Source organism: Phyllopteryx taeniolatus, chromosome 1, assembly GCF_024500385.1.
Source record: "Phyllopteryx taeniolatus isolate TA_2022b chromosome 1, UOR_Ptae_1.2, whole genome shotgun sequence".
Lineage (NCBI taxonomy): Eukaryota > Metazoa > Chordata > Actinopteri > Syngnathiformes > Syngnathidae > Phyllopteryx > Phyllopteryx taeniolatus.
In genome coordinates this window covers 48,070,192-48,182,731 of record NC_084502.1, presented here as the reverse complement: position 1 = coordinate 48,182,731, position 112,540 = coordinate 48,070,192, and the positions used below count along the sequence as shown (strand labels likewise).

General features: G+C 43.8%; 2 protein-coding genes and 1 long non-coding RNA gene across 6 annotated transcripts in view; 1 reads left to right on the top strand and 2 right to left on the bottom strand.

The window, feature by feature from the left end:
- The first annotated feature begins 10,487 nt into the window (after window positions 1-10,487).
- On the top strand, window positions 10,488-88,695 carry LOC133489989 (fibroblast growth factor 14-like). Of its 3 annotated transcripts, none has more exons than XM_061799392.1 (5): window positions 10,488-11,642; window positions 45,522-45,632; window positions 55,400-55,503; window positions 79,822-80,020; window positions 80,277-88,695. In XM_061799392.1, exons 1-5 carry the CDS (start codon window positions 10,985-10,987, stop codon window positions 80,423-80,425), a joined length of 1,221 nt encoding a protein of 406 aa, XP_061655376.1. In that variant the 5' UTR covers window positions 10,488-10,984; the 3' UTR covers window positions 80,426-88,695. The 3 variants fall into 3 exon arrangements, with proteins under 3 accessions (XP_061655376.1, XP_061655395.1, XP_061655386.1); XM_061799411.1 differs by lacking the exon at window positions 10,488-11,642 and adding an exon at window positions 22,505-22,594; XM_061799402.1 differs by lacking the exon at window positions 10,488-11,642 and adding an exon at window positions 40,762-41,545.
- Window positions 74,481-76,029, bottom strand: LOC133489998 (uncharacterized). Its single transcript, XR_009792079.1, has 3 exons — window positions 75,499-76,029; window positions 75,265-75,418; window positions 74,481-75,136 (listed from the first exon to the last, which is right to left on the bottom strand). It is a non-coding gene; the product is annotated as an uncharacterized LOC133489998 (long non-coding RNA).
- Window positions 88,696-103,315: 14,620 nt separating the features above from the next.
- tubgcp3 (tubulin gamma complex component 3) overlaps window positions 103,316-112,540 on the bottom strand; it is a 36,730-nt gene continuing 27,505 nt past the window's right edge. For both annotated transcript variants that reach the window (XM_061799375.1, XM_061799381.1), the window contains exons 13-23: window positions 112,450-112,540; window positions 112,257-112,365; window positions 105,332-105,521; window positions 105,020-105,224; window positions 104,811-104,946; window positions 104,636-104,724; window positions 104,345-104,476; window positions 104,120-104,260; window positions 103,923-104,039; window positions 103,748-103,842; window positions 103,316-103,670 (exon numbers count right to left, since the gene is read on the bottom strand). The exon at window positions 112,450-112,540 is cut by the window's right edge and continues 20 nt beyond it. In XM_061799375.1, coding sequence (XP_061655359.1) covers window positions 103,604-103,670; window positions 103,748-103,842; window positions 103,923-104,039; window positions 104,120-104,260; window positions 104,345-104,476; window positions 104,636-104,724; window positions 104,811-104,946; window positions 105,020-105,224; window positions 105,332-105,521; window positions 112,257-112,365; window positions 112,450-112,540 — 1,372 coding nt within the window. In that variant the 3' untranslated portion in view covers window positions 103,316-103,603. The remainder of the gene's footprint in view (window positions 103,671-103,747; window positions 103,843-103,922; window positions 104,040-104,119; window positions 104,261-104,344; window positions 104,477-104,635; window positions 104,725-104,810; window positions 104,947-105,019; window positions 105,225-105,331; window positions 105,522-112,256; window positions 112,366-112,449) is intronic.

The window sequence follows — 112,540 nt, the reverse complement described above, 5'->3', positions numbered from 1 at the left end:
CTCAAATGTGAATGCAAACCAAAATTGACTGTTATTTTCTATTGGTACTGAAAAGAATGCATTACTTATGTCTACTACTGTAAACACAGTAGCGTCTGGTCTTAATGAATTTAACAATGTGCGTGGGTTTGGTACGCATGCTGCTCTCTGTATTACTGCAGCTCATCACATTCTTTTTTATCTTCTATTTTTGTGATAAGCTGCAAGGTTGCAGACAACAGGGCCTTTTCCATGTTTAACTGTGGTTTGTCTGGGATATCGATTGTGTAGCTATTGGTTTTAGCTTATCACCGTATTGTCTGATAACGGAGCGGGAGCAGATGTGTAGATTCTGAAAACGCTTGCTGGTCAGTGAAGAAAAAAGACACCAACCCGTTTAGTGAGAACTCAGCAGAATGGCACACCCACATTGGTTACGACATTTGATAAGTGGATACGTAGTAATTTCGGCTACTATGGTGTTGGTTTTGTTTTTGTGGTACATGGGACGTCCCACCCTAAATGATAAAACCCATTTTTAGATAGAAAATCACCTACCAACTGGACCAATATGACAAACCCAATAATAAAAAAATTTGAATCATTAACTCGTGTCAAAAGGAGTACAGCTGATGATCAAAATTGTGCGCATGGCCTCCAAACGCGGCAAAAAGGTTTAATATTTTGTGCCCCCCAAAATAAAGCTGCTTTAATCATAATTCCATATGCGGCTTTCACCAATGATGCTCAAGAGAATGGGCAGAATTGGGGATTTGGATATGACTGGTATGCAACTATAGGCTTTGGATGGGAACACCTCATTGGTGAAACAAGTTATGATTGGTCCAGTTGGTCAAAAAATAAATAAAAAATAAAAAAACAGCAAAATAACATAGAAAGGAGTTTAACCTAAGCAAAACGGCTTGTGTTATGTTGTGTATTGTATATTGTGTACTGTGTTATAGGAACAGTGTTAAACCAAAAATGCCATTGAAAACTTCAAAGAAAGGTGGACAAATTTTAATTTAATTTTAACAACATAACTACTGATGATTGGTTCCTTGTAAATCATGGGATCCTATATTTCCCGTAAAAGAAGCAGATAAACACAAACCGATGTTTTCTACTTTAGTAGCACCAAATAATTTCACTTGTATAAACATGATTAATAAAGGAAAAAAAAATTAGGACCACTGAACGACACACAGTTAAAGTAATCTTAAAAGTCAAACCAAATTTTGTGCCAGTGGCACGGAGCGACATCTGGTGGTGGTGCGGAGATGATAGACTGTTTGATAGATTACCTAAAGATATATCTAGATTATGCGCTATTATCACTTAGATATTGCATGTGTCAGTATACCCTATGCCTGTTCAAGATTTAATGGAAAGGGCACCAATGTTTTTGTCCAATCTAAAAACATATACAAAAAAGAGATTTGTCCTGGCAGGGGCAAAATAATCCAACATACATAGACGCCATAGGTGTTCCTCGTGGGGGTTCCTAATCAATACAAATTGGGTGACCAGGTTGCAGGAGGATTTGAGTCTTTCATATGCTGGTGGTGTACGATTAATAAAAATGTTGATGGGATAAACTACATCCACTTCAATGTACAGAGATTAGGAAATTGGACTCAGAGTGGGTTGGAAGCTGTGCACGAGCAGCTCAAGGACGTTCCAAAACCGCATAGCTGTCGACATGCTCCTCGCAAGAGAGGGAGGTGTTTGCGGTATGTTTGGAGAACAAACAATACTGCTTCAGATGGCAGCTTGACCAGAGCCATCGATGGTCTGCGGACCCTCCATCAACACTCCTTGTGGGACAGCTCGAATGGACGTTTTTGGTAAATATAAAACCCTAATTACACCAATATTGATATCGATTGCTGTTTTTGCAGCCATTCTGACATTATGTGGATGTTGTTGTATCCCATGCATTCTGGCATTAATCAGTAAATTAATCACCACAGCCATAACCCCGATGGAGAAATCGTATGGAGCTGATGTATACTGTATGATGATAATGATGATTATGATGATAATGATGATTTTGCTTTACCTGATTTGTTACCTGGTACAGATGATTACAATGTTTAAACTACAACATTCATATATGACAAGTTACTCTGAGTGTAAATGTATTTGTTTCATAAAAATGATTCTACAGTTAAAAATCGAAATGAAGTGACTGTAAGATGATATGAGAATTTGTGCAAATACATGATAAACAGGAGGGAAATGTTAGATAAATTGTAGAAGTTATCATTTATTTGCTTAGCTTGCATTAGTATAATGGACAATTTTAGATGTCTCGCCTTCAAAAAGAAGACTCAGCATCATCCGATGGAAGGGCGCCTGGACCAAGGACGTGATCGGATGTGGTCGGGTCGTGACAGGTGTTGGTTCAATATTATGTGTTGTGTCTTATTGTTTAGAATACTATGTCTGGGAAAAACCCTCTTATTATCAAATATTTTGTGTTGTGTCTTATTGCTTAGAACATTATGATTTGTAAATCCCTCCTATTTCAAATAAAAGCAGGAGCGAGGGGGGGGATTGTTTAGAGCGTGTTGAGAGACTGTGATCTGAACAATCTCCCATACGCCCTCCTCATGAGAAAAAGAAACCAGCGTCTTCATTCCTTTTGTGTCTATTTTTTATAATGTTGGGTAAGATAAATCCAACAGTCACCTAGCTCGCACATGCCTTTTCAGCTCTGCCCATACATTTTCAATAGGAATGAAATCAGGGCTTTGTGATGGGATCTCCAAAACACTGACTTTATCCTTGAAGCTCAGAGGACAAAGATGTTATTTTTTTTTCTTGATAACTCCAAAACCCCTTCACAAACCACATCTGCCATTTTGAAGTGATTATATAGCAGATATACAGTACTTTGTAACCAGTTTGGGACTACAGTGCATGCTTTGGGCCATGTCTGTTTGGAAGACTCATTTGTGCCAGAGTTTTAACTTCTTGGATGATGTCTTGAGATGTTGCTTCAGTATTTCCATGTCATGTTCTTTCATCATGATGCCATTAGTTTTGTTAAGTGCACCAATTCCTCTTGTTGGAAAAACAACGCCACAACATGGTGCTGCCACCCCCCATATTTCAAAGTTGGGATGGTGTTCTCTGGCTTGCGAGCTTCCCCCTTTTCCTCCAAATGTAATGATGCTCATTGTGCCCAAACTGTTCAATTTTAGGTTCGTCAGACCACAGGACATGCTTACAAAAACTGTCTTATCCCTCTGTGCATTTGTAAACTGTAATATATATATATATATATTTTTTTTTTTATAAACTGTTTCTTATGGCGTAATGGCTTCTTCCTGGCAGAGTGTTTTTTCAGCCCATGTCTGCACAGTTTCATTGTGGATAATCACACTTTTACCAGCTTCAGCCAGCATCTTCACAAGGTCTTTTGCGTTTGTTCTTGGGTTGATATGCATATTTCGGACCAAAGCACGTCCATCTCTGAGACACAGAACTTTTGGGCTTCGCATTAAGAAACTCACGATTAGATTTGATTTCGATTCTTTAGGTTGCAATTCGATTCAATATTGATTTAAATGCGCTGATATCAATTCAGTTAGAAGTAGAAATGCACAAAAATTTGGACAATTTTGAAATAATTAAGATTCTGTGCAAAAATATGTATGTAAAAGTAAAAAAAATTAACAAATGACAGTTTCATATCAACACTAAAATGGTAAAGTGCATGTAAACTTAAATGTTTTTCTCTTGGTAATTGTAATAAGTTATTATTGCGCACATTTTTTTCATTTTTATTTGGGCATATAGAGCACAAAAGTAAACATGATGACAGCACTGTATTGAAAAAGTAAAGCGCATGTATACTTAAACAATATTTCTTTTCAGGTTTAGGATTATTATTATTATTATTTGCAGGGTTATAAGTAATACCTAATTAAGTAGCATGTTTGCGGCATTGTGACAATTGCTCGTACTTTTTTCGTCGAGCCGCATTCATTTATTGCCTCTGTTACCTTGTTCACTATATTGCTACTTGTGTGGCTTCCAATGAAGGGATCGTCTGCAGATCATTTGACACTAATGCCCACTTGTTACAAATGAAATGAGAAGTGACAGTTATGTGCATAGGGGTCATTAGCACTGAAAGTCCAAGCATCACATGTAGAAGCTACTCTTTCTGCCATCCATTCCATCCATTTTCAACACCGCTTATCCTGGTTAGGGTCGCGGGACGCTGGAGGCTATCCCAGCTGACTTCGGGCGAAAGGCGGACTACACCCTGAACTGGTCGCCAGTCAGTCGCAGGGCACATATAGACACGGACAACCATTCACACTCACATTCACACCGTCACTGAGTGGGAACTGAACCCACGCTGCCTGCACCAAAGTCAGGCGAGTGTACCACTACACCATCAGTGACATCTCTTTCTGCCAAATTTTAACTAACTCCAAAACTACCGTCTTAATTCTGTGTACAGCTTTGGGATGGCAACTTCTGATGTGTTTTTGTGTTGGTAGTGTGTATTGTGGTTCGAGTGTCTTTTGCCCATTTCCTGTGTTCCAGATTTACAGGGGTATCTGGCATGATTTTTACCGCAGTAACTTTTGCAACCTTCTTGAAACTTGGCAAGTGCGACTTCCGCCAATACAACGCCAATCACACGCAAAGTGCCACCCACTGGTCAGGAGGGGACTCGATTTAGAAGATTTGCTAAATCTGTTGACGTTCACTGTCACATGACTACATCTGGGTACTGGTCACTAACGACACCATACTGGATGTGTGAACTCTTCATATTGTAACCACAAATACGACTAAACAGTGACAAATGATAGCTAATAAGTCTTTAGGAAGTTATCAGAGGAGATTAGATTAGATCTTATTTCAGGGAAGTGGTATGATGATATGCCATCATACAATTTTTTATTTTGAAGATTATCGGCATATTGGTCGGGTGAATACAAGTAATCAGCATAAAGGCTAGCGCATACCAAGCGACTTGGTCAAACCCGATTGAAGTCTCGCACAGTGTGCTGGATTTGGCAACTGTTTCCGTGAGTGGCCGATGAGTCTTCCATTGGTTTTTGGGCACACACTGTTGCAATGTTACAGCCAATCTACTGTAAATGCACAGAAGCTTTCACTGACACTGAAAATACATTAGCGGGTTTGCGAGTCCGCCTCAAGTAATCTAAGTAGTCTATAAAGCATCAAACATGGTGTTTACATCAATACTTAACTAGAGTCACAATGTATAATGTGCCTGTGGAAGAAAAAGCAAATTTGTGACCAAAATGTATGCGAACGGTATGTACACGCTGGGTACATTCAAATGAAGGGAGTCAGTGAGATGCCTTGAAAAGATCCACACTTTTGCTTTTATTCTTGCATACATCCTCTCTCTTTAGCAACCTACGGAGCCCCCCTGGTGCCAAGCTATGAGAAAAATAAAATTAATTGATAATCTGTTCCCTCAGTTTAGTAAACCGTACCCTCAGTTTAGTAATCCGTTCCCTCAGTTTAGCAAATATCTGGGGCTCCGTATACCTACGTATATCTGTCAAGTGAAGTAAATTGTATTTGTATGTTATATTCTTACTCGTGTGAATTCTGTGTATAAATTGTCATGTCGTGATATATCCTGCATCCCATTTTTTCAACTGAAAGGCAATATTGCTGTAGTTCGAGGGGATTGATCATTATATAGCAGTACTACCAGGACTGGCTACAATTAGCCTGCGTGTTTCCTAAACACAGTACTAAACTGAGGGTACGGATTACTAAACTGAGGGTACGGATTACTAAATTGAGGGTACGGATTACTAAACTGAGGGTACGGATTACTAAACTGAGGGTGCGGATTACTAAACTGAGGGTACGGATTACTAAACTGAGGGTACGGATTACTAAACTGAGGGTACAGTTTACTAAACTGAGGGAACGGATTACTAAACTGAGGGAACAGATTATCAATGAATTTTATTTTTCTCATACCTTGGCACCAGGGGGGCTCCGTAGCAACCCGCTTCTTATCTATTAATCTTTTTATGGTCTAAGAAATGTGACCAAGTACAATATACTGTATATACAGTATCAAATGCCTAGCCGAACCAGCACAAACAACCCTGGAATTGGGCTGATGAAATAACCCAACTTTTTTTCTTTTTTTTTTTTTTTTACAGTGTGTACACTTATGGAGAAAAAGCTTAACGTTGTTTGTCACAAAAGTGTGGTCAATCATCACCAAAATATGTGTCGACATCTCTACTTATGCCCACTTCATCCTCTGAAAATATCAGAACGATTGTCCCGATTTTCTTTTTTTTTTGGGGGGGGGGGTTATGGACATTTAAGCTTTTTCCTCATGAGGACTCTCTCGATGGCTGTGCTCTGTCGGCTGAGCACAAAGCAAGCACACCGCAACAGAGGTGGATAGAGTAGCCAAATATTGTATTCAAGTAAGAGCATTGTAACTTTAAAATATTGTGACTCAAGTAAAAGTAAAAAGTAGTCCTCCAAATATTTACTTGAGGAAGAAAGTACTCAGTAATATATAATTTATATATATATATATATATATATATATATATATATAATTTATATATATATATATATATATATAAATTTATATATATATATATATATAATTTATATATATATATATATATAATTTATATATATATATATATATATATATATATATATATATATATATATATATAGCCCTATGGGGGGGCACAAGCCAGTGCAAACTGTAGGCCGGTCCCAAGCCCGGATAAATGAAGAGGGTTGCGTCAGGAAGGGCATCCAGCTTAACACTTTTGCAAACAAATATGTGCGTTCATCCAAAGAATTCCATTCTGGATCGGTCGTGGCCCGGGTTAACAAAGTCCGGTGCCGTCAACCTGCAGGGCACCGGTGGAAATTCAGCTACTGTGGGTCGAAGTCGAAGAAGATGATGTGGAAAGTGGGTTCTTTGGCAGAAAGAGAAGAGGAAAGCACAGAGCCTAGAACTGGGAGTTGGTTTACATGATGATTAGGAGAAAGGTTGAGATATTGTGTGTCCAGGTGGAAAGGCAGTAAGGCCAGAAGTTTAGGGGCATGGTTTAAATTATTTTACCATGCTGTTGATGGGAAGAGAAATGGAGTCGGGGTTATTTTAAAAGAAGAGTTGGCTAAGAATGTCTTGGAGGTGAAAAGAATATCACATCGAGTGATGAGGCTGAAACTTGAACTTGAGGGTGTTATGTATAATGTGATTAGTGGCTATGCCCCACAGGTAGGATGTGACCTACAGGTGAAAGAGAAATTCTGGAAGGAGCTAGACGAAGTAGTTCTTAGCATCCCAGACAGAGAGAGAGTCGTGATTGGTGCAGATTGTAATGGACATGTTGGTGAAGGAAATAGGGGTGATGAAGAAGTAATGGGTAAGTACGGCATCCAGGTAAGGAACTTAGAGGGACAGAAGGTGGTAGACTTTTCAAAAAGGATGCAAATGGTTGTAGTGAACACTTTTTTTTAGAAGAGGCAGGAACATAGGGTGACCTACAAGAGCGGTGGTAGAAGGACGCAGGTGGATTACATCCTGTGCAGACGATGTAATCTGAAGGAGGTTACCGACTGTAAGGCAGTGGTAGGGGAAAGTGTGGCTAGACAGTTTAGGATGGTGGTGTGTAAGATGACTCTGGTGGTGGGGAGGAAGATTAGGAAGACAAAGACAGAGCAGAGAACCATGTGGTGGATGCTGAGACAGGACGAGTGTTGTGCAACTTTTCTGGAAGAGGTGAGACAGGCTCTCGGTGGACAGGAGGAGCTTCCAGAAGACTGGATCACTGCAGCCAAGGTGATCAGAGAGGCAGGCAGGAGAGTACTGGCAGGAAAGGAGAGAAGGAGACTTGGTGGCGAACCTCAAAGTACAGGAAAGCTTACAAGGAAAAAGGTTAGTTAAGAAGAAGTGGGACACTGAGAGGACCGAGGAGAGGCGAAAGGAATACATTGAGATGAGACATAGGGCCAAGGTAGAGGTGGCAAAGGCCAAATAAGAGGCATATGATGACACGTATGCCAGGTTGGACACTAAAGAAGGAGAAAAGGATCTATACAGGTTGGCCAGACAGAGGGATAGAGATGGGAAGGATGTGCAGCAGGTTAGGGTGATTAAGGATAGAGACGGAAATATGTTGACTGTTGCCAGTAGTGTGCTGGACAGATGGAAAGAATACTTCGAGGAGTTGATGAATGAGGAAAATGAGAGGGAAGGGAAAGTAGAAGAGGCAAGTGTGGTGTACCAGGAAGTGGCAATGATTAGTAAGGGGGAAGTTAGAAAGGCATTAAAGAGGATGAAAAATGGAAAGGCAGTTGGTCCTGATGACATTCCTGTGGAGGTATGGAAGCATCTCGGGAGATGGCTGTGGAGTTTTTGACCAGCTTGTTCAATAGAATTCTAGCGGGTGAGAGGATGCCTGAGAAATGGAGGAAAAGTGTGCTCGTGCCCATTTTTAAGAACAAGGGTGATGTGCAGAGCTGTGGGAACGATAGAGGAATAAAGTTGATGAGCCACACGATGAAGTTATGGGAAAGAGTAGTGGAGGCTAGACTCAGGACAGAAGTGAGTATTTGCGAGAAACAGTATACTTTCATGCCTAGAAAGAGTACCACAGATGCATTATTTGGCTTGAGGATGTTGATGGGAAAGTACAGAGAAGGTCAGAAGGAGCTACATTGTGTCTTTGAAGATCTAGAGAAAGCCTATGACAGAGTACCCAGAGAGGAACTGTGGTACTGCATGCGGAAGTCTGGAGTGGCAGAAGTATGTTAGAATAATACAGTACATGTACGAGGGCGGCGGCACGGTGGCCGACTGGTTAGAGCTTCAGCCTCACAGTTCTGAGGTGCGGGGTTCAATCCCCGTCCCCGCCTGTGTGGAGTTTGCATGTTCTCCCTGTGCCTGCGTGGGTTTTCTCCGGGCACTCCGGTTTCCTCCCACAACATGCATTAATTGGAGACTCTAAATTGCCCCTAGGCATGACTGTGAGGGCGAATGGTTGTTTGTTTCTATGTGCTCTGCAATTGGCTGGCAACCAGTTCAGGGTGTACCCCGCCTCCTGCCCGATGACAGCTGGGATAGGCTCCAGCACGCCCGCAACCCTAGTGAGGAGAAGCGGCTCAGATAATGGATGGATGTACGAGGGCAGCAGAACAGCGGTGAGGTGTGCTGTAGGTGTGACAGATGAATTTAAGGTGGAGGTGGGACTGCATCAGGGATCAGCCCTGAGCCCCTTCCTGTTTGCAGTGGTGATGGATAGGCTGACAGATGAGGTTTGACTGGAATCCCCGTGGACCATGATGTTTGCAGATGACATTGTGATCTGCAGTGAAAGCAGGGGGCAGGTGGAGGAACAGTTAGAAAGATGGAGGCATGTACTGGAAAGAAGAGGAATGAAGATTAGCCGAAGTAAGACAGAATATATGTGCATGAATGAGAGGGGTGGTGGGGGAAGAGTGAGGCTACAGGGAGAAGAGATAGCAAGGGTGGAGGACTTTAAATACTTGGGGTCAACCGTCCAGAGCAATGGTGAGTGTGGTCAGGAAGTGAAGAAACGGGTCCAAGCAGGTTGGAACGGGTGGAGGAAGGTGTCAGGTGTGTTATGTGACAGAAGAGTCTCTCCTTGGATGAAGGGCAAAGTTTATAAAACAGTGGTGCGGCCAGCCATGATGTATGGATTAGAGACAGTGGCACTGAAGAGACAACAGGAAGCAAAGCTGGAGGTGGCGGAAATGAAGATGTTGAGGTTCGCTCTCGGAGTGACCAGGTTGGATAAAATTAGAAATGAGCTCATCAGAGGGACAGCCAAGGTTCGATGTTTTGGAGACACAGTTAGAGAGAGCAGACTTCGATAGTTTGGACACATCCAGAGGAGAAATCGTGAGTATATTGGTGGAAGGATGATGAGGACGGAGCTGCCAGGCAAGAGAGCTAGAGGAAGACCAAAGAGAACGTTGAAGGATGTCGTGATGGAAGACATGAGGGCAGTTGGTGTTCGAGAGGGGCATGCAGAAGATAGGCTTCCATGGAAAAGGATGACGCGCTGTGGCGACCCCTAAAGCGACAAGCCGAAAGGGAAAGAAGATACTACTGTATATAGGCTTATATCAGTGACTTCCGGGTGAATAAGTTGACACATTGTCCAGATATCTCCTGGTGAGAGCACAAGCAATATTTTGCATTCACCTAAAACAGGAAAAGTTAACATTTATTTCATGTCAGTGATGGTGAGGAAAAAAACGTGTCTCTTTATATAGTGCATGTAAACTTCCGATTTCACTTGTGCTCTGATGGCAACAACACTTTTTTTTAATGAACATTCAGGGTGGTATACTTGCACGCGGGTGCCCTCACACCCGTGTGAACTATTTGGCAGGCAAATCTCTTTTATTGTGAAAGTTGCGAACCGGATATCGTGTAAGTCGATCGCTCTCGCTACTTTGCAGGTAGCTTGAACGCGACTGTGTGCACCTCTCCTTCGGTTGTCTGGAGAGCAGCAGCCGAGGGCGCCCGCGAGCTCCCTTTCCGGCCACTTTATCGCCACAACTCCCGCAACGTGCTGCCGCGAGGAAGAGTATATTTGCGCTTCCGGAGGCCGAAAGACGGAGTGTATAAATATTCTTAAGGACTTTTGCGGGGGAATGGAGCGCGTTGTGGGACCGTGCAGAGATTCCCTGCTGTGATTCCCGTCAGTGAGCAGAGGAGGAGGACTAGCGCGGTTCCCGCTGCTGCTTGGAGGATTGTGCGTCTAGCGCGTGTGGGTGCGCGTGTGCGTGCGTGTGCCTTTGGAAAGCAGCCCCCCTCGCTGCAGTTGTTACCCGCTCCACTGATACAAAGATGCCAGCGACTTGCTGACGGACACCCGCGGTCCGCATCCCGCCCACCGAGACCTTTCGTCCCCTCCCCACCCCCCAGACGGACGGACGCACCGAGCCCTGCCATCCCTCCGTCACTAATATGCAATGTTTTTTTGTGCAGAAGCCGACAGCTGCCGCGTACCGCCGACTTGCCACTAGCCCCGCCGCATGCCTGCTCTCCGCGCCGCGCGGCACACGACGACGCCATTTGAAGAGGAGCGCTCGGGGGCTCTTGACGCCGCGGCGGGAGCGCGGCAACAGCAGCAGCAGCAGCAGCGACCGCTCCGCCTCCTTCCCCACCTCCTCATCCTCACCCTCACCCTCCGCTGCTGAGCACCACCGGCCTCTCCGGCAGCCCGAGGCGGAGGTCGTTCTTTTCCTGCCGCACAGGGACGACGACAAGGCGAAATACGTGGAAGCGGGCGAGAAACCGGGCGACGGCCCGGGCTTGCTTCTTCTCTTCATTTCTATGGTGCAGATTCGGGGAGCCAAGCGCAGTCGAACTGAGCCCAACAGCTGGCCGTTTCCGCTGGCATGCCAACAGGGGGGCGGGCCGGCCCCCGTGCGGTGGCAGAAATTTAGGCTGCCGCATCCGGTGCGCGTCTCGTCTCCCACCTCCTGTTCTCCTTCCTATTCATACTCCTCCCCCTTCTCGGCCAAATCCATGCGGTTTATTTGGAGCAACATTTTCAGAAAAGGATCGCATATGCTGCAGTGTCTTTGTGGCAGGAGCCTCAAGAAAACCAAGAACCCAACTGGTGAGTTTGTGCGCGTGTGTGTGTGTAGGGAATTGAGAGACTTTGCGTTGCTTGCAAGACTATTCCGCTGGTTGCTGCTGTTTTCTCTGCAGTTGTGCAGCAAGTGCAAAGGAGGGAGGACGGCGTGTGTGGGGGTGGGGTAGGGTGGGTGATAACCTAATACAGGGGCAAGTGGGTGCACAAAAAAGTGCGTGTGCCAGTGATGCTGCAGAAATTGAAGTCTAATGCAACATTCGGTCGTTCAGACTCCACTTAACCTGCCATAAAAATCAGCACATAGCTTTATTTCCACTCTCACCGAGAGACACGCACAGCTGCGCAAAGCAAGAAGTGTGTTGGTTTGTCCTTGTGTCTGTAGTGTGAGACCACAAACATCTCTCCGCCCCCGAGAGAGACAAGCCCCAGTGTGATGCTGCGCTCATCAGAGCTTGTCAGGCTGCTGACTTCACAGAATCAAACGGGATTGGTGTCAACTTTTTCATTTGGCCACGCACCATTTCTGCCTCACATTTACTTCAGACTGATGATGCCGCTTGGATTGGGTACAGCGAGGAGTTCTACACAAGCTACATTCAACTCGAAGTTGGTCAGAGCAAATAGTTTGCTGTGATGGCAGGTCACAGATTGGCATTGGCAGCACCCCACGAGATGGACATGCTTGATGTTTTTGCCATGTTGACATTACGCAAGAGTCGGTTGAAGTTTTGAGTTCAGTTTTAAGTTGTTCGCCTCAGCTCAATTCAACTTTATTTATAGGCCCGTAAAAAAACCAGCTGAAATAAAGTGGTATGTATAAATCAAAATGTAAAACAAACACTAAAAAAACCAAAGCATTATACAACCCCAATTGCAATGAAGTTGGGACGTTGTGTTCAACATAAATAAAAACAGAATACAATGATTTTGTAAATCATCTTAAACCTATATTTCATTGAATACACTACAAAGACAAAATATTTAATGTTCAAACTGATAAATCTTTAGCAAATAATCATTAACTTAGAATTTTATGGCTGCAACACGTTCCAAAAAAGCTGGGACAGGGTCATGTTTACCACTGTGTTACATCACCTTTTCTTTTAACAACATTCAATAAACGTTTGGGAACTGAGGACACTAATTGTTGAAGCTTTGTAGGTGGAATTCTTTCCCATTCTTGCTTGATGTACAGCTTCAGCTGTTCAAGAGTGTGGGGTCTCCGTTGTCGTATTTTACGCTTCATAATGCGCCACACATTTTCAATGGGAGACAGGTCTGGACTGCATGCAGGCCAGTCTGGTACCCGTACTCTTTTACTACGAAGTCACGCTGTTGTAACACGTGCACAATGTGGTTTGGCATTGTCTTGCTGAAATAAGCAGGGGCGTCCATGAAAAAGACATTGCTTGGATGGCAGCATATGTTTCTCCAAAACGTGTAAGTACCCTACAGCATTAATGGTGCCTTCACAGATGTGTAAGTTACCCATGCCATTGGCACTAACACAGCCCTATACCATCATAGATGCTGGCTTTTGAACTTTGCGTCCATAACAGTCCTGATGGTTCTTTTCCTCTTTGGCCCAGAGGAAACGACGTCCACAATTCCCAAAAACAATTTGAAATGTGGGCTCGTAGGACCGCAGAACACTTTTCCACTTTGCATCAGTCCATATGAGATGAGTTTGGGCCCACAGAAGCCGGCGGTGTTTCAGGGTGTTGTTGATGAATGACTTTTGCTTTGCATAGTAGAGTTTCAAGTTGCACTTACGGATGTAGTGCTGAACTGTATTTACTGACATTGGTTTTCTGAAGTGTTCCTGAGCCCATGTGGTGATATCCTTTACACATTGATGTCGGTTTTTGATGTAGTGCCGCCTGAGGGATCGAAGGTCACAGGCATTCAATGTTGGTTTTCGGCCTTTCCGCTTACATACAGTGATTTCTCCAAATTCTCTGAGCCTTTTGATGATGATATGGACCGTAGATGATGAAATCCCTAAATTCCTTGCAATTGTACGTTGAGGAACATTGTCCTTAAACTGTTCGACTATTTTCTCACGCACTTGTTCACAAAGAGGTGAACCTCGCCCCATCTTTGCTTGTGAATGACTGAGCAATTCAGGGAAGCTCCTTTTATACCCAATCATGGCACCCACCTGTTCCTAATTAGCCTGTTCACCTGTGGGATGTTCCAAACAGGTGTTTGATGAGCATTCCTCAACTTTCTCAGTCTTTCTTGCCACCTGTCTCAGCTATTTTGGAACGTGTTGCAGCCATAAAATTCTAAGTTAATGATTATTTGCTAAAAACAATAAATTTGATCAGTTTGAACGTTAAATATCTTTGTAGTGTTATTCAATTAACTATAGGTTGAACATGATTTGTAAATCATTGTATTCTTTTTTTATTTATGTTTAACACAACATCCTAACTTCATTGGAATTGGGGTTGTAAATGGGGCACAGTGGACCCGTGGTGAACACATCTACCTCACGGTTCTGAGGTTGGGGGTTTGAATCTGAGCTGCAGCCTTCCTGTGTGGAGTTTGCATGTTCTCCCCACGCTTGTGTGGGTTTTCTCCGGGTGCTCAGGTTTTCTCCCATGTTCCAAAATGTAAGTTCATTGAAGACTCATAATTCTGTGCGAATGCGCGTGTCAATGCTTGTTTGTTTGTTTGTGAATGCTTGTTTGTCTTTATGTACGCTGCGTTGGCTGGCGACCAGTCCAGGGTGTACCCTGCCTCCTGCCCAAAGTCAGGTGGGATAGGCTCCAACACACCTGCAATCTGAAGGATAAGCATTAAAGAACATGGATGGATAATAATGTGGCAATGAATGAATAAATAAATACACTATTACATGTTCATTAAACATATTGTCACTGTTGCGTGAAAATAACGTCAAATAAATAATAAATCTGACCTATTGGTCAGTCCCCACAAGAGTCTGTTATTGTCAGGAATTATTGACCGATCATAAGTGTTGAAAATGGCTTGCTCTCTTTGATCTAATGTTAATGGCTCAACAAATGTGGTGTTTTTATGGGGGCCGGGGGGTCCTGAAATGTTATGGTTTCGGAAATGTGAGGATTCTGCCTGACGCCAGCAATATATAGTGGGTATGGAAAGTATTCAGACCCCCTTAAAATTTTCAATCTTTTTTTATATTGCAGCTATTTGCTAAAATCATTTAAGTTAATTTTTCCCACATTAATATACACACAGTACCCCATATTGACAGAAAAAAGGAATTGATGAAATCTTTGCAGATTTATTAAAAAAGAAAAACTGAAATCTCACACAGCCATAAGTATTCAGACCCTTTGCTCAGTTTGTAGTATAAACACCCTTTTGAGCTAATACAGCCATGAATCTTTTTGGGAAGGATGCAACAAGTTCCAACAACCCGGATTTGGGGATCATCTGCCATTCCTCCTTGCAGATCCTCTCCAATTCTGTCAGGTTGGATGGTGAACGTTGGTAGGCAGCCATTTTCAAGTCTCTCCAGAGATCCTCAATAGGGTTTAAGTCAAGGCTCTGTCTGGGCCATTCAAGAACAGTCACGGAGTTATTCTGAAGCCACTCTTTCGGTATTTTAGCTGTGTGCTTGGGGTCATTGTCTTTTTTTTTAAGGTGAACCTTCGGCCCAGTCTGAGGTTCTGAGCACTCTGGAGAAAGTTTTTGTCCAGGATATCCCTGTACTTGGCCGCATTCATCTTTTCTTCGATTGCAACCAGTCTTCTTGTCCCTGCAGCTGAAAAACACCCCCACAGCAAGATGCTGCCACCACCATGCTTCACTGTTGGGACTGTATTGGACAGGTGATGAGCAGTGCCTGGTTTTCTCCACACATACCGCTTAGAATTCAGACCAAAATGTTCTATCTTTGTCTCATCAGACCAGAGAATCTTATTTCTCACCATCTTGGAGTCCTTCAGGTGTTTTTTAGCAAACTCCATGCAAGCTTTCGTCTGCCTTACACTGAGGAGAGGCTTCCGTTGGGCCACTCTGCCATAAAGCCTCGACTGGTGGAGGGCTGCAGTGATGGTTGACTTTCTAGAACTTTCTCCCATCTCCCGACTGCATCTCTAGAGCTCAGCCACAGTGATCTTTGGGTTCTTCTTTACCTCTCTCACCAAGGCTTTTCTCCCCCAATTGCTCAGTTTGGCGGGACGGCCAGTTCTAGGAACGGTTCTGATCGTCCAGAACGTCTTGCATTCCAGGATTATGGAGGCCACTGTGCTCTTAGGAACCTTAAGTGCAGCAGAAATATTTTTGTAACCTTGCCCAGATCTGTGCCTTGCCAGAATTCTGTCTCTGAGCTCTTCAGGCAGTTCCTTTGACCTCATGATTCTCATTTGCTCTGACATGGACTGTGAGCTGTAAGGTCTTACATAGACAGGCGTGTGGCTTTCCTAATCAAGTCCAATCAGTATAATCAAACACAGCTGGACTCTAGTGATGGTGTAGAACCATTTTAAGGATGATCAGAATAAATGGACAGCACCCGAGTTAAATATGAGTGTCACAGCAAAGGGTCTGAATACTTATGGCTGTGTGATGTTTCAGTTTTTCTTTAATAAATCAGCAAAAATTTCAACAATTAAGTTTTTTTTCTGTCAATATGGGGTGCTGTGTGTACATTAATGCGGGGAAAAATGAACTTAAATGATTTTAGCAAATAGCTGCAATATAACAGAGTGAAAAATTTAAGGGGGTCTGAAAACTTTCCATACCCACTGTACCTCTTTGAAAACATAAAACCGGTCTGAGTTGCCAACAGTCCAAATTATGTTCTCATAAAAGCCAAAGTTGGGCCTGAACAACATTATGATGAGCTTGCATTTATGAAATGCTGGCGCAACATTCTTTCAGTGATTTGTTGTTGTTTCCCCACTATTTTGGAGAGAGAAAGCCATGTGACATTTTATGACATCCACACTATTTTCTGGAGACATTCGTGCTGTGACCTCCTTTTGGCTGCCTCCGAATGCTAAATAAAAAAAAAAAAAAAAAGAACAATTATTTCTCCAAAGCACTGTTTCATTGCCAAACACTCAACATCACAGATGGCTACCTGAACTGCCAAAGACAGAACATGTGTGTTGTCATGATAATATCACTTCCCCAGCATTTGTTGACTTGCATTATTGTGTGAAGGTGTACGGTGACAGTACAACTCCAGTGTTGTGTTTGTGCATCAGTATAAACTGCACAGTATGGAAGCTGTTGTGCAAAAGTCTTGGGCGACCGTTACATTTGTTGTTCTTCCAATGCTATAAAGAGCAAATAGAATATCACTCAGTAGAGTGACCTAGCAGGCCTCCTTTGAGCAAATAATGAATAGCCACTATTGAGACAGTGATTTATTGTGTATAGTCCAGGGGTGTCCAAACCTTTCCTCAGATGGCCACAAACATCAATGGATGCAAGGGCCACTTTGAAGTTCTTCACATATAATTTATTAAACAGGGTCAAACCACTCTACCAAGGAATTATATATTGTTTACAATACATAGTGGTTATTTTGACAAAACTACTGGATCACAGCTTTCCGTTAAAGGTGATAAGGCAGATTTTCGGGTGGCCCACGGCCCTGTAACCCACTAGAATAGTACATTTGTATTCTGCAGGTATCGCCTGATTGAATCATATGCGTGGTAGAGCCAAGTTAGTTGAGAGTATCACAGATATTTTTGGTGTCTAGTTGTTCATATACCTGACATTCGTGTAGCTGGAACTGGATAGCTTCCTTGTCAATTTCCCAAGTACAATCAGCTTATGGCTGACACCCAGTCCAGGGGGTAGGCGGCTTTCTGCCCTCAAGTCAGCGGCGATAGGCTCCATCCCCTGCCATGACCCTTACAAGATGCTGTAAGTGCTTCAGAAAATGGGATATGGGAATGTTTTTTATGTGCCAGTCCAATTTCAAGTAGTCAAACAAAAGTATTGTAAAGACCCTGACACAGTGTCAGTGATTCAGACTGAACATTCAGGTAAAAAAAAGCAGGTGTTTGAAGAGGCAGTGTTACACACTTTGCAGACTTTGCCCTCCCAGTGTCATCCTGGCCAACCAGCAATGGCACCGTTCATTGTAAATAGGGGGCTATTTCAGTGTCATGCTTCCCACGTGGCGTGACCTACATTGGGGACTCTCGGCCTTTTATAGCCCACGGTCGTGTAGGTGCACATGCTCACTTGGCTTCTCTGGAGAGTTGCCATCAAGGCAACGTGCTTCATATTTTATTCAAACACTCACCCGTTTAGCGAAGGGATTCGTGCCAGCGCTGACTCTTGTAGCCAAAAAGCCCCTTGCACACTAAGTACACTCCCTCCATGTTAGCTTTGCACGCTGACAAATAATATTAGATCACAAAGTTTTCCTGCAGCTTTGCAAACTTTGCTTGTGCTTCTGCTGTTGCGGTGATGAGCTGAGAGCATACTGACATCCATGGTGACGTCTGTCCTCGATGGTAAACTCAAAGCGAGGCTCCAATTAAGCGGTCTCACATTGCAGTTGGCGGGTCAAAATTAGCATTTTGCGCCTCAAAAAAAATTTAAAAGCAAAATTCCAAATCAGTTTTGCCACGGAGACGGAAGCACATAGGGGTGTATGTGATATGCGGTTACGTCGCCGATGCGTGGACGTGGAAGTGAAGCTATTTGGTTGAGGAGCGAGAACACAAGAGTTGCAAAATGCAATGTCGAATTGACAAGTGAGGAAAAAAAAAGACAAATGTGTGGGAGCATTTCATAGAAGGTGGAAGGCGAGCCCCCGTTCGTTGTAACACAGACCTTTCTCTCCTCCGAGTATGTACACAATAGTGGTACATACAGTGTGCTTTTTGCTCCGTGTAGTCACTGTGGAACATATGGCCAATCTGATTATCTGTAAGTGGGAAAGGTTTGAGTCAAGTAGGTGATAAAAGTGGCAAATGTGGCCAGAGAGGAATGAGAGCAAAATGGATTATCATCACATACCCAAACAAGGGTGTTGGAGGGAGATGAAGGAAATATTTGTTTTCTCCTGTGGTTTCTTCATTTTAGTTTGAACAAATTGAACACTTCCAAAACTTGCAACAGTACGAAGAATATTTATCTTGTGGTCAAATATCTAGACTGTCTAACTATTGTTCTGCTGTAGTTCACACCCTTATTCCCCTTGTCCGTTCTGTGCCTCTGCCTATCTCCTAAAACCCTTTTCTTTCCAGCTGCATTTTCAATAAACATCAGAATAATTAAAAAATGTAAAAATAAGCAGCGGGAGTATTTCAAACTCAAGGCATACAGATCCACTATTGGCCATGCAGCTGAACAGGACAGGTTAAAAAAAAATAAAAAATTAAAAAAATGAAAATAAAAACAATGTTTGTCTCATTCCTAGTCTCTTGGTCAAAGCTCATAAATGCACAGCCATGAACCTAATCTACACTATTAGTATGTCACAAAATGCTAAAATGCTAGCTGCTTAAGTGAAGATGCACAAAGACTATTAATGCTTTTAAAAAATAAATAAATAATTCCTTATCTTTTATGCACAATGTAAATTTAAGAAATACAAACAGTTGATTATATAAAAAGGAAACCAATTATTTGTATGTTCTTAAGTAAAAGGTCTTATTTTCTCTTTTACGGAACATCCGTATTTTAGTACGGAAATCAACACGTTACAGCCGTAACACTGATTGCTGATATTGGGGGCAAAAAAATCCAGCGTCTGACATTGCCAGCACGTCCACATTGAACAGCTGCTTGGTGCACGCGCTTTTATTACCCGGTCTGGCTGGAACCGCGTTTTTGTGGAGAGTTAACCAACTTTAACCAACACCAAAATAACAGGCCAATACGTGTTTAGAGTAGGTTTTACACAATCAGAATTTTTTGGGCCGATCACCAATCAGCAAGTTTAAAAAAAAAAAAAAAAAAGACGATACCCGATCACCGATGCGATTACAAAATGGAGCAATGTGTCTATTTACATGACTTGTTTATTTATTATATATACTTGTGTACTGTATACTGTATCCATCCATCCATCCATCCATTTTCTGTACAGCTTATCCTCACAAGGGTTGCGGGCGGGCTGGAGCCGTCCCAGCTCAAATTATTCTCTTAGCATTTTAGACAAAAGTTAAAACACCAATGACCTCTAGGGGGCATTCAAGGATTGGCCACTGACATAAGTTTAGGTCAAATCAACGTCACAACATGACAGAAATAATGGGTGCTAACTTACTGTAATTAAATTACTTTACTTTAATAAATACTTTTAATGACATGCTTACTCTAACTTTCTCACTGTCCCAGCTATATGGATGGGTGTTGTCCAGAGTTTGAGTCCGTTTGACACTTTTCTTTGTCCCCCCCATGCTGAGTTGCTTGAACGCAGCATGCTCCTCGTGTACATTCTTCAGGTTCTCGATCAAATTTGTGTTGAAGCACTTAGATGACGTTCCCCACGATGTACTTCAGTTGTGCACAGACTGCAAATAACTTACGTGTTGTTTGTCTGAGACACCGCAAAATAGTCCCACACCGACGACGCGTTTTTTCACCGACAAGATTGAAAAAACTTTATTGGCCGTCAAATAGTTACAGTACTGCGCAACAAGACACGTGACAAGGCTAAAAATAAACTAGCTTTTGGATTCATATGCGACGTGGAGTTAAATGTCTTGTGCGCAGCTGATCGATGAGCGATTTACGGCATGAAAGCCGGTCAGCATAAAATGCTAATTATCGGCCGATACCGATAACGCCGATCAGATTGGTGTAAAGACTAGTTTAGAGATATAAATATAAAATAATGCACGTCAACATAGGACGCCGCAGTTAAACCAGAAATTAATTAGGACGTCACTGCACACGTCACTTCAGAACGTGGGCATGTTAAAAGTATATGATTATTCTTAATACAGTTTTGTAATATAAGATAAGATAACCTTTATTAGTTCCACAATAGGGAAATTTGCATAATTTCACCAGCAACTGTCGAATTAGGAAATATAAATATGTAACATAAATTGCATGCAAGAGAAGTAGACATCACAAAATAGAAACAAAAACTATTGTCCCTACATAAACCATCCAATTCAATCTATAAGCAATGTTATTTGTTTGTTTGCAAAATAGAGTGCTGTTTTAATTTTGATGTTTGAGATTTGATTAAACTGATTTATTTTATTTTTTTTGAAAACAGAACTGGCAAAGGTGAATTAATACATAGACAGATATTTTTGATGATGGCACGTAATATGTCATATACTCGTACTTTGATTCAGGCTGCACCTGCATCTGCCATTACAAGGTTGGTATAATTGAAACATCCATCCATCCATTCAAAAACACCACTTAACATATAGGTTATTTATAGGTTAGCAGCGCTGCAATTGCTCTTTCACCAAGCAAAAATATAGTTTAACCAAATCATTGATTGTTTGGCAGAATTTTCAGTGGGATACTCGAGTAGTAAAATGTTCGTTAGCTGCAGCCCTACATTAAACTCCCGCATTATATTGTCGGATTTTTATTGTTTCATAAAATCCTTGCTTCGGTCCCTGTTCGATTAAGCAGCAAAACAATTTATCCTCAAAATTTGAAAGTTGCTCCTCAAATGAAAAAAAAAAAATGATGAGCAAAACTGCTCCTCAAATAAAAAAAATGTTTCAAGCTTTGCAAAGAGTTCACATACGCGCGTCATGTGTCTGTGTGTGTCCGTGTCAGCGAGCTCATTTGTTTGTGGTGTCTTTGTCCAAACAGTCTGACTCTGCAGAAAAAAAAAAGCATGACTTTGCTGTGCTGTACTCTCTCTGAACATCATGCACACATACAAAATCCAGGTCAACTAACACTAAAACCACAATTTTGAAGTTTATAATGAACAGCAGAAATTGTTTTTGTTTTCTTGACACTAATTCTTCCTTGTTAGAGAAGTTCAAGCTTTTTAAGGATATAATTCACTTCAAGGGTTTTTCCAAGTGAGTTTCCTCCGTAGGGTGTACGGGCTCTCCCTTCGAGCTAGGGTGAGAAGCGGAGTCAGCCGGGAGGGGCTCAGAGTCCAGCCGCTGCTCCTCCACATTGAGAGGTGCCAGATGGGGTGGCTCGGGCATCTGATTAGGATGCCTCCCGGACACCTCCCCGGTGAGGTGTTCTGGGCACGTCCCACCGGGAGGAGACCCCGGAGACGACCCAGGACACGCTGGAGAGACTACGTCTCTCGGGTGGCCCGGGAACGCCTCGGGATCCCTCCGGAAGAGCTGGAGGTAGTGGCTGGGGAGTGGGAAGTTTGGGCTTCCCTGCTAAAGCTACTGCCCCCGTGACCCGACCCTGGATAAGTGGGAGAAAATGGATGGATGTATGGATGGATATATACAGTATATGAGAACAAGAAGATGCTATGATTTTCAAGGTAGTGTGCGTACGTGTGTGTGACAAGATTCGAGTAGGAGAGAGTGCTGAGTGTTATTTTTCTGAGGGCACTTAAAGAGCGGCGAGCCATCAAAGGCGCGACAAGGAGGTGTTTTCACTGACGTGGTGATAAGCTCGGACACATGCCCGTACTCTCAGATCCTCCTCCTCCTCAGTTCAGATCAGTCTGCTCACCAACACGGGGAGCTTTTTGCCCCTAAATAAAAAATACTGTATTATTATATATTGTCAAACACTCTGCAAATCTCTCTGCGACCTGCTGAGAGAAAAGTGTTTAATTGACAATGCTTGAGATGCCGTCAAGGTGTGGGGAGGCTTGCTTGGTTTTTCCAAGGTGTCACTCACTCGCACTTGAATTTGGGCTTGTTCACCTTTTGCCTGATGACAGCCCTGCGTGACATCACTGCATGCCTGTGGGAACCCTTGATCGGGACCTTTTTAAAAGCATGGTTCAGTAAGTCTGTGTGTGACAGCTATGGACTTTGAGTTCATCCTAAAAGTTGCCGAGAGGCACATACGAGCTGCTTTAAACCAAACGGAGCCAGGTAAGGGCTTGTTTTTCCTTTTGGGGAAAAAGGTGCTTATTTCTATCTGAAGACAGGATAACTAAAACCCCAAATTCTCCTACTTGACCATTGATTACAGGCGTGAAAGCTTAAGCCTGAGACACAAAACGTTGAGTGGACAAAAAGTATTTGTTTGTGTCTATTAGTTGTGTGAATGAGTGTGCACTTTCTTCACACTTTTTTGTGAACCACCATTGCACCATGGGCCTGACGAATTGCATATCATTAAGACTCAATAGGCTAGGAGTGTTTTTGGAAAAGAGTCTAATATTGCCTGTAATGCAGAAATGTTACATAGGCCTTTTTAAAATTTTTTATTTAAAAAAAAAATAATTTTTACTTAGTTTGCACAGCAAAAATTTGTACACAACCACAGGTGGATTGTGTTGTTTCACTGCATGTACACTGAAAAAAATTGGGTCACTGCATGTACACTCATTGGATGAACACAAATACATTTTGACCATGTTTTCCATCCGTTTTGTTTGTGTGACTCCAACTCAAACTTAGTAGTTCTGTGTAATGTGATATAATTGAGTCAGCCAAACCCATTTTCATCAAATACAGCCAAAGTAAAATAAGAACATTTAGTGGCCTAAATTGATTCACATCAGAAAATCTGGTAAATGTGTTTTTATTGAAAACTCACAAAATAAAACTACATTCCTTGGAAATGCATTTAGAACTTTACATGCTTCCACTTTTAAGCTTCTTTCTAGTTGTATAAAACACCTTTGAGTCTAGTCACTCATATAGTAACGCAGTTTAGTGCATCTTGAATTAACACGTTTCAAGTACAAGAAATGCATCTTCGTTGACAGTCTTGGACTGTGAGCACACACCCTGACTGTCCCTTATGAAAAAAGTTCGATTTTCAGCTGCTGTAGCTTTGCATTAAGTTTGGGTCCATCCAAGTACATAATGATCGTCTGGAAAAACTCAGAGGCGTACTTCAGGTTTTCTGGAAAGACTAGACGAAGAGCCCTGATGAGCCCAAACGGCATGATCAACACCACGGTGACACTTCCAACGTTTTTACGGACTTCAATGCCCTCGATCACAATTCCCACATCCCCTGGCTCCTCATGTCCATCTTTTCGGATTGTGTAAATCTTTATGACTGTGGTGGTGATGTTCCTTTCTGCATCCTTAGCTACCGCGGACTGAACAACAACACAAACACAGAAAACAAATGAATTTAAATGCAACACACGGGGGACAACAAACAGAAATCCATACACAAAATTACGTACAGCAGTTTAAAGCAACCGGTTTATCAGTTGTTATGGTCAAAAGAGTGGGATAGAATAAAATGTGTGCACGAGCCGTTTGTAAACTCTTAACGCAACAGTGGCGCAGCAGCTAAAAATAGCACTGATTCAGTATTGGCAAATAAAATACTGCATTAACAGACCAGCGCGGTTAATGTAAACAATAAGTACTGTACTCACTTTAATGTACGCACACTTGGTCACAAACTCTTAAATGCTTTCGTCCAACTTGATTCGCTTGCAGAAGAAAAAAGGGAGTGAGGAGGGAAGGAGGTCACGCGCCAGGTGCTACTCGTCTCTCAATGGGCAATTTATTATTTGGTGTTTTAACAATATACTGTATTATGAATGCCCCATAAATGACCCGCTTTGCATTCATACGGCGATTTTTGATAAGTGAATAAAGCACAAACATCACTGAACTTTCAATTCATACATACATTCAACAGAATCCGCGAGTGGTGGGGGTGGGGCGCTATGTGGAGGGGGCGTCTGCCAAAACAAATTATTAGTTAATAATTCATGTTCGTAGCTTCCGCACGTACATGTACACTTTATCCAGAATACGTTCTGCGGTTAAAACACTAGTTGGAGTCACCGCAGACACGAGTAGTCCTACTCAAACTCCATTCTAGTGTAGGCCATGTTAGCAGTTAAACCTAGCGTAGCTAGCTAGCCCATAATGCCTGCCCAACTACGTTGACGGTCTTCGCGGTCTTTTGGGAAAGGTTATTTTAAAAGACACACAAAAAAAAGCAGTACTCACCAGGGAGGGAAATTACAGGTGTCTTTCTCCGCAGCAGTGCTGCCACAAATTGTCGAATGTCAATAAAGAAAGCAAGCTGAGAGCGCAAGGAACACGTTTCTGAGCGTTTCAATGGGCTGTCCCAATTCAAATTTCAAATGAAACACATTTGTTTTGAGTTCATGAATGCCAAAGTGTCAAACTATTACTTCAGCGTGACAAAAAGTACATGTATAAGTTGTTAATTAGATTTGTTTTAGAAAATTAGACAAAAAATAAATATGTTGCATGAAAGAAGGGCTTGAATCATTCTTATGAGTGTAGTAACTGTTTTGTGAACTGTTCCACTATGTACACTTATTAGTATTAATATCCATCACCTCCTTTGTGCATCTGCCCCAAGGTTTTCATACAATTGCTGAAGCTGAACATTTTATTACTACCTGGGGGCGCTGGCCAGATAAACAGAACAAAGTTCTCTCATGCAGAGTCCTTTTGAACGACTAAGTGAAGAATTGTCATAATTCTGCAAAAATCCAAATGACTCGCTCAAAGGCATGTCTTACTCGTTTAATTTCATACCTGATGAAGGGGCACTCCAGAGACTCAACAACTTATATACAAACAATCAATTAGCAGAGTTTCCATGTCTCCTTTAACACGTATCTGAGGAGTAGACTTCAGATCATCCATTCTTCCATCTTCTTCTGCTTATCTGGGGTCGAGTCGTGGGGGCAGCGAACTAAGCAGCCCAGGCTTCCATCTCGCTGACCACTTCATACATGTCCTGACCATCTCGTCAGGGAGGTGTCCAGGAGACATCCTAATCAGATGCCCACATTACCTCATCTGGCTCCTCTCGATGCGGAGAAGCAGAAGCTCTCTGAGATTCTCACCCCGTCTCGAAGGGAAAGTCTTTAAAATCTGTGGCGAAAATGTGCACTAACCACCTTACAGCCACAACTCGGTTGCTTCAACGATGGAGGCACAAAACATACCACACTTGGACTTAATGTCCCCCCTGCCTCCTCCAAGTTCTGCTGGTGGTAGAAGTTGGCGAATCGGCACAAATAACAGTCAGGAGCAGTCCCTCCACCCAAGGGCCGAAGGAGGCAACCCTCTTGTCCACTGGGGTGAATCCCAACATACAAGCACAGAGCTTGGCGTGTGTCGAGGCAAGTGCAACTACTGTATGTCCAGCCAGAACCTCTTGAACTCCTCCTTCCCCGCCTGAGAGGTCACATTCCCCATCCCCAGAGCCAGCTCCTGCAGCCGGGGATTCCCGCCCTGCCGAGGTTCCCGCACTCTTCCACCGACCAGCCAGCCATCCTTCCATCCATCCATAGCAAATCAAATGAAACTTAATTTATGAAGCACTTTTCATGCAATGATATGCATCTCAAAGTGCTTTACATATTTAAAACCAATCCCCTCCCACCACTTATCAACACAGCACACATACACACAGTTAAAAAAGTAAGAAAATAATAATTTAATGACCTATGGCTGGGCACAGAGAAACCAAGTCTTCTGCACCGAGCGCAGACAGCAGATCGCGGCCACAGGGTACCGGCATGAAGCCCTAGTGTAGTGACGAAGGGAGCGCCCCAAATGGCGACTGATTACCCCATCAGGCATGACCATGCCAGTGAACTTGGTGGGGTACACCTTGGACTGGTCGCTAGCCAATCGCAGCGCACATATAGACAAAGACAAAAACATTCACACTCACATTCTCACCTATTGGCAATTTAGAGCCCATTGGCCACCAACCCATTCTAGTTTGGATGAGCACCAAATTGTACACCTACTGTACATATACACTTAAGTCTGGAATTTTGTCACGTTAATTTGTGCATGATTCATAAAGAATTTAAGGATAATATCAGAGGAAGGGGAAAAACAATGTTGCAAGGAACAAATAACAAAACAAAACAGTTGATTTTTCTTTTACCCATGCCTTACCTGTCCACAGTATTTGTGGTACATGTTTATGTAGTTTTTAAAAATATATATAAGAAAAACAAATAATTAATTTACGTTTATGACAACAACATTTTGAATCTTGAAAACATTTTACAAATAACAGCATTTCCAGTTTAACACCTGTCATGTTCAGTCAAGTCAAGGCAAGTTTATTTGTATAGACCTTAATCATAAAGAGCCTCAAAGGGCTTCAGAGGCCCACAGTTGACAAAGATTGACGACATCCGCTGATCTAAATCAAGCATTCATGAACTCAAAACAAGGAAAAACTCCAAACCCCATCTGGGGACGAATGAAGAAACCTCGAGAAGGGACCACAGATGGAGGCATCCCCTTTTAAGTATGACCAGGCTGCAATGGATATTGAGTGTGCAACTTTTATCACATAGTATGGTGCTGTACAATGTTAGCTCTCCGCTGTCAACATGACAAACACGTATGCTCTCACAAGTGGGTCTTCGACACGGAGGCAACCAATCAGAGGAACGGGGGCGGTCTTAGCCAAATATGGACAAAGCGGATATAAAACGGGGTCAAACAGAAGTAGCTGTCAGTGGGGCCTTTTCTGCACACGAGTATGACATGAAATTGACCCTTTTATATTAAATCCATGTTAGAGAGTCACTCTATGGAGGTCTAAATAGCCAAAATTAAAAAAGATTACTGTTGAAAAGGACCTCATACTTGTGTCCTTGGGTGCTTTTGGATCAGGCTCACAAAGAATGTGAGAGTACCTCAAAGTCTGTCATCAGTGTTGACAGAGTTTCCCCTGACATACAGTAGCATGAAGAGACGTGTTTGCTCTGTACATATAGTTCTGCTGCATACAGTTATCTAATTCACTCACTCCCTCTCCCTTGCTGCTTAAGTTCCCAATTTTCTGGGAATGATCTGGGGCACTTATATAATCACTGTAATGTTGAAGTATGTTTTGGTATGTTTTTCATTCGAACTCATAATCTGCAGAATTGAACTTCCAGAACTTCACAAAAATCAGTTTGTCTGTCATCTGCCAAAAGTATTGTATTGTAAAATTCAGACTATATACCATGAATTTCTCCCCAGCTTTAACCCCGGCGGGGATTTTCCTGAGCCCAGGAACATCATGTTCTTTTCTGTTGCTGGATTTTTTGATGAGCTCCATATTGAAGTGTTACCTGTCCACATTTTAAAATCAAACCTGCATCGCACCTTCAACATACCAAAAATATGACAGATTATTTGTATTATGTAGATTCTGTTCAGCACTTGCACTGTTTTCACGTCTGTTCTACTTTGTGCATGTTTCCACTTTTTTACTTGCCTCCTAAGGTAAGGATGACAGTTTTTGTGTTTTCTCATATCTGTATGTATTCTACTTTCCCTGATTGTTCACTTTTTAGTTTGACAGATAGCTAACAGTTCTCCAAATGAGAGGCCTTTTCAAGGTTTTCATAAATATGATGGAAAACGCTATAAATTAGCTGACAGAAAATTAGCATGGCACTACCACATGCAAATTAAACACCAAACAGTAGTCCCAGTCATAATCTGTGGAAACAATGACAACTGCTCAAGTTTAACTTCAGTTTGCTGACTGTCTCCTTCTTGAATTCATCAATCAACTCCACTTGTGGAGTTACTGAATTACTTTCAGCGGTAAAAACTACAAGTGGGATGTATTATGGAGAAATACAGAAGGCAAAATCTGTTTGAAGACAACAGATGGCCAGGCTTTGTTCGTCAATTCTGCCCAGTAAATCTTTGTAAATTCAGTACACTAGTTAGCCAACGTTAACTTGATATGATACAAAGTTCAGGCCTGCTGACATTCAGACTCAAGCCACATGAAAATATGGTTTGAAAAGGTGAGTTAACAATGGAGTAAACAAAGTACTAATGGTTTTAAAATGGTGTACATGTAAGTTATTTTAAATAATTGAAGTTAGTAAATTTGAAGTATGTAACTTTAAAAACAGGGCGTAGTATGAATTTGGTGTTGAAAAATGAATTTATGAAATTAATTAACAAAACTATATTCCATAATTCATACAAAAGTGACGTTTTCTCAGTTGCAATAAGAGCCTGTGCAGTGCCAGCGTCAAGTCCAGTTGAGAGGTGGAATGGTGAGGCCGCATCGTGCCCAACTCAGACCCTTTTAAATCTTAGATTTGGCAAATAGTGTAGAATAATTTGCTAAAAGGAAATGACTTACCGAGTTGGTCTTCAAACAGACTGATGTTCTAGTCTTGCTGTCAGACTACGACAAGCTGAAGTTGTTTGGAGTGTAAGGAAGTTTTGATTGACACTCAGTTATTAAATATTGTGGAATTGGAGTGCAATATCTTGAGAGGTGTTATACTGTACATACAGGTTAGACAAATTAGCTACTAATGTCACTATTTGACCTTATTCTTCTTCTGTCTTTATGAAGACCAAATAGCGAATACTGCTTTAATACTGTGAATTGAATTGTGACTAGATTTAACTTATCACAGGACTTGACTTGAGATAACCTGTGACTTGACTTGATTTACCCAAGCTAGAATTACTTGAAATTTGTTTGAGATTTTAGATGTGAGACTCGCACTTGTGTGGTTTGAGCCCATCTCTGCTTGGTAGTAAAGTTTTCATCTGGGATTCGTGAGAAACGCATGCATAAATAGAGCGAAAAGAATAAGGGGAGAAGACTGCGAAGAGCAGACAGAGATTGAAGAAGGAAATGATAGGCTGAATAATTTAGTCTGTCTGTTCTCTTTCTACTCCTCCCCACTGGGCTGGTGATTTTGTGAGGTGAGAGGAGGCAAGGGAGCAGGATAGGAAGCAAGGAAAGGAGATGATGCCAGGACAGATGGAAAGGAAACGTGGGACGTTAAACATCACAGAGAGGAGTTGCGCAGGAAAAAAAAACAACCATTTTATTTAAATGGCGTGACGTATTATTCTTTGTGTGTGCGTGCATATTCAAAGAATTCAGACTCAGGGACCCGCTTGCGTCACTTATGACTGGTTACCTCGGTAACAGTGGACTTCCCCGTGCCTGTGTGAGGCTGCTCATGTGGGCGGGTGTCTCGAGTGTGAATTATGACTCATCCTGCTCACTTCACAGTGGCTATCCTCATACTCCTCCCGTGTGGGGAACACCCATGCACAGCTGTCTTCTTCCTGTCTGCCTCCCCCCTCCCCGCCTGATTTCAAGCATCATGCCCTCTCTGAGATGCTTGGCTCAGATTTTCTGCAGTTCAATTGGCATGCATACTACCAGCATTTCCAGCCTGTGACTGGTGATGAGTACGCCACCTTGATTAAAAAATCCTAACAGTCAACAGACACAGTGTGAGAAAGTCTTCTTTGCTATAAACAAGAGCTGTAGATTTGAAATGGTACTTTGAAATACTGAAAAACTGTAGTACATACACAACCAGAGGAGGAAAAATTATACTTTGTAATGAAGTGGAAGTACTACAGATACATAACAGTGTATGTGGGGGGAAAAAAAGAGAAAAGTAGAAGTACTGATTCATCTCCTGTTGTGCAAGTAAAAAAGTACAACCTCTAGTAAAAAATATAGTAAAACGAATGCTTACTCTCAGTTACATACAATATCCATTTTGATAACTTGGCACAAAAAAAAAAACATCACAGCAAATACTTTCCCTCTTTTACCTACATCGTGTTACCTGTCGCACTAGCTATCGTTGGCTTGACTTTTATGCGAACAAAACGTGTAACCATAGCTATGCTAATGTTGTGAGCTGAGTAACAAAACATAACAACTGAAAAAGTACACTTCACTTGTATGTGTTTTCCAGATGTATCAGTTTTGATCAACAGAAGCTGGTGGTTTTTAGGCCGACACAATACACGGCACATTCGCCACAAATCATTCTTGGAGCCGACAACATCAAACAAATCACAAATAAGACGTGGCTGGGGAATATCTTGCTTGTTTACGTCCTTTAATGTCCTATTTTATAGATTCATAATTTAATGTTCTATTTTATAGAAGTCATGTTGAAGCACTAAATATCTACACAACTAATACAATATTGGATGCACAACGTTTTTCTAGAGGTAGGCCATAGGCCAAGGAAGAAGTCATTATATTTTGGTGAGGATCTGGAAGGCAACACAAATGCACTTTCATTGTTTGAGAACTCAATGGAGGCGGGCATAATGAGTGAGTGGTTAGCACATCTGCCTCAAAGTTATGAGTTTTAGGGTTTGAATCTCAGTTCCAGCCCTCCTGTGTGGAGTTTGCATGTTCTCTCTGTGCTTTTGTGGGTTTTCTCCGGGTCCTCCACTCCACTCCCCCATTGACAAATGTACTTCAATGGGGAAAATGTTGCATCAGCACATCTCTAAACCTTCTTTTTGGTCTTCCTCTAGCTCTCTTGCCTGGCAGCTCCATCCTCATCACCCTTCTACCAATATACTCACTAGCTCTCCGCTGGGTGTGTCCAAACCATCAAAGTCTGCTCTCTCTAACTTTGTCTCCAAATCATCTAACCTTGGCGGTCCCTCTGATGAGCTCATTTCCAATCCTATCCAACTTGGTCACTCCTAGAGAGAACCTCAACAACTTCATTTCCGCCAGCTCTGCTTCCTGTTGTCTCTTCAGTGCCACTATCTCTAATCTGTACATCATGGCTGGCCTCGCCACTGTCTTATAAACTTTGCCCTTCATCCTAGCAGACTCTTCTGTCACATTACACACCGGACACCTTCCTCCACCCATTCTAACCTCCTTGGACCAGTTTCTTCACTTCCTTACCACACTCACTATTGCTTTGGACTGTTGAGCCTAAGTATTTAATGTCCTCCACCCTCACCATCTCTTCTCCCTGTAGCCTCACTCTACCCCCTCCACCCCTGTCATTCATGCACATAATTTTTAATCTTACTTTGGCCAATCTTCATTAACTAACTATTCCTCCACCTGCTCCCTGCTTTCACTGCAGATCACAATGTCATCTGCGAACATCATGGTACATGAAGATTCCAGTCTGTCAGCCTATCCATCACCACTGTAAACAGGAAGGGGCCCAGGGGTGATCCGTGATGCAGTCCCACCTCCACCTTAAACTCCTCTGTCACACCTACAGTCGCTTTTCACCCGCTAGAATTCTATTGAAATCTGATTGGACAAAAAAAAAAGAAAATGAACCCACAAATGATAGGAACCTATACAGCCAAGACACATCGTATGAAATAAAGGCAAAAGACTGTTGAGAATAAATTAATAGAATTTCATTTAAGTTGTAAATGTAGGTCAGTGCCTTTGAAGGAAGACCTCCTCAATTCCACCGACATGCCTTCCCATGAGGAAGCAGAGTCTGGGGTCTCTTAGGCGGGCTCTCCTATCTCTGGGGTTGAGGTCACCGAGGTGGTTAAAAAGCTCCTTGGTGGAAAGGCCCTGGGGGTGGATTATATTCGCCCGGAGTTCCTAAAGGCTCTGGATGTTGTGGGGCTGTCCTGGTTGACACGCCTCTGCAACATCGCGTGGACATCGGGGACAGTGCCTCTGGATTGGCAGACTGTGGTGGTGGTCCCCCTTTTTAAGAAGGGGGACCGGTGGTGTGTTCCAACTACTGGGGGATCACACTCCTCAGCCTCCCTGTTAAGGTTTATTCAGCGGTGCTGGAGAGAAGGATCCGTTGGGAAGTCGAACCTGCAGTGTGGTTTTCGTCCTGGCCGTGGAACAGTGGACCAGCTCTACAGCCTCGGCAGGGTCCTCGAGTGTGCATTGGAGTTCGCCCAACCAGTCTACTTGTGTTTTGTGGACTTGGAGTAGGCGTTCGACCGTGTCCCTAAGGGGAGTCCTGTGGGGGATGCTTCGGGAGTATGGGGTACCGAACACCCTAATAGAGTTTGGTCCGCATTGCCGGCAATAAGTCGGACTCGTTTTCCGGTCAGGGTTGGACTCCGTCAAGGCTGCCCTTTGTCACCGATTCTGTTCATAACTTTTATGGACAGAATTTCAAGACGCAGCCGAGGCCTAAAGGGGGTCCGGTTTGGTGGTCTCAGTATTGCATCTCTGCTTTTTCCAGATGCTGCGGTTCTGTTTGCTTCATCAAGCTGTGATCTCCAACTCTGACTGGAACAGTTCGCAGCCGAGTGTGAAGCGGCTGGGATGAGAATCAGCACCTCCAAATCTGAGACCATGGTCCTCAGTCGGAAAAGGGTGGAGTGCCCTCTCCAGGTCGAGGATGAGATCCTGCCTCGAGTGGTGGAGTTCAAGTATCTTGGGGTCTTGTTCACGAGTGAGGGAAGAATGGAACAGGAGATTGACAGGCGGATCGGTGCAGTGATGCGGACTTTGTATCGATCCGTTGTGGTAAAGAAGTTCTCGATTTACCCGTCGATCTACGTTCCTACCCTAACCTGTGGTCACGAGCTGTGTGTCGTGACCGAAAGAACAAGGTCCCGGATACAAGCGGCCAAAATGAGTTTCCGCCGCAGGGTGTCCGGGCTCTCCCTTAGAGATAGGGTGAGAAGCTCGGTCATCCGGGAGGATCTCAGAGTAGAGCCGCTGCTCCTCCACATCGAGAGGACCCAGAAGAGGTGGCTGGGGCTTCTGTTTCGGATGCCTCTCGGACGCCTCCCTGGTGAGGTGTTCTGGGCACGTCCCACCAGGAGGAGACCCCTGGGATGACCCAGGACACGCTGGAGAGACTACGTCTTTTGGGTGGCCTGGGAACGCCTTGGGATCCCTCCGGAAGAGCTGGATGAAGTGGCTGGGGAGCGGGAAGTCTGGGCTTCCCTGCTAAAGCTACTGCCCCCGCGACCCGACCTCAGATAAGCGGTAGAAAATGGATGGATGGAGAAGGCCCTGAGTGAATGCCACTGCAAATAATTACATAGTACAAGGCTCCAGCTTGCCTTTGACCCTAACGAGGACAAGCACTATTGAAAATGGATGGATGGAGTATTCAATAGAACCCCTCTCCCGACCCTCACCTGCTCACTATGCTCGAATATTAAACAGTTGGACTAATGGACACAAATAAAACACTACAGTAATTTTTTAATTCAGCCTTGGCGGAGGTCTGTGTTCTAGCGAGTACATGATAGTTATAAACATAGCACACACACAAAAATAAATAATAGAAAAATAAGGCAATTTGTATTTGGTAGATTATTTGTTGGTTGTAACAATGCTCCTTGGCAACGTTTTTGTTGGAAAGCCTGTTTGTTTCCCTTTTAAATATTGCCATATCTGGAATGAACCTGCAATTGTGAGATGAGCAGCAGAGCTGTGAGTGTGATATGTGATATGTGTGGTGTTGCTGTGATATGTGAGTTGCACCTATGAAACCTTTGCTGAATTGCTATTGCAATTGACTTGTTTTGCGGTTCTGGTACCCTCAGGTTGAAATATACTGAACAAAAATATAAACGCAACTTGTTTTTGCTTCCCTTTTTCGTGAGTTGGACTCCAAGATCAAAAACTTTTTCTGCATACACAAAAGGCCATTTCCCTCAAATATTGTGCACAAATCTGTCTAAATCTGTGTTAGTGAGCATTTCTCCTTTGTTGAGATAATCCATCCCACCTCATAGGTGTGGCAAATCAAGATGCTGATTAGACAGCATGATTATTGCACAAGTGTGCTTTAGGCTGGCCACAATAAAAGGCCACTCTGAAATGTACAGTTTTGCTTTATTGTGGGGGTCTGGGGTCAGAAAACCAGTCAGTATCTGGTGTGACCACCATTTGCCTCACGGGAAACAGCTCTGGTGGACGTTCCTGATGTCAGCATGCCAATTGCAAGCTCCCTCAGAACTTGTGACATCTGTGGCTTTGTGCTGTGTGATAAAACTGCACATTTCAGAGTGGCCTTTTATTTTGGCCAGCCTATGGCACACCTGCCCAATAATCATGCTGTCTATTCAGCATCTTGATATGCCCACCTGTGAGGTGGGATGGATTATCTTGACAAAGGAGAAAAATTTAGGACATGGTCCTTAACCAATTATTGGTTATAAAAAGTAAAAAAAAAAACATATATATATATATATATATATATATACAACCAGTTCAGGGTGGATCCCGCCTCCTGCCCGATGACAGCTGGGATAGGCTCCAGCACGCCCGCGACCCTAGTGAGGAGAAGCGGCTCAGAAAATGGATGGATGGATGGATATATATATATATATATATGAATATATATATATATATATATATATATATATGAATATATATATATATATATATATATATATATATATATATATATATATATATATATATGTATGTATGTATGTATATATATATATATATATATATACAGGTCCTACCTGGAGGAGAGGAGTTATTTTGTAACCATTGGAAGTGTTCAATCTCATCGAATGGCAATGACCCATGGCGTCCTTCAAGGGTTAGTTCTTGGACCACTCTTGTTCAGCCTGTATATGCTACCCATGGGTCAAATTCTTCAGAACTTTAATTTTGACTATCATAGCTATGCAGATCACACACAGTTATATCTAGCAGTATCTCCAGATGATTACAGTTCAATTGAGGTGTTGTGTCACTGTCTAAAACAGATAAATAACTGGATGATTCAAAATGTTCTTCAATTAAACCACAACAAAACTGAGATAGAAAAGAGGATTGCTGTTAGTAAATACCTGGAGTCACTCACTTTAAAAACGAAAGACCAAGTCAGAAACCTTGGTGTACTGATAGATTATGACCTGACTTTCAACAGTCATATCAAATCAATTACTAAAACTGCCTTCTACCATCTGGACATATCTAGAGTGAAGGCTTGCATATGCCCAGCAGACCAGGAGAAGCTCATCCATGCTTTTATCTCAAGTAGACTTGACTATTGTAATGGTCTTCTAACTGAACTCCCTAAAAAGAGCATTAAACAGCTGCAACTCATTCAGAATGCTGCAGCTTGGGTGCTGACCAGAAAAAAGAGGCCAGAGCATATTACTACAATTCTAAAGTCTTTACACTGGCTCCCTGTCAGCTTTAGAATAGATTTTAAAGTTCTGCTACTGGTCTATAAAGCACTAAATGGTTTAGGTCCTGAATACATGAAAGAAATATTGATGGAATGTAAACCCAGTAGGGCTCTGAGATCGACAGACTCAGGTCAAATAGTGGAGCACAGAGTCCAAAGCAAACATGGTGAAGCTGCATTTAGCTATTATGCTGCACACAAATGGAATAAGTTGCCAACAGAAGTGACGTCAGCCCTAAGTGTGAATTTTTTTCAGTCCAGGTTGAAAATGCTTCTTTTTCTCTTGCTTTGTAGAGCATTTCCACTTTTAAATGATATTTCTTGCGCTGTATGCTGTTTTAATTGTATTTTAATTTTTCTCAGTTTTAATTGTTGATAAGCTGTTTTTTTGTCTTTGTTTTTAAATGTTTTTAATCATGTAAAGCACATTGTGTGCACCTTGTTTCTGAATTGCGCTAAATAATAAAAAATTGTAAAATAATAATAATTTTGCAAAATACATACATTTGCTTTGTTTATAGGAATACAACCCCTGCTATGTTTTTTGATGAACACTTAGACCTAAAACATGTCTTTATTTTAATTTTGGTCATAATGGTGGGACTTGAAGAGCCTAGTATTTTGCTAGATGGCTCTTGATGTCAAATGTTTGGAACCACTGACCCTACGAGGGTGTTAAGGAACGTTATGACTATGCAATTCACACACAGACGTGGATCTAACTTGGTATTTGACCAAACATTTGTGTGAAATGACCGATAAGTCGTATTTTTAATTGCTCAACATGCTCACCTGTGCATGGATTTCAAGATGACGTGACTGTAAATGCTCCTTTAAATTGGTCATGTTCCTGAACACACATTCCCAGGCATTACCAGCCCCTTCATTCAATCTCAAACTGGCTACATAATTTCTTTACACATCGTGGTGATTGGTTCTCTTGTCAACTCCTCACACCTCTTCCAACAAAATTAGTTCTGACTGGATCTAATCTCTGGTAGGCATTTCTGTGTCATTTTTATTTGTTGACGAAAATGTCAATACATTTGGCCATCGGCTTAGTCCTCAGAAATGCATTTTTATGTAGTCATCGTCTCATTTTCGTCATTAAAAAAAGGTAGTTGACTATAATTATGATGAAAATGTTTTGGAAAACAAAATTATTGGTGGCGGCTCCAAGAATGGGCATGCCGCCTTTGACTTATCTGGATAAGACCTGTGCCATACAGCATCTTCAAGGAGGTGTCCCGCAAAACCTTCTTGTGGCATTGTTTGGCATCAGCCCTTGTGCCATCTCTAAACTGAAGGCCACCTTCCATATAACTGCGGATGTCAGAGGCAGGCCACGAAGTGGGCATCCCGAGGAGACGACATCCCAAGATGACCTCCCCCTGTCAGCACTCGGGTACTGTCGGCTGTCTTCTACAGACTTGCAGTGAAGTTTGCAGGACCATCATGTCCTCCTTCACCGCCTTCACTCCACCATTGGTCTCTCTGACACTGCCTTGACCTTGTTCACTTATCTGACTGACAGAACAGAGTTTCTCTCTCTGGTAGGAGCAAAGTCGGCCACCCTCAGTGTCAAATCTCAAAATGTACAGCAAAGTGACTGCTGAAGCAAAATAACACTTTGTGTCATGTAAAAGTAAAACTCAAGCTATTAAGCAAGTTTAAAACCATCTGATCTTTATAGACGTATCGTATGTAAGACAAAAGTGTACCATTCTTAATAATGGACGATAGGGGACGCCATTCTATTTGTGCAGCCTCAGAGGATGATGAAAAGACAAGACGTGCTTTTCGGAGTCAGAATGGAAAATCCAATTGGAGCATTGACGTTTATTATAAATGAATGCTCAGTGTTACGTTGGTGCTAATGTTTGTAGGTTTACTTTAGTGTTCTATGTGTGCGAATATTTTGTGCACGAGACATGTCTGCAGATGAAAGGGGACTCATTGAGCAGAATTTAGTCGTTTGAAGTTGAACTGCGTTGCTATAAGAAGCAGCAGAAGGCATGAATTTTAATGTACGTAAGCTTTGGTTTATTCATTACTATTTCACTCCGTGTGTGATGTGGATGAAGTAAACACATTCACCCTACTACTTGTATATTATAAGCAAAGGTTGATATGTTGCTGTTAGTAAAAGGTAGCTTATGATCAAACATGAAGTAAAATATGATGGGGTTACCTTCTGAAAGTGGAAAAAACAAAATGACGATTGCAGTGAACCTTTGATTGAATGACATGAGGCAAAGCAGCACATATCAGTGAGACATTTCTAGACAAAATGGAAAAGCTGTTTGCTGTACAGCTGCCAAAGCCTGATGCCAGGCCACCGCGCTGAGATGTACTCTGGCGCTCTCAAGTGGCCTGAAAAGTAATTGTGTTTGTGTTGCTTGCTGTCCATGGTGCTGAAGCGTTTTAACTTCCACACACACACACACACACACACACACACACACACACATATATATATATATATATACAGGGTGAAAAGTAACTCCATATTTTTAAGTACTTGTAATTTATTTCTCAACTATAATTCTTACAAGAAATGGAAAAAAGTGTATTGCATGGAAAAAAATCACTTTAACATCTCCCCAAATCCCTATCCCGCAGGATAATCTCCCTGGATAATCTTTCACAGAAATCCAATAATTAGGCCTTTGCTTATTTTGATGCGATGTGGGGAATCAAGCTCAATTTCGGCCTGATTATTGGTAGTCAATATGTAAGTCGTTGTTGATCTATTGTATACAGTGCCCTGAAAACATATTTGCCCCCTTCTCAAATTCTTTTTTTCTTTTTGTTTTGTTTTGTAGATTCCCCACCTTATTGTTTAAAATCATCAAGCAAATGTAAATATCCGACAAAGATAACCCAAGTAAACATAAGATTCTGTTTTTAAATGGTGATTATATTTATTAAGGAAAAAAAACCCATATATAACTACCTGGCCCTCTGTGAAAAGGTAATTGCCACCTAAACCTGTTAAGTGGTTGGGCCATCCTCAGCAGCAACAACTGAAATCAAGCGTTTTCCATCACTGGCAATGAGTCTTTCTCATCTCTATGGAGATATTTTGACCCACTCTTCCTTGCAGAATTGTTTTAGTTCATCAACATCAGAGGGTTTTCGATCATGAATGGCCTATTTAAGGTCATGCCGGAGCATTTCAATCGTCCGGACTATGACTAGGCCACTCCAAAATCTTTTTTTTTTTTTTTTTTTTTAAGTCATTCGCAAGATGACTTGTTGGTGTTTTTTGGATTGTTGTCCTGATGCAGAACACAAGTGCACTTCAGCTTGAGGTCGCAAATTGATGGCTGGACATTCTCCTTCAGGACTATTTGGTAAAGAGCAGAATTTATGGGTCAACCAATTATAGCAAATTGTGCAGGTCCTGAGGGAGAAAAGCAGCCCGAGACCATCACACCACCGCCACCATGTTTGACTGTTGGTATGATGTTCTTTTTCTGAAATGTTGTTACATTTATGTCCGATGTAACAAGATACACATGTTCCAAAACGTTTAACTTAGGTCTTGTCACAACATTCTCCCAAATGTTGTGGGAATCTTTTTTTTGTTTGTTTTTTGTTTTTTTGCAAAGTTAAGAAGAGCCTTTATGTTCTTTTTGGTCAGCAGGGGTTTTTGCCTTGGAGCTCTCCCATGGATGTCATTTTTGCCCAGTTTATTCCTTATTGTTGAGTCATGAAGACAGACCTTAACTGAGCCAAGGGAGGCCTGCAGTTCTTTAGATGTTGTCCTGGGTTCTTTTGTGACCTCCTGGATGTAATTTTCTACTCCTGGTAAGGTTCACCAGTGTCCCATGTTTTCTCCATGTTTTCTTGTGTTTAATGGCTCTCACCGTGGTTTCCCGGAGTCCTAAAGCTTTAGCAATGTCTTTGTAACGCTCTCCAGACTGATAGTTGTCGCTTACTTTATTCCTCATCTGTTCTTGAATTTATTTGTACTGTGGTATTTTGTTGGAGCTATTTGCGATCTTTTTGCCGACTTCATTTTTATCAGACAAGTTCTCTTGGAGTGATTTCTTGATTGAACAGGACTGGAGGTAATCAGGCTTGAGTGTGGTCAGTGAAAATTAACTCAGCATTCCCAAAAAAGTGATGCACAATAGCCAGGTAGCTTTGAATTTCACCCGATGAGTAAAATTACCATTTAAAAAATGCATTTTATGTTTACTCGGGTTGTCTCTGTCTGATATTTACATTTGTTTGATGATCTTAAACATTAAAGTGGGGAAACTATAAATAATAATAATAATAAGAAGAAGAAGAATTTGAAAAGGGGGCAGATACCTTTTCGCAATACTGTAAGACAATAAAATCACAGCTTTTTTTTGGCATTGCAGTAGAACTAGGAATATGGAGAAAGCGCTCCCAAAACTAACTGTGTTATGAAGGCATTTTTATTCAACTTGTTTTTAAAAAAATTGGTTGTTTTCTGGTGACTTGGCCCACAATGACGAGCTGTTTTCATGCTGGCTGGGCGCGTGGCTTCAGCAACACTGAGACGTCCAAGCAGCCACAGGACAATCGTATGGCATCCGTTTCCTTGCTTTCAAAATAAAACTTTTGACAGCGTCAACGAAGCATGATGTACATCCATCCATTTTCTGAGCCGCTTCTCCTCACAAGGGTCGCGGGAGTGCCGGAGCCTATCCCAGCTATCATCGGGCAGGAGGCGGGGTACACCCTCAACTGGGTGCCAGCCAATCGCAGGGCAGGAAGCATGATGTGTTCATAGTCAATCCGTGTTGCTGTTGCGTGAAATTCATCCAACCATTTTCTATCCTATTTATCCTAACTAGGGTTGGGAGTGGGCTGGAACCCATCAGATTTGGGGTGAGAGATGGGGATGCTCGCCAGCCAATCACAGAGTACAAAAAGAAAACCATTCACAACTGAAGACAATTTAGAGTCTTTGATTGACCCAAGAAGGATGTTTTTGGAATCTGGGAGGAAGCAGAAAACCAGAACGGTGATAACATGCCAACTCCACACAGGAAGGTCAGAGCCTGGATTCAAACCTCCAACCTCAAAACTGTGAGGCGGATGTGCTAACCAGTCGTCCACCGTGCCGCCGGCCACTCGCCCGCGTTGTGTAAACTATAACACTAATTGAAACAAACAGTAATGAATGATTTGAGTTTATAGTGAAAGGTGCCGAAGGCTGGTCGAGGAAAAGGGAACATTTGTAATGGAAGAACCCCGTGTGCGTTTCAGTGGTGGCGTTGGATCAGCCACTTGCTGAGCGGATATGTGTTTAACTTTGAAAGTCCCAGCGCCCCATTTCCGGCGAGGCTGTGTGTGCCTCCCGTTTGTTTGACACACCTGGAGCGGCTCGCGGCTGCACGCGCGCCTCGCGCCCCTCGCAGCGCAACACGAACGGACGTTTTGCATCGAAGGTGGTCTCCCGATTGTGTCCTTCAGAGGGTCGCGTTGGCCTCGGACGTCGGCCATGGCGAGGAGCACCGGCAAAGCGCCTCGATGAAGCGCAGGTGCCATTCATAGAGCGCTGCTGACAGGCGGGGCGGCGGGACGTGACGGACAGGTAAACCACCGCTGTGCGTTTGAAGCCAATGGCCCGTGGCCGTGACGCGCAGCGGCGTGAATAGCTTGGACTCTGGAGTGATGGAGCCGTCGGAGCTGTGAGTGTGGGGTGCGGTATCGTCTGCGATCCAAGGCGAGTGACGAGACCGGAGACGCGGGCGGAGACGGGTCTGCTTTTGTGTCGGCTGTCTCGGCGGGGACATGGCAGCGGCCATCGCCAGCGGTTTGATCCGCCAGAAGCGGCAGGCGAGGGAGCAACACGCCCACCGACCGACCACTCACCGGCGACGGAAGAGCCCCGGCAAGAAGCAGGGGCTGTGCAACGGGAACCTGGTCGACATCTTCTCCAAAGTCCGGATATTTGGCTTGAAGAAGAGGAGGCTACGGAGACAAGGTGTGCGTGGACACACATATATGCACACAAACACGTACCGATCGGCAGACAGACGCGCGCAAATGTACGTTTACGCGCTTCGACTGCCATAAATGTTGACATTTGGACACAAAAGGGCGCACACCCTAGTTTTTGCATGAAGCCAGACTGACAGATTCGGCCCTTGCCTCCCTGTGATGTGTACACAAACGCGCGCACACGCACTGTCATGTCATGTAGCGCCCTATGGTTCACTCGTTTCCGAATACATCCATTATTGAAGCCACAGATTGCTCTGTCTAGGCGCTCTCTTTCAGTGTCTGACTCATTTCGTGCATGTGCAGATCCAAACTGACCTGTTTTATTTGGAAATGAACCTATTTGTATTCTTTGTTTTTTTAATTTTTTTTAAATCATTTATTTAGTTATTTTTGTCTGGGTTGTGTTTGGTTTTGTTTGTTTACGCAGAGGTCAAAGACTGTAGACAGAGCCGTATGCTCATGTTCATTCGCACAGGTGTTCAGTGTGTGGTCGTACTATAGTCAGTTGATTGTGCGGGAAGTCAGCCTGGCTCATGGGCAGGCGAGCAGGGTAGATTTCGAGAGGGTGGGGAAGTGAGGTGTCATGTTAATGGGACCGCTTTGGACTCAATTAATGGCATCTTATATGGCACCGGTTTTCTCTCAGCTCTTCAAGTCCTCCGTCACAGCTTCAGATTTGTTCGTGCAATTAACATTGGAAATCACTCAATGATTTCACATGGATTTAATTCAACCCTCATCCTAAGATCTTTACATCACTATACCTCCCGCATCCATCACTGTATCCACCACCATTTTGTATAATGCTTTGCCTCAGATCTCTTCATATAGCTCCCTCCAGCCAAACCCCCCAACACACACATACAGGCAAAGCTCGGCAATGTTTGTGTGCATCTTGCCAATGTCCCCCGCTATCTTCGAGGGGTTTTCTGAAGGATACATTCAAACAGATATGAACTCACAATTGGCTTCTTATTAGAAGTGGGAGTCTACCGCTGTCAAATTTGTCTTTCATTTTAATTTTAATTTGGTCTTCAAATTAGATCACTTCACTAACAGTAATAGCCAGGAGTTCTTAGACGTAGTCCCCTTTGTTTACTTGGAGCATGCAAAATAAAGGAAAAAAAAATTGAACATTGATATTGCTATATTATTTAGCGTAGGCCAGCTCGTTCATATCTACTTGTTTAAATGTCATCCCTGTGATGGACAGGCTCTCTGCGCACTATTCCCGTGACTTGAAATCAATACATAATAACAGGCAGTTATGGAAAATCGATGGCAGACAGAAGTGGTCACCACCGCGTTGTGTTATTGTAAAGTGTGCGAGACTTGGAGTCAAACATGGTGTCTACGGTTCTCATTTGACAGCCACAGAGTGCGTCACTGTTGTCATACTGGAGGTGATGTTTCCTACTCCTCTTTGTTTAAGCAAGGCATCTATGGTTGGAATGACGCTGAAGTGGTTTTATTATCATGTGTCACACCCAAAATGTAGTATGTGTGTGTGTGATAGTGTGTGTGTGTGTTTCTGAGAGAGAGAGAGAGAGAGAGAGAGAGAGAGAGAGCGAGAGAGATTGTGTGTGTGTGGCTGTCCGTCTGTAAAACCCTAGATCGCTCAAATGCACAATGACAGTGTGACGTGTCAAAGTATCACGAGAGCTCAACGGATTGGCGCACCACATTGTGTGGGTGCGCGCGCGTGTGTGTGTGTGTGTGTGTGTGTGTGTGTGGATGGGGGAATACCCTCTACTGGAACACTGTAGAATCACGAGACTGTTGTCATGGAAACGTGAAGATGGGAATTTCCCTAGTAACAGACAAGGTTTGGGGATTCTGGGAAGAGCAGGGAATATCACCTTGGAGACTGTGGAAAGAACATCAGCGTGAAGGCTTGTTTAAAGGGATAAGTGGACGTTGGACAGTTAAAGAGACAAATGATTATTAGGTGCCGTTCCCCTGTGGATCTATTGTACAGCAATTATCACCAATCCATCAGCAAACTATAATTGTGATAAACTGAGTTTATTAATAGCCCGATTACCTCTAACCTCTTCGTCTTAAATGATTACCCAAGTCTGGACGGTGACCTGAAGCCTCACTATCTCAGATGTGACCATGTTCAATGAAACAAAGCGTGACCTTGACAGTGTGCAAGGCTACATGTTGTCCTCCAATTTGAAATCAATTTAAATTAGATCATCTTAACTTTCCCATTTTTTCCCCCTTTCTTCTTTTTTGTTGTGTGCTGTGCCGTAGTCTTTTGTTTTTATTACAGGATTACAGAAAAATCTACTCACTCACACTTTAAAAGAAAAAAAAAAAAAAAAAGATACTGGATCATTTTGTGTCCCCTATATGGTTTGAATGTCCACTTTAATTTGTGACTCCATGGCGTGCTGATATTGTGTCACAACACAAGAGCATTTTGTTGAAAAGCTTCACACCTCGTCTTCCCTCCTCCATGCCACAAAATGGAGCTGTCATAAAGATGGAACCCCTCCTGCCACCTCTCCCTAACTAACTGGGTCAAGCTCGGTTTTGTCTCTGTGCATCACCTTGACTCTACCTTTACGCTCTGCTTCTCTGGTACACTCTCAAAGGGGATTCCCAGCATGCTTTGGAACAGTGGGTGTGGTCATATGCGTTTATCAATATCCATTTTTAGTCTGTGATTTATAACATTGCCTCCCTCTGACCCCACAACCTTATCAAAGTTTTCCAAGTGGAACAATGGCCAGTAAGGTATGGATTAGTATGAGAATCCTATGATGGATTTGATGTGCTTGACTGGTCCTCCCTGCAGGAAGTCCCCCGGGGTGGGGTGCTGAGCGCTGTGACTATGCTCAGGCTAAATCGCAACTGTTCCTTTAAGACATAGTTGAAACTGTACAAAAAGGTGTCATGTTTACAACAATTCTTTCATTGCTGAACATAATAATAGCACAGTGCAGCTCCACAGTCTCATGAGCTCTAATAATGTATCAAAATGTCCACCTAATGCTAAGAGGTGAAATATTTGCTTCTCTCATTTAGATACACTATATTGCCAAAAGTATTTACTCAGCTGCCTCGACTCACATGTCAATTTAAGTGACATCTCTTTCTTAATCCTTAGGGTTTATGATGACATAGGTCCATCCTATGCAGCAACACTGGAAAAATTACCTTCTCAAAACAAAATTACCTTCTCCAAACAAGTAAAAAAAAAATCTAAAATAAGTGAAAAAAAATCTGCCAATGGTACTTGTATGAATTACTTTGATAAGATTCTTAAAGATTCTTTTTGTCTTGCTGACAATTTAGAAAAAAAGTCAAAACTGTCTTAAAATAAGTACTGTAAAAGGTTGACTAGAAATAAGATATATTAAATAGGTAAGAGTTTGTGTTTTTGCCATGTATAACAGCTTTAAGTCCTCTGGGAAGGTTTTCCACAAGGTTTAGAGGGGTGTAGAAATATTTGATCATTCCTCCAGAAGTGCATTTGAGAGTCGAACACCGATGTTGGATGAGAAGGTCTGGTTCTTAGCTTTCACTCTATTGGGTTGAGGTCAGGACGCTGTGCAGGCCAGTCAAGATTATCCACACCAAACTCTCTCATCCATGTCTTAATGGACCTTGCTTTGTTTGTGCACTGCTGTAAAGTCATGTTGGAAAAGGAAGGGACCATCCCCAAATTGTTCCCACAAAGTGGGGAGCAAGAAATTGTCCAAAATATTGACCCCTTAGTTCCAATGAAAGGTACTCTGATTGCTTGACTATACCAAGAGATTTTGGTCGCTGTACAATAACACACTGTAATAAACACAACATAACAAAAAGCTTTGGATAAAGCTCTTCTATTGGAGCTCACTCACTAAATAGACTTGCATGAGCAGGTGTATTTATCTCCAGTATTTACACTCTCCTCTCCACATACTTTTTTCCCCAACCGGCCTTCTCCTTGTTTCCTCTAGAACCGCAGCTGAAGGGCATAGTGACCAGATTGTTCTGCAGGCATGGCTTCTATCTCCAGATGGGGCAGGATGGAAGTCTGGATGGGACCAAAGATGACAGCACCAACTCCTGTAAGTTAAAAAACAAAAAAAACACACATGCACATCCACTGTCGTGACCAGTGGCTGTTAAATGAGATATGGGGTTCTTTATGGTCTATACTTCACTAACAAGTTCATTTTATGAATGTTTGCTCAAGAAAATGAAACCAGCAGTCATTTTCAATAATATCAATCCATTTTGGACCAATTGGTAAATAATGAATTGCTTTTGGAATGCCCATTTTTCATTGCCAAAATCAACACGCCCCAATGTCTTGGTGTGCCCGTCAGTGGCAAAAGTGGAGACTACAGTATATTCATTGCATAGCTGGTGTGGAAGAAGCAATGTACTATACAATAACGTGGTAGTATTTAGTCATATTTTATATATTGTCGCTGTCAGGTGGAATCCCACCACCTCCAAAATAAGTTTTTAGGGGAAAGAAATGACTGGAAACACTTCGAGGAAATTCTGGTCCACCATCCAGCGCCTCGGGGGGGGGAAGCAGTGCACCATCAACACTGTGTATAGTGGGGATGGGGCGCTGCTGACCACGACTCTGGACGTTGTGAGTTGGTGGGGAGAATACTACGAAGACCTCCTCAATTCCACCGACACGCCTTCCCATGAGGAAGCAGATTCTGGGGTATCTGAGGCGGGCTCTCCTATCTCTGGGGTTGAGGTCACCGAGGTGGTTAAAAAGCTCCTCAGGTGGCAAGGCCCCAGGAGTGGATGAGATTCGCCCGGAGTTCCTAAAGGCTCTGGATGTTATGGGGATGTCCTCGTTGACACGCCTGCAACATCGCATGGACATCAGGGACAGCGCCGCTGGATTGGCAGTCTGGGGCGGTGGTCCCCCTTTTTAAGAAAGGGGACCGGAGGGTGTGTTCCAACTAAAGGGGGATCACACTCCTCAGCCTCCCTGGTAAGGTCTATTCAGGGGTGCTAGAGAGGAGAGTGCGTCGGGAAGTCGAATCTCAGATACAGGAGGTGCAGTGTGGTTTTCGTCCTGGCTGTGGAACAGTCAACCAGCTCTACACCCTCGGCAGGGTCCTCGAGGGTGCATGGGAGGTCACCCAACCTGTCTACATGTGTTTAGTGGACTTGGGGAGTCCTGTGAGAGGTGCTTCGGGAGTATGGGGTACCGAACACCTGATACGGGCTGTTCGGTCCCTGCACGACCGGAGTCAGAGTTTGGTCCGCATATCCGGCAGTAAGTCGGACTCCTTTCCGGTGAGGGTTGGACTCCGCCAAGGCTGCCCTTTGTCACCGATTCTGTTCATAACTTTTATGGACAGAATTTCTTGGCGTAGCCGAGGCGTTGAGGGGTCCGGTTTGGTGGCCTCAGTATTGCATCTCTGCTTTTTGCAGATGATGTGGTTCTGTTGGCTTCATCAAGCTGTGATCTCCAACTCTCACTGGAGCGGTTCGCAGCCGAGTGTGAACCGGCTGGGATGAGAATCACCACCTCCAAATCTGAGACCATGGTCTTCAGTCGGAAAAGGGTGGCGTGCCCTCTCCAGGTCGGGAATGAGATCCTGCCCTAAGTGGAGGAGTTCAAGTACCTTGGGTCTTGTTCACAAGTGAGGGAAGAATGGTACGAGAGATCGACTTTGTATCGGTCTGTTGTGGTGAAGAAGGAGCTAAGCCGAAAGGCGAAGCTCTCAATTTACCGGTCCATCTACGTTCCTACCCTCACCGATGGTCACGAGCTGCTGTAGAAAATTAATGGATGGATGGACGGCCACAGGGACAGTCTATACCGCTTAATGTAAGCATACAAAAGTTTAACGTTGCTTAATATCCCAAAGCTGTCACCAATCATCACCAAAATGTATGTGGACATCTCTACTTATGGCACCTTTAACCTCTGACAATATTACAATGATATTTTTGATTTTATGGACGTTACGCATTTTCCTCTCCATATGTGCTCACGATAGAGAAAAAGCATGACGTCGCTTAATGTCAGAAAGCTATCATCAATCATCAGCAAGTATTTATCTGGACATCTCTACTTATGACCCGTTCCACCTCTGAAAATATCAGAATGATAGCCCAAATATGGATTTTATGGATGTTAAGCATGTTCCTCATCAGGCTTTTTCTCTAGTGAGCGTGTAATGGAGAGGAAAAGGCTTATCGTCCATGAAATAAGAAATATGGGGCTGATCGTTCTATTTTCATAGGCTGAAGGTGCCATGAATAGAGATGTCCACGTGACATGTGAAAACCAGCGCACATTTTTCTCGGTTATAATTGGTTATGATGAAATTGTTATAATTTACTGCAACATCGGTGCTAATCTTATTAGCATGTCTAGTTTTTCTTATCACCGTATGCCAGCACTTAGGTTAGCGGACATGCGTTGTTTCATTATTTGTTTTACGTGGCAGTTTTACAGTAAACTACAGCAGGGAGTGACAAACAAACAACTTGAAGCGACAACATTTTGCCTCTTATTTGGAGAATAGGAGTATAAGGAGTAATAAGGTTTACAAGGTTTACTAATTAATTAAATATTAATTGTGTTAAGCGTGCTAATTGTTTTATGCGAGATGTTGCCTTGGTGAGAGCGCAAGCAAAATTTTGGTATCCCACTGTGCAAAGTCGCCGCGACTGATCAGTCTTGGCAGTTGCGGCGACTTGGCAATTGGAAATTTATAGTAGTTTCAATATAACACCACTAAAAATAAAAAATTAAAGTAACATTAGCTATAATATGAAGAGCTCTGCTCAATAGGTGGAAGGAGGGAAAACATTATATTGATAGAATCTGCACTGTTTAAATATACAAATAAACTATATAAGAAGTAATAAATCAAATGTATCTAATAGCATACAGGGTCACTGCCAGCCAAACAGCTGGTAGTTATGCGCTTCTGTGAGTATTTTTCTATGTAAACATAAAAATAATGTAAACAATAAAATAGCATGAAACAACATTTCTAATGCAAACTTTTTATTTTTGTGAATAAAAAAACAAAGCACTACACACACATTTTAATATGTAAAGGCAGAATAATATAATTTAAAACATTCAGGGCTCTCAGTCACGTGGTGTAGTCCCAGTGATTCTCAACAACTGGTGGGTTGGAACCCAAAAGTAAAAGAAAGTACATGTATTCTTATTTAGATTTTTCTGCTACAGGTGAGGAGCGAACCAAGTTCCCACATGGAACATATTAGGTACAGGAAGCTTAACTACCTCATGCTAGAAGTTAGGAAAAATAAAGAAAATGTTTTGTTTAAAAATAGCCATTGACAACATGTGTAGACCAAAGCAAAGCAAATTTATTTGTATAGCGAATTTCATAAAGTAACTCAGCGTGCTTTACATGATTAAAATAATAAAAAAATAAAGAGGAAAATATATGTTTGAATTAGTTTGATGTAGCCTACTGCCAAAAGTTTCCCAACAAAAATCGGTCAAGCGTTGTCACGGAGACGATGCAGTGAAGTAGCGGATAGGTCTTTGGGATACCTCCTCAGTCTTGTTGGTCTCCAAAGGGTCTGGGGGATGTCCCAGAGACCTTGCAGAGACATCTCCCCTGTCATGGACTGAATTAATTTCCGCAATGTCTCCAAGACCTTTTGGCGACTTGAAAAAGTCGCTAAAAGGTCCCAATGAAATTGAACATGTTGGATTTCAGCACAACTCCTTGGTGACACGGCTAGTCTCCAGGAGACGTCACGGAGACGTCTCTGCAACCAGGTCGCCATTAGGCCGCCAACTAGTCTCGAGGCCAGTGATATGGGATCTTATAGGGGTCTTATAAGCGCAAAGTTCAAACGCCAGCATCTGTGATGGTATGGGTGTGTGTGAGATCCTATGGCATGGGTAACTTACACGTGTGGAGCCACCATTAATGCTGAAAGGTACTTATGGGTTTTGGAGCAACATATGCTGCCATCCAAGCAATGTCTTTTTCAGGGACGTCCCTGCTTGTTTCAGCAAGACAATCCCAAGCAACATTCATACAACAGACTTGCTTCGCAGTAAAAGAGTACTAGACTGGGCTGCCAGCAGTCCAAACCTGTCTCCCATTGAAAATGTGTGGCATATTATGAAGGACAAAATACGCCAAGAGATTTCTACATCAAGCAAGAACGGGAAAAATTCTACCTAGAAAGCTTGAACAATTAGTGACCTCAGTTCCCAAAGGCTTATTGAGTGTTATTAAAAGGAAAGGTGATGTAACACAGTGATAAACATGCCCCTGTCCCAGCTCTTTGGGAATGTCTTGGAGGCATCAAATGCAAAACGAGCCAATATTTGCAGAAAAGAAACACCAATATAGTTTATCGGTTTGCACATTAAATACACTGTATCTTGTCTTTGTAGTGTATTCAATTGAATACAGGCTGAAAAGGATTTTCAAATCATTGTATTCTGTTTATTTCCATTTTACACAATATCCCAACTTCATTTGAATTGGGGTTTGCAGTATGAACATGCCACCATGATGGCCGGTGTCTGCCATGACAGTCAGCAGTGGACATCAAACTCTGCTTGTCACACAGTGCCACTTTGCGCACTACTGTCGTCCAAAGGAATTCTTTTTTTAAACATCTTAGAGGCATTTGTGATGACATCAATGCAACATTGATCTGAAGAAACCCGTTTATACTGTATATGCATACATTAATCTGCAAGCACTTGTTGCTCTGTCGGCAGGCAGAGAAAGCTATGATGCTTCCTATACCATTTATAGGAATGCCATTGTGTCAAGCACTAGACGGTGCGAAGGCCTGCTAAAAATTGCTGTTTCTCATTATTCGTCTGACAATGATTCTGCTGTTTTGGGACCCTCGACATGCTCAGAAAACATATATTTTTGAAAGCATGTGTACCGTAGTGATTATGTATATATATTTTAGGTTTCCCTAAACCCAACACGACAACCTAAAACTATCTCAGTTACGACCCCTGGAAAGTTGAAAAGTTTCACAAATTGACATGAAATAGGGCTGTACGATACTTTGTTTGTGCATTGTCATCGCGATGTACGTGTGTGCAGTAGTCACATCGCAAGAAGGTCTGCTGCGATGTTGGTGTACTGTAATATACAGTGAATCAACTGTAATATTAAGTGACCAGCAGAGGGACCTATTTGGACATGCTAATAAAATTAGCACCCATGTTACAGTAAATTATAATGCTTCAAACAACCCACATAGCAGCCCAGAGTGTTGTATACTTATCTCCTTACAAGATAACTATGAAAGAGGACATGGAAAACAATGTACACCTGCTGCATTTCCTATTTCAGTCTTCAGAATGAAACAACTGTCTGCAGGGATGCAGCAGCTGTGTGAGTGTGTGAGGTGTGTTCAGGGACACTACATAAATGGGTGTTAATGTTCTTTTGTAATATAGTAGATAATTGTAAAAATGGATTACTAGGAAAATTATTATTTGTATCAGAATGCTTTAGTTAAAACACTATGATAACACTGTGATAATATGGCATTTGATTTTGTAATGTATGAGTAGATTCAATATTTTGTTAATATAGTCAGCCATAGCTGTGAGGAATGCAGTTATTAATGTCCTTCCATCATCGTTGCTGTCACACTGTGTTACGTGTTTTTGTTTGCACATTAAGGACAAAAAATCAGTTTTTGTTTTAATTCCTCATTTTAACAAAAACACCATTCAGGCAAAACATTTTTCCTCATGTTTTTTGTGATTGTAGGCTGCAGCAGGCTACTTGTGAGGACTGAATGGGTGGCAACAATGGGGAAATTAAATGCCAGTATTTTGGGGGTAATAGCCCATTGACAACATTTAAAAAAAAAAAAAAAAGAACTATGAACTATTTCGTTTTTGGACCAGTGAACTCAGTTCAAAATTTTGAATTATGAACTATGAACTGAACCAGATCATTTTTAGAACGATGAACTGAACTTTGAATTAGTTCGCATAGAAAGTGAACTTTCCCAACACTGATCCTATATTATTTCACATCGCAATATATATCGCAGGTTAAAAAAAAAAATCGCAATGTCATTTTTTTTTCAAATATCGTGCAACCCTAACATGAAATTAGGTGCACACATATAACAGGAGATAACAGGACACACGTAAAAATATTGAGAACCCATGCACAAAATTAAACTGGAAGTTTGCCATTTTGATTTGAAGCTGCCATTTGGGCGATTTCCAGGGCTCGTACCTTGACTAACTCATAGGGAATTTGTCCAAATGAGCTCCAATCAGAAGCAGATATCCTAGACAGATGGGTGACACTAAATTGTCAAGCTTTTTTTTTTTTTTTTTTGCCTACGCCATCTAATGTGGGTGTAGTGTGGCGTCAAAGTTTGATGGTCATTTTGAGGATTCGCCATGAAAAGGGGGTGCGAGGTCACGTTCATCACTTCTTGCAGCTTCAAATTTTCTCTTCTAATCAGCTGGAAGCATTTCTGCTACGGATAATCATCTTTGCACATTTCATACTTTTCCTCTGCTCAATGCTTAATGATGTGTGTGTTGGTTTGAGAGAGATTCAAAAAGCACTTGGAAACAGTCTTGATTAATGAGGGCTCCGCTTTCCCTTGTGTAATCAAACCTTGATTGGAGGGAAGACGCACTGCAAAAAAAAAAAAAAAAGTAATATCTGCTATCAAGCCTCTCATCATAGGTTGTTATTGTGATGCACACATATCCTTTGCAGCATAACAGAGAGCCGCTTCCATGAAGATAAGCATTAAGACTCATAGCAAGTGAACATGGAAGAAAATGGAGTTCCCTTGTAGCTCCAGCAGCTTCCACTCTTCTGGGAAGACCTTTGGCAAGATTTTAGAGGGTACTCATCGAGAAACATATTTGCAAAGTCACCGATGCTGGCCGTTTTACTTTTAAGGCTGTTTGATGAGGTTGAGATCAGGGCTTTCAACTTCTTCAACACCAAACTCATCAAGTAAGCCTTTATCCCTCCATCCATTTTCTACTGCTTATCCGAGATTGGGTCGCGGGGGAAGTAGCTTTAGCAGGGACGCCCAGATTTCGCTCTCCCCAGGCACTTCATCCATCTCTTATGGGGGGATCCCAAGGCGTTCCCAGGCCAGCCGAAGGATGTAGTCTCTCCAGCGTGTCCTGGGTCGTCCCCGGGGTCTCCTCCCGGTGGGACATGCCCGGAACACCTCACCAGGGAGGCGCCCGGGTGGCATCCGAATCAGATGCCCCAGCCACCTCATCTGGCTCCTCTCGATGTGGAGGAGCAGCGGCTCTACTCTGAGATCCGCCCGGATGACCGAGCTTCTCACCCTATCTCTAAGGGAGAGCTCGGACACCCTGCGGAGGAAACTCATTTCGGCCGCTTGTATCCGGGATCTTGTTCTTTCGGTCATGACCCACAGCTTGTGACCATAGGTGAGGGTAGGAACGTAGATCGACCGGTAAAACGAGAGCTTCGCCTTTCGGCTTAGCTCCTTCTTTACCACAACGGATCGATACAAAGTCCGCATCACTGCAGATGCTGCACCGATCCGCCTGTCTATTCTTCCCTCACTCATGAAAAAGACCCCAAGATACTTGAACTCCTCCACTTGGGGCAGGATCTCATCCCTGACTTGGAGAGGGCACGCCACCCTTTTCCGACTGAGGACCATGGTCTCAGATTTGGAGGTGCTGATTCTCATCCCAGCCACTTCACACTCGGCTGCGAACTGCTCCAGTGAGAGTTGGAGGTCACGGCTTGATGAAGCCAACAGAACCATATCATCTGCAAAAAGCAGAGATGCAATGCTGAGGCCACCAAACCGGACCCCCTCTACTCCTCGGCTGCGCCTAGAAATTCTGTCCATAAAAGTTATGAACAGAATCGGTGACAAAGGGCAGCCTTGGCGGAGTCCAACCCTCACCGGAAACGAGTCCGACTTACTATCGGATATGCGGACCAAACTATGACTCCAGTCGTACAGGGACCGAACAGCCCGTATCAGGGGTTCGGTACCCCATACTCACGAAGCACCGCCCACAGGACACCCCGAGGGACACGGTCGAACGCCTTCTCCAAGTTCACTAAACACATGTAGACAGGTTGGGCGAACTCCCATGCACCCTCGAGGACCCTGCCAAGGGTGTAGAGCTGGTCCACTGTTCCACGGCCAGGACAAAAACCACACTGCTCCTCCTGAATCTGAGATTCAACTTCCCGGCGGACCCTCCTCTCCAACACCCCTGAATAGACCTTGCCAGGGAGGCTGAGGAGTGTGATCCCCCTGTAGTTGGAACACACCCTCCGGGAGAATCTCATCCACCCCCAGGGCCTTGGCACCGAGGAACTTTTTAACCACCTCGGTGACCTCAACCCCAGAGATAGGAGAGCCCGCCTCAGAGAACGCAGACTCTGCTCCCTCATGGGAAGGCGTGTCGGTGGAATTGAAGAGGTCTTCGAAGTATTCTCCCCACTGACTCACAACGTCCCGAGTCGAGGTCAGCAGCGCCCCATCCCCACTATAAACAGTGCACACTGCTTCCCCCTCCTGAGACGCCAGATGGTGGACCAGAATTTCCTCGAAGCCGTCCGGAAGTATTTCTGCATGGCCTGACCAAACTCCTCCCATGCCCGAGTTTTTGATTCAGCGACCACCAAAGCTGCATTCCGCTTGGCCAGCCGGTACCCATCAGCTGCCTCAGAAGTCCCACGAGCCAAAAAGGCCCGATAAGACTCCTTCTTCAGCTTGTCGGCATCCCTCACCGTTGCTGTCCACCAACGTGTTCAGGGATTGCCGCCACGACCGGCACCAACCACCTTACGGCCACAGCTCCAGTCGGCCGCCTCAGCAATGGAGGCACGGAACATGGTCCACTCGGACTCGATGTCCCGCGCCTCCCCCGGAAGATGATGGGAGTTGAAACTCCTTCTGACAGGGGATTCCGCCAGACGTTCGCAGCAGACCCTCACAATATGTTTGGGCCTGCCACGTCAGCATCTTCCCCCACCATCGGAGCCAACTCACCACCAGGTGGTGATCAGTTGACAGCTGCGCCCCTCTCTTTACCCGAGTGTCCAAGACATGCGGCCGCAAGTCCGATGACACGACCACAAAGTCGATCATCGTGCCAAGTGCATGTGTGGACACCCTTATGCTTGAACATGGTGTTCGTTATGGACAATCCGTGATGAGCACAGAAGTCCAATAACAAAACACCACTCGGGGTCTCGATTTACCGGTCGATCTACGTTCCTACCCTCACCTACGGTCACGAGCTGTGGGTCGCGACCAAAAAAACAAGATCCCGGATACAAGCGGCCGAAATGAGTGTCCTCCGCAGGGTGTCCGGGCTCTCCCTTAGAGATAGGGTGAAAAGTTTGTTCATCCGGGAGGATCTCAGAGTAGAGCCGCTGCTCCTCCACATCGAGAGGAGCCAGATGAGGTGGCTGGGGCATCTGATTTGGATGCCACCCGGACGCCTCCCTGGTGAGGTGTTCCGGGCATGTCCCACCTGGAGGAGACTCCGGGGACGACCCAGGACATGCTGGAGAGACTACACCCTTCGGCTGGCCTGGGAACGCCTTGGGATCCCCCCGGAAGAGCTGGATGAAGTGGCTGGGGAGAGGGAAGTCTGGACGTCCCTGCTAAAGCTACTGCCCCCGCGACCCGACCTCGGATAAGCGGTAGAAAATGGATGGATGGATGGATGGATGGATGGATGGAGAAGCCCACACAAGATTAATGAACTCATTACAAGACCTATCCATTGACTGTTGTCTTGTGTTATTTGTGTAAACTAACTGTTCAAAACTCCAATGGCACATAAAACCACCATGTCTTACCTTTTTCACAGCTCTGTTCAACTTAATTCCAGTGGGACTTAGAGTGGTGGCCATCCAATCAGTAAAGAGTGGTCTCTACATTGCCATGAACGGAGAGGGTCACCTCTACTCCTCGGTAAGCATGCCTAAATGCACATGCATGCATGCATACATACAGTACATACATAGTAGGGGTGTCACAATCCAATCTTTGAGATTGGAAATCGGTCCTATGTCGGCAAAAAAAAAAAAAAAAAAAAGAGTATTGGATTGGACTGGGCAGCACGGTGGGCGACTGGTTAGAGCGTCAGCCTCACAGTTCTGACATCAGCCTCACAGTTCTGAGGACCGGGGTTCAATCCCCAGCCCCGCCTGTGTGGAGTTTGCATGTTCTCCCCATGCCTGCTTGGGTTTTCTGCGTGCTGGAGCCTATCCCAGCTATCATTGGGCAGGTGGCAGGGTACACCCTGAACTGGTTGCCAGCCAATCGCAGGGCACATACAAACAAACAACCATTCACACCTACGGGCAATTTAGAGTCGTCAATTAACCTACCATGCATGTTTCTGGGATGTGGGAGGAAACCGGAGTGCCCACCCAGGCACGGGGAGAACATGCAAACTCCACACAGGCGGGGTCGGGGATTGAACCCCGGTCCTCAGAACTGTGAGGCAGACGCTCTAACCAGTTTCCCCCACCGTGCCGCTCCTTTTCTAACATTCCATACTACAAAATGAGTTAAGTATGTCATGGTCTGTGTTTTTGGTTTGGGTTGTGGTTAGTTTTGTTTCATGTTTTCCTGTGTTCCATCTTTTTCATGCCTTGTGTGTTCATTTAGTTATTGTGTCCACCTGTTCTCGTCAACCTTCTACCTTGTGTCGACCAATCAGCTCTCTCCAGCCGCTCGTGTCTTGTCCAGGTGTTCCTCGTTGTCTCGTCAATCTGTTTGTATTTAGTTCCCTGGTTTCTTTCAGTTCTTGTCGGTTCATTGTCATTGTCAGGTGTCATAGTCTCTGTCTGTTCCACGTCTTACCAGTCATAGTTTGTTTCCAGTTTTAGGTTTATTCAAGTGTTTCTTTGTAACATTGTTTATCTGTTGTGGAACTTTGTTTAGTTTGATTTATCCATGTTCTTTGTGTGCCCTTTTTTGGAGATTAAATATTATTTTTTGAGGCTCCTGCACCCCTGCCTTGCCTCCCTGCATTCCTGCACTTTGGTCCTCCACGTTTTTGCCTTGCCTTCCTAGCCTTCAAAAACCCTAATCGTGCCAAAGTATGTATGATTATTGCTGATATCGGATCGGACCAATATCGCTATTAGCCAAAACCCAAGGCTGTAATATCATTATCGGATTGAAAGTGAAAAAGTTGAATCGGGACATCCCTAATGCACACATATACACTTGCATAACTCCCTCCCTCCCTACCCATCTATCTACCTACCTACAGTGGTGTCTTGAGGTACGATTGACCAGACTTACGAGTTTTTCCAAGATATGGGCCATCATTTGGACAATTTTTCACTTTGACACGTGAGCGCACACTTGAGATACGAGCCTTGTATGGTGTCAGTGAACTCAAATCAACGCACTTGACAATAAGCAGCAGTTTGGAAAATTGTGAGCAATTCATCAAAACGAGGCTTCAAGCGCTTTAATGCCAAAACCAGTTGAAGTTAACGGTCAAACTAAACATAAAACAAAGATAATTTTGCTGAATGCTGATACAGTTTATAACCTCATACACAACAAAATTTCAAAACACCATGCATCCATTCATTTTCTGTACTGCTTATATTCACTAGGGTCGCGTGCTGGAGCCTATCCCAGCTTTCTTCAGGCGAGAGGTGGGGTACACCCTGAGCTGGTCGCCAGCCAATTGCAGGGCAGGAAAACACCATTGACGTGCTAATGTTAGCATTGATAGTTATGGTTTTAGAAACCTTCAAGCAATGGATATTTGAACACAACAGGTGGAGCAACAGACAGATCATATAGCAGGCATTTGTCCTCTATGAAAAAATGGCTAATATTACAGCATTTTACTGAGTCACTTACAGTTTTAGTACTGGAGAAGAAGAAGCACTGTTGTTCTTTGTGTCTGCATGACTGTTTGGTATTATACTCCCTGCTGGTAGCCAAGGCAGACACATGAGAGGGAGCAGCACAAGGAATTGGATTGCAGCATTAAATCATGATGTACAAACGGTTTAGTTCTTTACATTCTATTTAATTTTTAATCTTCCTATTCATGTCCCTCCACGCCTGTCTCTTGTGCATGGGGCTTCAGCGATTTGGAGCTACTTTGTCTGATCACCTATAATGTTCTCCAGGTTTTCTATCCAGTCCATGTTGCCTCTCTTTCGTCTCCGTCGTCTTTCCTCTAATTGTGTTATTACTCTTCCATCCATCCATCCATTTTCTGAGCCGCTTCTCCTCACTAGGGTCGCGGGCGTGCTGGAGCCTATCCCAGCTGTCATCGGGCAGGAGGCGGGGTACACCCTGAACTGGTTGCCAACCAATCGCAGGGCACAAACAAACAACCATTCGCACTCACAGTCATGCCTACGGGTAATTTAGAGTCTCCAATTAATGCATGTTTTTGGGATGTGGGAGAAAACCCACGCAGGCACGGGGAGAACATGCAAACTCCACACAGGTGGGGCCGGGGATTGAACCCGGGTCCTCAGAACTGTGAGGCTGACGCTCTAACCAGTCGGCCACCGTGCCGCCTTATTACTCTTTGTTTTTATAAAGTACAGTAGTATAGACTAGTGCTACTTATTCGAAAACACAGAAAATGTATTTTTTGGGGGGAGGCTGGAACGGATTAATGCATTTCCATTCATTTCAATCGGCACAGATGATTTGAAACACGCTTTTTTTAGTTAAGATCGTGGTCAGAGAACAAATTAAACTCGTATCTCAAGCCATCACTGAACATATATCTAAAAACTGTAGCACAAATGACAAGTTGACATCTTCGAGAAGAAATGCTTGCGCTGAATATGAATTATTCTGCACCCTCACAGCATCTCTCACTCTCTCTCTCACTCTCTCTCATGGAGGCTTCCTTTAAATATATAACTAAAGTGGAGTCCACCTATGCTTACACACATTTTTGAACCCCGCCCAAGTTCTGTGCAGGCAGTCACACACTGAAATCCGGCCTCTGATTCATGATGTCAGCACTGCTTGACATTTAATTGGTTGCTGCAATTTGGCAGCTTGTCATGTACAGTTGAAGAGATGCTCCTTAAACATCACAAGGACTTGATCTGCCAAGCAGTACAGTTTGATTCAGTTAGTCGTGGTCCACAAATTTCCCCCCAAAATTGAAGGGGATCAATATAACTGATACCCTAACATGCAACCTTTTAGCAGCTTCCTTTAGATTGACGAGCTGTGCCGTCACATAGGCAGCTAAACCTAAATGTACTACTTGATGGAAATGTTCCTTATGTTCCTTCCTTAAATATTATGCTTTTTATTCCACAATTTGGGACACGTCCCAGGTATCTTTATAAAATGGTTCTGAAATTCTCCTGTGAAAATACACAAAGAATAAAGAATTACAGCACCCTTATCATCCACTTTCCACACTCTGCTTGAAATCTTTAGCCATATCCCTGCCCAACCCACAACCATGATGCGACTGCCCTTACAGATTTGATTACTTTGTAGTCGTGGAGGCAGAACACCATCGTCAAGCTGTTAAATTACACATTGTCTGTTCATGTATCGATGTTGTACGTGACATGCCAAAAACAGCTCCCCCGCTCACATGTCAACAATTTAGCTGAACCTTTGGGTATGTGCTGGTTATCAGGAGCTAAAGCTGGTAACTACGCTAATGTGTTTGGACACTGCAGCTCTGCTTACCGTTTGGCTTAGACATGAAACTGCTTCTGTGTAGTTTAGTAGCTAGACTCTCTGAAGTCATGGCTGGAGAAATACACTGTGTGGGCTGGTATTATGTAAACTGTTATTCTTTTATAATAATATGATGATGATGTTAATAATAATCCAAAATTCTCACTGACAGATACATTTTGAGAACCAGACATAAAACAATTACTTTCCTTTTAATTTCACACTAGATGGGTGGGAAGGCAATAAAACTGTCTATTTTCCATAATATGTTGCCTTTAACCATTAAATAATGTCATTTTTTGTGTTCTCTTGACTCAGGCTAAGTATAATTTATAGCTAGAATAAATTTACAATCCGTATTGCACGAGAGTCACTCTTTAAGTCATTCTTCATTTGTTGCTGCTCCATGAGATTCTTGAACATCTTATTGCAATTTGTTAATGATGTGCTGCAAATTTGGATATACAGTACATGGCCGCACTATCCTATGAATCCCGGAGTGCGTGTGTGTGTGTGTGTCTGCGCGTGGGTGTGACCAACAGATTGCTCAGTGTGAAATTAGCTGTTGCCTGATAATTATGAACCATGCCGCAAAGTGTGGATGTGTTTTGGTGCCTGAGCGAGACAAGGATGAAAGATTTTGAAAAATTGCCCGTGTATGGGTGTCAAATATCCAGAACAGGATAAGCGGTGTTGAGAATGGATGGATGGGTGTCAAATACGTGCTGGTGATTCACATGCACGTCATGTTTTTGTTTTCAGTCAGACTGTGTCCAAGATGAGACGAGCATGTCATGTCAGCCTCAGTGAGTCAGAGGCCAGACACCATCATTTTAGGCCTTACTTTCATCTGTCTTTTCCACCGTTGCGCTGATCCTGCCGCTCTGTATCTCACTTGTAGTCAAGGTATCTTATTTGTACTCCTGAGGCAAAGATATACAGTGGCTCAAATAGGTATTTAACATGTCACCATTTTTCTCAAGAAATATACTTCCAAAGCTGCTATTGACCTGAAATTTCCAAGTATTGAACACATGAAGAAACGGAGCTGCAAAAAGACATGGAAAGCCAAGACAACACCTAAAATCTATCAAGTAATCAAACAGCAATCCAGCCCCTTGTCAGTGCAAATGAATATCAGCTGGTTCAGTCAGAATTGATGGCCTACAAAAAGGTCTCATTGCAAGGTGTGAGTCAAGGGTCAAGGTTAGAGCAGAGAGCTCTCTCAAGACCATCGCAAAGTAATTGCTGCAAAACATAACAATGGCATTGGTTAAACGCACATATCTAAGCTTCTGAACGTTCCAGTGAGCATGGTTGGGGCTATAATACGTAAGTGGAAAGCCAATCATACCACCATAAATTTGCCTCGATCAGGTGCCCCTCGCAAGATTTCTGACAGAGGACTGCAAAGAATAATCAGAAGAGTTCTCCAAGAGCCAGGGACCACCTGTGGAGCCCTTCAAAAAGATCTGAAATTAGCAGGTACTATTGTCAAAAAGAAAACAGTGAGTAATGCAGTCCGCCGCGGTGACCTGTATACACGCTCACCACGCAAGACCCCATTGCTGAAAGAAAAAAAAAAAAAAAAAAAAAAAAGCATGTCAAAGCTCGTCTAAAGTTTGCTGAAAAATATTTGGACAAGCCAGTTAAATACCGGGAGAATATAGTCCGGTCGGATGAGAGCAAAATTGAACTGTTTGGATGCCATAATGAGGCAGGAACATAGGGTGACCTACAAGAGCAGAGGTAGAAGCACGCAGGTGGATTACATCTTGTGCAGACGATGTAATCTGAAGGAGGTTACTGACTGTAAGGTAGTGGTAGGGGAGAGTGTGGTTAGACAGCAGGAAAGGAGAGAAGTAGACTTGGTGATGGAACCTCAAAGTACAGGAAAGCATACAAGGAAAAAGGTTAGTTATGAAAAAGTGGGACACCGAGAGAACCGAGGAGAGGCGAAAGGAATACATTGAGATGCGACATAGGGCAAAGGTGGAGGTGGCAAAGGCCAAACAAGAGGCATATGATGACATGTATGGCAGGTTGGACACTAAAGAAGGAGAAACGGATATAAACAGGTTGGCCAGACAGAGGGATAGAAATGGGAAGGATGTGCAGCAGGTTAGGGTGATTAAGGATAGAGATGGAAATATGTTGACTGATGCCAGCAGTGTGCTAGATAGATGGAGATAATACTTTGAGGAGTTGATGGAAGAGGAAAATGAGAGAGAAGGGAAAGTAGAAGAGTAGAAGTATTAAGGGAGAATTTAGAAAGGGATTCAAGAGGATGAAAAATGGAAAGGCAGTTGGTCCTGATGACATTCCTGTGGAGGTATGGAAGCATCTAGGAAAGGTGGCTGTGGAGTTTTTGACCTGCTTGTTCAATAGAATTCTAGCGGGTGAGAAGATGCCTGAGGAATGGAGGAAAAGTGTGCTGGTGCCCATTTTTAAGAACAAGGGTGATGTGCAGAGCTGTGGGAACTTTAGAGGAATAAAGTTGATGAGCGACACGATGAAGTTATGGGAAAGAGTAGTGGAGGCTAGACTCAGGACAGAAGTGAGTATTTGCGAGCAACAGTATGGTTTCATGCCGAGAAAGAGTACCACAGATGCATTATTTGCCTTGAGGATGTTGATGGAAAAGTACAGAGAAGGTCAGAAGGAGCTACATTGTGTCTTTGTAGATCTATCCATCCATCCATCCATTCTCTACCGCTTATCCGGGTCGGGTCGCGGGGGCAGTAGCTTCAGCAGGGACGCCCAGACTTCCCTCTCCCCAGCCACTTCATCCAGCTCTTCCGGGGGGATCCCGAGGCGTTCCCAGGCCAGCCGAAGGATGTAGTCTCTCCAGCGTGTCCTGGGTCGTCCCCGGGGTCTCCTCCCGGTGGAACACCTCACCAGGGAGGCGTCCGGGAGGCATCCGAATCAGATGCCCCAGCCACCTCATCTGGCTCCTCTCAATGCGGAGGAGCAGCGGCTCTACTCTGAGATCCTCCCGGATGACCGAGCTTCTCACCCTATCTCTAAGGGAGAGCCCGGACACCCTGTGGAGGAAACTCATTTCGGCCGCTTGTATCCGGGATCTAGTTCTTTCGGTCACGACCCACAGCTCATGACCATAGGTGAGGGTAGGAACAAAGATCGACCGGTAAATTGAGAGCTTCGCCTTTCGGCTTAGCTCTTTTTTTACCACAACGGACCGATACAAAGTCCGCATCACTGCAGACGCTGCACCGATCCGCCTGTCGATCTCCCGTTCCATTCTTCCCTCACTCGTGAACAAGACCCCAAGATACTTGAATTCCTCCACTTGGGGCAGGATCTCATCCCCGACCTGGAGATGGCATGCCACCGTTTCCCGACTGAGGACCATGGTCTCAGATTTGGAGGTGCTGATTCTCATCCCAGCCGCTTCACACTCGGCTGCGAACTGCTCCAATGAGAGTTGGAGGTCACGGCTTGATGAAGCCAACAGAACCACATCATCTGCAAAAAGCAGAGATGCAATACTGAGGCCACCAAACCGGACCCCCTCTACGCCTCGGCTGCACCTAGAAATTCTGTCCATAAAAGTTATGAACAGAATCGGCCACAAAGGGCAGCCTTGGCGGAGTCCAACCCTCACCGGGAACGAGTCCGACTTACTGCCGGATATGCGGACCAAACTCTGACACAGGGACCGAACAGCCCGTATCAGGGGGTTCGGTTCCCCACACTCCCGTAGCACTCTCCAGAGGACTTCCCGAGGGACACGGTCGAACGCCTTCTCCAAGTCCACAAAACACATGTAGACTGGTTGGGCGAACTCCCATGCACCCTCGAGGACCCTGCCGAGGGTGTAGAGCTGGTCCACTGTTCCACGGCCAGGACGAAAACCACACTGCTCCTCCTGAATCTGAGATTCGACTTCCCGACGGACCCTCCTCTCCAGCACCCCTGAATAGACCTTACCAGGGAGGCTGAGCAGTGTGATCCCCCTGTAGTTGGAACACACCCTCCGGTCCCCCTTCTTAAAAAGGGGGACCACCACCCCAGTCTGCCAATCCAGAGGCACTGTCCCCGATGTCCACGCGATGTTGCAGAGGCGTGTCAACCAGGACAGCCCCACAACATCCAGAGCCTTTAGGAACTCCGGGCGAATCTCATCCACCCCCGGGGCCCTGCCACCGAGGAGCTTTTTAACTACCTCGGTGACCTCAAACCCAGAGATAGGAGAGCCCGCCTCAGAGAACCCACACTCTGCTTCCCCATGGGATGGCGTGTCGGTGGAATTGAGGAGGTCTTCGAAGTATTCTCCCCACCGACTCACAACGTCCCGAGTCGAGGTCAGCAGCGCCCCATCCCCACTATACACAGTGTTGGTGGTGCACTGCTTTCCTCTCCTGAGACGTCGGATGGTGGACCAGAATTTCCTCGAAGCCGTCCGGAAGTCTTTCTCCATGGCCTCACCGAACTCCTCCCATGCCCGGGTTTTTGCTTCAGCGACCACCAGAGCTGCATTCCGCTTGGCCAGCCGGTACCCATCAGCTGCCTCAGGAGTCCCACAGGCCAAAAAGGCCCGATAGGACTCCTTCTTCAGCTTGACGGCATCCCTCACCGTTGGTGTCCACCAACGGGTTCGGGGATTGCCGCCACGACAGGCACCGACCACCTTACGGCCACAGCTCCGGTCGGCCGCCTCAGCAATGGAGGCGCGGAACATGGTCCACTCGGACTCGATGTCCCCCGCCTCCCCCGGAACATGAGCAAAGTTCTGTCGGAGGTGGGAGTTGAAACTCCTTCTGACAGGGGATTCTGCCAGACATTCCCAGCAGACCCTCACAATACGTTTGGGCCTGCCACGTCGGACCGGCATCTTCCCCCACCATCGGAGCCAACTCACCACCAGGTGGTGATCAGTTGACAGCTCCGCCCCTCTCTTCACCCGAGTGTCCAAGACATGCGGCCGCAAGGCCGATGACACGACCACAAAGTCGATCATCGAACTGCGACCTAGGGTGTCCTGGTGCCAAGTGCACGTGTGGACACCCTTATGCTTGAACATGGTGTTCGTTATGGACAATCCGTGACGAGCACAGAAGTCCAATAACAGAACACCGCTCGGGTTCTGATTGGGGGGGCCGTTCCTCCCAATCGCGCCCTTCCAGGTCTCACTGTCATTGCCCACGTGAGCATTGAAGTCCCCCAACAGAACAATGGAGTCCCCAGCGGGAAAGCTCTCCAGCACCCCCTCCAAGGACTCCAGAAAGGGTGGGTACTCTGAACTGCTGTTTGGTGCATAGGCACAAACAACAGTCAGGACCCGTCCCCCCACCCGAAGGCGGAGGGAGGCTACCCTCTCGTCCACCGGGGTGAACCCCAACGTACAGGCGCCGAGCCGGGGGGCAATAAGTATACCCACACCTGCTCGGCGCCTCTCACCATGGGCAACTCCAGAGTGAAAGAGAGTCCAACCCCTCTCGAGAGGACTGGTACCAGAGCCCAAGGTGTGTGTGGAGGCGAGTCCGACTATATCGAGTCGGAACTTCTCGACCTCACACACCAGCTCGGGCTCCTTCCCTGCCAGAGAGGTGACATTCCACGTCCCTAGAGCCAGCTTCTGTAGCCGGGGATCGGATCGCCAAGGTCCCCGCCTTCGGCCACCGCCCAGCTCACACTGCACCCGACCCCTATGGCCCCTCCCACAGGTGGTGAGCCCATGGGAACGGGGACCCACGTTACCCTTTCGGGCTGTGCCCGGCCGGGCCCCATGGGTGCAGGCCCGGCCACCAGGCGCTCGGCTTCGAGCCCCACCACCAGGCCTGGCTCCAGTGGGGGGCCCCGGTGGCCCGCGTCCGGGCAAGGTAAAACGAAGTCCATTGTTTGTCGTCATCATTAGGGGTCTTTGTGGATCTAGAGAAAGCATATGACAGAGTACCTAGAGAGGAACTGTGGTACTGCATGTGGAAGTCTGGATTGGCAGAGAAGTATGTTAGAGTAATACAGAACATGTACGAGGGGAGCAGAGCAGTGGTGAGGTGTGCTGTAGGTTTGACAGTGGATTTGAATTTAAGGTGGAGGTCGGACTGCATCAGGGATCAGCCCTGAGCCCCTTCCTGTTTGCAGTGGTGATGGATAGGCTGACAGATGAGGTTAGACTGGAATCCCCGTGGACCATGATGTTTGCAGATGACATTGTGATCTACAGTGAAAGCAGGGAGCATGTGGAGGAAAGCAGAAGAATGAAGATTAGCCGAAGTAAAACAGAATATATGTGCCTGAATGAGAGGGGTGGTGGGGGAAGAGTGAGGCTATAGGGAGAAGAAATAGCAAGGGTGGAGGACTTTAAATACTTGGGGTCAACCGTCCAGAGCAATGGTGAGTGTGGTCAGTTAGCGAAGAAACGGGTCCAAGCAGGATGGAACAGGTGGAGGAAGGTGTCAGTTGTGTTATGTGACAGAAGAGTCTCTGCTCGGATGAAGGGCAAAGTTTATAAAACACTGGTGAGGCCAGCCATGATGTACGGATTTAGAGACAGTGGCACTGAAGAGACAACAGGAAGCAGAACTGGAGGTGGCGGAAATGAAGATGTTGAGGTTCGCTCTCGGAGTGACCAGGTTGGATAAGATTAGAAATGAGCTCATCAAAGGGACAGCCAAGGTTCGATGTTTTGGAGACAAAGTTAGAGAGAGCAGACTTCGATGGTTTGGACACGTCCAGAGGAGAGAGAGTGAGTATATTGGTAGAAGGATGATGAGGATGGAGCTGCCAGGCAAGAGAGCTTGAGGAAGAGAAGGTTGATGGATGTCGTGAGGGAAGACATGAGGGCAGTTGGTGTTCGAGAGGAGGATGCAGGCGATAGATAGGCTTACGTGGAAAAGAATGATGTGCTGTGGCGACCCTCAAAGGGACAAACCGAAAGGAAAAGAAGAAGGATGCCATAATGCACACCACGTTTGGAGGAGAAATGGCACTGCACATCACCCTGAAAACATCATTTCAACCGTGACGTTCGGAGGTGGGAACATGATGGTGTGGGGCTGATTTTCAGTAAATCTTACTGGTAAAGGGTGAATAGGCAAATGTACCAAGACATTCTTGACAGAAATCTGTAGCTACCTTGCTGCAAGGGTGGAGGTTTCAGCAGGATAATGATCCAAATATACTGCCAAGGAAATTCTCAATTGGTTTCAAAGAAGAAGAAAAAAGCTGCTAGAATGGCCCAGCCAATCACCTGACTTGAATCTAATCGAAAATCTATGGAAAGAACTGAAAGTCTTGGTCCATAAAAAAAAACCCACGTAACCTGCAAGATTTGTAGACTGTTTGTGTGGAGGAATGGGCCAAAATCACACCAGAGACATATAGGTGACTAGTTTCTCCATACAGGAGGCGTCTTGAAGCTGTCATTGCAAACAAATACTTTTGTACAAAGTATTAAATAAATACCAGTTTGCGTGTACTTTTTCCCTTTGTTATTTCAGATTATTCCACACAACTTAATTTCTGATCTTATTTGTTCTACTTTCTTTGTATGTATGGATTACTTGGGTTGCTCCCAAAATCTGGTGAAATTTTCATGTCAATAGCACCTTTGGATATATTTTTAATGAGAAAAATGGTGACGTTAAATACTTTGCAGCAGCTATGTGTGTGTTGTGTATATATATATATATATATATATATATCAACCCAAAATAGGGCTAGCTTCGCCATTAATAGATCATAATAATAATATTATTATACTTATTAATTGTTACGATTATTATTATTCTACTAAATATATTTAAAAAATCTAGTTTATTGTCAGAAAAGCACAGACATTTAGTAACAGTATGAATGCAGTATTTTATCTCAGAGGAAAGGAATATTTCAAACATTTTGTAAATGTAGTATATGCAGTCGAACAACTACACTAAAACAAAGACAAACTCATGCATCCATCCATCCATTTTTCTGAGCCGCTTATCCTCACAAGGGTCACGGGAGTGCTGGAGCCTATCTCAGCTATCTTCGAGCAGGAGGCGGGGTACACCTTGAACTGGTTGCCAGCCAATTGCAGGGCAATTTACAATCTTCAATTAACCTACCCTGCATGTTTTTGGGATGTGGGAGGAAACCGGAGTGCCCGGAGAAAACCCACGCAGGTACAGGAAGAACATGCAAACTCCACACAGGTGGGGCCGGGATTTGAACCCGGGTCCTCAGAACTGTGAGGCAGACACTCTAACCAGTCAACCACCGTGGCACCCAAATGAATTTTAAATGAATTTGGGCCAATGACCAAACAGTTCAATTTTGCTTATCTGACCAGACTATATTGTGCAGCCAACTTTAAATGAGCTTTGACATTGCTTTTTCAGCAATGGGTCTTGCGTTGTGAGCGTCCATACAAGCCATGGCGACGGAATACATTACTCGCTGTTTTCTTTGTGTCAACAGTACCTGTTAATTCCAGGTCTTTTTGACGCTCTCCACAGTTGGTCCTTGGCTCTTGGACAAATCTTCTGATTAGTCTTTGCACTCCTCAGTCACAAATCTTGCGAGGAGCACCTGATCGAGGCAAATTTATGGTGGTATGATTGGCTTTCCACTTACGTATTATGGCCCCAACCGTGCTCACTGGAACATTCTAAAGCTTAGCTGTGCCCCTGTAACCAATGCTATCGTTATGTTTTGCAACAATTTCTTTGAGATGGTCTTGAGACAGCTCTCTGCTCTTGCCCATCATGAAATATGTCTTGACTCACACCTTGGCAATGAGACCTTTCTGTAGGCCATCAGTGAAGACTGAACCAGCTGATATTCATTTGCACTGACAAGGAGCTGGATAGCTGTTTGATTATTGATTTTACTTGTTGTCTTGACTTTCCATGCCTTTTTGCACCTCCTTTTCTTCATGAGTTCAATACTTTTTCCCTGTGTCATTTCACATTTTCCCATCCATCCATCCATTTTCTGAGCCGCTTCTCCTCACTAGGGTCGCAGGCGTGCTGGAGCCTATCCCAGCTATCATTGGGCAGGAGCGGCACACCTTGAACTGGTTGCCAGCCAATTGCACGGCACATACAAACAAACAACCATTCGCACTCTCATTCACACCTATGGGCAATTTAGAGTTGTCAATTAACCTACCATGCATGTGTTTGGGATGTGGGAGGAAACCGGAGTGCCCGGAGAAAACCCACTCAGGCATGGGTAGAACATACAAACTCCACACAGGATTGAACCCCGGTCCTCAGAACTGTGACGCTCTAACCAGTCACCCACCGTGCCGCCTCACATTTTTCCATACAACTTATTTTCTAATCTTATTTGTTTTACTTTCTTTGTATGTATGGATTCGTTGGGTTGTTCCCAAGATCTGGTGAAATCTTCAGGTCAATAGCACCTTTGGAAGTATATTTATTGAGAAAATTAAATACTTATTTCAGCCGCTGTATATATGGTATTGCGGTCCTTCGCAAATTCTTATATTTTTGCATAGTTTCCTCACTTTGTTTAAGATCATCAAATAAATGTAAATATCAGACAAATATAACCCAAGTGAACTTAAAATGTTCTATTCAAATGGTCGTTTCATTTATTTAGGAAAAAACATTGAAATTTACCTGGCCTTCACAATTTTTGGTTCATTTTCACTCCAGACCTGTTCAGTAAAGAAATCACTCAAACAGAGTCTGTCCCGACAAAATCAATTCAGACAAAAGTTCTAAAAAATGCTGCAACAAAATGACACGATCCAAAGAATTCCAGAACTGTTGCGAAATAAAGTAATTGACATCTATCAGTCTGGAAAGGGTTTCAAAAGCAATTTCTCCAGCTTTAGGATTCCAGCGAACATCCAGGCCATAACGGAACTCAGGACAACTTTTAAAGAACTGCAGGCCTCCCTTGCCTCAGTTAAGGTCAGTGTTCATGACACAACAATAAAGAAGAGACTGGCCAAAAATGGCATCCATGGCAGAGTTCCGAGGCCAAAACAACTGCTCACCAAAAAGAACATTAAGGCTCATCTTACTTATGTAAAAAAAGAAAACCATCTGATTGACACCAGGACCTTTGGGAGAATATTTCTGTACGTGGACTGACTGACTGAGCCTTTTGGAAGGTGTGTGTGTCTCGTTACATTTGGCGTAAATGTAGCACAGCATTTGAGAAAAAGAACATCATACCAACAGTCATGTCAAACATGGTGGTGGTAGTTTGAAGGTCTTGGGCTGCTTTGCTATATATATATATATATATATATATCCATCCATCCATTTTCTGAGCCGCTTCTCCTCACTAGGGTCGCGGGCGTGCTGGAGCCTATCCCAGCTGTCATCGGGCAGAAGGCGGGGTACACCCTGAACTGGTTGCCAGCCAATCGCAGGGCACATACAAACAGACAACCATTCGCACTCACAGTCACACCTACGGGCAATTTAGAGTCTCCAATCTATGCATGTTTTTGGGATGTGGGAGGAAACCGGAGTACCCGGAGAAAACCCACGCAGGCACGGGGAGAACATGCAAACTCCACACAGGCGGGGCCGGGGATTGAACCCAGGTCCTCAGAACTGTGAGGCTGACGCTCTAACCAGTCGGCGCTCTAACCAGTCGGCCACCGTGCCACCGTGCCGCCTTTTTTTTTTTTTTTTATATATATATATATATATATATCCATCCATCCATTTTCTGAGCCGCTTCTCCTCACTAGGGTCGCGGGCGTGCTGGAGCCTATCCCAGCTGTCATCGGGCAGAAGGCGGGGTACACCCTGAACTGGTTGCCAGCCAATCGCAGGGCACATACAAACAGACAACCATTCGCACTCACAGTCACACCTACGGGCAATTTAGAGTCTCCAATCTATGCATGTTTTTGGGATGTGGGAGGAAACCGGAGTACCCGGAGAAAACCCACGCAGGCACGGGGAGAACATGCAAACTCCACACAGGCGGGGCCGGGGATTGAACCCAGGTCCTCAGAACTGTGAGGCTGACGCTCTAACCAGTCGGCGCTCTAACCAGTCGGCCGCCGTGCCACCGTGCCGCCTTTTTTTATATATATATATATATATATATATATATATATATATATATATATATATATATATATATATATATATATATATATATATATATATATATATATATATATATATATATATATATATATATATATATATATATATATATATATATATATATATATATATATATATATATATATATATATATATATATATAGGCGGGACATCCAGTTCTTGGTAATGTCACCATTGGAAGATGTGACAATGTCAGGAAAAGCCTACTAGAACTACTGAATGTTATTTGGGGTTAATGAGAGCCACTCTAAATGGTGGCTGATGTGTGCTGTCTTCCATTTAAAATGAGTTGGAATGTAATGTGGTTCTAAGAAATTCCATTGAACCTACGCTTTGTCATGTCATGGAAAACACCTGAGGATGAGTGGCCCTTGGCAGTTTACCATATTTGCAACAGGAATAGTTCACATGGTTGGATAATATGATGAAATTTATGTGGTGTGTGTATATTGTTTGTATACATGGTTATTCGAGTGTCCTTACATCGTATCAATTCATGGATTGTACCACAATTGAATCGGAACACTCCTGCATTAAAAGAAAAACAAAATGAGTGTATGAAATACTGCACTTAAACTAACAAAACCAAGGTACAGTGGGTACGGAAAGCAGACCCCCTTACATTTTTCACTCTTTGTTACATTGCAGCCCTTGGCTCAAATCATGCCGGCACGGTGGGCGACTGGTGAGCACATCTGCCTCACAGTTCTGGGGACTGGGGTTCAAATCCCGGCGCCCCCTGTGTGAAGTTTGCATGTTCTCCCCGTGCCTGGGTGGGCACTCCGGTTTCCTCCCACATCCCAGAAACATGCGTGGTAGGTTGATTGGAGACTAAATTGCCCATAGGTGTGAATGTGAGTGCGAATGGTTGTTTGTTTATATGTGCCCTGCGATTGGTTGGCGACCGGTTCAGGGTGTACCCTGCCTCCGGCCCGAAGATAGCTGGGATAGGCTCCAGCAGCCCGCGACCCTAGTGAGGATAAGCAGTAAAGAAAATGGATGGATGGATGCTCAAATCATTTAAGTTTATTTTTTTTCCTCATGAATGTACGTACACACAGCACCCCATATTGACAGAAAAAAACGGAATTGTTGACATTTTTGCAGATTTATTAAAAAAGAAAAACTGAAATATCACACAGCCATCAGTATTCAGACCCTTTGCTCAGCATTTAGTAGAAGCACCCTTTTGAGCTAATACAGCCATGAGTCTTTTTGGGAATGATGCAGTTTTTCACACCTGGATTTGGGGATCCTCTGCCATTCCTCCTTGCAGATCCTCTCCAGTTCTTTCAGGTTGGATGGTGAACGTTGGTGGACAGCCATTTTCAGGTCTTTCCAGAGATTCTCAATTGGGTTTAAGTCAGAGCTCTGGCTGGGCCATTCAAGACAGAGTTGTTCTGAAGCCACGCTTTCATTGTTTTAGCTGTGTGCTTAGGGTCATTGTCTTTTTTGTAGGTGAACCTTTGGCCCAGTCTGAGGTTCTGAGCACCCTGGAGAGGTTTTTCGTCCAGTATATCCCTTTACTCGGCCGCATTCATCTTTCCTTCGATTGCAACCAGTCTCCCTGTCCCTGCAGCTGAAAAACACCCCCACAGCATGATGCTGCCACCACCATGCTTCACTGTTGGGACTGTATTGGACAGGTAATGAGCAGTGCCTGGTTTTCTCCACGCATACCGCTTAGAAATAAGGCCAAAAAGTACAATCTTGGTCTCATCAGACCAGATCATCTTCTTTCTCACAATCTTCAGGTGTTTTTTCGCAAGCTCCATGCGGGCTTTCATGTGTCTTGCACTGAGGAGAGGCTTCCGTCGGGCCACTCTGCCATAAAGCCCTGACTGGTGGAGGGCTGCGGTGATAGTTGACTTTCTAGAAATTTCTCCCATCTCCCGACTGCATCTCTGGAGCTCAGCCACTGATCTTTGGGTTCTTCTTTACCTCTCTCACGAAGGCTCTTCTACCCCGATTGCTCAGTGTGACCAGACGGCCAGCTGTAGGAAGGGTTCTGGTCGTCCCAAATGTCTTCCATTTAAGGAATATGGAGGCCACTGTGCTCTTAGGAACCTTAAGTGCAGCAGAATGTTTTTTGTAACCTTGGCCAGATCTGTGCCTTGCCAGAATTCTGTCTCTGAGCTCTTCAGGCAGTTCCTTTGACCTCATGACTCTCATTTGCTCTGACATGCACTGTGAGCTGTAAGGTGTTATATAGACAGGTGTGTGGCTTTCCTAATCAAGTCCAATCAGTGTAATCAAACACAGCTGGACTCCAATGAAGGTGTAGAACCATCTCAAGGATGATCAGAAGAAATGGACAGCACCTGAGTTAAATATGAGTGTCACAGCAAAGGGTCTGAATACTTATGGATGTGTGATATTGCAGCTTTTCTTTTTTAACAAATCTGCAAAAATTTCCAACAATTCAGTTTTTTCTGTCAATATGGGGTGCTGTGTGTCCATTGAGGAAAAAAAATGAACTTAAATGATTTTAGCCAATGGCTGCTATATAACAAAGAGTGAAAGATTTAGGGGTCTGAATCCTTTACGTACCCACTGTATTTAAACCTCACCACCCCAACCTGGTATTTATTGTTAAGGTGCTGTTGATCTGTTTGTTGCCTCATTTCATGTGTCACAATCACCAGACCTGCTGTTTCAGCTGTTTTTTTTCATTTTTTTTTTTTACTGCACTTCCCGACTGAGTCAAAGTATATTTCCTTCAGATTTGTGTATACGTGTTTCTGGCCCAATTCAGAGCACTATCATTGCAGCACTCAGATGGGTGAGCGCTGTGATGTCTGTACCCAGCGAGATGAGAGAGGGGAGGGCACTTATCGTGTCGCTTATAGTGACTAGAACGTAGAATTTTTCTGTGTTTTCAAATGTGACAAACTTATGATGTCATCTTACACAATACCCACACTGACACACACTAGAACCAGCCTGTAGTCTCACTTTTATCTAGACTGCACAATTCACATAATTGGATGCATTCAATTACCTCCAAGTTTTTTCTGTTTTTACCTCAACTGAGGAGGCTAATGCTTGCAGCCAGTTTGTCAGCAGAATTACACAAAACCTGTCTCAAACAGAGCTCTTCACTTCTTTTTTCTTGCCTCCTCCACACTCCTCATCATCGTACTCATTGGCTCCTTTTTCTGTGGAACAATTTGTTTACCCACAATCCCCTGGGGTAATTAGTGCTTTGATAATAACTGGAAACAAACACACCCACAAACTGAGCAGCGTACCCACATGCACAGACGCACGCGTGTTTGCTTACACACTGGGGTGAAAAACAACTCCCACGACCTGAAAGAGTATAGCCGCATTTTTAAACAAGAGGATCTGAATGATCATATATTCATAATATGATGAACCAATTGTAATTCAATATATTTAAATTTAACTACTTTATTATTATTGCAGAGTTTTACTGCCTTATTAAGACATTCTTTATGTCAAAGGTCACCACTGTTTTTTCCACTCCGGACCGGTTTCACATAGACATATTTTGACAGCCTGGCAAAGAAACAAATAAAAACAGATGATTAAATATACAACTCACAATGATGCTGAATATAGTTTTAGCCTGCACTTTCTTCTCTTTAACAAGCCGGTCCCATCTTGGGGTAATCTTTTTTTCTTTCAAAATACTCCAAAGGCTTGTCTTTGATTGTTCAGTTTGGATAGCTTAATTAGCATAATTTGCAAGCCACCGGGGCATTTCCCAGATTCACGTGATGAAGGAGGCAGCCGCCCCACGAGTTTCTCGAGCCCAGTCTCCAACTCCACTCAAAAAATACATTCTTTTTTTTCCAGCCCTGTGGTTGGGGACCTCTGCTATACGTCACTGGCATGAATGTGGCCACAGACAGTCAATCAGCCAGACTGTCTTTTGGCCTATTTGCCCTCACAGTCACGTCTCTCGGGAATGCTCGGGTTGACGGTGCCACGCATTTCAGCTCGCTGCTTTTTGACAGTTTGTTTTTGGATGCGCTCATCCTTGCCGCAAACTGCTCAAAGTGTTACAACACTAGTTTAGGCTTGTTTTCATCACTCCTTGTCTGTTTTATTTATTGGTGTTCACATGAAAAATACAAAACCAATTTACACAAAACCTGTGTAAGGGTGGGGCATGGGCCAGGACTGTTGATTGATGCATCTCTCTCTATGCAGCAGGTGGGTATTTATAGTATGAGGGTGAGCTCATCCAAACTGGGATTGTTTTGCCTTGGTAGAGGTATACACTATTCAGTGCCATTCTAGCGTGCTCTGTTTTTAGTGGCTAGTAGGTCCGCCTAAAATGTTGGTGCCCTCCCATTAAAGAAAGAAAAACCTACACGGTATGTGCAAATGCTGAAAAAACATAAAACTGCCAACAGTAATAATTGATAATCATTTGCAGAAAATGAACCAATGAAAATCAGCCATTGCTTTATTTTTGTGGTTCAACGGAATTATTTAAAAAACAAATTCATTAATCAAGCCTGGACTAAAATGTGATATTCTTCAAAAAGATATACACTTTGACAAGTCACATCAGCTTTATGTTTACAGAAGCAGAAATGAAGCCTATAAAGCAAAGAACAAGCTTAGTCCTAACCACAAGTCATGGGTCCTCCAATATGGATGTATATCTGTGCCATCAGATTTGGAATCTGAATTATCCATCCATCCATTTTCTGAGCCGCTTCTCCTCACTAGGGTCGCGGGCGTGCTGGAGCCTATCCCAGCTGTCATCGGGCAGGAGGCGGGGTACTACTAATACTGAATTTTTTTTACCCTCAAAATATTCATAGTACTTTTCATCTGCAAAAATTGTTCAGCTGCAAATGCAACATTCAATGTGTTTAGTTGCAAATTCAACATTCAGTGTCAAATATTCAATGTATCCAGTTGCAAATTCAACATTCGATATACGTTGTCTGGTTCAACTTACGTTACGACAACTTACATGGTCCTTAAAGCAGGTACTGGTAGCTTTGGCACTGTGTGCAGGTGCCAAGTCCTGTCGGAAAATGAAATCTGCATCTCCATAAAGTTCGTCAGCAGCAGGAAGCGCGAAGTGCTCTTAAACTTCCTGGTAGAAGGCTTCGTTCACCTTGGATCTAAGGAAACACAGTGGACCAATACCACCACATGTCATGGCACCCAAACCATCACTGACAGTGGAAAATTTACACTGGACCTCAAGCATTGTGGATTCTGTGCCTCTCCTCTCTTCCTCCAGACTCTGGGACCTTGATTTCCAAAGGACATGCAAAATTGACTTTCATCAGAACATTGGAGCACTCAGTAGCAGTCCAGTCCTTTATGTCTTTAGCCCAGGCGAGATGCTTCTGTCTCTTGTTCAAGAGTGGCTTGACATAAGGAATGTGACAGCTGAAACCCATGTCTTGCATACGTCTGTGCGTGGTGGTTCTTGAAGCACTGACTCCAGCTGCAGTCCGCCCTTTGTGAATCTCCCCCACATTTTTGAATGGGTTTTGTTTTACAATCCTCTCCAGGGTGCGGTTATCCCTATTGCTTGTACACTTTTTTTCTACCACATCTTTTCCTTCCCTTCGCCTCTCTATTAATGTGCTTGGACACAGAGCTCTGTGAACAGTCACCTCTTTAGCAATTACTGTTTGTGTCTCACCCTCCTTGTGCTAGGTGTCAATGGTTGTCTTGTGGACAACTGTCAGGTCAGCAGTCTTCCCCATGATTGTGTAGCCTACAGAACTAGACCATTTAAAGGCCTTTGCAGGTGTTTTGAGTTAAGTAGCTGATTAGAGTGTGGGAACAGGTGTGTTCAATATTGCACCTCTCCACAATATTCTGTACTCAATTTGGGGTTTTCGTTTGTTGTCAGTTTTAATCATCAATATAAAAAGCAATAAACACTTGAAACATGTCAGTCTGTGTGAGATTAATGTATACATTATCCAAGTTTCACTTTTTAAATGTAATTTTTTTTCATGATATTCTAATTATGCGGCACGGTGTATGACTGGTTAGAGCATCTGCCTCACAGTTCTGAGGTCCGGGGTTCAATCCCCGGCTCTGCCTGTGTGGAGTTTCACTCCGATTTCCTCGCACATCCCAAAAATAGGTTAATTGAAGACTCTAAATTGCCCGTCGGTGTGAAAGTGAGTGCGAATGGTTGTTTGTTTATATGTGTGCCCTGCGATTGGCTGGCAACCAGTTCAGGGTGTATCCCACCTCCTGCCCATGATAGCTGGGATAGGCTCCAGCACTATATGGATATTCTAATTATATGACCAGCACCTGTGTGTGTGTGTGTGTGTGTGTGTATATACATATATATTTACATACACGCACACATATATACATATACATATCTATGTGTGCGTGTGTATATATATATATGTATATATATATATATATATATATCCATCCATTTTCTGAGCCGCTTCTCCTCACTAGGGTCGCGGGCGTGCTGGAGCCTATCCCAGCTCGGGCAGGAGGCGGGGTACACCCTGAACTGGTTGCCAGCCAATTGCAGGGCACATACAAACAAACAACCATTCACACTCACATTCACACCTCGGGGCAATTTTAGAGACGTCACTTAACCTACCATCCATGTTTTTGGGATGTGGGAGGAAACCGGCGTGACCGGAGAAAACCCACGCAGGCACGGGGAGCACATCTGCCTCACTGTTCTAAGGGCCTAGGTTCAAATCCCAGCCCGCCTGTGTGGGGCGGGCTGGCATCTGTTCTCCCCGTGCTGGGGGGGTTTTCTCCGGACACTCCGGTTTCCTCCCAAATCCCAAAAACATGCGTGGTAGGTTGTTTGAAGACTCTAAATTGCCCATAGGTGTGAATGTGAGTGCAAATGGTTTGTTTATATGTAGCCTGTGATTGGCTGTTGACCAGTTCAATGTGTACCCTGCCTCTCGCCCGAAGATAGCTGGGATAGGCTCCAGCACACCTGCGACCCTAGTGAGGATAAGCGATACAGAAAATAGATGGATGGATACATGAAGGTATAGGACTACTGCTACTTCCATGCTAATTTTTGTTACCCAGTCAATGGTGTTTTCAATTGTGTGTGAGCATTAAGCTGACTGTTTTTTGAATGAAGCTCTTTGTTTGTGTTGCATTTAAATGTACAATGTGTGTAATTATTTTTGTTTAATTTTACAGTAACAGTAAAGTACACAGTAAAGTACAGTAGCAGTTTAACAGTATCTCCTCACCTGTTGTATCTTGTTGGGCTTGAGTTTGAAATAAATATATTTGCATAAGTTAAGCATATTTGTCCACTCATATGTTGATGAGTATTAAAAACTTTAAAATACCAAATACAAAATGTGTAAGTAATCCTGATTAAGAATTGTAATCGATTGACAGCTCTATTTTTTATTTGTTAATTATTTTGTCAGTTTCAAGTAGTTTTTCATTGTAGGATACCAGGTACCAACAATTTTGTCCAGGTATGTAGATATTGCAAGGCTGCTCTCTGCGACCTGGTGCAGCAAGGGAGCATGATATTCCACATGTTTGTGGCACTTTTTCTGTTTGATCATATGTGCCTCGCATGCACAGTACACATCCAAGTCAAAAGATACCACAGAGCACACCCATGTGCACTGTGACGCAAAAAGAAGACTGATGGATAAAATGCAAGATAGCAAATACAATTTAAGAAGAGAGCGGGAGAGAATCTCCTGCTGTTTTTCCCACCAGGAGGCTGTTGTTGTCATCCTCCTGGCTTTGTGATTTATTTTCCCTCTTTTTCTTCATGTCCCAGTTTCACTCCGCCCTGTGCTCTTTCATTCATTCTTTTGCCCTTCTGATATTTAGATATGATGACAGGACCGAGCACCGCTGAAATGACTCACCTGGCTTCAGCTTCAGCGTGAAACAGCTTTTATTCTAAAAGCAGCTTTAAATGATGCATGGCCTCTCTGACCAGCGCAAACATGAGCCGGGCACCGTGTGCATCACAAAAGATGATCTTCTTCAACAAATGAATAATGAATCTTGTCCCAAGGTCGAGACTAAATATGTACGACCTATTCAGTGCCCCAAAGATCCTCTGACTGTTTCAAATCAGAGCAGTCACCCACGCATAATTGGTGGCGGCATGCTAGTGTCATTGATACAGCATTGAATCTTCATCAGCTGCCTCGTTTTGTCACCAACCAATTATTTAGTCACATTTCATAGCCGAACAAATGCTCCTGAACCTCCCTCCATTCATCCCCTAGAGCCACAAGTGTGTGTGTGTGTGTGTGTGTGCACGTGTGCGTACATATAATGTACTCGCAGCTGCTTACTGGCGCCCCAGAGACGACTTCCCACAGTCGTGTTCTGGAAGAACAAGCTTGTCAGGAAGAACTATTATAGTATGTTAAATTACTGAGTGGTCGTCGTGTACATTTCTTTATGTCTCACGTTTATAGCCCACCAACCACTCCTTGCACACACACACACTCACGCTCACACTGACCCCTCCCCCTCAGCGCTGGTTGGTTGCCACGGCTACATTGTCTTCCTCATGTTGCTATGAGACTCGGACCGGCAAACCTGAGCTGAATGACAATGTGTCTGTGGCTCAGGCAAGAGGCCCACAACAGCCAATAAGAGGAGGCCCAGACAAACATACCCAACAAGGGGTTTATTTGGGCCTTATGAGGGGTTCTTCATCAATATGTTTGTCAATCTTGCCACACGGTTTATTCATGGGAAAAGATGACTGGGATATTATCCCTCCACACTCATTCTCATTGCCATTTCTTTGTTGTCTGTGAGCAGGATTTAGTACTTAAATGACTTGCTGGAAACTTTGTGGAGATGGGGGTGGGCCATAATGGAATCTGTTACAGTTGGAATTTGATTAAATGAATTTGATTAACCAGTTCCCAGGTGTCTTAATAAAAGCTCGCTGACATTCCTGCATCCAAATTAAAGCATAAGGAATTTCAGCAAATTTAACATCCACTTGTCGCACTCAAATCAAATCAAATTTTCTATCTCAGCCAAATGTCGAGTACAGCTTTCGTGACCATGATGTGAGTAGCGCTAGGCATACAATCAAGTGAGCGGCTGCTCAGTGTTGCCCACTGAGGTATAGAGAAGGACACAAAGCGGAAAGTAAAGCTTAACCTCGATAGTTTAAACATTGGTCAACCAATTTTAAATAATTTAGGCTCCAGCACGCCTGCGATCCTAGTGAGGATAAGCGGTAAAGAAAATGGATGGATGGATGTTCTCTACACGGCAGCCTGATTACTTCTTTTTGTTCAGGACAAAAGAATGAATGTGAACATATCACCTTGGACACTTTTTTGACTGGCTAATCAAATAGCTCATCAAAACAATCAACAGATGGGTGTGTTTATGAGAGGCGTTGGTGACTCTTGTATGTCAAGCACCTTTTTATTCCTCTCAGGAACTGTGCAACATTTCTTCTTTCTCCTCATTTTGTGTAAGGGTCTCTGATATTGTGGAAAAGGGAACAACTACAGTGCTGAACGTCTTTTCATGCCTGTCTCCTCAGGAAACGTTCACCCCAGAGTGCAAATTTAAGGAGTCTGTGTTTGAGAACTACTATGTGATCTACAGCTCCATGCTGTACAGGCAGAAGGAGTCTGGCCGGGCCTGGTTCCTGGGCCTCAACAAGGAAGGGCAGGCCATGAAAGGCAACAGAGTTAAGAAGACCAAACCAGCTGCACATTTCCTACCTAAACCTATAGAAGGTAACTTCCACTCGCCTTAATGTTTTAGTACAAAATGTAAAAATGTATCTACTGTATGCGTGTGTTTATCCACGTTACTGGATGTAAACAGATGGTTTGAGAAGTTTTTCATCACAGATTTTTGCAATCACTAATTACTATAAAACACAAATTTCCATTTTCTCTTTCCTTCATTATTCCCCCTTATTTCATTAACGCCATTCATCCTTTGTCTCCTCATCTCCCCCTTGGCCACCTCCCTACCGAACCTCTCTAGTTGCAATGTACAGAGAGCCTTCACTGCATGACATAGGGGAGGCGGCGCCTAAGATCGCCGGGGGCCCGCCTTCCAAAAGCACAACCAGCGAGCCAGTGGTCATGAATGGCGGAAAGCCTGTCAGCAAACCTGCCAAGGAGGAGACATAGCCCGCTCCTCCCCACCCCTACATCCCCTTTCCACCCACAAGCAACCAGAGGCCAGGAAAAGTAAGCGATTCTGCAACAAATGCAACAAAAAAAACTCAGTCAAGTTGAGACCGGTCAACAGCAAGTGCGCACCCAGCACCCCACTGCTCACATTGTAAGACAGAACTGCTGTTGTCGGCGGCTGAGGGGCAAAGAGGAAGAAGATGAAGTGGCAGCAGTGTGATCTCGCCTTGCCCGAAAGGGTATTCTTAAAATGAAACAAACAAACAAAGATACAAATGTGTCATCTCCACCGATGTTTACCTGTGACAGTCTGTTACTTAGAGGCCTGCTTGTCCTCCTCTGATAGTGTTCAGTTGCCAGGTATGCTTGCCTCAAACACACACACACACACACACACACACACAAACACACACACACACACAAGCTCCACAGAATGGATTTGAAAGCATCCAGATAAACATAATGGAGTGCTAAAGATGCATCTGATCTGAAAACACAATGTTCTGTATCTGACCTCACCAGTTTGGTTCTTATTTGACAGATACGGTCGAGCATGCTTCTTTATTCCTTTGTATGCAGTTGGTTTAAGGACACAAAACGCTGGTGAAGACCGAGCTTGCACAGTTGTACAGATACAGAATAGACTTCAGTTGCTACCTCCCTGCCAAGCACCTAAAGAATGCTACCACCTCGTACATATGTAGCCATTCAAGAATTCTGGCAAGGACCTCTTCAAATTGGCATGTAGCTATAACCGAAGAGATTTAACATGTTTGGAGCCCCCAAGCAAATGAAAGCAGAGCTTTGAGCAGCATTACTGTTTACATGAAATAGCAAAGGACACTTAGAATGTAGCTGAAGGGAAAAGCGCAAAGCTACACTCTCAGAGACAAAGTACATAGCTGTACTTACAGTACAGTGATGGTGTACAACGGCTTGGACCCATGACTTTTATTGTTTGGATGCTGAAAAAGGTACAAACAGCATGGCATCGAACAAATAGTCTTGTGTACCACACACGGGGACTGTACCTTGTGGGACAAAAGTGAGCTCTCATTTATGACAGTGTATCATAACCTGCTGCCTTCACATTAACTTGTATTTAAAGGTAGGAGGGCAAAAGTGAACAGGGTAAATCATGTTAAAGCTGCAATGTGTCGATTATGTGAAGCGTGACATGTGACATGCAGGTATTGTAGTGATAACGGTTTTTAACATGGTGATTTTAGCCAGAGATGGTTGGACCGTAACTATAGCGCAGAGACTTTAGCCACAATCAGAATATCACATGATGAACTTGTGTGGCTAACCCTCAGCACAACGAAAGCAAACCAAATAGATTCCTCACTGTGACCATCAACATGGCTCTAATCTGTTCAGGACTTTAAGCCTTGTTCAAGAACCAGACTTTCTGTTTAGACGCCAGTGAACTGAACTGGTAGTTGTTTAGAAACTGTCCCTTAGAAGGTAAGGATACTGTGATACCTCTTGTCTTGTCTGTGCCAGTGAAAGAGATGCTGCGGTTCAGGATGGCAATGGAGCAGGGGTGGGCACACCAATTTCACCAACTTGAATTAGGATGGACATATCTATCATAAAAGGACGCACAAAAATGTCTCAATGTCTCCATGTCAGTCATTTTGGTCCAAACCAGCCATTTATGGTACCAATGGAGGACCTGTGATACTGTATGAGGAAATGGGAAAAAATGGGTGTAGCAGAGAAGTATGTTAGACTAGACCAGGCCATGTACAGTATGTGAACAATAAGACAGTGGTGAGGTGTGCTGTTGGAGTGACAGAAGACTTCAAGGTGGAGGTGGGACTACATCAAGGATCCTCTCTGAGCCCCTTATTATTTGCTATGGTGATGGACAGATGATCTCTGTGGACTATGATGTTTGCAGATGACATTGTAATCTGAGGTGAGTAGGGAACAGGTGGAAGAGAACCCAGAGGTGCACTGGGCAGATGAACAATGAAGGTCAGTTGCAGCAAGACAGTGCATGAATGAAAGGGAGGCCAGTGGATTAGAAAAGGAGAACATGCAGAAGTTCTGATTCTATTATTAAAATACATTATTTTACATATTTTACATACACATTTGACTTTTGTAAGGCTGTGTGACCAATCAGACGAGCTGTATCGCCTCAGCAACAGGTTGTCAGCACCATGGGCCAAAGCACTGACACACAAAGGCTTCACAGTTGCAGAAACACCTGACTGGAGGGGGCAGTGTGCCGTACCCTCATTTCTCGTACAGCGACGTCTTGTTCAATTGTTTGCGCTGCAATGACTTGTCTGCTACGCACCTACGACAACAAATTATTGCGAGCTCAGTATTCCTATCACGAAACTGTCATTATAACTGTATTTCTGCTGTCGTCTCAATGGGAAGTTGTTGTAGATTGTCTGATCTGATGCCATTTGGTTTATATACAGTGGAACCTCTGTAAAGTCGAACACCACAGCGCTTGTACTATTTGCAAAGGCACACCATCTTTTCAAAAAAGAAAATTATGCCTGTAGATTGCAGATCGTGAGATCGCAATTAAGCGAGGATCAAAGGAATAGCTGCTTTTTGATTTTTTTTTTTTTTTACACAAACACTACTTACAAAAGCAACAGCCTAAACGTGAGGTGTGAAGAGGAGAACAGAAAAAGAGAAGAAGAGTTTCAAACAAATTATAAGGCCGATTTTGAGCCTTCTTAACCCCTTCTGATCAGTCGGCAAAGGCCTAATTATAATAATAAAAAAAAAACGAAAAAAAGTTAATCCGAGGTTTAGGATGTGCTATGTGTGATTTTTTCATTTGTATTTTTTTATTTCCCCCCCCCCCCTCTCCGATTTGCTTGGAAAACGATCAGGGCCGACAATCGGAAAAGTTAAACGTTAAATATTTACAATCATAAATCCTAATATGTGTGGTCAACACAGAGTTCTGCTGAGCTTTTGTAATACTTTCTCCTACTCTTCCTACTTTTTGGTTTTCATCAGTCTAGATGCCCTGTGGCACCATGCTACCTCTCACAGGTATTAATTGGTACTATGCCAGACATCTGGCAATATGGTTGCGTGTGTGTGGTGTGCTGTGGTGGTCACTTGAATACAACACACGCTGTGTAAGAGCAATAAGTACGCATACACATTTTTTCCCCTCATCATATATGCATTCCTCGCATTTTAAAAACAAAGACGGAGAACTTAAATTGGTTAAGATGTTTAAAATCCTATACATACCGTTCCATTCTTCCCTCACTTGTGAAGACCCCAAACTATTTGAACTCCTCCACTTGAGGCAGGATCTCATCCCCGACCCGAAGAGGGCACTCCACCCTTTTCCGACTGAGGACCATGGTCTTAGATTTGGAGGTGCTGATTCTCATCCCAGGTGCTTCACACTCGGTAGCGAACCGCTCCAGTGAGAGCTGGAGATCACAGCTTGATGAAGCCAACAGAACCACATCATCTGCAAAAAGCAGAGATGGAATACTGAGGCCACAAAACCGGACCCCGTCTACAGCTCGGCTGCACCTAGACATTCTGCCCATAAAAGTTATGAACAAAATCGGTGACAAAGGGCAGCCTTGGCGGAGTCCAACCCTCACCGGAAACGAGTCCGACTTACTGCCGGCAATGTGGACCAAATTCTGACACCGGTCGTACGGGGACTGAACAGCCTCTATCAGGGGGTTCGGTACCCCATAGTCCCGAAGCACCCCCCACAGGAACCCCCGAGGGACACAGTCGAACGCCTTCTCCAAGTCCACAAAACACATGTAGATTGGTTGGGGGAACTCCCATGCACCCTCGAGGACCCTACTGAGGGTGTAGAGCTGGTCCCCTGTTCCACGGCCAGGACGAAAACCCCACTGCTCCTCCTGAATTTGAGATTTGACTTCCCGATGGACCCTCCTCTCCAGCACCCATGAATAGACGTTACCAGGGAGGCTGAGGAGTGTGATCCCCCTGTCATTAGAACATACCCTCCAGTCCCCCTTTTTAATAATGGGGACCACAACCCCTGTCTGCCAATCCAGAGACACTGTCCCCGATTTCCTCTCATTCTCTCCTCCCAGACTCTGCTTCCTCATGGGAAGTCTTCGTAGTATTCTCCCCACCGAGACACAACGTTCCGAGTCGAGGTCAGCAGTACCCCATCCTCACTATACACAGTGTTGATGGTGCACTGCTTCCCCCTCCTGAGACGCCGAATGGTGGACCAGAATTTCCTCGAAGCCGTTCGGAAATCGTTCTCCATGGCCTCACCGAACTCCTCCCACACCCAAGTTTTTGCTTCAGCGACCACCAAAGCTGTATTCCGCTTGGCCAGCAAGTACCCATCAGCTGCCTCAGTAGTCCCAGAGGCCAAAAAGGCCCGATAGGACTCCTTCTTCAGCATCTCTCACCGCTGATGTCCTCCAATGGGTTCAGAGATTGCCGACACGGCACAGGCACCGACTACCTTACGGCCACAGCTCCGGTCGGCCGCCTCAGCAATGGAGGCGCGGAACATGGTCCACTTGGACTCAATGTCCCCAGCCTCCCCCGAGACGTGGGTGAAGTTCTGCCGGAGGTGGGAGTTGAAACTCCTTCTGACAGGGGATTCTGACAGAGGTTCCCAGCAGACCCTCACAATACGTTTGGGCCTGCCAGGTCGGACCGGCATCTTCCCCCACCATCGGAGCCAGCTCACCACCAGGTGGTGATCAGTTGACAGCTCCGCCACTCTCTTCACCCAAGTGTCCAAGACATGCGGCCACAAGTCCGATGACACGACCACAAAGTCGATCATCGAACTGCGACCTACGGTGTCCTGGTGCCAAGTGCACGTGTGGACACCCTTATGCTTGAACATGGTGTTCGTTATGGAGAATCCGTGGGGACCACAGAAGTCCAATAACAGAACACCACTCGGGTTCTGATCGGGGGGGTGTTCCTCCCAATCACGCCCTTCCAGGTCTCACTGTCATTGCCCACGTGAGCATTGAAGTCCCCCGGCAGAACGATGGACTCCACAGTAGGAGCGCTCTCCAGCACCCCCTCCAAGGACTACAAAAGGGTGGGTACTCTGAACTGCTGTTTGGTGCATAGGCACAAACAACAGTCAGGACCCGTCCCCCCACCCGAAGGCGGAGGGAGGCTACCCTTTCGTCCACCGGGGTGAACCCAAATGTACAGGCACTTAGCTGGGAGCCAATAAGTAAACCCACACCTACTCGGCGCCTCTCACCGTGGGCAACTCCAGAATGGAAGATAGTCCAACCCCTCTCAAGAGGACTGGTACCAGAGCCCAAGCTGTGTGTGGAGGCGAGCTCGACTACATCTTGTCGGAACTTCTCGACCTAACACACCAGCTCATGCTACTTCTCTCCGAGAGAGGTGACGTTCCACGTCACGAGAGCCAGCTTCTGTAGCCGGAGATCGGATCGCCAAGCTCCCCGCCTTCGGCCACCGCCCAGTTCACACTGCACCCAACCCCTATGGCCCCTCCCACACGTGGTGAGCCCATGGGAAGGGGACCCACATTACCCTTTCGGGCTGTGCCCGGGCGGGCCCCATGTGTGCAGGCCCGGCCACCAGGCGCTCGCCTTCGAGCAGCCCCAGACAACTTAGCTCCTAGGATCATTGGGACACACAAACCCCTCCACCACGATAAGGTGACGGCTCAAGGAGGGGTGATACAATGTTATCAAGGATTTAACAAACATCCCGTTTAATTTTGGTTTCCTGAAAAGTAATGGCCGGCATGGTGAACGACTGGTTAGCACATCTGCCTCACAGTTCTGAGGACTGGGTTTCAAATCCCGGCCCCGCTTGTGTGGAGTTTGCATGTTCTCCCCATGCCTGGGTGGGTTTTCTCTGGGTACTACAGTTTACTCCCACATCCCGAAAAAAAACATGCGTAGTAGGTTGATTGGAGACTCTGAATTACCCGTAGGTGTGAATGTGAGTGTGAATGGTTGTTTGTTTCTATCTGCCCTGCGATTGGCTGGCAACCAGTTCAGGGTGTACCCCGCCACTCGCCCAAAGATAGCTGGGATAGGCTCCAGCAGCCCACGACCCTAGTGAGGATAAGCGGTGAAGAAAATGGATGTGTGGATGAAAAGCGATGGTTTTGGAGATGCGAGGTGACATCCATTGTTATTCAACAACAAAGTTCATGAAACACATTCGCTGCATCTGTGACAAGACTAACCTTCACATTGATTTCTAAATTTGAACAAATCGGAGGCCCTTAGAGGTTCCACTGTAGACCAAATGTTCACATGCTCTCGGCTCCAGTGTGCCTCACACAATGTTCCACTGTGAGGGCCATCTCTTGATGAGTCTTTTGGCCAGTGTTGTAATTGTCTTTTGTAGACAAAATGTGGCTCTTTTCTGTGTATTGTAGCACTCGTGTCACGCTATTATGGTTGCTAGGAAACGATCAGAAAACAAGCCCTGACAATCATGCCTGTCATCATTTTATCCCACCAGTAGAGTCCCGGGGATAAACTGGATAAAGTTGTCTGTCCAACAACACAGAGATCACATTCCAATTGTGTGTGTTGTTCTTCACAGTATACATGAGCTCTCATCGTAGGCCCAAAAAATGTTTTTTTTTCTCAGTTGTGACATTTTTTTAAAAATGGTTTGATTTGAGCTGATGTTATCATTGGAACCCTTCTGACCCATGGTACATAACCAGCATCATGTAAAATTGGAGTTGGACACATTATGGTCATCATGCAGTACATGTTGTTTTTTTACTGGGAAGGAATGTTCTTCATTGTGCATTATCAATCTTCAGCTTGTTGGGTTAGCACCTGGGAGAATGCAGCTTTTGAAGATCTCTCACACGTGTTCAAGAATAATTTCCGGGGCCATGGACCAAAGATGCAGATACGTATAACAGGGTCTTCCAGGTTCCTAATCACACCTCCCAATTAAGGTGAGCATCTCCATAGTTAGCCTGGCTGGTGCCAAAGCTACAATTATGAGCTCTAACTGCACTCTGTGTGCAAAGAAAGAGCATATGCTTTAATTAGAAGGGAGCAATCATGACAAACCTGGAAATCTTTTTAATTTCCACTCATGTACCATTGCAAGGGGCGTGTGTTTGAGCGTGGACCTGCAGCCGTAGCTTGTCAGCAGCGCGGGCACGTTTTAGTGACACAAGCCAAGGACACGTGACGGTTAGAACTGTGCTCATGATGTAGCCTGTTTCCTTCAGGTTCACTCTGTTCCTCGAATAGAAGAACGCCTTACTACATGCATACACTTGTCAATGATCCTTTGGTCCACTCTGTTGTCTTGGCTGTAAAGAGGTTAGCCAGAGCACTTATCCCCACCTCCTTTCACTGCTTGGACTTTTCCACTTGTTGCACGTGTTCTAAAAAGGTCCAGAAACATGGGGTGGTAGGGGCTAATGCATGTGGTCATGTCGGAAATATGTAATGAATACAAATCAGCATGTAGCCAAGGGGTGGGTAAAATCTGTTCTTTAATCCGGCCCGTTGAGCATTTCCATTATCAAGAGTCTTGTTATATTTGTTGCATTAATTTAAATGGATTCCCCCTAATTAAAGTAGCATTTATTCATTTTCATGTATTTATTTGTTTAATTGATTTGTTTTAAATATCACGTGGGTTTACTCTGGTTTCCACTTGCATTCCAAATAACATGCTTGTTAATTAAAAATGAATAGTTATTTGTCTAAAGCTGGTATACGTAAACTCCAGCTCACAGGTGAGCCTCATGAGGATAAGCGGTATATATGAAACATGATCATTATTTATATTTATTTATTAAAATTAGGTATTTTAAAGACACTTTAACTTTTCTTTAAATCTCAGCTACAAATTACCTGGCTCATCTGTCCTTCTTAAAAGTTGAATGTGGCCCCTAAGCACAAAGATTTGCCCACCACTTATATAGTCCAACTCTGCTACTACTGTAATTTGCACTGGACGAAATGCTTTACAGTCTGATGGATGGTGTCTTTTTTTATTTATATATTGTCTTTCATGTATTTTTGTTTTTCGGCTCGTGTAAAGATTAATGGCACCAGTAATTAAAGCAAGCTGATGCCCAGCATTTCACCAGTGTTAATCCTGTATTGTTACAGTAAGTTGGTAGCAAAATGTTGCGAGTGCTTACTGTCTTTCAGTATATGTTCAGTTCCACTAACATCCATAATATGCAAATATTGTACAGTTTGTGTCCAACTTATTGTATACACACAGATCAGAACAATATTAAATAAAAGATTTATAGAAAGAAAGCATGACTTGTTGAGTTACTTATGTATTGCCTGCAATACACTGTGTTGATTTAATAAATCACAACATTAAAAAAAAAAAAAACACATCACACATTTGCACACACTTCCAGATGAGCCAATGAGCAGCCAATCATGATGCACTTGGACTTTAAACACACAAGGACTAAAGAATTGTGTTCACTTGTAAATGATGTAATTTACTTATTTGTCTTTGCAGTGCAGAACAAAAAGATACAGTGAAGGCCTTATCTTACTCCATATTAAAAGCACAGCTGCAAAGCAAAATGTCACAGTTCGGCATCATCGGTCACCTGTGTGCTCTTCCGGTGTTTTTCCATTCACCCTTCCATTCTGCCAGTCAGCCACGCCCACCTCATCGCCGCTGCTTGCCGGGGCACACAGGTGCCTGATCAGCAACCAGCCACTAAGCCTCTCTTGCTCACTCACTCAAGGCCAGATTGTCGTCTACACTCCCATGCAAGATCCTCCGGCCCTTTTTGGTGGGATGAGCTTCTGTTGCCAACCCAGCCTGCTCCTGAACTTCCCAACTTGTAGTTCTTCCCTAATCACCTCACCCTTTCGTACTTGGCCATGGGTTCTGCCTTCGCATTTGCTGTTTGCATGTCCCCATGGCAGTGCAATGTTTTGCTACAACCACATCGCAGTGTGAGTTTGCCCGTCCTGCTGTCTGTGGATTACGGAGCATTACATGTTCTGACCCAGCTAATCTCTCCCAAATCTAGAGAGACTCTTTATCTGGACTTTGAAGTGAACTGCGTCGTTCCTTACACGCTTGACACCGGATTTGTCACAGTAGATATTAAGTCATTTACAACTATTCCAGTGGTCTAATGTACAGCATTTTGGTCCTAGACACACGCATGTCAATATTTTATCACATCGTGCAAAATATTTCCATTGTCTGCCATTGTCCAACAGGACCAAGTTGTTCTCTCCTCTGCCACACACACTTTCTGAGTTCCAGGTGGTGTTGAGGAGCGTCTGTCTGCTTCATTATCATCAAAGAAAACGGAAACACTTCCCTCCATGTGCGTCTACAGACACACAAACACACACACACACACACACACACATACAAGTCTATCACGTCCGTCACGTCCCTTTCTATCACATGGAGCCATGTAGATATCCAACTGCATCTTCCAATGGTCACTTTGACCGGGGAGGGGGTGGGAGGGAATGTTGCTTGCCCAGTGGGAGTGCCTGATCTGTACACTGAAACACAAATTTGAAAAATAAGGCTTCCACACGACAATAGGATTATTTAAAGCCTGCCACACACAGAGACATGGCGGGAGTAAGCGATTCAACAGGACAGTTGACAGCGACTTCCCGCCTCACATCAGACGATTGACCCTCGCACATATAAACCAATAAACCACCTCACTGTGACCCCCGTGTTCTTATTGGGAAACACTCTTTTGAGGCTCCACATATATAGCAGCTGAAATAAGTATTTAACACAGAACCATTTTTCTCACTAAATATACGTTCAAAGGTGCTATTGACCTGAAGATTTCACCAGATGTTGGGAACAATCCAAGTAATCCATAGATACAAAGAAAGTAGAACAAATAAACTCGGAAATGAAGTTGTGTGTAAAAATGTGAACTGTCACAGTGAAGAAGTATTGAACACACAAGAAAGGTAGGTGGAAAACGGCATGGAAAGCCATGACAACACCTCAAATCAATCAATAATCAAAAAGCAATCCAGCCCCTTGTCAGTGCAAATGAATATCAGCTGGTTCAGTCCTAATTGACAAAAAGGTCTCATTACCAAGGTGTGAGTCAAGACACATCTCATGATGGGTAAGAGCAAAGAGCTGTCTCAAGACCATCACAAACTAATTGTTGCGAAACATAACGATAGCATTGGTTACAGGCGCAGATCTAAGCTTCAGAATGTTCCAGTGAGCACAGTTGAGGCCATAACATGTAAGTAGAAAGCCAATCATACCAGCATAAATTTGCCTTGATCAGGTGCTCCTCGCAAGATTTCTGACAGAGGAGTGCAAAGAATAATCGGAAGAGTTGGCCGAGAGCCAAGGACCACCTGTGGAGAGCTTCAAAAAGACCTGGAATTTGCAGGTACTGTTGTCAAAAGGAAAACAGTGAGTAATGCTCTCCGCCGCCATGGCCTGTATGCACGCTCACCACGCAGACCCCATTGCTGAAAAAAAAGAATGTCAAAGCTTGTTTAACGTTTGCTGAACAACATTTGGACAAGCCAGTTAAATACTGGGAGAATATAGTCTGGTCGGAAAGCAAAATTTAACTGTTAGGATGCTATAATGCACCCCACTTTTGGAGGAGAAATGGCACTGCACATCACCCTAAATACGCCATACCAACAGTGAAGTTCGGAGGTAGGAACATGATGGGTAGGGCTGCTTTTCAGCAAATGATACTGTTAAGCTTCACATTATTGAAGGAAAAATGAATGGGCAAATGTACCAAGACATTGACAGAAATCTGCTGCTATCTACGAGGATGATGAAAATGAAACAAGGGTGGACATTTCAGCAGGATAATGATCCAAACATACTGCCAAGGAAACTCTCAATTGGTTTCAACGAAAACAAATAAAGCTGCTAGAATGGCCCAGCCGATCACCTGACTTGAATCCAACCGAAAAGTTATTGAAAGAACAGAAACTCAAGGTCCATAAAAGAAGTCCATGGAACCTTGAAGATTTGAAGACTGCTTGTGTGGAAGAATGGGGCAAAATCACACCAGAGTAATGCATAGGACTAGTTTCTCCATACAACAGACGTCTTGAAGCTGTCATTGCAAGGCTTTTGTACAAAGTATTAAATAAATACCAGTTGGCGGGTTCAATACTTTTTCCCTGTGTCATTTCACATGATTACACACAACTTAATTTCTGACCTTATTTGTTCTACTTTCTTTGTATGTATGGATTACTTGGGTTGTTCCCAACATCTGGTAAAATTTTCATGTCAATACCACCTTTGTAAATATATTTAATGAGAAAAATGGTGACGCGTTAAATACATATTTCAGCCGCTGTACTTCCTGTATTTAGTTATTGAACCACAAACATGCCGCGATTGTTAAGGAAAAGGTGGTTGGCCAAGAAATTAAAGGAGTGTGGCTATTTTAGACACTGTTGGTTCCAGTTTGTGACTGTACTCGTGCATTTCTGTGACAGACTATCTGCGTGTTAATTTTCATCCACAGGTACAGGGCTGTGAAAAGTATTGGCCTCAAAATCTCAAATTTTTAGATTTTTGCAGTTCAGTTCAAAAAATGGAGGGATTTCAAGCATGAACGGCCTTTTTAAGGTCATGCCAATGCATTTCAATCGGATTCAAGTCTGGTGTTTGACTCGGCCACTACAAAACCTTCATTTTGTTTTTTTAGCCATTCAGAAGTTGACTTGCTGGTGTGTTTTGGATCGTTATCCTGCTGCAGAACTCAAGTGCGCTTCAGCTTGAGGTCGCAAACGGATGGCTAAACATTCTCCTTCAAAATTTTCTGTTCAAAAGCAGAATTTATGGTTCCATCAATCACAGCAACTTGTCCAGGTCCTGGAGGAGCAAATCAGCCCAAGACCATCACACTACCACCATCATGCTTTACTGTTGGTATGATGTTCTTTTTCTGAAATGCTGTGGTACGTTTACTCCAGATATAACAAGACACACACCTTCCAAAAAGCTCAACTTTCATCTCGTCAGTCCATTATAATATTCTCCCAAAAGTCAGGGGAATCATTCAGATGTTTTTTTTTTCTTGCAAAAGTAAGACAAGCCTTTACAGTATGTTCTTTTTGGTCAGCAGTGGTTTTCGCCTTGGAAATCTGCCATGGATGCCATTTTTGTCCAGTCCCTTCCTTATCGTTGTGTCATGAAAATTGACCTTAACTGAGGCAAGGGAGGCCTGCAGTTCTTAAGAAGTTATCCTGAGTTCCTTTGTGGCCTCCTGGATGAGTCATTGCTTTTCTCTTGTGGTAATCTTTGTACGCCAGCCACTTCTGGGAAAGTTCACCACTGTTCCATGTTTTCTCCACGTGAGGATAATGGCTCTCCCAATGGTTTGCTGGAATCCTAAAGCTTTAGAAATGGATTTATTAACCCTTTCCAGACTTATAGATGTCAATTACTTTATTTCTCAATTTTTGTAGAATTTCTTTGGTTCGTGTCATTTTGTTGCAGCCTTTTTAGATATTTTGTCCGACTTGATTTTGTCGGGCCAGATTCTGTTTAAGTGATTTCTTGATTGGTCTGGAGGTAATCAGGCTTGGGTGTAACCAAAAATTGTGAAGGCCAGGTAAATTTCAATGGTTTTTCCTAAATAAATGAAACGACCATTTGAATAGAGCATTTTAAGTTCACTTGGGTTATATTTGTCTGATATTTACATTTGTTTGAATTTGTAAAAGCCCACTTGGTATGACACGGCATGTTTGACTGGCCGTTACATCTGTGAAACTGCGATCCTGTTCACCGGCAATTCAAATTTGGAATTGCAGCAAAACTAGTGGCTGACAGTCAGCCATTCATTAAAAAAAATTATTCTCTAATTACATTCATCAGTCCTGTTATTGTACCCCTTTCTCTCAACATATATATTACTATACACACAAGGTTGTACGAATGTCCATTGCTAGCAAATGGACCAATCACAAACTGTCAAAGGGTAGAACTGCCAACACTCCTCTTTCATCTTGAAGATGCTTTTTCCATCACAGCCTATGTTCGTTCGCTTTTGCCTGTCCATTGCCTCTTTCAATCTTCCTCCACCACCTCCTCCTACAGTTCCCGCCTCCCACTTCCCCTTCAGAGCAAGAAGGCCGATGAAGAAAGAGAAATGTGCAGATGGGTGGTGAGAAAGCAATCATTTATGTCTCAGGTGATAAGTGACATTTGGTGCATGTGCCTGCGCGCGCACACACACACACACACACACACATGCACACACAATGTTTCAGCAGTGTTCAGCCCAGCAGCAAACACACAGTCTGAATACTGATTAACCAATCAGGGCCTACTTCTGCCCAGCATAGAGATGCTTGTTCGGTACCATGGCAACCGTAAAAGCGTCAGCCAAGTCACTTAGTGAGGATGGGTGTCCGCATGTCTCTCCATCTTGGACTGAGGGAAATAACTTTGATCTGGAATGATCAGCCAACAACAAGGATAAATTTGTCATCTCTGGAATTGTATTGGTAAAAAAAATAAACAAAAAATACAAAATAAAAAAATCACTGACAATTGAAATACAGCATTGCACATGAGCTTACACAAGACTGTGCACAAATCTGATGAGAAAAGGTTTAAAATTGGAACTCATATAGGTGCATTTTAATAAATATGAATGTTGGGAAAAACATTAGCTACTAGGAATGTATTTCTGAAGTTAAATTCAAAATGTGAAACTTGGGAGTGGGCTATTTCATGATCTGGGCTATTTCATGATTTGGGCTATTTCATGATTTTATTCTTTTAATCTTTTTATACTTTATGTAATTTTGATCACTACAGTTTACAGCTAACTAAAACCCCAAATTCACCATCACAAGAAATTAGAATACTGCATAGGAAATGATCAAAATCATTTTTAATAATAGAAACTGGGTAAGAATTGCCATTTTCCTTTGTGTTGAATGAATCCATACCCTGCATATGAGTTTCATTTGTTGAATTTCTGAAATAAACTCCTCTCTGATACTCAAACTTATTGCAATGCACATCCCTGCCCTTTATGATGTAACATATTCCAGGCTATTGTTGTTTTGAAAGCATATGAGGACATTTTAAATATTAATAAATTGTAAGAAAGTGAAGGTGATTGACACCGATTTCCTTGGGACAATACATTAGGTACAGTGGCGCTGTGTGCTCACATTGTCTATATGTGCACTGCAACTGACTGGCGACAGGTTTGGGACGGAGTACGCCTTTCGCCTGAAGTTAGCTGCATTAGGCTCCAGCACCCCACGACCCTGAACAGGGTAAGTGGTGAAGAAATGGGTTATTTTTTGCTATTTAAAAATTGCAATTTTTTTGTATATATTTCTCAAAATCCTAAATATAATTAAAATGCAGATGCCAATGCACTTAAAGCACCTCATTGCAAGGGACATTGTTTAGGGAAACTCCAAACCTGCAAAACAAGGTAATTTAAATTTCAAGTAATTTAAAAAATAAATAAAAAAGCGCCAGCTTGCTTGAGCTTCCAAATCTGTTAAAATTTGTATTATACCTTACTGTATATTGCTATCATATATTGTTGCACTCCGGTGAATGACTGGCACATCTGCCTCACAATTCTGAGGACCGGGGTTCAAATACTGGCCCTGCCTGTGTGGAGTTCACTCCAAAATTATGTTATATCGCTAATTTTATATGCTGAAAAATGACCACTTTATTAAGGTGTCATTGATTGGTGTATGCCTGCGGACATGTGCAAGTGAACTGGCACCGTTTTGCATGCACAATGACTGACAGAAGTGCCCCGTAATTGCTGTGCCTGCACCGCGGAGGCTAAGGAACCCAGTCAATCAATCAAGAGGCGGGATCAGGCCCAGGGGTCCACCCGAGAGCAGCCCGGCGGGCGGGACGCGTCCTAGACCGTGCGACCAGGGCGGTGTGCCAGCCCCACCGAGGCGCCCTGACAACCGGTCACCCGGTGGAGGCCGCAGGGACCCAATGCCAACCCCAGACTCTGGGACCTTGATTTCCAAATGAAATACAAAATTTACTTTAATCTGAAAAGAGCACTTGGGCCCACTGGGCAACAGAAAAGTACTTTTTCTCCTTAGCCTAGCACAGACGCTTTTGATGTTTTTGGTTCAGGAGTGACTTGACACATGAAATTCTACAGCTGTAGCCCATGTCATGCAGACATCTGAATGTGGCGGTTCTTGATGCACTGACACCAGCCTCAGTCCACTCCTTATGAAGCTCCCCCAGGATTCTGAATCGCCGTTGCTTGACAATACTCTCAAGGCAGCGGTCATCGCTGTCGCTTGTGCACCTTTTTCGGCCACATTTTCACCTTCCCCTTAACACTGTTAGTGTACTTCGATACAGCGCTCTGTGAGCCTCCAGCTTCTTTTTCAGAACTTTTCTCCTTATGGAGGGTGTCAATGATTGTTTTCTGCACAACCGTCAAGTCAGCAGTCTTCCCCATGATTCGGAAGCCTACTAAGCCAAGAAACAGCCTGAGGAGAACCTTTGCAGGTGTTTCGCATTAATTTGCTGACAAGATTGGACATAGGGAGCCTACAATGTTGAACTTAGATATTCTTATTTTTTCATACTGTTGCTCGCAAATACTCACTTCTGTCCTGAGTCTAGCCTCCACTACTCTTTCCCATAACTTCATTGTGTGGCTCATCAACTTTATGCCTCTATAGTTGCCACAGCTCTGCACATCACCCTTGTTCTTAAAAATGGGCACCAGCACACTTTTCCTCCATTCCTCAGGCATCTTCTCACCCGCTAGAATTCTATTGAACATGCTTGTCAAAACCTTCACAGCCACCTCTACTAGATGCTTCCATACCTCCACAGGAATGTCATCACGACCAACTGCCTTTCCATTTTTCATCTGCTTTAATGCCTTTCTAACTTCCCCCTTACTAATCATTGCCACTTCCTGGTCCACCACACTTGCCTCTTCTACTATCCCTTCTCTCTCATTTTCCTCATTCACCAACTCCTCGAAGTACTCTTTCAATCTATCTAGCACATACTGGCACAAGTCAACATATTTCCATCTCTATCCTTAATCACCCTAACCTGCTGCACATCCTTCCCATCTCTATCCCTCTGTCTGGCCAACCTGTATAGATCTTTTTCTCCTTCTTTAGTGTCCAACCTGGCATACATGTCATCATATGCCTCTTGTTTGGCCTTTGCCACCTCTACCTTTGCTCTATGTCGCATCTCAATGTATTCCTTTCACCTCTCCTCGGTCCTCTCAGTGTCCCACTTCTTCTTAACTAACCTTTTTCCTTGTATGCTTTCCTGTACTGTGAGGTTCCACCACCAAGTCTCCTTCTCTCATTTCCTGCCAAAAGATACACCAAGTACTCTCCTGTAATCATTTTACACACCACCATCCTATGCTGTCTAGCCACACTCTCCCCTACCACTACCTTACAGTCGGTGACCTCCTTCAGATTACATTGTCTTCACAAGATGTAATCCACCTGCGTGCTTCGACCTCCGCTCTTGTAGGTCACCCTATGTTCCCGCCTCTTCTGGAAAAAAGTGTTCACTACAGCCATTTGCATCCTTTTTGCAAAGTCTATCACCATCTGTTCTTCCAAGTTCCTTTCCTGGATGCCGTACTTACCCATAACTTCTTCATCACCCCTATTTCCTTCACCAACATGTCCATTACAATCTGCACAAATCACGACTCTCTCTCTGTCTGGGATGCTCAGAACTACTTCGTCTAGCTCCTTCTAGAATCCTACCTGTGGGGCGAAGCCACTAATCACATTATACATAACACCCTCAATTTCAAGTTTCAGCCTCATCACTCGATCTGATACTCTTTTCACCTCCAAGACATTCTTAGCCAACTCTTCTTTTAAAATGACCCCGACTCCATTTCTCTTCCCATCTACACCATGATAAAATAATTTAAACCCTGCTCCTAAACTTCTAGCCTTACTGCCTTTCCACCTGGTCGCCTGGAAACACAATATATCAACCTTTCTCCTAATCATCATGTCAACCAACTCCTGAGATTTTCCTGTCATAGTCTGTTAAATATATTATAGAAGTTATCATTTATTTGTTTAGCTTGCATTAGTATGATGGACAATTTTAGATGTTTCGCCTTCAAAAAGAAGACTCAGCATCATCCATGGAAGGGCGCTTGGACCAAGGACGTGATCGGATGTGGTCGGGTCGTGACAGGTGTTGGTCCAATATTATGTGTTGTGTCTTATTGCTTAGAATACTATGTCTGGGAAAAAACCCTCTTATTATCAAATATTATGTGTTGTGTCTTATTGCTTAGAATACTATGTCTGGGAAAAAACCCTCTTATTATCAAATATTTTGTGTTGTGTCTTATTACTTAGAATATTATCAAATATTATGTGTTGTGTCTTATTGCTTAGAATACTATGTCTGGGAAAAAAACCCTCTTATTATCAAATATTTTGTGTTGTGTCTTATTGCTTAGAACATTATGATTTGTAAATCCCTCCTATTTCAAATAAATGCAGGAGCGAGGGGGGGGGATTGTTTAGAGCGTGTTGAGAGACTGTGATCTGAACAATCTCCCATACGCCCTCCTCATGAGAAAAAGAAACCAGCGTCTTCATTCCTTTTGTGTCTATTATAATGTTGGGTAAGATAAATCTAACATAGTCCCAACATTCAAAGCCCCCACATTCAGTTTTAGGCTCTCTGCTTTCCTCTTCTGTTTCTGCCGAAGAACCTACTTTCCACATCTTCCTCTTCGACTTTGAACCACAGTAGCTGAATTTCCACCGGCACCGTGCAGGTTGACGGTGCCGGTGGCGGACGTTGTTAACCCGGGCCACGACCGATCCGGTAATGTAATGAACGCTCATATTTGGCAAAGTTTTAAGCCGGATGCCCTTCCTGAGGCAACCCTCTGCATTTATCCGGGCTTGGGCCCACCCTACAGTTTGCACTGGCTTGTGCCTCCCCATAGGGCTGCATTTTTATGTTCAAAGGATTCAATTTAATTCTGTCATTAAGGGGGGGTGCAAACCTGTGCAACCACATTATCACAATAGTTTATTTCTACTTTCCCTTTGGATTTATTTATTGTTTTTCCAATTTTCCAGTTTGTAGGTCACACATAGGGTAAAATTTTTTTACCCTAACTCATATCACAAAAATGTGGCATTTGAACAGGGGTGTGTAGACTTTTTATATCAACTGTATGAAACTGTTGCTTGATTCTGCTTTGCGTCTTTGAGTCAGCTCATCCAAAAAGAGCAATACGCAATACGTTTGATAAGATTCTCAGACACAGGTCTGCTACAGGAAATGCCATTAAAAGTCAGCTACTGACTTGACAGTATTTATATTCAGTCGCCCTAAAAATTTTGGTCAAAGCTCACATAGAGAATATCTGGGGCCTGCTTTGAATACCAATTTTCACACACATCCATGGAAATATGTATATCAGTAAATATGTTGCTAGAATTCTTTTAAAAATACACTTCACAAGTTATTGCCACATAAGGTATGTCCTAACATGTCGACATCAGGATGCCAGGAGGAGGCCCACAGGTCACAGCTGGACCACCTTTATTTCGGTACTACTGCAGCAGGCATGGAGCAGGACGGATTTTGTGTGTGCGTGTGTGGTGCGAGATGGCAGGAGACGTTTAGGAGAAACAACAGCTCCCTCTGGTGGCGTTATGAGTGCAGCATTGATGAGCAGATTAGAGCTGTTGCTCAATGAACGATACATTAATGAATAGGCACGTGATATATTCTTCCAAAAGTATCATGATTAAGGAGTTAGCACACTTAGATGTTGAACTTTGTACAGAGTAATGTGGAAGCAAATATGAATAAAGTCAAACAAATTCTTAAAAAAATTACTTTATTGAACGCATATTGCGTTCCTTTAGTTCTATTAAGCTGACACATTATGGAATTTATGCAACGTGTAGAACAGAGACAAAGCACAACCCGTTTCAGCGTCACGTCACTTATTTATACACACAGCACCAATCAGTGTTAATGACATACCAGAAAGAAAACGATTTCTCTCATTAAAATAAAAAAACAATTAACCCAGCAGCAATTTACAACTGATAATTATACATTTTTGATCTGAGGTCAAGTTAATAATTTGCCAACTTTTACTTAATACCAACACTCAAACTACCCTTTTCAGTTATTGTGCAATAAACATAATTTTAAAAAAAAATAATTCACAAGGGCACACATGAGCTGTCAATATATATTTCCCTAACTTTATATATACACAATGTGACGACTTCAATCTGAGCACAATTGTAGTTACTAATTGTGTTAGCGTCTGTCATGTCACTTGGTCTTAGTAAGTGGAACTCCTGTACTGTATCTCTAGCATGATTGTAACAGTCTGTCCTGATTACACTGGCTAACAGAATTTTTGTTGTTGTAAGTTGTCTATTTTTTTCAACTGATTTCGGACAATATTGCGTCGCTGAATCCAAAAATGACATCCGTTTCGCTTGTTGAGGTCAGGTTTTTAATGCCAAGTTTTTCAGTTTATTAATCAAACATCACAAACTTTGCTTACTGTAAATTGAAGAGTAGATATTGATAAAAGTAAGTACCTGTAAATTCAATGTTACTTCAAAATTCAGGGCATGAACCTCTGTTTATTTGACCCTCTAAAGTACGTGTCAAACTCAAGGCCCGGGGGCCAGATCCGGCCCGCCACATCATTTTATGTGGCCTGCGAAAGCAAATCATTTGCTTGAAATGCCATGATTCTTGCTAAAATATGTACACATTTTTTTTAATTGTCATATGTAATAAATAATAAAGTTGGGATACTGCACCCATGTTTTTGTTAACAACACATAATAGTTGAACATTGACTTTTTATTTCAGAACTAGTCATTCATCGATTTGTTGTCTGTGTAATAATATAAGGAGGTGATTCAACATTTATATTTCACGGCCCTCTGAGAGAAACCGTAACTACGATGTGGCCCGCGGCAAAAATGAGTTTGACACCCCTGCTCTAAAGCGAAAATACCTGTACATGTAAACAAAATGTGGCCAGAGCTTAGCATTAACTAGTGGTTTCTCAGAGTTACTAACCACTCAGCATTTTCAATATCCACAATTCTTATGCTGGATAGTTATGTTTAATGTAATTATACCTAGTTTAAAGAACTTGATCGACAACCATTTAAAATGTATTTCACCCCTGTGCACAACCAAAGCAAGACTACATAAATGTTTAATGCGACAAGAACTACCATACGTATCGACTTCTGAGTCTGAACCACCACACACACTTCAGTCAATCTCAATTCACTCAAATTCACTCACTGCCATTGACGCCATTAGAAGTCCAATATCCATGCGAACTGGGACGGCTGGCAGTGAATGAATTAAAATAGAAAATTAAATGATAGAAAAATAAATTAATTTTAGCATTACACTTCAGCTGGGCCATGTCTGTACAATCTGTTGATTTGCCCACAGCAATAGACATACATTCTGCTTTCCCCAGGTTTCCAGAAACTTTCCTGCAACATTCTTTGCAAGTAGTCCCACTCTGCGAAGAAAGGCACTTTTTTAATAGCTGTGAATTTATATGTTGCTTAGTTTTGTCGTCAACTCAAGTCAATGAAGCGTGCAGTTGTTTACGGTTTTCAACTCGGTAACAGGTCTCATATCCATAGCATCAGGGTACCGGTTTGATACTTGTTGCAATCGGCAGACAAAATAAATACCGTATTTTCACGACCATAGGGCGGACCGTATTAAAAGGCGCAGTCTCAGTTACAGGGTCTATTTCTGTATTTAACACATACATAAGGCGCACCGTATTATTGGGCGCAGGCATGGTAAAACATGATAGCTTAAAACATACGGTAGCATGCATGCACGCTAAAATAATGTTTTTAAAAAGGCAGTGGGACCAAAACTGAGTTCGGTTGTACTTTATTGAACTATTTAAAAATGTACTCACGTTATTTTGTGATCAATCCTCATCCACAAATCCATCAAAGTCCTCATGTTCTGTATCCGAAATGAACAGCTAGGCAAGTTCTCAATCAAACACGCCAGGTTCGAGTCAGTCTCGTTGCCGTGCGAAAGCTCGAACAACAGTGCAAGCAGACACGTTAGTCCAAGCATCCACAATCCATTCACAAATTGTGGCGTAACTCGCCTGGCGCTGCCTCCTAGTCTTAGTAAAACTGTGTTCGCCATCTGTCATCCATCGCTTCCACGCCGCTCGCAACTTCACTTTAACGCCCTGTTTACACCGATGTCCAGCGGTTCATCAAGCTTCCCGGAATGATGGCAAGCCCCGAGTTATTCTTTGCTCATTAATCCATTGCTCGAGTTGGTCTTCCAACTCGGACCACCTCGCCTTGTTTCGGCGTTTTGTTTTTCTTTTTTTTCCCGCGAAAACTCAGCTTTGTCTTCTTGACTTGGCGAAGCTCGTTTTTCTGCTTCCTCCACTTGCAAAGCATGGATTCGTTGATCTTGAATTCTCTCGCGGCTGCTCGGGGGTCCTTAGCCAAACCGATGTTGTTTTGCACAATGCACACCCCGGAAATGCTCCCAGTCAGTAAAGCGGTAAAAAAAAAAAAAAAAAAAACAGCCCGGCGCTATATCCCTACTTCCCCTGTCCTCAGCCACCTCCGTTTTTCCTCTGTGTAAGCAGTGTGTCGGCAGGAAATTCTTAAAAAAAAAATAAAAATCGCGCGGAGCGCTAATCACACATCATCATTTATAGATGCTGGAACTCGGTGCACACATAAGGCGCGCCGCATTATAAGGCGCCCGTCCATTTTGGAAAAAATTGCAAACTTTTAACTGCGCCTTATGGTCATGAAGTGGAAAAATACGGTACTTCTTAATCCATTTTCAGCATCCACTTTGCATTATTCAGCTTTAAGGAAGACATTTTGAAGCCTGTCTTGTTTCTCAAGGTTTGTAGCGAATAGCTATGTAGTCTCATCTTGTTTGGTGTTTTTTTTGAGGTTTTGATTTTGGTGCGAGCCATTAGATCCTTTGTGCACGTGCGAGCAGCTAATAACGGCAAGTCCACTTGGACAAACTTTGTCATCATATGGATTTTTGTCTCACCATGATATTATTCATCATTGCAAAAATGGCAGGGCATATCAGATAAATTTCAAACAGTCCACTAGTTAAATAGGCCTGGTTTATTATCGAATGCGGTTTGAGAAAAGTACAATTAAATATTGTATTGTATTGTAGTCTCGAGGAAGTTGACTGTGGAATTTCCAGCATGCCATGTGGCTTGGGTAAATAGTTGACTTATTGATTGACTTTATTTTTATTAGATGTTAATTATTCCCGAGTAGTAGAAAAAGCACAAGTGTTCATCCACGCTGTTTATTTTATTATTACTCACTAACTGTCGGTTTATGTAATCAAGCACAGTGAGTTTCATATTGTGAATAATGAACTGCCTCGTTGTCGCTTACTTGTGCAGTCTCGTGGGCAATGCATGTTATTGCCTTTTGAAGTAAAGAATATCATCATCAAAGCGACAGTGCCTCTATGCCACCTGCGTGATCCATGCCATAGTTCACATAAAACCCAAGCTGCCAAAGTGGCTAGTGGGAGAGGCAATGTTACCGGCCATTGTTGACATCCACCGGCATGTGGCTAGTTGGCCGATGTTAATGTAAAGCCCCGCATGTGGCCATAGTTCAAAAAGTTGACCTGATTGAGCAGAATCAATGTGATATTTGGATTCAGCAATCTCGCAAAAATTGTCCTAAGCAATCTTGGAAAATGAATTGTTGTTGACCAGTGTTATTGAAGCCTGTTGACAAAATACGCTCTCCCCCACAAGTACGCGTCACCACACCGACAAGCCGGTTTGTAAAACTGCCTAACTGTAATGAAATTGAGTCAATTCAATTGTTTTAATAACTGCTCCTAAAATATGAAAAATATAAGGCATAAATGTAACGTACATGCATATATACAGTACATGTGTGTTGGGGCATAAGCAATTTTCTCATCAGTTTGACAGTTTCCTGGAGCTGGCTTCCACTGATTTGTCCTCAATTGGCTCCCAATATTGTCAGATTGTTCATTACAGCGCACAAGAGCTCCACCAAGGCACGACATTATCTTGAAATGACGTGCTGGTTGTCTGGTCTGTGATGTCATACTAAATGTTCCAATAACTAAAGGTCAGATATTGGACATCCGTCGCCCCCGTGTGGCTCCTATTGATGCTCGCAGCCTTGGTTCTCTGGCCCTGAGCACAAAACAGTTAGGAGCGTGTTGAGACCTCAGCAAGAGAAGTGCTGTGTCCAGTACTGGGCTCAGCCATACCTGTAGTGTTCATTGAAGTCAAGTCTGAAGCTGAGGAAACGAAGACTCTCATCTGAGCTGGTGGTCAGCAGCACCAGGAACTGCTGGACAATACTCTTGAGAAGAGCAGAACAAGGAGAACATGACAAAGGGAGAGGACAAGCAGGTGGTGGCTTTATGCAGGAAAGCCTGCTACCTGGTAAAAGTGTGTGAGGATGCGCAGCTGGGAACACATCTTCGGTATGGTTTCCTGAAACTCCCGAATCCTCCTCTTCTCCTCTGCTTCCTGTTCAGCTGTCACCCCCCACTGACCCTGAACGACAAACACACACATGGTTCCAGTACCGTGCACAGTGTAGCTTTTTGGTGGTTTCTCTCTCTTGGCTGTCCCACCTCCTCCTCATTCTGCTGTTTCTTCTCCTCGAACTGCAACTGGAGGGCCAGCTCCTCCAGCGCAGAGCGGTAGAGAGAGTCCTGAGCATTCTGGAACCCGATGATTTGGTCAAAGATGGCCCTCAGTTGGTTCAAAAGAGACTTCAAAAGGAGGGTGGAAATCATGTATGGATTACAATAAGCTATTTTATGTGATATTTTCCACATCCAGTACTATTATGTTACCCTGCTGTTATTGTCCAGCAAGCATCTAGAGATGATGGTGTCGAGGAACACTTCATGGGCAGCAATGATGTGATCTAGGTCCTGTGCTTGCTGTACTTTATTCCATAACTCATCCCAGGAACACTCTAGCACCTATGAAGACATGAGAGAAGATATATATGGGAAGCCTCTGCCCTATTAATAACGGTCACACCTCGGTACAGTCCGCAGGGGTCCATAGTCGATGGATTAGTCTTGACTTAAAATGCCCTTTAAATGAGATGACTGCAATAGCCTCGCTAATGGCCTGACCTCGAAAGTGATGTAGTACTGCATTTGGTGGATGAAGTGGACCATCTCAGACGCCAGGATGTGGCACTGATGCAGCACGCCAGAGAGCTCTGTAAGGGAAGTGAACACCAAAGATCAACCTTGTAAGGGATGTTGCTAAGTTACTTTTTGAAAACGCTTTTGTGTGTTTACAAACCAGGCATAGTTTTGAGTAGCTTGGCATTACACATCTGTCCTTTCCAGATGTCAGTTAGTGTGTACTCCATCCTCTTGGCCCGCCACAGGAAATTAAAAACACGCAGGTAGTGGCCCATACATTCCCGAGTAAAAACCTGTTATACACAGCTTTATGAACACAAATGCAAGACAAACAAATGTGTCAACAATTATGTGTACGTGTGTTACCGTAGTAAGTGGCCCATCAACGTGGTAGTCCAGACTGAATACATCCCATCCAGTATCGCCAGGAGACACCTCGAGCAGTCGCACATCCAGCCGCTTGAGGATCACCACGTTGTCATACTGGGCGTTTGTTGCTCTGATGGCCGTTTCTAAGATACCTGTCAGGTTGTGTTGGTACAAAGTGGTGGCGGGTCTTGCCAGCTCTGGTCTTAAAAAAAAACATTTGTGCAGCTGTCCAATTTAATTCCACCACTAAATGTCTCCATTATTGTTCTTGAAGGGCAACAAGACAAATACAAATTATTTGCTGCTTACTTGAGCAAGTCCATGAGGTGTCTGATGAAATCTCCCTGGCCCAACAGCAGGTATCTCCTCATGGCCTGCAGGTGCTCCAGCAGCAGGTAGTTCCGGTTGAGGACGTCCAGCAGGTATTTACTGGTGTCAAAGTAGGCGGCGTCAATCTTCTCCTGAAATGCCCCCTCCAGGTCCGACAGCAGTTCTGCTGCTACAAGAGAGAAGGCAGGGTTGGTTTAAATGCTTATGTTGAACGTTAATTCCCACAAATGAAAAATCAAATGATGTGTTGTGATTGCGCCAACTGAGATACTTATAGTTTAAAACATTTTGTGTAACCATGACAATGTAATTCCAATAAATGAAACTGAAAGATTCCCATTGGAAATTAATGGAGAGCCCTTGAAAAAGAGATCACGACTCCCTTTTTCCAAGGCACACAATACCTACTTTGTTCAAACGCTTCTGCTCTTTATGTCGAAATGTAACTTTCCCTCTTGTTTTATGTTAACATATCAACTGATAATGTCAGCGATTCTAATTTGAAATGGTACCCAAGAACATGGCAAAACTTTGCTCTATCTTTGCGCTTTTTGTACTTAGGTTGGTATCTTGCTATTTGTTAGTATACCCAATGATAGCATTATACCTACACATCTCAGTAGGCTTCAGATCTACTGTATATACAGTGCCGTGAAAATGTATTGGCCCCCTTCTCAAATACTTGCATACTTTCCCCACTTTAATGTTTAAGATCATCAAACAAAAGTAAATACACAGTTATAACCCAAAAAAAATAAAATACTGGTGACCAAAAAGAACATAAAGCCTTGTCTTACTCTTGCAAGAAAAAAAAAAAAAAAAGTAATAATAATTTTAAAAAAAAATAAAAAAATAAATAAAAAAAAGAAAAAACATCTGAATGACGAAGACTTTTGGGAGAATATTATATGGACTGACGAGATGAAAGTTTAACTTTTTGGAAGGTGTGTGTCTCGTTACATCTGGCGTAAATTTCAGAAAAAGAACATCCTACTAGCAGTCAAACATGGTGGGAGTGTGATGGTCTTGGGCTGTTTTGCTCCTTCAGGACCTGGACAACTTGCCGTGATTGATGGAATCAGGAATTCTGCTCTTTAACGTTAAATCCTGAAGGAGAATGTTCAGTTTGTGACCTCAAGCTGAAGCGCACTTGGGTTCTGCAGCAGGATAACGATCCAAAACACACCAGCAAGTCATGTTCTGAATGGGTTAAAAAAACAAAGTGAAGGTTTTGGAGTAGCCTAATCAAAGTCCAAACTTGAATCCGATTGAAATGCAGTGGCATGACCTTAAACAGGCCATTCATGCTCGAAAATCGTCCAATTTTGCTGAATTCAAACAATTCTCCAAGGATTAGTGGGCCAAAATATGTCCACAGAGATATGAAAGTTATATAAAACACTTTTAGTTGTTGCTGGTGGCTTTTTTCAACATAATTTTAAGTTAACTTGGGTCGTATTTGTCTGATATTTACATTTGTTTGATGATCTTAAACAAAGTGGGGAAAATATGCAAAAATATAAGAATTTGAGGAGGGGGTCAATACTTTTTCACGGCACTGTATCATGTCAATTGAAGCACGAGATAGAGGAAAAACCCAAATCTGTAACTGAGCATAGACATTCAGCACTCCATCCATCCATTTTCTGAGCCGCTTCTCCTCACTAGGGTCGCGGGCGTGCTGGAGCCTATCCCAGCTGTCATCGGGCAGGAGGCGGGGCACACCCTGAACTGGTTGCCAGCCAATCGCAGGGCACATACAAACAACCAACCATTCGCACACACAGTCACACCTACGGTCAATTTAGAGTCTTCAATTAATGCATGTTTTTGGGATGTGGGAGGAAACCGGAGTGCCCGGGGAAAACCCACGCAGGCACGGGGAGAACATGCAAACGCCACACAGGCGGGGCCGGGGATTGAACCCGGGTCCTCAGAACTGTGAGGCTGACGCTCTAACCAGTCGCTCTAACCGTGCCGCACATTCAGCCCTATTTACTGAATAAACAATCAATGTAAGAAGACATCAGAATCACCTTTATTTGCCAAGTATGTCCAAAAAAACACACAAGGAATTTGTCTCTGGTAGTTGGAGCTGCTCTAGTACGACAACAGACAGTCAATTGACAGAGAACACTTTTGATACATAAAGACATTGACAAAAAACAGTCACTGAGCAATAAAGGGTTGCTAGTTATCTGGTAATGCCGGTACATTTTTTATTTTATTTTTTTTGACAATTTGACAGTATTGGTCAACAATAGCTGCAAATAGTGCAGCGTGGCGAGACTACTACAGTGAGTGCACGAGTAATACATAATTGGCCCCACAGAAATGTGACAACGAACTCAAGTCAAAGAATTGCCAGCATGTTGTAATGGAATTGTAGGTTAGGTGTCTAAGAATTTGATTACAAGAGGGGAGAAGCTGTTGGAATGTCTGCTAGTTCTAGTTTGCATTGATCAGTAGCGCCTACCTGAGGGAAGGAGCTGGAAATGCTGGTGACCGGGACGTGGAGGGTCCGAGAGGATTTTGCATGCTCTTGTCTTAGTTATGGCAGCGTGCAAGTCCTCAAGGGTGGGTAGGGGGGGTACCGACAATCCTTTCAGCAGTTTTGATTATCCGTTGCAGTCGGAGTTTTTCCTTTTTTGTAGCATCACCAAACCAGACTGTGATGGAAGAACACAGGACTGATTCGATGACCGCTGTGTAGAACTGCCTCAGCAGCTCCGGTGGCAGGCCGTGCTTTCTCAGAAGCTGCAGGAAGTACATCCTTTTTGAGGACGGAGTTGATGTTGGTCGCCCATTTCAGGTCCTGAGAGACTGTAATTCCCAGGAACTTGAAGGTCTCGACGGTTGACACAAGGCAGCTGGACAACGTGAGGGGCAGCTGTGGCGAAGGATGCCTCCTGAAGTCCACGATCATCTCTACAGTCTTGAGCGTGTTCAGCTCCAGGTTGTGTCGGCCGCACCACAGCTCCAGCCGCTCCACTTCCTGTCGATATGCAGACTCGTCACCGTCCTTGATGAGGCCGATGAGAGTGGTGTCATATGCAAACTTTAGGAGTTTGACAGCCGGGTGCGCTGAGGTGCAGTCGTTCGTGTAGAGAGAGAAGAGCAGCGGAGAGAGGACACAACCTTGGGATGCCCCAGTGCTGATGCTGCGTATGGATGAGGTGGCCTCCCCCAGCCTCACCTGCGGTGTCCTGCTCGTCAGGAAGCTGTAAATCCACTGGCAGATGGCAGGTGAGACACTGAGCTGGAGAAGCTTTGATGAAAGGAGTTCAAGGATGATGGTGTTGAACGCTGAGCTGAAGTCCACGAACAGGATCCTCGCGTAGGTCCCTGCACTGTCGAGGTGTTCTAGGATGAAGTGCAGTCCCATGTTGACTGCATCTTCCGCAGACCTGTTCGCTCGGTAGGCAAACTGCCGGGGGTCCAGCAGGGGACCTGTGACGCTCTTGAGGTGGTCCAGCACGAGACGTTCAAAGGACCTCATGACCACAGATGTCAAGGCGACAGGCCTGTAGTCATTTAGACCCGAGATTGTAGGTTTCTTGGGGACTGGAATGATGGTGGAGCGTTTGAAACAGGATGGTACTTCGCACAGTTCCAGAGATCTATTGAATATCTGTGAGAAGACTGGAGCGAGCTGGTCCGTGCAGACTTTGAGGCAGGATGGGGACACATGGTCTGGGCCTGCCGCTTTGTTAATCTTTTGTTGTTTGAAGACGCGTCTCAAATCCTGTTCGTGGATGGTTAACGCAGAAGTCGGTGGTGTGATTGTGGTCGGTGGTGCGGCTGGGTGGGTATGGGGTGTGAAAGTGTCCTTTTCAAATCTGTAGTAGAAGGTATTCAAGTCGTTGGCTAGTGTGCTATTGTTCTCAGCTTGGGGGGATCGTCGCTTGTAATTGGTCAGTGATTGGAATGCATGCCAGACTGATTTAGAGTCGTTAGCGCAAAACTGTTTTTCCAACTTTGCTGCATAGTTCCTCTTTCCAATGTTAATTTCTTTAGTCAGCTGGTTTCTAGTGGGATTATACAGGGCACTGTCCCCGCTCTGATATGCGTCCTCCTTAGCTTGGCGAAGCTGCTTAAGTTTGGGTAACAAAACCCCCCCGCTCAGTCATTATTTCCAACAGAATAATTCTACAAGGGGCAATGAAAACGTAATGAGCCCAATTTAATTTAAGATAGTTATTGATTCTCCCTAAAATTTTCAGTTTGTAATTTAAATACTTGTTTGAAGGTTTATTTTATATTTTGTTTAAGTCTGTCCTCTTCCTGTCAGCAATTTTGGAAATGACGTCATTGTTGAATGCCCGTCAGAAGCAGATAGCTGTGATTGATTTTCTTGCTTCGGAAGGGGAACTACCACTAAACATTTTCAAAAGGTTGCAAAATGTGTATGGGGTTAGGATTATGTCACCAATGATGAACCATGAAGGTGATGTCACCAGTGGTGACTTTGACATTCTCTCATCAGTGCCTCGACCCAGCACTATTCCCAGGAATAACCACTCAAGATGGTCTGGCGCTCCTTTGCCTGTCACAGAGGTCGTTCAAAGCAGGCTCTTGTTCTTCACCTTTGAGCCTGGACTCCCACTTTTTGACTGTGCTGTAGCCTATTGCAGCTTCCTTATACACATTTTGCAACCTTTTGATCATGTTTAGTGGTGGTTCCCCTTCCAAAGCAACCACAGCTCTCTGCTTCTGATGGGCATCCAACAATCAGAGTCCTTACACTTTTTTAGCAATAGTTTTCCATGACTTTTCCAAAACCTTGCACATGATTTCCAAGACCGAAAAAGTTTTGTTCGCAAATACAGTGGACCCCCACATACTCGCAGTTCGGCAACCACAGATTCACCTATCCGCTGATTCATTTTAAATTTTTTCCAATGTTTTTATTTATTTTTCTTTTTTTGGGGGGAGGGGCATATATATATATATATATATATGAGGCGTAGTAATTACCTTGTTATTTTGTTGTTCAAACATGGTTACTGCTATACGCGGTTCCAGCCAGACCAATGTGTACCAAATCACCCAATCACTTATTATGGTGTTTTGCTAATTCATAACAGGATAGCTTAGCAATTAGCATCATGCTTTTCCGTCTTTTCCTACCCAGTCCTCACCCTCCCTTTGTCCATCCATCCATTTTCTACCGCTTATCCAAGGTCGGGTCACGGCTGGCGTGGGAACGCCTCGGAATCCCCCCGGAAGAGCTGGATGAAGTGGCTGGGGAGAGGGAAGTCTGGGCGTCCCTGCTAAAGCTACTGCCCCTGCGACCCGACCCACCCTTTGTGATAATGTAAATGATACGTGTAAGAAGCATGGTCGTAATAAAATAGTGTGCACCCAAGCAGCTTTTTTAAAACAATATAGTGTTTATTTCATCAAATTCATTTATGAAATTTGCGTCACGGTGGCCAAACACAGTGCCGTATTTGCTGGTAATGTCAGATGCTGGATTCCCCCCCAGCCCCCCAACGATCGGTTATACTGCCGTAACGAGTCACCATTCAGTGATTTCCATAACAAAATACGGACGTTCCGTAGCATTTGTCAGCTCTCTAAACACAAACAAACAGGCAATATAACAATACTTTCAGACATATAATCTTCAAACTGAAAAAAAAAGTTTTATTAACAATATTCGATCGTGACTTCTACTTTCTTTGTTACTCCGTGAGTATCTCATCTCATTGCGTGCACCACACTGCCCCTCAGAGGTCAAGACGTGCACAGCAGTTACTTTATGTAACCCATTGGTTAATAATAAATGGGTCAGTTTTTCCTCATAGCTACTGTTGCTGATTATTGTTCTGTTTGAGTAAAATCACTTGATGAATACTTCTTTAACATTCCATGCTACAAAGTAAGTAAAGTATGTATGATTATTTCTGAAATTGGATTGGACCGATATCAGTATCAGCCAAAACTCAAGGCTGCAATATCGGTATTGTAATGGAAGTGTTAAATTGGATAGGGACATCCAATCCGCCGACATAGCTTAGTTAATAGCATTGCTCCACTTCGCTTTGGAGCACAACCGGTGTTGGGTACTCGCGGAGCGGTCGGCCGCCTCCTTTGTCAGTCCGGAGCAGGGAGGAAGAGTGGCCGCCGCACACATGGGATGCTCCGTGTGATGACGGCTGAGTTGGACCATGAGTTTCAATTTTTCTGCGGGGCAGGTCAGCCGAGGAGGTGCAGTTTCTGTTTACTCCCACAAGTGGCAACCGTAAGTGGAGCAGGAAAAGGATGACCCTGATTGGCTGTTGTCACGCATATTCCCGCCGTGTTAGTCCGAGGAATTACACACACAGCTGATCACCGAGATCGATGGCAAATTTATCATGCTTTTCGATCATATAATTGCCCAGTCCTAATTTAAACTACAAACCGTGAACATTTCGATAAATAAATAAATTTCAATTATTAGCGAGTAAAATTGTGACTGCCCCTCATATTAATGAGCAAATAAAATTGAAACACCTGTCAGTATGATGCAGTTCACAGCAAAATAGAGCCACAATAACATATTGTTTAATGAATAGGTCTCTATCAGAGTACAAAAAAAAACAAAAAGAAAAAACGTGAACATTATTATCTTTGTAAAAGTGGTGGGATGGTCCATGAGCCACAGAAGAATCCGCCAGTGGCAGACAGAAGTGTGCATTTAGGATCCCCCCCTCTTTTGTTAGCTGTTTGGTCTAATGAGGGAAAGGTTATGTCCTTCAACACAGACAGTAAAGCTGCAAATCCCACAGATGGGGTCATTAGCTAAGTATGCGTGATTGATAGAGAAGACAAGGACAATGAGCGGGAAGAGCATTGATCACGGACACCCACCAAAATGTGTCAATGTAAAATATAAATATATCCAAACAACTCCTACCATCTTTGGGTGTGTCTGTAGATTTGGACGCTGGTGTGATTTTGCCAGGCGGCGTTCTGTCATGACAAACTTGGTGCAGGAAGTTGATGGATTTACCAATCAGCAGAACCTGAAGGGGGTGTTAATAAGAAGTGGCTGATGACAATATAACAATATGCCCAAGTTCCTCTCAGTGTAAGACATGCGTATATACCTTGCGAGCCTGGTCCATGGTGATGAACGAAGGGATCATTGACTTTCTGAGAGAGTACTTGTCGTGCCACAGGCGATCGGTTTTCACGTTT

Bases quoted from the DNA above. Each gene is read 5' to 3' on its own strand.
- LOC133489989 (XM_061799392.1), top strand. From the start codon at position 10,985: ATGCAATGTTTTTTTGTGCAGAAGCCGACAGCTGCCGCGTACCGCCGA. The intron at 55,504-79,821 runs GTAAGCATGCCT...CTGTCTCCTCAG, and splicing joins AGGGTCACCTCTACTCCTCG to GAAACGTTCACCCCAGAGTG. The intron at 80,021-80,276 runs GTAACTTCCACT...GAACCTCTCTAG, and splicing joins CCTACCTAAACCTATAGAAG to TTGCAATGTACAGAGAGCCT.